The sequence below is a fragment of the Schistocerca americana genome, chromosome 2 (assembly GCF_021461395.2).
Source record: "Schistocerca americana isolate TAMUIC-IGC-003095 chromosome 2, iqSchAmer2.1, whole genome shotgun sequence".
Lineage (NCBI taxonomy): Eukaryota > Metazoa > Arthropoda > Insecta > Orthoptera > Acrididae > Schistocerca > Schistocerca americana.
Genome location: NC_060120.1, coordinates 537,226,754 through 537,370,932, shown reverse-complemented (window position 1 = coordinate 537,370,932; position 144,179 = coordinate 537,226,754). Strand labels below are relative to the sequence as shown.

General features: G+C 42.6%; 1 protein-coding gene across 1 annotated transcript; it reads left to right on the top strand.

Moving 5' to 3' along the window:
* Positions 1-33,402: 33,402 nt before the first annotated feature.
* On the top strand, positions 33,403-140,607 carry LOC124594874 (alkaline phosphatase 4-like). Its single transcript, XM_047133342.1, has 7 exons — positions 33,403-33,551; positions 100,027-100,361; positions 116,185-116,487; positions 122,386-122,601; positions 126,317-126,577; positions 137,843-138,081; positions 139,399-140,607. Exons 2-7 carry the CDS (start codon positions 100,032-100,034, stop codon positions 139,634-139,636), a joined length of 1,587 nt encoding a protein of 528 aa, XP_046989298.1. The 5' UTR covers positions 33,403-33,551; positions 100,027-100,031; the 3' UTR covers positions 139,637-140,607.
* Positions 140,608-144,179: the final 3,572 nt, after the last annotated feature.

Here is a 144,179-nt window from a genome sequence, read left to right as displayed (position 1 = left end):
AGGAATTCACACACATTTGAACATTATTTTTCCCATCAGATTGATAACTTTCACAGACGCCAAAATGCGATGTAGAAAATAGAGTATGAGTTGCACTTCAACTCGCATCCTTACGTCTACATTGCGCAATGCTTACCACTAGGTAATGAGCAGATACAACAGTGTAACAGCTAGAGAAGAAACCAGCACTTCCTTCCAACACTTCTGCATCCTGCAGTGTTGCCAGATCGTGCATATGGCCTGACAGATTTCTGAGAGGTGACCGATTTTATTGGTGGCCACCTTAAGTGAAAGACTCGGACTTAGCCTCTGTGGCAGCTGGCCACAGCACTGCATGCACAGTAAAACAACCTAATAGCCTATTTAACACTAAAATGAATGAAACGACTGCAATAAAATAAAATTAATAATACACATTAGTGCTGTAGAATGTCTTGAAGAGGTATAGCGTATACAAGATGATCCATAAACACAGTAAAATACGAAATATGTAAGTGAAATTATGAAAGAACAGAATAGATATATAAATTTTATATTATCCGTCATTCCCTATTTTCCTCAGAACTTCGAATATCTTGCGCCATTTTTCACTAACGAACGCCTTTTCCAGTTCGTCGGATCCTATTAACGTCTCTTGATTTTTCTGAAGTCTTGCTTCCATTATCAGTTGCTACGTCAGAATTGCCTGTCTGTTGCCCTTACTTTTCTGAAACCTAAACTGATCGTCATCTAACAGATTGTCAGTTTTCTTTTCCATTCTTCTGTAGCTCACTATTCTCTGTAATGTGGACGCATGGGCTGTTAAGCCTATTATGTGATAGTTCTCGCACTTAGCTCTCCTTCTTATTTTCTGGATTGCGTAAACAACATTTTTCCGAACGTTTGATGGTATGGTTACTGATTTATAGATTATAAACACTTATCTGAAAAGTCGTTTGGTTGCCATTTTCCCCAATAATCACTGCTACGGTCGCAGGTTCGAATCCTGCCTCGGGCATGGATGTGTGTGATGTCCTTAGGTTAGTTAGGTTTAAGTAGTTCTACGTTCTAGGGGACTGATGACCACAGATGTTAAGTCCCATAGTGCTCAGAGCCATTTGAACCATTTTTTTGAACCCCAATAATCTAAGAAATTCGTAAGGAATGTTATTTGTTCCTTCTGCCTTATTTGATCTCTATTCTTCAAAAGCTCTATTAAATTATGACCCTAATAACGGATTCCCTATCTCTTCCATATCGAATTTTGTTACTTCCTCAATCACATCAGTCAAGTCCATGCCTCGTAGAGGCATTCAAGGTATCTTTCCACCTATCCACACTCTCTTCTGCGTTTAATAGCTGGAACTCCCATTGCATTGTTAACGTTAACGCTCTTGCTTATAACTTCACCGATGGTTGTTTTGATTTTTGTACATGGTGAATCAGGCCTTCCGACGATCATTTCTTTTCCGATTTCTTAACCTTTTTCCTGAGCCATTTCGTTTTGGCTTCCCCTCACTTCCATTTTATTTCATGCCTAAGTGACTTATATTACTGTATTCCTGATTTCCCTGAGCATTTTTGCAGCTCCTTCTCTCGTCAATCAGTTGAAGTATTTCATCCGTTACCCAAGGTTTATACGCAGTTACCTTCCTTGTACCTACATTTGTCTGTCGATCTTCTGTGACTAACCATTTTAGTGATGTCCGTTCCTCTTCAGCTAAATTGCCTGCTGCGCTGTTCATCATCGCAGTATCTGTAGCCTCTGTGTGCTTCAAATGCATCTCATAACTCCTCAGTATTTCAGTATTCCACTTCTTTGCTCTATGTTTCTTTCAAATGTATCCCGTAAACTTCAGCCTACTTCTCATCATTACTAAATTCTGATCCGAGTCTGTTTCTGCCCCTGATACACATTGTCAGATTTCGCAGTCTCTGTCTGACTATGATGCAATCCAGCTGGATGCTTCCCATATGTCCAGGCCTTTTCCAAGTGTACCTCCTACTCTAGTGATTTTTGAACAACGTGTTCTCTATTGCAAGCTCAAATTTATTGTAAACTCAACTAGTCCTTCTCCTCTCTCATTCATACTTCCAACCCCATATTCTCTCGTAACTCTTTCTTCTATTCCTTCCCCTACTAACGCGTTTCAGTCTTCCAAGATTATTAGATTACCGTCTCCCTTTGCATGCTGAATTACCCGTTCAGAATCTTCACATACTTTCTCTATCTCTTTATCTTGTGCTTGTCCGGATGTATACATGAATTATTGTTGTAGGCGTTGTTTACTTTCGAGTGTGACGAGAACCACCCTATCCGTGAGCTATGCTCAGTAAGCCACTCTCTGCCCTACTCTGCTGTTCGTAACGAATCCTATTCCCGTCTGCTGTTGTTGCAAGTACTCTACGTTCATTTGGCCAGAAATCCTAAACTTCCTTTCATTTCACTTCAATGGACTCCCATATATATAGACTGAGCCTTTTCGTTTTCCTTTTCACATTTTCTATCTTCCTATTTCATTCGACCTTCTGACATTCCACGCTCCCACTTGTAGAATATTATCCATTAGTTGGTTATTCAGTTTGTTCCTCGTGGATTCCTCCCCTTTGACAGTCCCCTCCCGGCGATCCGAATGGGAGATTAATTCGCAGTCTTTTCCCAAGGGAAAGATCATGATGACTCGTTTTCAGTTAGTGGCCACATCTCCTGCGGATACATATTGGCCAGCCGGTGTGGCCGTGCGGTTCTAGGCGCTTCAGTCTGGAACCGCGTGACCGCTACGGTCGCAGGTTCGAATCCTGCCTCGGGCATGGATGTTTGTGATGTCCGTAGGTTAGTTAGGTTTAAGTAGTTCTAAGTTCTAGGGGACTGATGGCCATACATGTTAAGTCCCATAGTGCTCACAGCCATTTGAACCATTTGATACATATTGTATGCCTTTAATGCAGTGGTTTGCATTAGCCTCTGCATCCTCAATCCGTTGATCATTGATAATTCTTTCATCTTTCAGGGGCAGTTTCCCACACCAATGGCAAGAGGTTACGTTAAAAATCTGTCTGCTCCTCCGCACTTCTTGATAAGGCCGTTGGCAGATCGAGGGTCATTCTTTATACCGCGAGTCTTTGGCTGCCATTACTGATGATTTTATCCTTAATGTAAGCAGCTGCTGGATTCGAACTCAGGATGTAGGACGTTTTGATTACTAGCAAAAGACACTATCCCTAAACCTAGACTTTTCTTATAGGACCAATATGAGCAATTTTATCAGTATTAAAAGAATTAATAAGGACTTGGTAAAATTATAGTGCTACTTCTTGGAAGTGTAGAAGTAATTTTAGAGATTTCCTCTGAAAAAGATAAACAGCAGTTCATTTTTCTTTAGAAAACAGTACTAATATTTTACTACATGACGCTTATATTCTTTCAACATTCAAAATGTTCGTTATAGCGCACTAGGACCCGTCTCAGGCCGCGTTTCCTTCCAAAATTCCGTTTTATCTTTAAATTATAGTATGGTTTCTTTCGGTCGGTTGGAGCCGTGGAAATCTATCTTGACATGTTTTAGATAAGAAATTCATTTCGCTGCTTTGCAATATAAGAGCCGAACAGAAGAGTTTCGCAAGTTTCATATAACTCCATGGAGTAAATCTCACAAATGAATGCTACTTATACAAAATTCAGGTTTAGAGAGATGATTTGAATTACAGACGCTAGGTTTATTGAAATAATGTTAACACAGCAATTTTAAACTACTCATAATCCGATAACATGGAGTACTGGTGACATCGTTCTCTTATATAGGCATTTTTCACTAACTGAAATAACACCGCTGTTACCAACTAAACTAGTATTAATTTCAGGAATAATTTACCTGGCAATGTCCAGATCTAAAGCTGCTCAAAAAAGAAGTAACAAAGAATGCGACGGTACTCCCTCTGTAACTGCTGTAACGTATTATAATGTAGACACACTTTTCTTACTTCTGAATGCGACCAGGTTCCAAACAATACTGTTGTGTACTACCAGCATGTCAGATGGCGGCCGTTACATTCTTGCAGAACCCCGACGTCGTCTCGATATGGTTCAGCATCTTGCTTCACAGTTTTCGCCAGCAAGGACGGGGAACTCACGTGCAGCTTCAAATATGGGTAACTTTCAAGTAGACTAATATTTGTTATCAGAACATCTTACAAGTAAATTATACAGAGATGTACTGTAACACATATCTTTTAGATAAGTAGCCACACTCAATAAGAGGTCCGAGACGATCAATACTTGACGCAGACCCGATATATTCCAGTTGTGTCTTTAAGGATATGTGGCTAAAATTTATGGTGATGTGCTAAATTGATAAGTAACGGAAGAACTGTTCCATGGCCTACATGTACGCCGGATCAGAGTCCTATGGATTTTATCTAAAGGCCACACAAAGTCCGCTGTGTGTCGGAGAGGACGTTCTAAATAAAGAAAATCTTGAGCTTCTTGCAGGACTTTGCGAAAAAAGTTCTGAACGCTACCATTGTCTTTAGGAAATATGTGATAGCATGTGGCACGTGGAATACAAGACGACAAATTAAACTGGATACCTATGCGGAAGTAACAAAGAGACCCGTTTGCTGCAAAATAAATAATGACAACCGTATCGTGGAAGTTCGTGAAATATTTCAATATTTGTGTGAAATAGCTGATTATGTTTTGTTATTTTGCTGTGGAGGCTTTTCTCAGTGCGTTCCCTTGTTCCTTTCGCAGAGTGTCGAATAAGGAATGGGAAAACCTAGTGGAGGGCATTCCTACGGCCAATTGAAGAAGGAAGTCAGTATAAACGTATAACATAGCACACTTCTTGTAATTGCGTTATAGACCTACATATCCCTCAAAAATACTATTTCAGGCTCCTTTCACATTCATCATTCAAAAACATATCCGAGGAAGATTCCATACTCTTACCTGCGTGTAGGGCTCATAATGATTACTGTGAAACACACGAATAATTCAGTCCAGCACAATCTCCAAATTGGTCTTAGAAGATAACTGGGAACTATGTTAACTGTTATGTTGATATGTATTTTACATGTATAGGTATTTTAATTTAGGCCCTGAACAGTATTTCTAGTGCTTCTACTTTTTCGCTTTATGTATTAACTTGTGGTGCTGTGTAAAATTGATACACAGTATGTCATCACTTGTGTTACATGTATAGGCATGTATCTTTATTGATATTTGTGCCACTACAAGAATGTTAATCGTTAATGCTGTTATACTTATGTCACTATTACATCATCAATTAATGGCTTGTACTACACGTCTCTTAATCAACGTTTAACCGGTTAAATGCCCGTTAGCTGTCGGAGGCCAAATAAATAAATAAATCAAACATTTAGAACGTGTGCACAAGCAAAATGCCGGTTCTCTAACGTCGATTGGATTATGGAGACCATGTCTATCCATAACACTAGCCTTGTGGTGGTCTGTTGTGGTAATCAGTCCTAAGACTGGATAGATTCAACTGCTCTCGCTAGTCTATCCTCACTACCTGGCTCATCTGAGCCCTGTTGGCACATTTATTATTGTCAGGCTGCATTCGTCAATGCAGCCGTCGAAGTTTCCAGCTGATGCTCGATAGCAAGCGCGAATCATAATGTCTCACTTTCACCGGACCTCACACAGTGCACGAAGAGCAACGCATTTCCTTCCCAATGTAGGCTACACTGTAGCGCAAACTCCGATCTACGATGCAGCTAGGCGGTTCTTACGTTTAAAGTTCATTGCCAGAGATGAAAGAAGCGATAAGTGACAGAAAGTAGACAGAAAGTCTTCTAGGGCCCACCGGGGATTCAACCCAAAACCGTTGGATTTGGAGTTTGATACCTACTCGCCTTTATTATTTTCCCAAACAAACCTCGCGTCTTGTCTTGACAATTTCAAGCAAGCTTTCTGCTTTGTTTTACCAGGGAGTCTGGTGATTAGAAAGATCTTTGTAATGTAGTAGAAAGAGTTCGGAAGTTAACGGTCTTATTGTAGGTAACATGAGCGTTGTATACTTTCTGCACAACATCCAAACACAATTTTTGTTCCAGTGAACCAGTACTTGATACAGTCAGAACGCTGGGTTTAATTTCTACGGGACAACTATATTTTTGTTGTTGTTTGTCCTCCTCTCACAACTCTCAAAAAAATTTTTTTTTAAATATGCTTTTACAATCTTTTCTTCGCCGGTCTATAATTCGTGTTTCGCCTGTCTCGGTTCAACTGCGAGGACTTTCGTAAGATCTGTCACAATGTTAGAAGGGTAAAGCCGAACACAATGTTCAGTAGTGCTACAGGGTGGTTGTAATTAAGCTTTCGCTACTTGAACCAGTGTAGAAAGCTATTTACCGTATGGGTACCCAGCTTTGTACGAGTGGAATACAGACGGTGCGTTGTAGGATTTGCGTTGTTAGTAGTGGGCCGTTAGGCGCCGGTAATGGCACAGTAAAGTAGGGTTGATACACAAGTGCACTACAGTTGTACACAATCACCATGAGTCTGGACAAGCTGAGCAGGGCTTTAGTTGTAAAGCTGTTTTATTAAAACAAAAGCAATAGTGTTGCTGCTCTTCGCGAGTATCGACGCATTTAGAGGAACACGGAGAGGTCCTCTTCCTGCGCCGGGATTGAATAACGTGACACGGGCGTTCGAATTAACTTGTGATTTGGGGATTGCTCCTGGGAGAAGCCGACGGACAATTGCCCCACAAATTATTAAAGAAGTTACTGTTGCTATTGCTGAGAACGCTGGACGCAGTTTGTGATCTTCAAACGGTGCGCGAGATGTGTCACGACAGCTGAACGTTCCATGGTCCACAAGCAGTTGTGAAATGATGCCTTTAGCGCGGTTTCAGGCTGTCGTGGATGCAGATGGTCGTCGCCTTGAGCAACGATTGTAACCTGGAACGTAAACATGGTACGCATTAACAAATCTTACCCTCTCATGTGGAAATTAAAATGTGTTTCTTTCAATGGTTTATACGTTATTTCTCTTCCGCTTGTCCTTACAAATGTTTCCAGAAAGTTTCATTGTCCTACGTTTACTTATTTTTCAATGGGACCCTCTCACGTGGCGAAACTTTAATTATAGTCAACCTGCATATTTTAGCGTTCATCGTTAAGTACTCGCTTTCAGATAGTTCTTTGATATGTTGTAATGAGCCATAGTCAGAGATCTAGGTCGTAGAGGATTTGCTTTGTACTGTTTACTTTTCATGTAGTTGCAATTTTCAGAGAATCTATACATGAGTTCTCTTGCTCTGTGTAGTGGTTTGCTAGTCCAAGGATAAAAAAAGGATTTTACCATAAATATCATGTTTACCTTTCTCCTTAGGTTACACCAGTGCATAACGTAACAATGTTTGTGACATGATGAGTCCATTCAATTTCAACCATTTTCTGCGGGTAACAACTCGTGGAAGTATCAAGTTTTTAAAGTTCTTGGTTACCTTTCGTGAGAATATTCAATAATTCTAATCGTATTATTACACAAAAGACACGTCTGTAGATAGGTCACGCTCCTATAATGGGGCAAAGCGATACAAGAATGCTACAAACTTACGGAAAATGCTTAGACAGGAAAAAAAGAATCAGTCGTGCCACACCCAAAAATATCGCGACACTTTTGTACTAATGTGATTAGCATTATTAAACATTTTCGCTGAAGCTGATGAAGAACTTAGAAAAATGGTAGGTGCAGTTTCCTTACAGCGAACGTCGTGCTACATCTTTCGATTGTGTCAAATAAAGAGTATACTTACGTAGCCTCACTTTGATCTCGTGGTCCCGTGTAATCTCGTAGATATAACAGGAAAGAAATAGCGTCCTCAAACAAAGTAAATGGCTTACTAGGATAACAAAAGATGTACGAGCATTACACGAGGATTTAACGACGCCGGATCAGGATCTGGCTTTGCGAGTAACATGGACCCGTCTGGATATGACACTGCGTGCTACGCAATTGGTGATCCACGCAAATTTACGCCTTATCCATACGAATTAAACAACAGTATCGATAAGCTCTAAGTCTTTCTTACATTGCCTTTAACAGGAACTTGCCCTTTCTTGCATTTATTACTTCTACCTTTTTCATATTACTTTTAATTTCAGCTTACAGACTGTGCAGCCTCGATTCGTATCAGGACATACAACACCTATCTTACAGAGTTAAATGTTTTCTCTTCGTGCCCATGTGACATGAAGGTAACCTAGTTTCGCTTAATTCTTCTTGTTATTAATAAAGGTAAGTTACTTCTATGGCATTATCACTGTTTCTGAAAGTTGACGGACTTCCACCCACCACCTTTTAAATTTTTGTTTCTTTTCTACTGTGTGTGATTGTAGCCCACAATTTAGGAGCATAAAGTGTCATACTGTTTACCGATAGCTATCACATTAGCATTCTTTCCTCTTCGGCAATGAGACAGCTTTTCTGGAAATCTGCTGCGTCTTTCTGCCAACGTCATCACCGTGCAGTCTGCCTCTGAGAACGTAGCGGAAGACACAGCTGGAAGAATGAAAGGTGCAAAAACTTTTGTGACATCATATTTTTCTTTAACAATGTTCGTTTACATGCGTGGACCGAGAGAGGGCGAGTATTTGAGAGTATCAGACAGCGACCTAAACCTTCATTTACATCTACATCTAAATTCGTAAACCATCTTGCGGCCTGTGGCGGAGGATACTCTGAATACCATTGTCACTCCCTCACTTTCCTGTTTCAATCGCAAATAGTTTGAGGGGAAAGCGACTGCAGGTAAGCCTCCCTGTGGGCTCGGGTCTGTCTAATTTCTTTTTCATTGTCTTCTCACGATATATAAACGCGGAAGCGAACCGTGAAGCGGAACCTCTCCCTTTCAGCGTCTGCTGCTGGAGTTTGTTGACCATCTCTGTGGCGCTTTCGTGCTTACCAAATGAACCCGTAACGAAATGTGCTGCTCTTCTTTAAGTCTCTTCTATGTCCTCTATCAATCCTATCTGATATGGATCCCATACCAACGAGCAACATTCGAGTATTGGTCGAACGAGGATTTTGTAAGCTACCTCTTTTGTTGATGGAGAACATTTACTGTGGATTCTTCCAGTGCATCTCAGTCCGACACCTCCCTTCCCTGAAGTTAGTTTTATGTGGTAGTTGCATTTTAAGTACGTCTGTACACATACTCCTAGATATTTTATGGGAGTAACTGCTTTCAGTGAATGTTCTGGAGTTGTGTAATCATACAGTAAATGGCCTTTCTGTCTATGTATTCGCAATACGTTACGTTTGATGATGTGGAGGGTCAGTTGCGAGTCTCTGCAGTTCTTCCTGCATTTCGCTACAATTTTCTAGCGTCGCGACTTCAGTGTACATTACCCTCATCATCCGTGAAAAGCTTCATGGAATTTCCGACGTTATCTACTACGTCATTTATACATAATGTGAATATTAATGGTCCTATCACACTCCTCTGGGACACGCCCGAAGTAATTTTTACGTCTGAGGACTTTTCTCCGTTCAGAATGACATGCTGTGTTCTGTTTGCTAGAACCTCTTCAGTCCTGTCACACAGTTGGTCTGATATTCCGTACGCGCGTATTTTGTTCATTAGGTGGCAGTGCGGAACTGTACCGAATGGCTCCTGTAGGTCAAGAAACGCGGCATCTACCTGGGCGGCAATATCTGCTGCTTTCTGTGTATGGTAGAGAATAGAACGCTGCGTTTCACGCGATTGTAGTTTTCTGAACCCAAGTCAGTCCTACAGAAATGTCATAACAGACGAGCGTAAAACAGGTTTCAAAATTGTACAGCTGAGCGACGTCAAATACATAGGCCTAAAGTTTTGCGCGTCTGTTCGATGACCCTTTTTGGAAACGGAAATGATCTGTGCCTTTTTTTCAATCATTAGAAACGCGTCGCTCCTCCATCTGCTGCTGGATGAGGGGCAGACTCCATCGCTTACTGTTTGTAGAATCGTTTTGATCATGTCCAGTTGCCTTCCCTTGTTGAGCGATTTCAGTTGCCTTTCTATCCCATAGTCACTTATTTCTATATCAGCGTTTTTGTCATTCTTGCAATGATTAAAAAGACGGCGCTACAATACGATCTTCCTCTGTGAAACAGTTTTGGAAAAAGACGTTTAGTATTTCGGAATTTCTGTGTCGTCCTCCTCTTCAGTGCCATTAGGTTCGCAAAGCTTCTGGACAAATGGCTTCAATCCGTTTATTGATTTAACATAAGACCAAAACTTCTTCCGAATTTAAAGTCTACAGCACTATCTGTGGACATCATGTTGTGGGAACCTACGGTACACCTCTGAGGTCTGTTGTGGGAACACCAAGAGTACAGAGAACATACGGAACATTGTCCACTTCCGCTTCATGGTTCCTACAACGGCAGGCCCCGCCCTTCCGGCAGGATAATGCCCGCACCACACACATTTCTCGCTGTACCCAAAGTGCCCTGCACCATGTTCGTCCTCCCGCTTGCCCAGCAGTGTCAAGGTATCACTCCCCATTGAGCAGATGTGGGCTTTATGTGGCGAGGCCTAATCCGCAGTGCATTGCCGGAAACATCCCTTCATCAACTGTGACAACAGGATTTAGTAGCGTTGGACTCTGTCTCCTAAGATGACATTCGATATCCCTACGAACGTCTTCATGCACAGTTCTTGGACTGCAGAAAAAATCAAGATCGGGTTTAACGTCCCGTCGACATTGAGGTCGTTGGAGACGAAGTACAAGCTCGGATCGTTTGAAGGATGGGGAAGGAAATTAGTCGTGCTCTTTCAAAGGAACCAGCCCAGGATTTTCCTGGAATGATTTAAGGAAGTCATGGAAATCCTAAACCTGGATGGCCAGACGCGGGTTTGAACCGGGGTTCTTCCGAATGCGAGTCCAGTGTGCTAACGACTGCGCCATCTAGTTTGATCTGGACTGGGCTATAGAAAAGGTAGGATATGCAGCATACTGAAACTATTCCCTAAGGCACAATATCCTAACGTGTATGATTACAATAACGGGTTTTCAACTTTTAGGAAAACACATCTCATCCAGTTTTGTACTGTTAAAAATATCCTATCCCTATTAACTTAGCATACCAACAAGAAATAACAATCAGATTAGACAGGTCTAAATTCTTAGATGTGCATACTGATGAAAACTTAAACTAGAAAAACCATGTAGTAGACCTACTAAAATGTTTAGGTTCGCCTAGCTTTGGAATACCAATAATTTAAACTTTGACGATACAGAAGTCAATAAGTTAACACATTTTGCGTGTTTTCGTACACTGATGTTTTTATAATATTGTATTCTATGGCAACTCTTTGCTTAGGCAAAAGGTATTCATTTAACGAAAGAAAGCAATTAGCATAATGTGTGCATATGGAACACGTTACTAACAGCCCATCTGAGTGTGAGAGTAACAGAGATATTAACAGGTACAATACTAGAAGAAAAAATGATCTACATTACCCTTAATTAACTTAACTTTAGCACAGCAAGGGGTGAAACATACAGCTATTAAACTCCTTCAAAATCTACTCGTGGATATAAGAAATCTGACAGATAGCAAAAGTTTATTCAAATGTAGACTAAAGATGTTTCTTTAAAAGCTCCTCCTCTGCCATAGAGAAATTCTTGAACAGAAATAATTAGCCACTTTTTACAGAAAAACCTGTAAATGGCAGCCCAGCGTGTAGACGTAAAAATATACTTTTTTGAATCTTTAATTTATACATGTGTTCTTTGTTCCACCGACACGTTTCATACGACAGCCTTCCTCGTGAGAATGATCTATGGAACAAGTAATTAGCTAAATACAGTACACAGGGTGATTCCATGATGCTGATGCAAAATTTCGGGGACGATGAAGAAGCGGAAATCTGTCAGTTTGAGTTAAGGGACCCTAGGCCGGAAATAACAGAAATGAAAGTATACTCGAAAATCTACTCAAGTTACGCCTTAGCCACGAGCAGCGCTCAGACTAAGGGCCTCAGCTTCCGAACTCTTATCATGACGTACAGACTCCCACTGAATACCAGCCAGTACCCTCAGATAATTTCCACTGTTGTTGGACTACTAACAGCGCACATAACTTGAAGTCATAGAGACCGAAAATCCTAAGTGCTTTAAAAATGACTTTCATTTACTTGCATAAGATTAGGAGCTGCTAAATTTGCAACAGTTGCTCAAAATGGCGTCCCCCAGTGTCACTGCACATGCACATCGTCGCACAAAGTTCTGTCGTAGCCGTTCTAATATCCCCGATGTCGCTTCAACAGCGCCGTACACAGCGAAAGTTGTCGCCAAGCTGTTCTCTTCAGTCTCGACAGACGTTTCGTATACGAGACTTTTCACATGGCCCCAAAAGAGGAAATGAAGTGGGGTGAGGTCAGGTGAACGTGCTGGCCACGAAACAGGATCTACTCCAGTTTTCAGGGAATGTCTGATCCAGGTGTTCACGAACCCTCAGTCCAAAGAGAGGTGGATCTTCGTCATGTTGCCACACATGTTGACGATTAACAAGTGGGACATGTTCCAGGAACCTGGGTATTACGTCTCTGATAACCATTGTGCACAATGGTGCACTTAAGCGAGAAGGAAGAAGAAATGGGACTAGTATGCAAAATCGTTGACTACACCTGCCCACACTTTGACATAATCCGTGTTGATGGCTCTTCGTAACTGAAGTGCGGGAATTCTTTTCGGACCAAACATGACTACTGCAACGATTTAGCATTCCGACTCTCTTGAAGTAAGCTTCATCCGTGAAAAGGACATACGCAGGATAGTGAGCATCGACTGTAAAGCGCTGCAACAGCCTTTGGCTGAACATGACAAAAGGCCCAAAGTCAGGAGTCAAAGCGCGCACTTTCTAAGGATGGTAACAAACGCTGCATCTTCTGAGTTGGGAGTCGGGGTCGTTCGTCGTCCTCTTCTGGCGTTGCACTACGGTAACAGCTGCCCTGCTTCACTTAATCGTTGGAACAGTCTTGGAGACATGGTGTCGGCTGATGTCTTCTACGCGGATATTTGGTCCTGTAGAACTTTTCTGCTTCCCTGTTGCTTCCATTTGCTGGCCCATAGACGAGAATCATGTCCACTAGTTCCGGTTACAGCCCCATTTGGTTAGGGCTTCTCGACCTTAGTACTTCAACCTGTAAACATAAAGTGCAGTCTACTACAGTACAGACGTACACCAGGCCTGCTCAAACCAAAAGACAGTAAAGCGTTTGCATTGGATTAATTGAGTTATTGTCCCAATCTTTACACAAAAGTACTCGTGCATTTGCCTACTCTACAATCTTAGAAACAATAGTACCGGTACATACATTCGACTGACAGACGTATCAGGGCGACTTTTGTTTATAGCTTTTGAATCGATCATTTCCGAATCAGGGTCCCCTTTATCATTCTATATAGCAGGTATAGTATGTGAACAAACGTAAATTTTGAAAGAAAGCCATATTCGTGTATTTGTAAATCATAAAAATCTCCTTTCCCCGCCTCACCAATCGCTAGTTCGCATTTTTCTTCATTCCTACTGCAACTTTGGTTAGACCACAACAGCAGGCTACGCGGTGATGAGAAACAACGGCGAACGGTTCTCGTGCTCTTGACGTAGCTTTCCTTCATGGTCTTCGCTAGTGCCTTGAATCCAACATTGATTACAATTCGTGCCCCCGCTTCTGTGCGATCAGTAACGAGTGAACGTCCGTTGCGACGTTTTATATCGTTGCCGTTCGGAATCAAAACGACAACCATATGCAAGTTTTCGGTCTAACGACATCATCTCCGATACAAAGCTGATTGCTGAACATACCGAGCAATTCTTTTAAACGGTCACCCTGTCATAAGCAGGTCCGCAACACGATCTCGTCATCAGACAACTGCGTGAACTGTGGTCGTTGATGGCTTCCTGGGTTCTGAAAACTCGTAAGTACGATGCTCGAAACAGCAGACTACTGATTTAGCAAATCAAACAAACCTGTTTCATATTCACCACGTGGTTCTTGCGCGGTGATATGAATTATCCACATGTACATGTATACCCTGCAAGCCACCTTATGGTATGCGACGGTGATTACTTTGTATACTACAGTCCCTTTTGTCCTGTTCTGTTCCAGTCGCAAACTGTATACGAGTAGAACGATTGTTGATATGCCTCCAAGTGAGCTCGAATCTCTCCAGGTTTAGCTTCAGGGTCTTTTCGCTCGTTATGAGTACAAGGATTCAATATATTAGTTGATTCTTCTACGAACGTACGCTCTCGGGATTTTAACAGAGCGCCACACCATGATGCACAACGCCTCTCTTGTAGTGTCTGATACTTGGGATGGACGAATATCTCTTCTACATCTACATGATTACTCTACAATTCACATTTAAGTGCTTGGCAGAGGGTTCATTGAACCACAATCATACTATCTCTCTACCATTCCACTCCCGAACAGCGCGCGGGAAAAACGAACACCTAAACCTTTCTGTTCGAGCTCTGATTTATTTATTTTGATGATCATTCCTACCTATGTAGGTTGGGCTCAACAAAATATTTTCGCATTCGGGAGAGAAAGTTGGTGACTGAAATTTCGTAAATAGATCTCGCCGCGACGAGAAACGTCTTTGCTTTAATGACTTCCATCCCAACTCGCGTATCATATTTGCCACACTCTCTCCCCTATTACGTGATAATACAAAACGAGCTGCCCTTTTTTGCACCCTTTCGATGTCCTCCGTCAATACCACCTGGTTAGGATCCCACACCGCGCAGCAATATTCTAACAGAGGACGAACGAGTGTAGTGTAAGCTGTCTCTTTAGTGGACTTGTCGCATCTTCTAAGTGTCCTTCCAATGAAACGCCACCTTTGGCTCGCCTTCCCCACATTATTATCTATGTGGTCTTTCCAACTGAAGTTGTTCGTAATTTTAACACCCAGATACTTAGTTGAATTGACAGCCTTGAGAATTGTACTATTTATCGAGTAATCGAATTCCAACGGATTTCTTTTGGAACTCATGTGGATCACCTCACACTTTTCGTTATTTAGCGTCAACTGCCACCTGCCACACCATACAGCAATCTTTTCTAAATCGCTTTGGAACTGATACTGGTCTTCGGATGACCTTATTAGATGGTAAATTACAGCATCATCTCAACAAATCTCTAATGAAACGTGTTGCTCTTTTTTGGAACTTCTCTATTCCAGTATTAAGCATGTCTGTTATGTGTCTGAGACGAAGAGCAATACTCAAGTATCGGTCGCACGAGGGTTCTGTGAGCCACCTTTTTCGAGTGGAATATACTTCCCGAGGATCCTTCCAATCACTCTCAGTCTCGCATCTGACCTACACGCTATTACTTTCATGTTGTCGTTCCACTTTAAATGGCTCAATACGCATATTCCCATAGTGTCCATCATATGCGGATCAATCTGCATTTGGCTACAACGATCTGGAGTTGAGATTTCTCTGTATACAACAGCATCATTTGCGAACCGCCGCATGGGACTACCGAAGTTATTCACTAGGCTGTTTATACAGGGTGAGTCACCTAACATTACCGCTGGATATATTTCGTAAACCACATCAAATACTGATGAATCGATTCCACAGACCGAACGTGAGGAGAGAGGCTAGTGTAATTGGTTAATACAAACCATAAAAAAATGCACGGAAGTGTTTTTTTGACACAAACCTACGTTTTTTAAAATGGAACCCCGTTAGTTTTGTTAGCACATCTGAACATATAAACAAATACGTAATCAGTGCCGTTTGTTGCATTGTAAAATGTTTATTACATCCGGAGATATTGTAACCTAAAGTTGACGCTTGAGTACCACTCCTCCGCTGTTCGATCGTGTGTATCGGAGAGCACCGAATTACGTAGGGATCCAAAGGGAACGGTGATGGACCTTAGGTACAGAAGAGACCGGAACAGTACATTACGTCCACATGCTAACACCTTTTTATTGGTCTTTTTCACTGACGCACATGTACATTACCGTGAGGGGTGAGGTACACGTACACACGTGGTTTCCGTTTTCAATTACGGAGTGGAATAGAGTGTGTCCCGACATGTCAGGCCAATAGATGTTCAATGTGGTGGCCATCATTTGCTGCACACAATTGCAATCTCTGGCGTAATGAATGTCGTACACGCCGCAGTACATCTGGTGTAATGTCGCCGCAGGCTGCCACAATACGTTGTTTCATATCCTCTGGGGTTGTAGGCACATCACGGTACACATTCTCCTTTAACGCACCTCACAGAAAGAAATCCAGAGGTGTAAGATCAGGAGAACGGGCTGGCCAATTTATGCGTCCTCCACGTCCTATGAAACGCCCGTCGAACATCCTGTCAAGGGTCAGCGTAGTGTTAATTGCGGAATGTGCAGGTGCACCATCATGCTGATACCACATACGTCGACGCGTTTCTAGTGGGACATTTTCGAGCAACGTTGGCAGATCATTCTGTAGAAACGCGATGTATGTTGCAGCTGTTTGGGCCCCTGCAATGAAGTGAGGACCAATGAGGTGGTCGCCAATGATTCCGCACCATACATTTACAGTCCACGGTCGCTGTCGCTCTACCTATCTGAGCCAGCGAGGATTGTCCACGGACCAGTAATGCATGTTCCGTAGATTCACTGCCCCGTGGTTTGTGAACCCGCTTCATCAGTAAACAGGTAGAACTGGAACGCATTCGTTGACAGAATTGCACTCGATGACTAAAGCCATCACCATGTAATTGCTGATGTAGCGACACATGAAACGGGTGAAGGCGGTGACGATGCAGTATGCGCATGACACTACTTTGACTCAGTCCACCGGCTCTCTCATGTGTGGGTTCATGGCAACAGCAGCTAACACACCAACTGCACCCGCTTCTCCTGTGACGGGCCTGTTAAGGACCAGTTTGCGTGCTACGACCATACCTGTTGCATACAGTTGGCGGTAGATGCTTTGCAATGTGCGGCACGTTGGATGCTCTCTGTCCGGGTACCGTTCTGCATACACCCTGCAGGCTTCAGCTGTATTTCGTCGACACTCGCCATAGATGAGTATCATCTCCGCCTTTTCAGAGTTCGAATACACCATGGTCACAGTTCCTACAACACTACACTATCACAGACGTCTGGTAACACGGTGTACTACAGTTGGTCTGCGTGCGGGGACGAATGCAGAATGCCGGCCGGTGTGACCGTTCGGTTCTAGGCGCTACAGTCTGGAACCGCGTGACCGCTACGGTCGCAGGTTCGAATCCTGCCTCGGGCGTGGATGTGTGTGATGTCCTTAGGTTAGTTAGGTTTAAGTAGTTCTAAGTTCTAGGGGACTGATGACCACAGATGTTAAGTCCCATAGTGCTCAGAGCCATTTGAACCATTTTGAACGAATGCAGAATAACAATAGCAGCAAGCGCTACATGCGGACACTGCGACAGCTAGACCAAACCACAACAGTGCACTACAGCCACACTCGTAAACATGGCCGTCATCGTAAACATGTCCCTGCAGGTGCTGCTCGCCGACCGTGGCTCGTGTTTGTTACAACACGCAAGTGAACGTCGGAGGTTTCAAGCGTCAACTTTAGGTAACAATATCTCCGGATGTAATTAACATTTTACAATGCAACAAACGGAACTGATTACGTATTTGTTTATATGTTCAGATGTGCTAACAAAACTAACGGGGTTCCATTTAAAAAAACGTAGGTTTGTGTTAAAAAACATACTTCCGTGCATTTTTGTATGGTTTGTATTAACCAGTTACACTAGACCCTCTCCTCACGTTCGGTCTGTGGAATCGGTTCGTCAGTATTTGATGTGGTTTACGAAATATATCCAGCGGTAACGTTAGGTGACTCACCCTGTATATATTGAGAAAAGTAGTACTGTTTAATTGTCAGGAACTCTTAAATCGAAAATAAAAGCGTCTGATGTTCCGTACGTTCGTATTTTGTTCATTAGGCGATAGTACAGAATTGTCCTTCCGGAAGTCAAGAAACGCGGCATAAACTTGGGTGCCGTTATCTGCTGCCTTCTGCGTCTCGTGAACGAACAGAGCGAGGTGAGTATCACATGAGCGTTGTTTGCAAAATCCGTATTGATTCCTTCAGAGCAGATTTACAGTCAGCATAAATGTCATAATACGTGAGCATAAAATTGTGTATCAGACCAGACCTTTCTCAGCGATATAGGCTTATAGTAGCGTGCGTCAGTTAGAGATTCTTCTTGAGGTCGTTATGACCAATCCATATTTCCAGTGACGGTGAACGCTTCGCTCCTCCAGGGTCATTCCGTACACTGCTGCTATAAGAAAATAGTACAGGTGTCTCCGCTCTGTTGAGCGGTTTTAGTTGATATTCTATTCTAGAAGCACTTACTTCTATATCAAACAGTGGAAACTCTAGGTTGGAATATCCACAACATTAGGAAAAGAATAGATTGCTACTCACTGTAATGGTGAGCCACTGAGTCGCAGACAGGCACAACGTAAAGACTGTTCCACGTTGTAGCTTTTGGCCAAAGCCTTCTCAGCAGAGAAAACACACACACATTCGCATAAGCAAGCATACCTCGTGCAAACATGACCGCTGCCTTCGGCAGTTGTTTCATTTTGATCTCGGAGCTGCCCTCGGCAGCAGGAAGTGATCAACTTGTTTCCCAGCGCCTACCGAGAGAGGAAAAGAAATCATATCCCGAGAAGATTGCATCACAAGCTATCCTCGCCAACGTTTGGTGAAATGATGCATAGAATGGTTTGCTGCCAAACTGTAGGATTAGAGCACATGTTTTATAAATGTAAACCAAGTTTATTTTCCTATAGAGATTAATAGCATGAGCATGACACCGAATAAATTACTGCTTTCCCTGTTTTTTACGATAAATATCACTTCATCATGTTTAAATCATACTGTAAAATAACGAACGTACCTAAAAGTACATACGAAGTTCTCTTTTCTTGAAAATTTATTTACAATCTCATATTTTTCTTCGCCTTTCCCTTTCGTGCCTTTTGTTCAATTTTAGTGATGTGAGCTACATTAGTAAATACAATGTACTGAGCATTATTTCGGCTTATTTGCAATATAATTAATGTAAAAATTGAAAATAAAGAAATAGTTCCGTGCAGGGACTCAAACCCACGACGCCCGCATCTCGTGGTCGTGCGGTAGCGTTCTCGCTTCCCACGCCCGGGCTCCAGGGTTCGATTCCCGGCGGGGTCAGGGATTTTCTCTGCCTCGTGATGGCTGGGTGTTGTGTGCTGTCCTTAGGTTAGTTAGGTTTAAGTAGTTCTAAGTTCTAGGGGACTGATGACCATAGATGTTAAGTCCCATAGTGCTCAGAGCCATTTGCCATCAAACCCACGACGCTCTTTCCGCTGCACCAACCGCTGCCAGGTAACTATGCTCAAATAAATGGCTCATGCCTCACCCGACCTGCTCCAGAAATGCTGTTTTTTCCAAACGCTTGGCCACTGGAGCTCTCACGTCCGTCACTTTCATTTCTGGCGAAGTCCTGGATGTACCATAAATTTGGACTAAATCGGTGATGGCGAGTAGGTGTGGTCCCCTTGTAAGTAAATGAAGCTGCGGTTGTCTCTGATACAGCGAAAAGAAAAATTTTAAAGTGGTATTCTGAAATTCTGGTGTGGACCGAAGGAGGGGTGGGAATAATTTTACTGAAAGCGTTTATATTTTTACGTATATAAATTTACAGATTTATCAGTTAACTGTCAGTGAGTAAGTAGAACGAAAACTTCGAGTCTCGAAAACGCCAACAATTGTAGGAATTACGACATACATTTAGCAGAGTAAACTCTTCAGTTGGTTCTAGCACGACCTGGCCACGTTGGTGGCCTGGTGGTGGCCTGACCACCTGCAGGTGACAATCCAGACCTGAAGGGCACACAGTCACACGTTGACCCTGCCTGCTGACAACATCAGATTCGACACGGCTCGGGAATCCACATTTAGAACCTGCAAACCGCAGAAAGTTGAGGGAGACAAGACAAGAAAGAGAAGATCCTTCCATAAGAAAAAAAAAATTAGAGAAAGACTAACTTCGCGAACACAATCGGAAACGACCGAAAAAAATAGAGTTCTCTGCAATCATAAGCTGCAGACCTGTGTTTACAGTCGTTGACAATCGCGATTTCACCTACACTTTTATACCGTGCAAATTATAACATTATCAAAGTTTCGAGAGTTTGTGGGCATTATAGTCATTAAAACCACTGTATGAAACATGAATTTTAATAATTTTCAGACGAATCTTCTTCAAATGCTGTGTTCCTTTGAAGTGCAGGTCCTGAGAAGCTATGCTAAAGAGATGTATGAAGCATTGGTGAAAACAAATTATTTTTATTATTATTACGTATTACAGTAAAACAATTTAGTAGCAGAAGTTCAATGACGAGATGAACGGCAGTATGTAATAGAATTACGAGAGCAAACACGGCTACTAGTATCAATACACAGTGGCGTAGCAATACAACTTCGCTGGAAAATTCTGGACGCTCAACTCGATATACTACAGTAATGTATGTGTAGGACTGAGTTTAGTAGAACAAGCATATTCGAATTTTCAAAATATTAGGGTTGAAAAATAGCGACCGTAGACTTCCGCATACATCAAATAAAGACGTCGCTACTTAGAGTACTGCTAATTGTTCCTCAAGATGACGCAGAAAGAGGAGCGCTTTGTGCTATTAATCCTTAGACCTTACGAAATAATTTTACGCAGAGAACCATCATAACAGTGTATAATATTATGTAAGCAAACCTTACACTGCTGTATAAAGGGAAGCCAACTTACGAGGAATTAATGTATGGTGTGTATTATAATTTGTGATTGTTTATAGGAAAAAAAAGATTGTTTTAACTGTATCAATTGTTATGTTTATTTTTCTATTTTAGTAGCCACTAAGTCATACACGCGAATGCGCTCATCATTAGGTGCTTTTGATATAAAAATTATTTTCATGCTGCCTGTTACTGAAACTAGGCGCCACTTATGTGAGAAAGATAACTATTCAGGGAAAAGAACGTAAGTAAGAGCTGCTAACTGTTGATTAAAGCCAAACAAAAGAAGGACCTCTTATGTGCTCTTGTTTACTTGAAATGACAGACTTTTGGGGAGAAAGTGAAGCGGCATATCTTCAGCAGTCCTGGCGGCCACTTTGACGAACGCTGTTCAGCCGATATTCAGAAGATTTGTCTGCTGAAGGTGGTCAATTGGAGCAACACTAATAGCTCGGCACTCTAAGCTGACTAGTATTGATCCTGTGTAGCAATTTAATATTATCCTATTTACACGGCTCTTTTTTCTTTTCCTGAAATGCGTACATAATCATTTTTGCTAGGCTCTGTGTTGGTTCCAGGGAGAATCCTAGTTCGCTACATTAACTTCTTTCTACGGGGAGCCATTGCTGTAGTAAAGTGGTGGTACTCGTTAAAGAAATTCTGCTTCTATGGTTAGTAAAAGTTTCCAGTCACAAGCATAATCCTTTTTTTATTGGCGTTTGACAATATCCAGTACTGTCAAGCGCATAAAAACGGACAGACGTACATATCAGTAATATGTAAAGAACAATAAAAATAAATTACTAAATGCGCTAACATTGATTCGGTGTAGTGAAAATCCCAATTTCCTATCAATATACTTCTACATATTTTCTTAGTTTGCATCTGTGTGTTCTAATCTCTATTTTGACGTATATGATTCTTTATATAATGCGAGGTATGTAATTTTGTACAATGCAGAATTTACACAGTTCACAGTGAAAAATATTTTATTTCAGTGTAATTTGCGAAAACGTGCAAAAGTTACGGAAGGAATGCCGACTTTCTGAAGGGTAAAATTCATGCTATTACAACGGCCAGGAAACTCTGCACTCCCGCGATTCTTTAAAGAATTAACCTCCCAGGTATAAAACATCTTAGATCGTCTGACTATTTACAAATCAGTTATTGCGTTAAGTATTTGATGTTAAGCATGTAGGCGCTTAAGGAATTTTGGAAATTTGTGGTAAGATCTTATGGGACCAAACTGCTGAGGTCATCGGTCGCTAAATTTACACACTACTTAATCTAACTTAAACTAACATACGCTAAGGACAACACACACACCCATGCCCGAGGGAGGACTCGAACCTCGGAAGATGGTAGCCGCGCGGACCGTGACAAGGCGCTTTAGACCGCGCGATTACCCCGCCCGGCGCGAGTTAAGGTCTAGAAAATGCTTGAAATAATATTTAAAGTTTGTTGAGGTAGTTAAGTTCTTTCATTATCAAACACAGGATGAGTATAGTTTGGGTAACTAGCAAAGATCTTCACCCATCTCAATGTTTATGACGACATGTCACTTGAACTATGTTTCGTACAATGATGTAATTTTGCAGGTACATTCAGTTGTATATTTAGATACTGTGTGCAAAATTTTTCCCGAATAGAGTTAGTACTAAAGAAATAATAAACTAAATGTCGTGTCTGATGCTGCAGTTTTGCTGCATGAACAACGAAAAGGTAGTAAGAGATACACTTTTTTCGTTTCATCATTTTGTGGGGTGTGTTGGCAAGAAAAAGTTTTGTAAAGTTTTTAAATTATGTGCAAAGTTTGTTCAAAATCGTTAAGTGCTCTCATCGTCAAATAACGGAAGAATAAATTTAGGTAATTTCGAGTTATGCTACCTCAAGACACGCACAGTTTCTAACGCTAATACTTGTCTTATAGCATTCAGTCTTCAAAATAAGTGTATGCTTCTTACCGAGTAGAGTATGAGAGCACTGTAATTTTTTAAATTCGGCCAATAATTGTATGGAATATTGAAAATTAGGTTTTTGTTGCCCCAGGAAGCCGTTAGATAGGCAACCTGCAATCGCTTATAGCATGCACCGTGTCAGTCGTTCAGTAAAATAGATGGTTGCAATTGAAGAGGTGGTCATTACCGGTGGTGAAATGATCGGCGTGGTTCTTTGCAGGAAATCGTTGCATGGACGACAATACCGACTTTGGAAGTACATCCTGAAGATCACATGCCCCATTTCACTTAATAATTAATTGTTTTACAGACCCGTTGTGCCGTTGACTGGGTATTCCAGGAAGCTGCAGAAGAGAGCAGGGTAACTTCAGTTGTAGGCTAGTGAGTGGGAGAATGCTTTTAGTCAACCGACTCCAATCGACATCAAGAGTACTACCATATAAAGTTGCACATTTCCCTAGGCCAATGAATGTAATGATATCTTAATCGATATTGGGGAGGACTTGCAGATTTAGATATGATTTAAAATACTGGTTCTTGTAGTTTTTCCAAAGACAGACTACGGAAGATCAGAAACTAAAGAGCGTTGTCGACGTAGAGATATAGTGTGTATAGCTCAACTGACGAACAACTGGGGAAGAAATTGATCGTAGACATATTGAGATAATTCAGTTTTTTGTCTGATGATTACAGAACGGTACGGAGTCTTAACGAGGATAAATGGACGAGGGATCAAATCCCACACCTACCATAGAGTAATCTATTGTCTCGAGTGCTGTGCTTGGTGATAACGCACGGAATTCGTGGATTTGAGTTAATATTTATTTACCCACGCCAGTCCAGCGAACGTCTCCGCACAGCCACTGCGACTATTGCGTCCACTGCCGACAGCAAGTACAGCGTCTTACTTTCGTTAGACCGGTTTTTTCACACGAGGGGGGACTAGCGTTACAGACCGGTATGAAAGAGATCGCTGTGACACCCACTTCCACACGCAGCATTGCAGCTGAGGTCTCGTAGCACGTCTTGTAACCATGGTTGCATTGGGTCAACAGGAATTCCCCTGTTTCTGTTATGTAAGTAACGCAGAAAATAATTTCTGACCGTTTATCTGTCTAACTTTTTCCGGAGGAGTAGTGGTGTTATACCGTTGCCGTATGTGTCAACTGTGCTTCGTAACAAACTGCTCTGTCAATCGGTCAAGCAACAGTGAGCGCCTTATTAATCCATGAAGCCTTTCCAACTTCTTTGTCTCTTGGCCTCTATTTTAAGAAAAAAGTTCACTGAAAGAAATGAATCAAAAACTTAGCAAGCCATGTATTTCGGCTGCTTTTCACTTCAGTTTCTCTGTTTCCATTTTTTAGTGCTTACTGTCACCAATCCACCGTTTGTGCTTACACACCCTTTCTTGGAAAACAGTTCTCAAAACGTACAGTGTTTAAAATAAAGGATGCAGATACATCGATTAGCGCACACTAACGTTATCGTCTACCAAAGCAACGGCTTGCTGAACTTGTGTCCTATGCGAGTTCATGAGAGAGCAGTTATACAACTGCAGTTTCAAAAGGCTGCTAGCCATTTGACACTCAGAAAACGATAACTGTTTCAAACGCTACTGCAAGTAAGTTGAGGATGTCCACGTTGAAACCGGTGTCAGTGAACATGAAGCGGTTGTAGCAATAATGATTACGAAAGTACAAAGGACATCTAAGACAAGTAGACTATTTTATATATTCAGTAAAATAATAAAGAGTGGCATATCTAAATGAGGTACCTGAAATAGCTCTGGGCAGGAGCACAGCTCATGTTTGCATGAATAGTTGACTAAGCACTGGATACATGCGTAGCTAGTGGAACAGTTTATGACGGGAGGTACGCTCCATGATATACAGTCTGTGTTAAATTTGCGAAGTAACAGAAACTACTGTACGGTAGGTGTAAGGCGAACCGTAGATCTATGGCTACAAAAATGCTACCTTGAACGCGTTCTGTTGTCAAATAGGTAATGCGCGAGACCTTCAACGACTACTGTAGCAAAATCTTAACGAAAGATCTCTCATAATCAAAAGAAATTCTGGTTACATGCAAAGATTGTCAGCAGCACCAAAGTTATTATTGTTGGATGCGAGGTCCGAAAGTTATGCAAAGCACCGTTTCTTCTCAGCACCAAAGTTATTGTCCAGACTCTGATGGAAGGGATAATACTGAAATTGAAGGTAGTAAATCAAACGCAGAAATGCTGAATACCATTTCCAAACGTTACTTTACAAAGAAAATTCGAGAAATATAAAAACAGTTTTATTTACGCACCACTACAAGGCGGAGTGCTATAGATTTTGGGATCAGTGGTACTGAGAAACAGCTCACATCACTAAAATTGAACACAGCTGGAGCCCCTATGGAATCCCTATCAGATTGCAAACGGAGTTTGTGGCTAAGTTATCGCATATTTTAACCATAGTACACAGCATAACCGTCCAACAAAAAAAAAGTAAGCCTGTTAGTTGGAAGAAAACGTGCCATAGCTGAAGTGATCCATAAAAGTAACGTCAAATACGTTTGTCACTCATCGGTTTTAGAAACTTTGAAGATACTCTGAGATCACATGTAATGACTTACCCCAAAAGCTGAATGGCCTCCTCCGTGGCAATCAGACCAGTCTTTCTCACATGACATGAAAGTCGTAAGTTAAGGTAGTCACGTGGATGCAGTATTTCTCGACTTCTAAAAAGCATTTGACTCAGTAACACTACTACGTTTCTTACCTAAAGCACTATTGTATGGGGTGTAAAGTGAGAATTGTGCTTGGACTTGAAGATTTCTTGAGAAGGAGGACACAGCAGGATGGAAAGTCATCGACAGATCCAGGAGTAACTTCAGGTGTGCCCCTGGTAAGTGTGTTGGTACCTTGCTGTTAATGTCGAACATTAATGACATGGCATATAATATTAATAGTAAGCACAGACTTCTCGCAGATGATATAGTTGTCTACAAAAATGAATCCACATAGCTGAAAGAGTCAGATCTTGATAAGATTTCAAAGGGGTGCAAAGTTTGACAACTTGCATGAAATATTAATAAATGTAAAATTATGCGCGTCACCTGACAAGGAGACAGTGTAATATCATACGACTACAATATCAGTATTGGAATCAGTCAACCTATACACGGTGTAACGGGTATAAGTACAGATATTTCTATTGGTAACTGAGGATAGTGTACCGAACATCAATACATCAGTATGTATCTCATTTGCAGACAAATAATTATGCCTGTTACGAGCCGTAGCAGGTCAGATGTTGAACTGTGGACACGAGGATGCAGAACAGGTAGTCTACACTCACAGAGGTAGTCCACTTAGCGATGCAGTTATGACCGCGCAGAAAACATCAGGTAGTAAATTATATGGCGTGTTCATGGGAAGACTGTTAGATGCAGAGAAAAAAACAACCAATACATGTGTACATATTAAGGTATCACATATAAAAATATCTCAACATATACCTGTTACACCCCGTATAAATACCTGGACTTTTTTTTAGTAGGAATTCGCAATGGAACAATCACATAGACTCGGTCGTAGGCAAATCGGACGGAAAAGTTAGAAAATGCAGTCAGCCAACAAAATAGATTGCTTACAAAATACTTGTGCGCCCTATCATAGGATATTGATGACGTCAAAAAAAGTAGGACCAACAGGAGATATTGAACGTATACAAAGGAGGACTGCACGAATAGTCACAAGATTTTGTAACACATGGGAGAGTGTCACGGACATGTTGAAGACACTGAACTGGCAGCCTCTTGAAGGTAGACGTAAACTATCCCGAAAAAGCCCGCTTAGAACGTTTGAAGACGGAGCAATGATGAGAAATCTAGAAATATCCTACAATCCTCTACATGCCACGCCTGTAGGGCCCGTGAAGAAAAGCCTAGAAATTATTTACAACGCGCAAAGAGGCCTTTAACCCTTTGAGTGCCAGTTGTTTCTGCGAATTCAGTGCATTGTAGCAATCACTTAAACTGCGTTCAAAGCAATAATCGGCACTGAGACTGTGTCACGTGATTGCGGTCCTTTTTTAATGATCATATCGAGGAGATCACTGACGCTGAAAGTACATTTATTTTAAGTTATTAAAACGAGAATTGGAGTTAATACTACTTATTTTGCGAGTGGTTTCGTGGTGAAACCACTTAGGCAGTACGTATTTTCACATAAATTTTGTTAATGTTTAGGCCCATTTTTGCTTGTTATTTAGAACTGCTTTAGGATTGCTTTAAAATATACCACATGAAATAATGGGCGGTTGAAAACTGTACGTACCAGTGCTTTCAAAATGAAACTAACTCATTAGAACAACTGATTGTTTACTTTATGGCAATGTCTTCATGTATTCACTGCTTACTGTGATGATTAAGCTCAGTTTTGCACTCTAAAGGTTAAGCAGTCAATCTTCGCGCCCTCCATACGCAAATGAAACGAGGAAAAACCATAATAAACTGGTGCAGTAGTGAGTACTCTCTGTCATGCGCTTCACAGTAGTTTGCAGAACACAGATATAGATAAAGTAAAGTATAAACAAAAGACATTCACGGCAGCCAGTCAATAAATCCAGATTGGTTTACTGTGTCTACTACCAACAAATAAACTCCATTTAGTCTCAAACAGAGGGAAATGAGATCCCTCTGGATTTTAAAAATAATGAGAAAGTGCTGGCCATATTTCATCCACTGTGTTTTATCTAGGTGTACCAAAGAACGATGGAATTTATTGAATTAATCACTTAATTTTGAAACATCACTGTGTGATGTAGCCGGCCGAAGTGGCCGTGCGGTTAAAGGCGCTGCAGTCTGGAACCGCAAGACCGTTACGGTCGCAGGTTCGAATCCTGCCTCGGGCATGGTTGTTTGTGATGTCCTTAGGTTAGTTAGGTTTAACTAGTTCTAAGTTATAGGGGACTAATGACCTCAGCAGTTGAGTCCCATAGTGCTCAGAGGCATTTGAACCATTTGTGTGATGTACAATTAATAAAAAGAACTTTTCAGAACGAAATGCTGTAACTTTCCATTTAATATACAAATAGTAAGACATACATAGTAACTCCATCTATAGATAAGCTAAATCATTATGGTTTGAGGGGGGCAGTGCACAAATGGTTTAATTCATACTTAACTGGAAGAATGCAGAAAGTTGAAATAAGTGGTTCATGTAATGTTAAAACAATAGCTGATTCCTCAAACTGGGGGGCTATCAGGTACGGGGTCCCACATTGGTGAAGATGCTAAGTTAGTTCTTTTTGCTGATGATACAAGTATAGTAATAACATCCAAAAACCATAATTGTAAATGATGTTTTTCACAAAATTATTAAGTGGTTCTCAGCAAACGGACTCTCTTTAAATTTTGATAAAACACAGTATATTTATTTCCGTACAGTAAATGGCACAACTAAAGTAATAAATATAGACTTTGAACAGAAGTCTGTAGCTAAGGTAGAATTTTCAAAATTTTTAGGTGTGTCCATTGATGAGAGGTTAAACTGGAAGCAACACATTGATGGTCTGCTGAAACGTCTGAGTTCAGCTACGTATGCTATTAGGGTTATTGCAAATTTTAGTGATAAGAATCTCAGTAAATTAGCTTACTATGCCTACTTTCATTCACTGCTTTCGTATGGCATCATATTCTGGGGTAATTCATCGTTGAGTAGAAAAGTATTCATTGCTCAAAAACGTGTAATCAGAATAATTGCTGGTGCCCACCCACGGTCATTCTGCAGACATCTATTTAAGGATCTAGGGATCCTCACAGTAACCTCACAGTATATATATTCACTTATGAAATTTGTTGTTAATAATCCAACCCAGTTCAAAAGTAATAGCAGTGTGCATAGCTATAACACCAGGAGAAAGGATGATCTTCACTATGGAGGGTTAAATCTGACTTTGGCACAGAAAGGGGTAAATCATGCTGCCACAAAAGTCTTTGGTCACCTACCAAACAGCATCAAAAGCCTGACAGATAGACAACCAACATTTAAAAATAAATTAAAAGAATTTCTAGATGACAACTCCTTCTACTCATTGGCTGAATTGTTAGATATAAATTAAGGGAGGGAAAAAAAAAAAAAAAAAACTTAAACGCTAGTGTCATGCAATATTTTGTGTAATGTAATATCTTGTACGGACATCTTTTATTAACCTGACACGTTCCACATCATTACGAAGTGTCGTATTCATGATCTATGGAACAAGTATTAATCTAATCTAATCTAATCTAGCAAGTTTAATTGTATGTTTTCGGCAGATGAGACAGACGACTGTCTTCAGAAGATAGTCGTGTCGTTTGAACGAATCTATACGCTCCCTTCTGCAACCGGTTTCATACAGACCTCCTGAGGTGACAGAACTTCGTCACTGACTTCGTCTTGGGTTGTCATTCCGTTTGCCTGAGAATATTCACGTCTGAGAAGTCTCACATATAATGATATATTTTCAATGCCCGTAGAATAAGTCGGGCCTACAAGCAGGTAGCACAAAATATGCCTGCTCTCCGAACTTAGTCCCTTACGATTACTGTCTCTTCTGGTGTCTGAAGGCTGTTTCTCCACAGGCACGCATCTGATCAGAATGTTAAACACGACGCCAAATACTGTTGCTCGAAGGGAGAATGGAAGGAATGACGAGATTATTATTCAGCACGAACTCAGGGTACGAAGAGATTTGAAAGAAAATCGGCTTTGCGGTTTTAAAGGAAACCAGTCCTGCACTTATGATGACTAATTTAAAGAAATCATAAAAAAACTAATGGGGATCTCAACGGCCGTCGTCCCGAATGCGAGTCCAGTGTTTTAATAACTGCGTCACCTCGCTCGGTACTTTAGCAAAAGCTAAACGCATATCGTAGTGAGTAATTGATTACTCGAATAATCAGAAGTGCACAACTGCTCGATTTACACGAAGAGTCATGCGTAAGCAAAATGTTTCACTGTGGTTGAAAGAAAAATCTGTCGAGAGCCTCTGGCAACGTCGAAAAAATAATTTCCAGTGATGTGACTGAAGGGTCCAGGTACGATTTTCAGAGTTGCTGATCTATAACAGACCTTCCATCCTCATTTCGACTTATAACAGATGAAGCCTGAGAATAGAGATTGGTAGGTTTCACAGAAGCACGGAAACATATTTTCAAGGAATCAGAATTAATCCTTTTATCACATTCCACAATTAAAAAATTACAGTACGAAAAATTAAACAGGTTAAATTGAGGATTGGTACAGTGTCGCGGAAGGGAGGGATTTGTTTAATGCGTTATTTAACCTCACGATAGCAAAAACTGATGGGAAGCTTATAAAAACAGGTCTCGCCGAAATTCAGCTCAGGAAATGTCAATCATTACGTTCGCTTAAGCAGGTAATGTAGCTCTTATAAACAGCTCAAATTAAGCTCTCACACGTATGATACAAAACTATTACAAAATTGCTGTGGAAATAAGTCAGCATGCGGCAAAACAGAAAAAAATTAACACTGTAAACATATTATCCAGAATCTACATCTACATCTCCATCTACATGACTACTCTGCAATTCTCATTTAAGTGCTTGGCAGAGGGTTCGTCGAACCACAATCATACTATCTCTCTACCATTCCACTCCCGAACAGCGCGCGGGAAAAACGAACACCTAAACCTTTCTGTTCGAGCTCTGATTTCTCTTATTTTATTTTGATGATCATTCCCACCTATGTAGGTTGGGCTCAACAAAATATTTTCGCATTCGGGAGAGAAAGTTGGTGACTGAAATTTCGTAAATAGATCTCGCCGCGACGAAAAACGTCTTTGCTGTAATTAGACTTCGAAAACTGAACAAATAAAGATTCTGCTGTATATTGAGCATAATTCTTATTGACAAAGAAACGCACCTGGAAGCTTGTAGCTCTTGCTAAACGCGCATTACAAGACTAAGCTAATTTATGAAACAGCAAATCTAAGAACATCTAGAAAGAAACGTCTTTGACAAATGCACAAAATTAAGAGCTGGACAATACAAAGAGTGATTCAGGTGTCCCTACCGCTGTCGTTTCGTGAAACTTGCAGTGTTACATCTGGCTTTCAGAAACCACTCACGAGATTGTCATGTTCTCTCGCTCACTACGTGCAAACTGTTATTCCTACAGGAAAAATCAGCACGATCTTTTTATGAAATTTAATTAACTTAAATTTTATACTGGAAAACGTTTTCGCTGGAGGCTATGATTTTCGAGTTAATCAAGAAAAACGTGCAAAAGTGACCTTCAAACGCACTTCCACCCCATACTCATCTCTCACCAGTCAGGATTTCTAGTACGATGTTCGTGGCACTTCCTCCTACCGATGCACAAAAATTTCAGTCTACGTGAACTTTTCCCGATATTAGACCTTTTTCGGTCTCTGTTGATTGAACTATTAAGTCATTTGAACAGTCGGCTGTTCGTTAACATTATTAATTTAAACGTGCTCATCAAGGTAATGAAAGAAAAACTTTTGTAAACATTACTCTAAAACTAATTACGCTGACAATTCGATCCGAACTTAATCCTAACAAAGCACAATAGTTTCGTAGCCAGAAGGTCTGACGAATATAACGATGTAATTGCTTATTTTCTGCTTTAAAATTCACGAAATTGATAGGTAAAATCTACACAAACGTAAATTTTACAATCGTAAGTGCTCAATTAAGCCGGCAGTACAGTAAGGCCGGTCATTGAAGACTAAAAATCGTCGAATGTGGGAAATAATTCGTGCAGTCGATAATGTTTGTGCACACAGTGTCATGAATAACATACTAGAACTCATGACCGGTGGGGTCTGAGTTTGGGAGTAAGGGTGCATTTGAAGGTCACCTTTGAACTTTTTTCCTCGACTAATTCAAAAACTACAACCTCTAGCGAAACCGTCTCCTAGCACGAAATTTAACTTCATTAAATTTCCCACAAAAAGGTCCTGTTCATTTTTTCTGTAGGTCTAGTAGTTTACACGTAGCGAGCGAGAGAATGTGAAAATCTCGCGCGCGAGTATGGAAATGTGGATGGAGGGGAGTCAGAAGAAAGATGCGGGCCAAGAGAAAATAGAATCATGAGCCCCAAAACGAAACAAAGCAAGAAGGAAAATCCTCAAAGAAGAAGGAAGGGGTGCACACCCTACAGCATAAAAAATGGATAAAATATTTTTGAAAGAAAAATACTAGTTGTAAAGGATAGAAGTAGACTCTAAAACAACTCTTCGATGGGCTTGAAGAGAAGACTGGGTTACAAAAATCACAAAATGATGAAAACTGAAACGGGAGACGGAAGAAAGTGGTTGTATTAAGCAGTCTTAGGTGATAGAGCATGAAATAAATCTCTGATTTCGAAATAATGCTGGTCAACAAAATAAAACTTTTTTCTGCATACGGTTTGTAAATGCGTGGATTTACCTAATTTTGGGGTGCTGGATTCAACGATAAAATCAACTTTTGCCTAATACGTTAATTTTCTAAATACGCAGCAGAACCAAAAAGTGTACGGGAGAACATTCGCGGAACTAAGACAAACAAGAAATACATATTCATAACTGAAGAGATCAACACTATTTAATGTACATATTAGCACATGACGCCAATAGAAGGCATAAATTAGCTCATAACATAGTTTCATCTCAATTCTTTGGTATTCTAAAAGTGTGACAGCGATGCTCTTCTTTCATTTGCAGTTTCCTTATCGCACCTGTTATTTAGTGACTCCTGCACGAATAACAAAATTAAAAAATTAGACATCTAAACAAAAGAACAATAAGCACTAAAAACGGAAAATAAAGAATGAAAGTCCTTAAAGATTCAAAAATCTTACGTGGGAGAACATTTTGAAAGGTAGATTCGGAATCTACACACCAAAATACGTACTGATGTATCATACCCCAGATACAAAATGGCTGTTGGGTAGTCTAATCGACAATTTTAGATGTGTAGGAAGCCGTGTTAAATTAACAGACAGTATTCAATTTCTAAATATGCCAAACGAAAACAGAGGAGTCTACCTTTGTGATTCACTGTGTGGAATAGGGCATCAGACCCTGTCCTCTGGAGAGAAAGATGACAAACGGCTGACGATATTGCAAAAAGAATTGCAAATTTTTTAAAAATTTTTATATTTCTAGGTGAACCAGGACAATGTGGGATTCCTGGCGATAATTAGACATCTCAATATTGTGGAAATGGTGATGGGAAGATTTCACCAACATATTCGACCACAATGTGGGAAAACCTCGAGAAAACCAGTAATTGAACATCGGTTCCACAGCTAAAGCAGAAACTGGGCTGTATCGCCACTTTGCATTTACGCGTCGTACCTGCATGTTCCAGATTCAGGTACGAAAGCTTGTCCGCAAAGGGCGACCGTTCTGAACAGCGGCAGGACCCCGAAGGATTGCGATAATTTCCCAACGAGCCGAGCGGCAGTCCGACGCGCATGCGCACGGAGACCTTGAGAGGAATGCCCGTCGCTAATCGCCCCAGAAAGTTAGCCCACGCGCCGCGCATGAGGACTGCCTGTGGGGAGAGCAGAGCGTAATCCCGGCCGTTAATCCCGACGGGATGGGTCGGGACGTGGGACGGGGAGGGAAGGGATCAGCTGGGCAGCGCCTGGGGGCTGCCGACTGCCGCGTGCAGTATATTAGGAGCGCGCCGGCCGGCGGAAGGCGCAGTCGCCCGGCGGGCCGCGCAGGAGCACCACTGTCCGCTGTACACTCAACACCCACTCCACTACTTCCCACTACACTACGCTACACACTCCGTAAGTACGCCCACGTGCGCCAGCGACACGTGACTGCTCGGCTAATTCTGCATACTGCCCACTACTGCTGCACGCCTGCTCATTGTGTATTTAGAGCTCATCCGATACACCTTTTATCTCGAAGGTATTCACTTGTCTTTTGGATCGAACTTCACTTTACTTATTGACCGAACGCGTTTCGCACAACTAGGTTCGGTATCTGCAGTGATCCTCATTATAAATTTTTGCTACAATTGTTTAGTTATTTCAATTATTTTTTCCCTTCCCTCAAGCAGGGGCCGGGAGACAATTTCGATTCCTTGATGCAATAATTTACCAACAGTAGTATGTATTGTCGAAATTTATTTTATTTTATGAACTTCTATGTGCTACCAGTTTCGGCCATATATTGATGCCATCTTCAGGCCCCACTCGTCATAGTTGTAAAATTATTATACACGGAAGGAGCCATATCCGTGAATCAAATCGTCCTGCAACAGCTCTTGGTGGCCAGGCGACACAGACTCAGATTCACGGATCCAGTTATATGGCTCCTTCCGTGTATAGTGATTTTACGACTATGACGAGTAGGGCCTGAAGATGGCATCAATATAATGCCGAAACTGCTAGCGTATAGAAGTTCATAAAATACAATAAATTTCTACATTACGTAAGGCTGTTGGTAAATTATTGCATCAAGAAGTTCATGCCAGCCGTCGTCCCACGATCCGTAATGGATCAACGAAGAATTTCGATTCCTTCTCATATGGTCTTTTCTTATCCTTCTAAATTTACTGCTTCTTCTCAAAACATATTTCTTCTCATTTTATGTTATATATTTCTTAATGTTATTTTTTTAAAAACTTATCAGCTACAGCTTGTTGTTGATTTATTTTCCCATGTGTACATAAAGATCTGATTTTTCATCCTGTAAAAATGTCCGAAACAAATCTTTTCATGATTTTTATTATTTTTTCTACGTTTAGATATGTTTCATTGTCGCATCTTAATTTGCAGGCATTTCTTTATTATTTTGCTGTGTTAATTATTTTACCTTAACTTGTTTAGATACTTAAGTCTACCATGGCAATCGTTTTTGGATTAATTCGTTATTTCATTTGCTTTTAAAAATTTACATTGATTAATCACTTACTTTCAAGTTACCCATGGTTTTGTGTTAGCAGAAGGGCCAACACCGTGTTACGAGTGGAGGCCCAACTGCACGCGTTTTAGCTCACGCAGGCTGGTGTGAGGAGGGAAGAACTATACTGACGTGAGGTCTGGAACATGACAAGGAATGAGAATTCAGAAAGCGGACGTAATTAGTTTGATACTTAACTTTAATCCATTAATGGTGAACGTCGTTCTTGACGGTACATGATTCACAATATTATCTGTTCAGTATACATTCTTGAAGATAGTAATTATAGTAACTGAATATGGCGCCTTGCTAGGTCGTAGCAAATGACGTAGTTGAAGGCTATGCTAAACTGTCGTCTCTGCAAACGGAGAGCGTATGTAGACAGTGAACTATCGCTAGCAAAGTCGGCTGTACAACTGGGGCGAGTGCTAGTGAGCCTCTCTAGATTAGACCAGCCGTGTGGCGACCCTCAGTCTGCAATCACTGATAGTGGCGACGCGCGGGTCCGACGTATACTAACGGACCGCGGCCGATTTAAAGGCTACCACCTAGCAAGTGTGGTGTCTGGCGGTGACACCACACATGGACTATTTATGCCTGTCAGTTTCTGTGCTTGCTGCACTTCACAGTGTGTGTGTTTGAGACAGGGAATAGGCAGTTCAGACATATAGAAGAATTGTTATATAAAAGTAAGTGATTAATACGTATGCTTTACTTTGACCTAATTGAAATACGGAATTAACCAAAAACGTGTCCCTACGGAACGTAACATATCTGAACAACCTAAAGCAAATGTAAGAATTTCCGTTGCACATCACTGAATTTATGTTTAAGAATTAGACGAAACACTCTCTTCAACAACAAAGTAAAACTCAGAGGACGAGCCCAGTGAAACTGTTATGTAAGCTATGTCACTCATAGTAATGATTATTCTCGTTCTATTTCGCTATTTAGCAGATCTACCGAAGAATAATTCCTTATATTAATTTGAGCAATACTACAAATAACTTTTTACATTTTAATCCCCTGAAGCGTTTCCGATTTTTACCAGTCTTCAGCTTTCATAAAGCGAATATTCTTTTACTTTTGACTACATTTGTGCTGTGTAACTGCCTTTGGCACTAGAGTTAATGGTTCCCTCTTCTACTATTATTCATATGCGATTATCAGTTTACTCCAGTTTACTTGTATCCACAATTCACAGTTGCTCGTATGATTGTACTGAACACGCGGGAAGCGTAATCTAAAGCTCATTCAGTCGCCTTCATACTGATATTCACGCGTTTGGATCCGTGCAGTTCTGTCATCAAGTATAACTTCTTTCTTACATTACGTCATTGCTCGTGCAAAATGACGTAGGAAAGTGAACTGCTGTGACGAGACGATTGTTGCGTACCATTTTTTAATTTCGCGAATCAAAGTGAAGGAAAAGTGAACAAGCGTGGGAAACTACTTTTTTCAGGTATTTTATTTGGGACTAAACACATGTGAGCGCTGAGTTCATGTCATCATCCATTGTGAATCCCAGGTACTTCACACAATGACTGATTTTCATTGTGACTCATCAGTCCAACAGATGAAAATTACCAGAATGAAGTGCGCTTCTTTAGACTATTTTCCAAGTTTGTGGATAGTTGTCCTTGTATGAGGTCGATATCTGAACTGGACAGAATAGATACTCCAACAAACTGTCATTGCGCCCAACATGTCTCATCATTATTGAGTTCCTTGTACTTATTCCTGCGTTCTGCAGTTATTTTCCCACGCTTTCCTTGTCACTCACAACATTCAGCATTTTTTTTTCTTCTTTTGGATCTCCTCAAACACACAGGTTAAAACGCAGACCACAGACAATTGAACCATTAAGCACCCATGTTGGGCGCCGCGAAAGAGGTGATTATTAAGATTAGTTACGTGAAGGAGCTCCATATTTCTGTCTTTTGGATGACGTGCAAATTAAATAACTAGATCTCGTCTAAATGCCCTCCACATAATAAGAAAGTGAGCTAGAAGGCTATATATTATCCAAGAGTTCCTGGTATTATTCTACGTGGTGAAGAGAGTAAAAGGTACACCGCAGTGCACATTCATTCTTTTTTTGGCCTTCGATTGCTCTTCGTCATTATTTTGTTAAAAACTTCACTTCACTGTTTTCAATAATGTGTTTCTTTCTTACTTTCGTGAGAATCAGTTCCGAATCTGAAGAATCTCGTTTGATTTTCAAATGACCTCGTGTTAAAAAAAAATGCTAACTGCAAAAGTGTTGAAGCAGGTTGCAACTATGTGTTCTTACGTTTTACATATCGATGTTTCCAAAGAAAGACGTATCTGTGAGTTCAAGTTTGGTTTCGACGATGAGTTAGTACTCTCCAGACCAACCACGAAGTTTTCTGCATATTCGAAGTTTCTGTCTAGTAGTTAAATTTCCTATGGTGAGTGTTGGAAAAGGGCAGAAATTGTATTTTTTACCGTTCGCGATTTGTTGTCGGCAGTGAGATTTCGGTCTAACTTCTTTCAAAAAAGTTATGGGAAATAATCAGCTGCAGGCTCTTTGAACGACCAATGTAGAGTAGTATCAGCTAAATTTTTCTGTCATCAGTCGGCTTTTAATTCTCGTCTTCTCTTGCAAATCATGAAACTATTACATAACTTTTTTAATGTATTTCTTACTTATCATTCTGCATTTGCTTTTCAATGTGGGCTATTGTGAATATTCCTAACACACAACACGGTTCTAATCGACAAATTCAGACACTGCTGGTCAATACTCAAGCAGTCGTGGACCAGTCAGGGGGAAGGCAAGAAGGGTACAATTCTGCATCTACATGACTGTCTGCAATTCACGATTAAGAGCCTGGCAGAGGATTCATCGAACTACATTCAGGCTATTTCTCTACCGTTCCAGTCTCGAACGGCAAGGGAATAACGAATACTTAAAACTATCCGTGCAAGCTCTGATATCTCTTGTTTTATTACGTACGGCGATCATTCCTCCCTACGTAGGTGAACGTTAACGCAATTTTTTTTGTATTCGTAGTAGAAAGCTAGTGATTGAAACTTCGTGAAAAGATCACGGCGCAATGAATAATGCTTTTGTTTCAATGATTGCCACCCAAACTCGTGTATCATATTCGTGACAATCCTCCCCTATTTCACGATAATACAAAACAAGCTGCCATTGTCTGAACTTTTGCCATGTCCTCCGTCAATGCTGTCTGATAACGACCGCGTTCCGTGCAACAGTACTGCAGAAGAAGACAGACAAGCGCAAATCTGTTGCATCTTCTAAGTGTTCTGCCAATAAAACGGCGTCCATGGTTCGCCTTCCCCACAACGTTATGTTCGTGATGGCTCGAATTTACGTTGTTCGTAACTATAATCCAATTACTGCGAAAGAAACCATAGCGGCCTTCGGCGGCAAATAAGTCAATGGGCGGCTATCCCAAATTAAGACACGAACGTGGCTCACCACAGTATCTTAACCCTTAGCTTCCCAGGTCACTTTTTTGTCACACACTGCCCCAGGTGCGGTCTCATCAGTGACCGCTATAAATAGCTATAATAATTGCATTTAGGAGTTTCAGTGGAACAGTTCAGATTTTATGTTAAAGGTGGTATGAATACCATACAAAGAACATATTTAAACAAATTTTAAAGTTAATTTAAAAAAAAAAAAACAACGCATTTAAACAGAAAACTGTACAAAATGGACTTAATATTACAGGATAATGTTAATGCTATGAAAACTCAAATACTTCATACAATTTATTTTTTGCTATATTTTATCATTCATGTAATAATAAATACATAAAAACTCCCACAAAACATAAAAAAGTGAAAATTACGCTGGAATTTTTTTGATGTTTAGTTTCCTCTTCAGAGGTTTCGTTTGCACTCGCTGGAAATTTTTGTACAGCTTTCAAGTCAGACTGACTTCTTGCAACAGTGGCAAATGTAAGATGTCTGTCTCTTATTTTTTGGCTCGTAGGTGGAGCATGTTTTACGTTCTTTCAGTCGTTCTATAACGATTTGTACTCTTCGTTCTGCTACACCCAAAACACAGTGAACGATGTACGAAGTTCACAGGGTATGTGATATGTGATAATTGTTGTCTCGCCTTTTACCTGTGGTCTCATCAAGGAGTTTACAACTTCAACAATTAATACGGTTTCCCTGAGTATCGTCTTTGTAGGAAATGTGAAAGACAAACGCATTCACCCCACTTAGGTCCGACATGCGGAAAAATAATGCCATTGGCCCTCGTTGGACGAGGTTTGGATGACCAACGATATTTGTTTCGACCTAATGTATTTCTAACAAAACCTTTAGCTAAACATCCAGTCTCCAGACGTTTGTCTTCATCTCTTTCATCATTTGTTTCGTTCAAGGAATTCACAGGTGGCAAAACAAATTCGTCTTCACTTTCGCCCTGTTCCTGTAATGTATTATGTTCACTTTCAATTTCGTTGTCACTCTCTGATTCAGCATAATTTCCTAAACTGTCTTCAAGCCATTGGCAAACAGTATCCTCAAAGGCAGTAGCATGAACAGCAGACGTAAACCTGGCTACTGAATCCAAACGCAAAGTTCAAGGTACGGTGTCACAGACCTCTAGAACGAAAGAAGCAGTAATAGTATAGGTTCACGTCACATCCACGTGGGTACTAACAACGAAAACTACGGCAGCTTCGGGAAAGAACAACTAGACAATGCTGTAATCTCCTGTCCCACCATTACGCATTAATGCAACAGAGTAACAATAATCGCTAGCGGTCTGCGAGACCGCACCTGGGACGTTGAGGGTGAAGGGAACTCGCTGAGCGTATTCTCCCAGTCAGGAGCTGCAGCTGGTGTGCCCACGACCACCCCCAGCTCTGCGCGGAGCGACCGAGTTGCTGCCTCGGCTGCTGTACGTATATCCCGCAGCGAGGCTAAGCCAAGCGCGTGCCACCTGAGAGAGCGACAGCAGGTGTTTGTGCGGCAACCCGGCCTCTCGTTAGCTCAGCTGCTTACTTTGCACGTCCCCGACGGCGCCAGCCCCTCCAGCGGTTAATGCAGGAACTAACACGTTGGAAATGACGAAATGTCTCGTAGCTAATTGCCGATTGCGCAATCATACACCAAGCTGCTGGTCCTATATTCGCTCTTCACGAACAGGTCGTTGGCTTTTGCCAGTCTGAGTCTCAGCCGATTCTTCCCTCCTTTACTTTCCGTCAAATAGTGTTCGACAAAACCTTTCATGTATTCCACGAGTACCATTGACATGTATCAGCCTAGATACAGACGGTTAACGGAATCGGAGACGTAGCTCAAAATGCCTTCTAGTGTTCTACGAGATGCGCCAGAAATACTGAAAGCATCTTCCATTAATACAAATACAGAAGTGGCGTTTGTGTAAAGACCACTGTGCAACACACTGAAAGCAGTCCAATTTTATGGATAATCGCTGCAGCTTCAGTAATGCGGCGTTGTAAACGGACCTGTCCAAGCAAACTGAGTTGAAAGAAAACGATCGTAACAGCAGTAGACTTTTACTTCTCTGCAGATCGCCAGAAGGTCGCATAAAGTAATACTCCTAAATTTATGTACGCGAATTGTAATTGTTTGAAATGTAGGGCCTGTATGGATCATCGAATTTTTTTAAATAATATTTCACTTCCAGAGCCAGAAACAGAATTTAATTTCGAATGATTGATTATACACATAATATGTGGTTTCCTACTAACGAAACTCTCATAGCCTCTAATGGTTTTCAGCGATGATACATTCACTAGAATTTCGCAGCAAGTAACAGAAAAGTCAACAACAAATATGTTTTGCCGATTATATTTATTCTCATTATCAACGGAAAAATAAGAAAACGCGCATAGCAGACTGAAAGCTTCATTCTGCAAACAGCAGCTGTGCTGTGGCTGGGTTCCTCTCTCGCGTATTGTTCTCTCTACAACGGTACTGAGAAACTAAAGCTTTGGCGCGGAATGCAATTACAGCTGTGCCCTACCACAACTACGGTTCGGTAGTTTTGGTACAGTACATAAACAACTTAGTAAATGGTAGCAGCCGGTCGTTGTGACCGTGCGGTTCTAGGCGCTTCAGTCTGGAGCCGCGAGACCGCTACGGTCGCAGGTTTGAATCCTGCCTCGGGCATGGATGTGTCTGATGTCCTTGGGTTAGTTACGTTTAAGTAGTTCTAAGTTCTAGGGGACTGATGACCACAGATGTTAAGTCCCATAGTGCTCAGAGCCATTTTTAAAGCCAAATGGTAGCATTACCAGGAGTATTGGCACCACTGGTAGCGAAAGAAACATACATAAATGTCTGAGAGAGTTGCTGGGAGCCAAAGACTTCTCTCCTTTTCATCGTTTTGCACATAAGTAGAACGGCACACTGTTCAGTAGTGGTCCATTGTTTATTTTATATCCTTACAAAAAATAAATTGGATTTTATAAGTAATAAAAATTAACCAATCGCGTAACTTCTGCGCTTTTATATCACCGAAGAAATAATTTCTCATGCAAGTACAGTTTGTAAGTACAAACATAAAAAATTCTTCATAATTATTGTTGTTATTTTGTACTCAGTAGAACGTTCTTCATCTTGATCAAAGGCAAGAGATTCCTGTTATTACCGATAAGTCTGAAATTTGTTTATGAATAACAGAAACATTTTTTATAGAATCTCGACGAAGTACGGAAGCATTGTCTGACATGATTTTGTTTTGCCTTTCCTTTTTTTAATGTTACCATTTTTTTGAGGGAATGCGTTTTCTAACGCTGTATGATAGATCTGTATGGTTTTTTATGATTACACAACATCCTCCATTTCACGTTGCAAATCAACAATTTTCGAAAAAAAAACTGTATTAAATATTGATAGTTTCAATTTTACTATAAATATAGTTTATTTTTAAGTAAGAGACGTGAGATAACTATGAAGAACAAAAGTGTTCCATAGGCTACATGGCCCTTTATCCATCTTCAATCAGTGTCTAGAGGGTTCACTGCTTCTGGCTTCTAGGGGAATCTAATCAGTCACTGATCGCATATGCAGACAAAGCAATTGAAATGAGGTAACGCCCGATAAGCAATGCACCTAATGTACAGGCAACGCGGTTACAATCTTAACCGACTAAGACTACTAGTAAGAGTACCGTAGTCTACGCTTACTTACCGTAGTCTACAGTAATTTTACGACACTTGTCTGTGAAGCGTTCGCAGGTAGTTTAGGAGGTAGTTTCATTGCGCGCAAAACAAAGCCTCGTGCTCGTGTCACGGTCCGTGTAACGCTTTAATATCGTAGAAAGGTTTCAAGGTAAGTGAGCATGGAAAGAGAAACAAACGAAAATTATCATTCCCTTCATTTATGTAATGTATAGAGGGATTCACCCACTGATAAAAGAAGTGAGCATCACTGCAATTAAAATGGACGCAGCTGCAAGTCAGGTCTACCTCTGCCAGTAACTCGTCCGCACGAATACGCCGCAGGCTAATTATTGCGTCCTAATTTCTCTTCTGAATCTGATACTGGCGTTTAAGTGTTATACCTGCCACGCCGTCGGTATATCCCTGTCAGCAGGTCGCCGGTGAACTTTCCTCTCGGCAGCTCGACACTGTTACTTGCTTCTTACAGGGCAGCCAGGTCTGTTGTAAGTCCTTCAGTAACTTGTACCTGTGGCGTGGCTGTAAACTGATTTCCTTGGCATCGACCAGCGAGTTCATAAGATGTAACTGACTTCCCATAATTGATGTGTTCACTTGTTAACAGTTCAACATGCACCTTGCTACGATTCAAGCTTAAATGCGAATCAAGCAGGCCCTTGTCATCCACTATTTTCTGTCTGGAAACCTTAAAGTTCATCGTGTTTTCGCTTCATACTATTAGAATCAGTAGTAGCTTACGAGGGCAGGTACTGACAGTGAAAACAAGTGGTTTCTTTTTCCCGTGCTGGATACAAGTCTTTCAACTGGACATTTTGCTTGTCCCTAATGTACCACCACTTTTCCAACCGAGGAAAGAATGCTCACAGTTTAACGTGGAATTCGAAACACGTGTCGTTCATATCTGTGATAGGCGAAGGTTAGATTAAAGGCAGACTCAAAATTTCCGTGGACCGATCCGACCGGGATTCGATCTCGCGGAACTGTTCGTCACAAAATCAAAAGAGTGGAACAGAAAGCGGGTACATAACAGGAAACCTCATAAATGTCTTTAAACGTATCTCACCGCAACTACTTCACACTATATTCAAACCCGTAAGCAGTATCGTTACTTGCATAACTCTCAAAACACCGTACAAAAAATATAGATCTAGACACTACCATGCTTCCGTCAAGAAATTATGGAGCTTCCACAGTGCTCTAATGCTGACATATGATGGACTATACTGTATGCAGTACTAAGTCAGTTTTAAAACTGACGATTCTACAACGAGTGTTTTACAACTTCACTGCACAGTAATTAGTTCAATATTTGCCAAGGAAGTACGAAATGTGTTCGATTCGGTGTAGTAACTCAGGAAATGACTTTCTTTTTCGATCCATTTCAATATGTGCACCTCTTGTGACGTCTGTACCAACTTTCAGTTTTCTAACTCCATGCATATTTTGCGCAGCATGTTTTCTTCGGCGTTAGTAGTTCCATTTCGGCCGCCTCAAACGACCATCTTTACATCCAGTTGCTCCATAGGACAGCCATGCTTTCAGTGACAGCTTGTTGAGTGAGAAGGGCTAAACTGGTAATCTGCAATGATAAGTGTGACTACACCAGAAACTAAAAAACTAAAAAATAAAACCATTTCAAATATTTGAGCAATCGCGATCGTTTACAGACAGTACATAAAATAACGTCATAATTCGTGATATGCATTATTGATTCAAGCAATAACTTTAGCAGTAGTTTGGTAAACATGGCTTTCAAACTGCCCCAGAGGAAAAAAAGGGGGGCACGAGAAGGTAAGATGACAATCTCAACTAATCCAACCCTCAGGAAACGTCTCAGTTCAAGAATCCAAACTATCTTGCTGCAAAAGGATTGTTGGATGACTGTTAGGCAACTGTGAAATCACATACAGCTGTCGTCTCTCAACTTTTCTCAGCGTGACTATATTCAAACACGTAAGCAGTATCGTTACTTGTTGTATAACTCTCAAAACACCGTACAAAAAATACAGGCGTACTTCCTTGTGTACAACTGAAATGTTGTTTCCGTTTTATGCACAATATCTCTACCACCAAGCCAGGCGTCTTTTCTGTGTGTTGCGAGTTTATGCTACCTGGACACCAACCAGAGTGTGAAGATCAGTCGTCTCGCGCCGCTGTTATAGCTGTTTCTTTGTTCGACTCCAACGCCTATTACTCCATTTGATGCTCTTTTGTTTTCCAGTCCCAGTAGTGATGTTCCGTGAAGCACACATTCACTCAGCGTTTCCATCAGAGCCGGGAAGCTATGAAAACTTTGAGAGAATGTGCGTTTTACGGAGTGGCAGTCCGGTCTCTGAGAAACCAAGACCATCAAAAGCCCGTCGAACTCACAACCAGCTACAAATGGCGGAGCGAGACTATTAGTAGTTCACAGTCTGATTGAAATCCAAACTGCGAATACAGGTTACAGCATAGATCGCAGCACTTCGAAGATGCGAATGGATCAGTCGTCGAAATATTGACCATAAAATGGAACAGCAACTCGGCTCTACACCTGGAAGCACACCATTAAACACGTACAGCTTCAACATCTGAAGGTTCCATTAATTGTATCTTCCACAGCACTCATTAATGTTTGCGAATCACATTCCACTCCCCGTTATTGAAAAACAGAAGTTTCTTTAGAAAACGATAAGCCTGCTCCAAACAGCAACAGTCTCTACAGCAAATAGAACGAGCTTGGGACTGTCGCCTGCTGGCGCTCACTGACATAATTACAGCGTGCACAGAACGAATGACTCTTACCAAAGTAGGAGTTCATCTGAAAAACTAATACATCACTACCTATGTATAAAATCACTGCACGTCACAGTAGTCAGAAGAGTACCAGTGAAGATTTTTGTGGTAAATGAAATGGAAATGAGCGTACGGCATTGTGGGTCGGGAGTCCCCCATTCGGGGAAGTTCGGTCACTGAGGGCAATTACTTATTGCATTCGACGCCACATTGGGCGACTTGGGCGTCAGAGATGGGGATGAAATGATGATGAGGACAACACAACGCCCAGTCCCTGAGCGGAGACAATCTCCGACCTAGCTGGGAATCGGACCAGGGCCCCTTGGCGAGCCATTCCGCCGCGCTGAGCACTCAGCAAACGGGGACGAACTTTCTGGTAAAGAAATGCTTGGAATCTTTTACGCGCAGACCAACTCAACGCCAGAGTGAGTGATCATAAAAGCCTACACAAATGAATCGTAGAAGTAATATGATTCCTACAAGAGATTGACAACTTCTTTACTTTGTTACTTTGAGAGTTCCAGCTGTGACATACTCTCTAAGCAAACAATAACAAAAGGAAATAAACAAAAAGATTGATTCACCACGAAAGAATTACCAGAATGGGACGTGTGTACACCTACGGACAAACAAATGGGGCGTCTGCAGACACGTCTCCAGGTTGGAATCTCATTGAACGGAATAGGACTGTCTTCAGTGATGAGTCCCGCTTCGAGCTGAGCCCCGCTGACCAGCGAAGACGCGTGGATGCCAACGTGACTTGTCACCTGCCATACAGTCCGACAACTAGGAGTCGTTGTCTGGGGTTCCATTTCGCTCCATTGCATGTCCCCTTTGATTCTCATCCGCTGCCACCTTACAATTACATCTACCGATTTCCGTCGCATTTGAATAATTCCTTCGTCGTGCGTCTTTTTTTTTTTTCTTAGAGTGTATTTCTCCAGCGTCACACAAAGCTTACGAGTAAAAATGGTTCAAATGGCTCAGAGCACTATGGGACTTAACATCCGAGGTCATCAGTCCCCTAGAACGTAGAACTACATAAATCTAACTATCTTAAGGACATCACACACATCCATGCCCGAGGCTGGATTCGAACCTGCGACCGTAGCGGTCGCGTGGTTCCAGACTGAAGCGCCTAGAACCGCTCGGCCTCTCCAGCCGGCGCTTACGAGTAATATTTGACTGTAATCACTAGAATCTGATTAGGTCACGCATGCTGCTCCACTCAGCGGCATAAGGCTAAAACTTTTGCTGTCAAAAAAATGGTTCAAATGGCTCTGAGCACTACGGGACTTAACATCTGAGGTCATCAGTTCCCTAGAAGTTAGGACTACTTAAACCTAACAAACCTAAGGACATCACACACATCCATGCCCGAGGCAGGATTCGAACCTGCGACCGTAGCGGTCGTGTGGTTCCAGACTGAAGTGCCTAGAACCGCTCGGCCACACCGGCCGGCTTTTGCTGTCAAACGGGCGAGGAAGCAAATTGATGTGCTGGACTTAACAGAGCATTAGCTTAATGTAAAATGTTTACGTTGAGGTACAGCGTTCAGTTTGAAAGTTAATTTAGTTTGTGAAGGTTTAAATTTATGAACAACACTGAGGAAAGACAATTTTTCGCAATAATAGAAACTTCATGTGTGTATAATAATTTGTGAAAAGAAATGCTTGTACTCGTATTAAGCTAAATGATTTGACTTGGAATGTTTATGGCTCGATAAATAGTAAACCGGAAAAGAACAATAGATAAAAGAACATAAACATTCTGTCAACTTTGATGTCGTTACTGAGCTGCAGTCAGATAACTTTTTAAATCGAAACGGGGAAAAAATCTACAAAATCTTCTGAGATTGTGTTCCTCGTAGATACGACTTTTAATCAAGGATCAATGGAAAAAATCTATTAACGTGACTTAATTGAAGGCTCTTAGTGAATGTGTTTTTGAGCGCATAATATCAGTGCCTACATAAGTCTTGAGGAATGAGTTAATGCAGACAGCTAAATGATACCATGAGTCACAGAAGGAGTTGTTTCTTACACAGAGTAGAATCGTTTTGTGGGGTAACACTGTCGCAATTAATGTGGAAGTTGATATATGCTGCATGTACAGCATACAAGACTTATTCGCAACTTCGTGTGGGGAGGGAGTAAGTAGAATGCATCAAAGAAAGTACATTAAGGTCGGACGAGAAAAATAGTGCAGTAAGTAAACAGTAAGTTAAGTGTGCTTGAAGAAATACGGAAACAGATGGAAGTTTTTCGGTATGTGGCGTAGCAAAGAAAGATGTGTTTACCTTGTTTGGACACGTGAACAATATGAATGAAAGAAGTGTAACACTAAGTGTTGATGAACATCCGAGTTAATGGGAGAAAGGTTGCGTGGAAAAATGCGTTCGAGAGCAATACTACTTCTCGACGCCTGGTAGAAATATGTCAGGGGCTAGATTGATAAAACAATACAAAGGAACCATTCTGCCTGACGCTCGATGATAAATGGATGAAGGGTAATGAATGTGCGATTTTAGAGTCCTGTTTTGCGTTCCATACAAGCAGTAGACAGAAGGGAAATGGCTGTCCTTGGTGAGTCGGTTGATTTGAGGAACAATAATATGGTCGGTGAAGTACGGAGGCCAAGATAAGAACAACATGACGAACTAAGGCAGCTTATTTACCGCATGCCTTAACAATCACTTTCCTGCGTGGCAGAGATAAGCACGAAGACGGTTAACAACAACGTGCGCTTATGAATCGCGCCCTTTAAGAATAACTTTCCTCGATCAGTCGCTTTGGAAAAACTTTTGAACTGGGTGCTGATCATGGACATTTAAATAAAGTCGCGTGATGTTGTTGGTTAGGTTGTTAAAATGGGAGCCCACTGGGGCCTCTCCTTGACATTTCTGAACGACGTGTTCACTTTGCGACTAATGCAGATGAATATGAAGAATGTGTACGCCATCTCCTCTCATCAACTTACTGTTAAAAATCGGATACCGCCAGACAGTCCACGGTTTCAGACGTCGAACGCTATAGCGCAGTCGCTCTTTAACGACCTCGGTTACGGAAGCAGTTCAGTCGTTATGACACAAGTGATAGGGACGGATTATTTCGAAACTGAGACGAGACTGAGCGGCGCGCTCTATCAATAGTAACTTCTAGTGGCTGCAGCTGGTATCAGCTAGGAATTTCATAATAAGTCTGTCTTCCACAACACGAGCAAAATTATTTCGTAACTGAGTTGTCAGCTAATAAATATCGATTGCGACTTTCCGCAAACTGAAAAGAAGATGAGCGAGTATTATCTTAGTTGTCATTTGACCCACATTACTACGAAAATTAATAGCGATACATTTCGCTGTTCATTTCTATTTGCCCATGAATTTTTCAATGTAAGACAGACATCAAATCACTAACCTTAAAAAAGAGAGAATATGTATGCACTCGAAAATTCGCGATAGCAAATAAACCTAGCACGTAGCTTTTCAAAATTTGGCAATTCTGCGATGAACAAAAACGATGGATGGTCTTAAAAAAAGTGTTACATGTTTGTATTTTGTCGCGGAATTCAGACTAAGGTTTTCAAAATGATACATTTCGCAGTCAGTACATAACGTTGCACATTGAAAGTAAACACCATTAACAAAATAGAAGCTTTCGAGATGTGGATGTGCCGCAGAGTACTTAAGCTACCGTGGACACAAATGAGGAAGACCTAGAGCGTTTTAGCTGAAAAAAAATGGTTCAAATGCCTCTAAGCGCTATGGGACTTAATATCTGAGGTCAGCAGTTCCCTAGACTTAGAACTACGTAAACCTAACTAACCTAAGGACATCACACACATCCATGCCCGGCGCAGGATTCGAACCTGCGACCGTTTTAACTGAGATTGAGTACTATATAACATATAAAGAAGGGGTATTTCAAACATATCACGAAGAAGATGACTTGAAAGAAAGAAATACAAGGCATTATACCCCCATCGGTTGCATAATGTTTCGCAGCCAAGATGTGTTCTTCCTCCAAATTTCTTACATGATATTCAGTCAATGACAGACGCTGCAGCAGGATTCGAACTTGTGACCGTAGCAGCAGTGCTGTTCCGGACTTAAGCGCCTAGAACCGCTCGATCCGGCCACTTCCGCAATCACGTTACAGCTCAGGCCTGCCCGTATGGGTTTTCTCTCGCTTCTCTCTTTCTCACACAATAATTCCGAGCATACAGAAACGTCTCTTCGTTCTATGAAGCGTTCCTCAACGAACTCTGCGGGGGAACATCTTAAGAATTCTTTCCCCGGTTATTCGAGTGACAGTACAGGTGAAAAGTTCGAACATCATTCTCGCAATATCCAGGAAGCGAACAAACGAGGAAGAACAATGCCGCACCAACACGCTGACGGTCGCGTTTACCTGAGCGGCGCGAGGCGAACAGAAACTTGAGACAGAGCGGGACAGGTCGCTCCCCTTCCAGACGGGCTTAGCAGCGCAGACGGCAGCGCGCGACACACACACACACACACACACACACACACACACACCGGTCGTGCGACTCCTGCTGTGCTGTTCTTGCCTCGGCGTTTCGTCAGACACAGGCAGAGAACGTCACGCGAGTTTATCGTCGCCTACCGATCATGCAAGCACTTTAGTGGCGACACCAACTTGAAGGACGAACATGAGAGGCGACTGCGCTGCATTCAGGCGTGGGCAGACGCAGAGTTCATTTCCATCTGTCGTAGGAGGGTACGTGACTCCTCACTGCACACGCGATTGTCATCTGAACACAATACGCGGTAACGGCAGACATGCGATAGCCGTAGAGTTTTAATTAGCTCCTCGTAAAAATAAAGTTACGAAACCGATTTTTTGTTTGTCTGCAGGTGCATTTCGAAGTCCTGGCCCACGTTAAAGTTTCAACGGCACACAAAATAGCACGTCACTAACAGGACACAGCACAAATTCGTGCAGCCCACCTCCACTGTATTGAGGCTTCCGGCGTTTGGTTTTGTCTCCTCTAACAATATGCTATCGCACTTTGGACCGTGGTTTGCAATGTGTACCAGCATTACTCACAATTACCACCAGACAAACAAACAATAAATCTCGTACCTTTACTTTTTCGAAGTGATAATTACAACTTTATGACTACTGTTCGTAGAGAGTGCTCGAAAAAGTACCATAGAGTCCGAAATTCCCGTTACTACACACTACAACAACGCAGCTTGAACAGTCATCCATGATTGATAACGAACCTTTCCCCCTACGGCGGAATTTACGCTGTAATAGGAAAATTTTGTGTAGCGCTTTACGATGCGAAGAGAATTTTGCAGATTGCATGCCAGTACGTTGTTTATGTACTCAAGTTTCTCCTCACTTGGCCTTACGACACCAGAAACATTCGAATGCTCGCCGAGCATCGATCCCGAGACTACGGCGGGGGCCGTCTATCGTGTAAGTATTGTTCTGGTACTGACTTGTGTTCCAGACCAGAGCTTGTGCACAGAGCTTTGACTTTCACGAACAATGTGCATACCAGCTAAGGTCGGTTGGCATGAGAGTAACAGACTGTAACTCGAATCAAGATTAGGCTTTAGCATCCCGTTGACAACGAGGTTATTAGCAACGTTCACAAGCTCTTTTTGGTCAAATACGGCGCGGAAAATTGGGCCCGTTGTTTTCAAATGAATCATTCAAGCATTCAACCGAAATCATTTAAGCAAGTACCTGAGCGGTGCGAGGCGGATAGAAACCTGAAACAGAGCGGGACAACACTCGTGGCCAGGTCACTCCCTTTACTTTACCTACTTTAAGAAGTATGACCAGTCGAGAACCAGAACACCACTTCTGAACGTCAACCCAGTGAGCCATCTCTGTCGATTATTTAGCTTCGGGGCACTAAATTCAAGAAGAGCAGAACCTTTGAAGCTCCATCCAGACAAGACAAGACTCTGGATGGAGATTCGTGTAGCAAAATTCGATGGAATTGCGAACGTCTTCCGGCCAATCATAACGAGGAGTCCGTTGTCTGGGGGTTGCTTAATCGCTTGAGAACTGATGTCGGTAGGGCGAAGCCCTCCCTTAAAATATGGAATTTCACATCGCAGAATATCAAGTGTGAGTGTGGAGAAAACCTTATTGTCCTGGGTGTGGCTCAGACAGATGCTCTCTGATTTGCAAATTTGGTGAGTGCCATTACTGATTGCTCCGTTTTTTGGTTAAATATGTGTGTACTGTGTATAACTGTGTGTACTGTAGGAGTTAACTTCTGACACGAGTAAACAAAACTAGACTCAGCGGGAGAAAGCTGAAGGCATTCGCCATAAATGATGTAGGCAATCTACGGAAACCTTAAATTAGGATCGCGGGACGGGGATTTGATTCCTGTTCTTTTCCAATTCAGTGACATCCATCACTCACCTCTCTCTTTGCACCCTTAGCTGCACTAACGATTTTGAAAACCAAATGGAAGTTCACAATAACACAGAAAAGCTTGTCACGTTTCTTTTCTATTTGGGTACAATATCGCACAGTGTGACCGATTTTGCAACAAATGTGGCGTTCTCGCCTCGATCGTGCAAGCATATAATAGTTCTGCTATCTTGTTTCCCCCACACCAGAACTGTCCAGAACTGCCAATTATATTAAACAGGGATTTCTCTGAGAATATCACTCAGGCCTATTTCTGTTGATTCGAATCATGTTGTCTGTTTACACACCACTGCGATGTGGCAATGTTTGCAACGCAACCGTTGTGCTTTCTATACAGTGTAGAGGTCATTAAATTCTTGTTGATGAAGTGGGTGCCTGAAACACTAGGAAAGCCTGAAGAAATTTTATGCAGGAGTAGCAGTTCTTTTTCTTTTCACCAGTTATATCCTATTTTTTCTGAATGCTGTACTTCGTCCACGACGTAACCATACGGCTAGCTATTTCTGCTGTTACCAGTAACTTTCTACAAACATAACGGTCCTCTCTTCAGTAGAAACTGTGAATGTGGACGTGGCTCAGCGTTAAGGTGCTTGAGAGGACAGTGATTCAAATGTTCTTTCGGGATTGCAGATTTCCGTGCTTGTTGTTGTGTTGGCAGAAGAGCCAACACCGTGTTACGAGAGGAGGCCGAAATGCACGCGTCTTAGCTCACGCAGGCTGGCGTGAGGAGGGAAGAACTATACTGACGTGAGGTCTGGAACATGACAAGGAATGAGTATTCAGAAAGCGGACGTAATTAGTATGATACTTAACTTTAATCCATTAATGATGAACGTCGCTTTTGACGGTACATGATTCACAATATTATCTGTTCAGAATACATTCTTGTAACTGAATATGGCGCCTTGCTAGGTCGTAGCAAATGACGTAGCTGAAGGCTATGCTAAACTGTCGTCTCTGCAAATGAGAGCGTATGTAGACAGTGAACCATCGCTAGCAAAGTCGGCTGTACAGCTGGGGCGAGTGCTAGGGAGTCTCTCTAGACCTGCCGTGTGGCGGCGCTCGGTCTGCAGACTGATAGTGGCGACACGCGGGTCCGACGTATACTAACGGACCGCGGCCGATTTAAAGGCTACCACCTAGCAAGTGTGGTGTCTGGCGGTGACACCACACTTGTCATAAGCCGCTTTGAACGTGTCGGCACGAATGACGCCTGCCGCTTGGGTTCTCAGGACATCCTCGGCTCCTTTCGGCGGCTGGCTGATTGGTGAAGGCAACTAGCAACGCACGCGGGGTGCAGGCTAAGCTGTCTATTTGTAGCATCGTACCCAGGGTTGATCGCAGTGCTCTGGTTTGGGACAGAGTGGAAGGGATAAACCAGAGGCTCAGACGATTCTGCGACGGTATCGGATGCGAATTTCTCGACCTCCGCTATCGGGTGCAGAACTGTACTGTAGATCAGGTGTGCACTACACGCAGGAAGCGGCTATTAGGGTAGCGGAGTACGTGTAGCTGCACCATGGGGCTTTTTTAGGTTAGAGAACCCCTCCCTTGGGATCAAAGACGATTTGCCTGTTAAATTAGCCACAGTGACCGCAGAGAATCTTGGTCCTCGCATATCAGAGACAGAAAAATTAGTATGATTTTAGTAAACTGCAGGAGCATCCAAGGAAAGGTTCCAGAATTAGTATCGCTTACTGAAGGTTATAATGCACAGATAGTATTGGGAACAGAAAGCTGGCTGAAACCAACGTCAGTGACAACGAAATCCGAAGTTCAGATTGGAATGTTTATGGTAAGGATAGGTTAGTCGCCAATGTTGGTGGCGTGTTTATTGCAGTAAAAAATTCGGTAAAATCTAGCGAGGTTATCACGGATTCTGAATGTGAATTAATGTGGGTGAAATTGAGTATCAGAGAACGGTCAAAAATGATGATTGGATGCTTTTATAGACCGCCTAAGTCAAGATTTGTAGTTGTAGAGCGCTTCAGACAGAACTTGTAGAATATCATTTGTAGTTTTCCTGATCATGCCGTTGTTATAGGGGGTGACTTCAGCTTGCCAGGTATAGATTGGGAGTGTTATGCCATCAAAATTGGTGCCAGAGACAGGGATTCGTGTGGCATTGTTCTGGATGTCTTGTCCGAAAATTACCTTGAGCAGTTAGTTAGAGAACCAACTCGTGAGGATAACGTCTTAGCCCTCCTGGCAAGAAACAGACCTGAACTTATCGAATCAGTCAACGTAGAGGAAGGTATCAGTGATCATAAGGCTCTGACAGCATCTATGAAGAAGGGTCCTTCAAGGAATGTTAAGAGAGGAAGATACTTTTCCTCAGCAAGGCTGACGGGATACAAGTTTCAGAATATCTCAGCAGTCAGCATCAAATATTCTGTGATGACGACGAAGATGTGGAGAACAAATGGAAAAAATTCAAACGCGGCAAGTATGTTCCGAGTAAGGTTTTGACAGATGGGAAAAACCCACCATGGTTTGATAGCCGTATTACAAAAGCGCTACGTAAACAAAGAGCACTTTATCTCAGATTAAAGAGAAGTAAAAACCTAGTCGACAAACAAAAGCTGAACGAAGCGAAATTGAGCTTAAGGAGAGCAATGAGAAAAGCGTTCAATGATTTTGAAAGCGAGACGTTGTCAAGCGACCTGAGTAAAAACCCTAAGATATTTTGGTCGTATGTAAAATCATAAGTGGATCAAAATCATTCATTCTCTCAGCGACCACACCGGCACCGAAACGGAAGATAACAGAGAGAAGGCCGAAATACAGAATTCGGTCTTCCGGCGCTGTTTCACCGTGGAAGATCGTACGAACGTCGAAATGGCCAATGTTGAGATAACCGACGCGGAATTGAAAAGCAGCTACAATCGCTTAGTAATGGGAAGGCGTCAGAACCAGATGAGATACATATAAGATTCTATAAAGATTATGCGAAAGAACGTGCTCCACTTCTATATAAATGACCTACTAGAAAGCATCGGACGTTCTTTAAGGCTATTCGCAGATGTTTCAGTTGTCGGATCTGGCAGTTGACCCTGAACGTAATAACTATAACATACTGCCCATACATAGGAAAAGAAATCCACTACTGTACAGCTACACTATTGATGACAAACAGCTGGAGACAGGGTCTGCCGTAAAATATCTAGGTGTAACTACCCAGAGCGAGCTTAAGTCGAATGACTACATAAAACAGGTAGTGGGAAAAGCAGATACCAGAATCAGATTCATCGGAAGAATCTTAAGGAAATGTAACTCATCCACGAAGGAAGTGGCTTATAAGGCGCTTGTTCGCACGCCAACGAAGAGCGGCGCGTTTCGTCACGGGATCGTTAAGCTGGCAAGAGGGCGTCACGGAGATGCTAAACAAGCTCCACTAGCAGACATTACAAGAGAGGCGTTGTGCATCACGGAGAGATTTACTATAGAAATTTCGGGACAGCATTTTTCAGGAGGAGTCGGATAACATATTATTCCCTCCACACATCTCGCGCATTGACCACGAGGCGAAAACTTGAGAAATTAGAGCCATACAGAGACATACCGACAATCATTCTTCCCACGCACTATTCGCGAGTGGAACAGGGTTAAAGGGATCAGATAGGGGTACAGAAAGTACCCTCCGCCACACACAATTAGGTGGCTTGCGGAGTATGATGTAGGGGTAGATGTACGAGTAGATAAACGGATCACGGCCAATCTCCTCCCACAATTAGAGTTTGTGCCCCTTTTATAAAGACCTCGTCGTCTATAAACCCTAATCTTCGTTTTATTTCGAAACTGTGATGACTTGCTCATCTCATAGAGAGAAATCAACGGGAAGGAACTGAAATAGGTGGTGTAATAAATGGTATTCTTCGTCAAGCACTTTGTTGTGATTCGTTGAGTATGGGTGCAGATGTAGATGATTGCCTCCAACGTAAGCGAATATTTCAGCTGTTGTTTACTGCTGCAATAGAAACTGCCCATAAACAAGAAAATACGAAAGAAGTTACAGTTTCTAGTTACTTCGTCCTATAAACTCTTTTCAAGGCGCTATCCATTCCGTTTAATTGATCTTCCACGTCCTTTGACGTCTCTGACAATGCCATGGACAAATGGTTCAAATGGCTCTGAGCACTATGCGACTCAACTTCTGAGGTCATCAGTCGCCTAGAACTTAGAACTAATTAAACCTAACTAACCTAACGACATCACACACATCCATGCCCGAGGCAGGGTTCGAACCTGCGACCATAGCGGTCGCTCGGCTCCAGACTGTAGCGCCTAGAACCGCACGGCCACTCCAGCCGGCAATGCCATGGACAAAGCTCAGCTGTACGGAGGGAATTATATTAGGAAATGAGGATTATCAATTTGGGTAGCAGATGCCGACGGCCGAGGTAGATGGGATGTAAAATGCTGATTGGCAATAGCAAAACGCGTTTCTGAATGAATAAATAAATAAATAAATAAAAACCTTATGGAATGTTCCGTTGGTACTTGGAGGAACATAGACATATTAAATACTGTTTCTGATGTAGTGTGCATTATCTATTCAGTCCTAAGTTGTGTGATGATGGCCGGCCGCGGTGGTCTAGCGGTTCTAGGCGCTCAGTCCGGAGCCGCGCGACTGCTACGGTCGCAGGTTCGAATCCTGCCTCGGGCATGGATGTGTGTGATGTCCTTAAGTTAGTTAGGTTTAAGTAGTTCTGAGTTCTAGGGGACTCATGACCATAGATGTTAAGTCCCGTAGTGCTCAGAGCCATTTGAACCATTTTGTGTGATGATGGTGTGTATTTCAATTTTTAAAAAAGAGAATTTTCGTAACATGGGGTGTAAATGGAAGCCCTAGGAAGTCATTGCTGAAGGCAGCCTTGTACGAAGTGACGCGAGGGCAATTAACATTCAGACAAGAAAATTTTGCTATTTGGTGTTACGAAAGAATGCTGGAGATTGGATGGGTAGATCAGATAACTAGTGAAGACATATAGAGTCGACTTGGGAAGACAAGAAATGATTCGCACAGCTTGACTAAATGGAGAGGTCGGCTGACAGGACACACTGTGGGAGATCAAGGAATCATCTGTTTGGTAACTGCAGCAGCTATGCAGAGAGATAAAGAGGTTTGCGCATAGTAGACTATCGTGGAGAGCTGCAGCGAAAAAACTAGTTCTTCGGACTGAAGATCACAACAACAACAACGTTTTTCAGGCGATTAAAGTTTCATATTTTTACCGCTTCTCGAGTAGTATGCTTGTAAAATACAAAAATTTTCGGTATCAAGAAGTCAGTAAGCTAGTAAGCTACCCGTTCGGTAAGCCGCCAGCGCTATGCGCTCGCTTTCGAAATATGGGGAGGCGAGCGTGCCGCAGATCGAAACCGTTTTGCAGATTATCGACGGAGAGCTGTCCATCCTGGACCTGGTCCTTAGGTGGTTTTTCAAATGGCTCTGAGCACTATGGGACTTAACATCTGTGGTCATCAGTCCCCTAGAACTTAGAACTACTTAAACCTAACTAACCTAAGGACATCACACACATCCATGCCCGAGGCAGGATTCGAACCTGCGACCGTAGCAGTCGCGCGGTTCCGGACTGCGCGCCTAGAACCGCTAGACCACCGCGGCCGACAGGTGGTTTTTCGCGTACAACTTTGTGAATAGCGGTCTGGTATACACGCTCGCCTCAGATACAGACTATGCAAACATTTCGAAAAATGTTATCATACGCCGCGCGCGATTAGCCGAGCGGTCTGAGGCGCTGCAGTCATGGACTGTGCGGCTGGTCCCGGCGGAGGTTCGAGTCCTCCCTCGGGCATGGGTGTATGTGTTTGTCCTTTGGATAATTTAGGTTAAATAGTGTGTAAGCTTAGGGACTGATGACCTTAGCAGTTAAGTCCCATAAGATTTCATACACATTTGAACATTTTGCTATCATACTTGAGCGTGAAATCTACATTAGACCCAGACAGGTGGGGTACACGGATTCCTTCCCCAGGGAAGGGGGGGGGGGGGGGGGGATGGTGGCGTCAGGAAGGGTGTCGGTCAACCAAACTGATCATAAACTACTGCTCTAAAAACCTGGTTGCTATAGAGTCCGTGGTACTGCTCATGCATGGTTTAAGTCATACTTATCTGGCAGATGCCAGAAAGTAGAAGTAGTTCATGATGGGAAGTCATACTTTTCTGGTTGTAAGGAAGTTAGTTATGGGGTGCCCCAAGGTTCGGTGTTGGGACCCCTGTTGTTCTTGATCTTTATAAATGACTTGCCAAACTATTTAACACAAGCTGATTGTGTACTTTTGTTGATGATACAAGTCTCTTTATTAAAGCTCAGAATGAGACTGACCTTAACAGGAAAATTGAAACAACAACAGTTGAAACAAGTAAATGGTTCAGGGACAACAGTTTATTCGTGAATGAGAAAAAAAAACGTTATGGATGAATTACAGACATGTGTCAAATAATGTGAAGCCCAATATAACTGTGAAGCTAGGGCAACAGAATATACTACAAACGCCAAATACAAAATTCTTAGGAATTTGGTTAGATGAGCATCTAAAGTGGGACAAGCATATAGATGTGCTCAATAAAAAATTAAGTAAATGTTGCTATGTATTTAGAATGCTCAAAAATTGCTGCAGTGATCAAACAGTATTGTGTACATATTATGCATTTATGCAAAGTCTATTGTGATATGGTGCCATATTTTGGGGCAGTCCAAGTCAGGCAAAACGCTCTTTTATTATTCAAAAACGAGCGATAAGGATCATAAAAGGAGCTGCACCTAGAGATCCATGTAGGGAATTTTTCAAGGAATATAAAATCATGACTCTTCCATCCATTTACATCTATGAAAGTATAGGCTTTCTGAAGTCCCACCCCCAGTTTTCTTCTTTAAACAGTGAGTTCCATGACTATACAACAAGACAGAGTAATGACTTTCACAGAGAAGTGCATAAGAAAGCCCAGTACAACAAGAGTGCAATATACCACCCGAAAATTCTCTATAGTGCTCTTCCCTTAAAAATTAAAAGGATTCAGAAGCTGAGCAGTTTTTAAAAGTGAACTCAAAAGAATGTTAATTAGTAATAGTTTTTACAGGGTTAGTGAATACATGAATTCTTCAGAAAGATAGCGTGCCTTCACCTATCTTATAATTCACTCATATACAAACTTGTGGCCGATCGAAGTGGCCGAGCGGTTCAAGGCCCTTCAGTCTGGAACCGCGCGACCGCTACGGTTGCAGGTTCGAATCCTGCCTCGGGCATGGATGTGTGTGATATCCTTAGGTTAGTTAGGTTTAAGTAGTTCTAAGTTCTAGGGGACTGATGACCTCCGATGTTAAGTCCAATAGTGCTCAGAGGCATTTGAACCATTTGAACAAACTTGTGTCGTGGGGTAGACTCTATTATGAACACACAAAAATTAATTAATTTGCCAATATATAGTGTTATAATCATTGTCTCTTGTTGCTGTCCATTATACACAGAATATGTTGTTGTTGTGGTCTTCAGTCCTGAGACTGGTTTGATGCAGCTCTCCATGCTACTCTATCCTGTGCAAGCTTCTTCATCTCCCAATATGTACTGCAGCCTACATCCTTCTGAATCTGTTTAGTGTATTCATCTCTTGGTCTCTCTCTACGATTTTTACCCTCCACGCTGCCCTCCAATACTAAATTGGTGATCCTTTGATGCCTCAGAACATGTCCTACCAACCGATCCCTTCTTCTTGTCAAGTTGTGCCACAAACTCCTCTTCTCGCCAATCCTATTCAGTACCTCCTCACTAGTTACGTGATCTACCCATCTAATCTCCAGCATTCTTCTGTAGCACCACATTTCAAAAGCCTCTATTCTCTTCTTGTTCAAACTATTTATCGTCCACGTCTCACTTCCACACATGGCTACAGTCCATACAAATACTTTCAGAAACGACTTCCTGACCCTTAAATCTATACTCGATGTTAACAAATTTCTCTTCTTCAGAAACGCTTTCCTTGCCATGGCCAGTCTACATTTTATATCCTCTCTACTTCGACCATCATCAGTTATTTTGCTCCCCAAATAGCAAAACTCCTTTACTACTTTAAGTGTCTCATTTCCTAATCTAATTCCCTCAGCATCACCCGACTTAATTCGACTACGTTCCATTATCCTCGTTTTGCTTTTGTTGATGTTCATCTTATATCGTCCTTACAAGACACTGCCCATTCCGTTCAACTGCTCTTCCAACACAGAATATATGTAACTTATTTGTGTCCTATATTGTTGCAAATTCATCTCATGTAAGCTATAAATGTTTTTGCCCATATATTTAATTCAGATTTGTTCACTGATATTTTTTACATAATATGTTGTTATTCATATTTTTTCTGTATGTAACACATGACAAATCCCATATCATTGTACATAATAAAACGGGTGCTCAGTAAATCAAATCAAACCAAATGCCACTAACGACTGCCTTACCGGCATATGGCAGTGCCGACCCTGTAGAAAAAAGCGGAAAGGCAAGAGGGAAGGGGAGAAAGAAAGTAGGCCGTAAGACAGCAGCTGTGGGATTGCGTGTCAGCTCCTGCTGTGGAACGTTGCCCCCCTCCCAAGCCCTTAACGGCTGTGTGCCAGAGACGGACTGAGTGGCTGTGCGCTGCAGCGGAACGGAAGACTTGAGACTGGTCCGTCGCGCAGGCGCAAACGTGACCTGCCTCGGCGCGCGCCAAGGTTGCGGCGCGCACTCTGCGGTCTGCGCAGGTGCCAGACCTCGTGCCCTCACCACACGAACACGTGGCCCGGCCGGCAAAAGCGCGCCCACGCGCTCGTGCTGCCTTTTCCGGTGCAGTACACTTCCGACCTCCGTCACACGGCCATTTTCTGACGGCTGGATGACGTCAGATCCCTTAAGACGTGTATCAAAATACGCGCATCTGTGATTACAAACGACAAGTCGAGTGGCTTTGTCGAGGCAGTCAAATGGTTCTGAGCACTATGGGACTTAACATCTATGGTCATCAGTCCCCTAGAATTTAGAACTACTTAAACCTAACTAACTTAAAGACATCACACATCTGTGATTACAAACGACAAGTCCAGTGGCTTTGTCGAGGCAGTCAAATGGTTCTGAGCACTATGGGACTTAACATCTATGGTCATCAGTCCCCTAGAACTTAGAACTACTTAAACCTAACTAACCTAAGGACATTACACAACACCCAGCGAGGCAGTCATATCGGCTGTTAAATGTGTGTTCTACGCCAGTCGAATAGATAGCGTGTTGTTGTACAGAAAGCCTTTAAAGGTATATCACGAAGAAGTCGCATTAAGTTGTTTAAGGGCACAGGCCCCCATGTACAAGCCATATTAAACTTAAGAAACGTTTTCTCTTGCGCAGTACGCACTATAAAGATATTACTTTTGGAGTAGTATAGAAGATCAAAGGGATTTCGGTAATTAGCAATTATTCATCAGACAGTTTTTGTTTGCAACTTGAAAAGTTGAAACACAAAACTTTTAGTTTTTAGCATATTAAGAAAAGACTGTGACAAAATGTGCAAACTGTTATGCTGTACAAACACTGAAAACTGTTAGGTCTTTTCCTGTAATTGTTCACTTGAAAATGCACATTTTCGCGAAACGACGTTAGAAATTCTGTCACAAAGCAACTCTCCAACTCTACTTCCTTTCTCTAACTTTCCCCTCGAAATCCTGTTTCCTCTAAGCATTCCACTCGCAGTGGGAAATGGGAAAGGGAGTCATTTAAGTTTACTTTTAATGGTCGAGTTGCCGGCTGCAAGTCTGCCGGCTGCGTCTAACTAACTTACCACAGTTATCCATTGGGGGAGGTTACAGTTTAACCTGGATTGCGAAGCACGTGTCGTTCCTGCTGACGCCTCACCTCGTTGAAAGGTAAAGAGGATAGATTAAAGGCATACTGAAAATTTCCGTGGTCCAGCCGGGACTTGATCTCGCTACCTCTCGGTTTCCGGCAAGCGGGTTACTGCTAAAGCACCAGGGCCGACTATGGGGGTCATGGAACTCATGTACTTAATAATATCAATTTCCAAATTTCTTAACTATCTTTCGGGGGAAAACCAACATGAAAACAAAGCGTCTCGAAAGTGGCAAGGAGTTCAGGAACCAACAAACCACTTTTAACACAAGACAATTTGCAGTAGCTTCGGTGAAAGCCTGCCCACATGGGTGGGCTTTCGGCATATCCGGTAACATTCGAGCCAATTACAGGCACTTACGCACAGCCTCACCTACGTGCTATGAACAACAAATTCGGCACGGGTCGTGTGTCCATTTGTAGAACAGCCAAACCACAGGGAAAGACTTCTACCCTGAACGACGCCCATCAGTCTTGTCATCCACCTTCTCTGGAATTCTGCCCTTGCAACAGTAGTTTACGGTCTGCTGCGTCAGACGTACCTTTAGGTTAACCCGGCTTGTGAGGCTGCTGACACGATAGAAAATCTGCACGTGACGGGGAGAAAGGAGAGCGCTTTGCTAAGCTGCAGCTGACAGTGAGCGTTAAGTGGCAATGGAAGCGGAATCATTCCTACTGAAGCTGTCAGCTCGAAACTAACTTCCGCTGTTAGGCTTGTCTTGAAACAGAATTATATCCGAGAGCTACAGATTTAAATATTGCCAACATTATCTTAAGTGTCAGTCATTTTTTAATCATTATTCGGACTTGAACTGGCGACTACGCCCAGCTAGAGAACATTCACTGTTTCCAGTGGAATAGGTTGACGACTTGTATCTACACCTACGCTATCTGTCCAAAAATATCCGGATACGCTGGGGGTTTAGAGTCATAACGACGTACCTACAAATGAATGTCTTGAGATGGAGGCAAAGGAAACTTTAGAAAAATAGAAACTCTATCAGTCTACCACCAAATGCACATTGCTGATAATTGTGATATGTCATCCAGAATGAGATTTTCACTCTGCAGCGGAGTGTACCCTGATATGAAACTTCCCGGCAGATTAAAACTGTGTCCCGGACCGAGACTCGAACTCGGGACCTTTGCCTTTCACGGCCAAGTGCTCTAAACTGTGTCCCGGACCGAGTCTCGAACTCGGGACCTTTGCCTTTCACGGCCAAGTGCTCTACCACCTGAGCTACCGAAGCACGTCTTACGCCCCGTCCTCACAGCTGTACTTCTGCCAGTACCTCGTCTCCTACTTTCCAAACTTCACAGAAGCTCTCCTGCGAACCTTGCCGAACTAGCACTCCTGGAAGAAAGGATATTGCGGAGACATGGCTTAGCCACAGCGTGGGGGATGTTTCCAGAATGAGATTTTCACTCTGCAGCGGAGTGTGCGCTGATATGAAACTTCCTGGCTGATTAAAACTGTGTGCCGCACCGAGACTCGATCTCTGGACCTTTACCTTTCGCGGGCAAGCGCTGTACCACCTGAGCTACCCAAGCACCACTCACTGCCCGTCCTCACAGCTTTACTTCCGCCAGTACTGAGTCTCGGTCCGGCGCACAGTTTTAATCTGCCAGGAAGTTTCGTGATGTGTCATGATTCTTAGAGCGCGTTTATATTCATTCAATTCCCAGCTTTAACATTAAGACTGTGGTAAAGCAAATACGTCCAAAAGGCGAACTTTTTAGGTACGTCCTTATAACTCTAAACCACCGACCCGTAAGTAATGCTGAACTGATTACTATGTGTAACGAAAGCTGGACCAGCAAGTACGAAAGGAGATGGGAGGTATTGTGTTGTCAGACACAGGAACAGTAACAGCTGATAGGGTCGGTAAGGATAACTTAGCGGCGTCATTGCATTTCACCCGAATAACAAATCCACCAGGGATATTCCAACCCTCCTAAAGCTGCCCAAGTCGAACGTTAGTAGTGTGATTGTTAATGCAAACGCGAAGGAACAACACAGCTAAATCAAAACCCGATAGCCTTCGTATACTGACGGCCACGGACCATCGAGCCTTACGGAGGATGGTCGAAAAAATCGCATGAAACCAGCGGAAGTAATCACTCGTGAGATCCAAAGTGCTACCAGCAATCCAGCTAACACAATGAATGTGCGTAGGGAATTAAAAAGAATGGGGTACAATGGTCAATGGGCTCCTCATAAGCATTGATGTACTCAGTGCGAAAGCGGCGATAGAGCTGGTGTAAAGAGACACGCCACTGGACAGTGGATGGCTGGAGAGAAGTGCCGTGTAGTGATGAATCACACTATACCTCGTGGCAGTCCGATGGAAAGGTTTGGGTCTGGGAACTGCCTGGAGAACTTTATTTAGTGTAATCATGTGTAGTGCCAACCGTGAAGCAGGGAGTGGTGTTACGGGTTGGGGGTGTTTTTCGTGCTTAGAATGTAGTCCTCTTATTGTGTTTAGGAAAACGCTAAGTGCGAAGGGATACGAACACATTTTGCAGCATCGTGTACTGAGAACTGCAGAGGAACGATGATTGTTCATGTCAGCAGGACAATGCATCAAGTCAGAAAACGGTATCTATGAAGCAATGGTTTGTGGACAATGACGTCTCTGAGATGGACTGGTCTGCCCAGAGTCCCGACCTGAACCCAACGGAACGTCTTTGGGGTGACTGAGAACGTCGACAATCGCTCCGGACCGAAGCTTCAAACCTTCTCTGGTTTCGGGTCTGGAGGCAGAATGGGCTCCCGTTCCTTCACACACCTTCGGAAACCTCACTGAAAGCGTCCCCAGCAGAGCTCCAGCCGTCATAAAGGCGAAGGATGGACATAACCCATTTTAATGTCAACTAATAAGTGTCTGTATACTGTTGATCTGTAGTATATAGTCTACAAGTTAGCTTACTGTCTGTGACAGATTTAATGACAACCTCGAGGAAAATTGTGACTGACTGCTGGCGGTCTCTGCGATCTTCTGTAAATAATGTCGTGCTAGCTCAAAGTCATTTTGCATCTGTAATAGTAAGTTCATCTACGGGTTCCACCGACGTGTGTTTCACTTTTGCAGTTGTTACAGCAAGTTTCAAGACTTTCATGTATGATTCTTCAGATCTTCTGGACTCGCTTCATGTGAAAGAAAAACAACAGTCATGTTCATTGTCGTTCTGACCGTCTCGTTGTGTCTCAAGGAAAGCCAGAAAAGAGTAACGGTTCGTGAGTAGGAAGTAAGATCAGTCACGCCAGAGGTGTGGTGCGGACAAGTCTCGGGGTATTGGCTGAATTCCATTCTGACGCTTTTATGTATTCAATTCATTGCGTAGAAACAAAAATTGACATTTAAGCAGATTATGTTTTGACTTGTAACTTCTAAGCGCGTATGGTTGACTAGGCCGTTTCATGAAACTTGTTGGCAGATGAAAACCGTGTGCCTGTACCTCTCTTTACTTTTTAAGTGAACCTGTGAGGGCGGCTCGCGAGTCCTGCCTGAATGGTTTAGTCGTTTGGAGTGTTACATGCGACACACTAAGATTCCGTGTTCGAGCCCCTGTCCGACACACAGTTTTAACCTGGCAGAAGTTTCAAAACTGCGAAAACTCCGCTGCAGAGTGAAAGATTCATTCTGGAGTCCGATTTATGTTTACATGTGTCGGTATCTTAGGCAGAGTGGTTGCTTCATAGTTGCGTCAACAGCTACCAAAGAGACGTGGCGTCGTTCAGTGATCATGAGTTCAGCTGTAGGAAGCAGAAAGATTAACAGCACGCTACGTCCGTCTTGCGTAACCTCGACCTGTTGGAGACTGATCAAAGAATGACATATTTGGTTGTTTTATTTTTTTCTCACACTGCCTTGGCTGATGCCCTCAATTCCCTTAAGGCAAATACCGTGATGATTCCTTTAGAAAGCTGTAATGATGTCGTCGTCGAACGAACGCTAAGCACTAATCTGCGTCCGTTTTCCTTTTTACTAGTCTAATGTCAGCTACTTCGCAGCGTTCAATTTCCGGTACTGTCAAAGATTTCTCCATGATGGGAGAACTGGAACGGTAGCCATTCAACTTCGTGATAGCAATTGACGTGTTAGTTGATTGAGAAGTAGTGACTCCAAAGTCTGGAGAGCCCAGCAATGGCAGGGAGAGAGGTTTGCTAACCCCCTCCCTTCAGCGCTTCCTGACGACCCCACATGGCAGAGGATGACATTGCGGCTGGTGGGTATCACGGCGTCCTCTGGCCCTGATCACGGAGTTACTAACGTCAACCATCCCTCGCGTCGAGCATAGCTACCCTTGGGATGACCATCAGCATTCAGCTCTCGGCAGGAACCCTACCTAAGCAGATGCTTCACAGAAGAGGTTCCCACTGCACGTTTATTGTAGGTAACATATCTAATATGTGGTCTTTCAGCTAGGAAGTGTACTTATCCGATAGTTCAAGTTCACTGCCTGACAATTCTAAGGAATAGAGACATCGTTGGACAAGAATAATCACAGGATATAATGGACGATACGAAACACAGTACATACTTATTAAAGTTGGGTATATGTAAAACGAAAAACGGTATAGATTTCACCACATGACAAAGTAGGATTACAAGCATTAATAAGGTTCGTGTTTGACACAGGTCGGACGCCCAACAAAAAGGTCCAAATCGGACTCCCAGTAAGGAATATGCCCTCCTCGGGCACTACTGCACATTTTGCACCTGTTATTAGCTACCAAATTGTTGAGGAATCCTTAAATGATATTGTCTCAGTCCTCTCTCAAGGTGGTTTTCAGTTTTTACACGGTTCGGGGGCAGGTGTCCGTTCAAAAACACTTCTGCAAAGTGCGTCACTTCTGCCAGGTGCTTCTCTATGTGGTTTAGGCCCTGGAAGTATACAGACCAACCCATACGTTCAATATCTCCACTTTCCAGTGTGTGCCACATCTCAGCTGTCCTGTGTGGGCTGGCTTTGTCGCCCATAAACAGAAAGTCGGGACCTACCGCATCCCTAAACAGCGGGACATGATCCAGAATTATCACTATGTAATAACACCACGCTGTAACGGCATCTCGCACAAAGCTATGCAACGGTGTTCGGCCATTGTACATATTGCCTGCCGAACATTTTAACGCCTAGGCCATACCTATGACATTAATGAGCATTCTGTGGTGTGCAACGTGTTCCACTCTGTCTCCACACTAACTGGTGGCCAGAATCACTTGGCACAGTGAAGCAGGAGTCGCTGGACGACTGTTATTGACCTAACGAATATGCTCCCTACACCAACGAACTCTGTCTCGTCGAAGGCGGTTGAAGTGGGATGCATTTAACAAGCTACCGAGCATACAAACAAGCCTAATTTAATCTCCGCGAAATACACTCCTGGAAATGGAGAAAAGAACACATTGACACCGGTGTGTCAGACCCACCATACTTGCTCCAGACACTGCGAGAGGGCTGTACAAGCAATGATCACACGCACGGCACAGCGGACACACCAGGAACCGCGGTGTTGGCCGTCGAATGGCGCTAGCTGCGCAGCATTTGTGCACCGCCGCCGTCAGTGTCAGCCAGTTTGCCGTGGCATACGGAGCTCCATCGCAGTCTTTAACACTGGTAGCATGCCGCGACAGCGTGGACGTGAACCGTATGTGCAGTTGACGGACTTTGAGCGAGGGCGTATAGTGGGCATGCGGGAGGCCGGGTGGACGTACCGCCGAATTGCTCAACACGTGGGGCGTGAGGTCTCCACAGTACATCGATGTTGTCGCCAGTGGTTGGCGGAAGGTGCACGTGCCCGTCGACCTGGGACCGGACCGCAGCGACGCACGGATGCACGCCAAGACCGTAGGATCCTACGCAGTGCCGTAGGGGACCGCAACGCCAATTCCCAGCAAATTAGGGACACTGTTGCTCCTGGGGTATCGGCGAGGACCATTCGCAACCGTCTCCATGAAGCTGGGCTACGGTCCCGCACGCCGTTAGGCCGTCTTCCGCTCACGCCCCAACATCGTGCAGCCCGCCTCCAGTGGTGTCGCGACAGGCGTGAATGGAGGGATGAATGGAGACGTGTCGTCTTCAGCGATGAGAGTCGCTTCTGCCTTGGTGCCAATAATGGTCGTATGCGTGTTTGGCGCCGTGCAGGAGAGCGCCACAATCAGGACTGCATACGACCGAGGCACACAGGGCCAACACCCGGCATCATGGTGTGGGGAGCGATCTCCTACACTGGCCGTACACCACTGGTGATCGTCGAGGGGACACTGAATAGTGCACGGTACATCCAAACCGTCATCGAACCCATCGTTCTACCATTCCTAGACCGGCAAGGGAACTTGCTGTTCCAACAGGACAATGCACGTCCGCATGTATCCCGTGCCACCCAACGTGCTCTAGAAGGTGTAAGTCAACTACCCTGGCCAGCAAGATCTCCGGATCTGTCCCCCATTGAGCATGTTTGGGACTGGATGAAGCGTCGTCTCACGCGGTCTGCACGTCCAGCACGAACGCTGGTCCAACTGAGGCGCCAGGTGGAAATGGCATGGCAAGCCGTTCCACAGGACTACATCCAGCATCTCTACGATCGTCTCCATGGGAGAATAGCAGCCTGCATTGCTGCGAAAGGTGGATATACACTGTACTAGTGCCGACATTGTGCATGCTCTGTTGCCTGTGTCTATGTGCCTGTGGTTCTGTCAGTGTGATCATGTGATGTATCTGACCCCAGGAATGTGTCAATAAAGTTTCCCCTTCCTGGGACAATGAATTCACGGTGTTCTTATTTCAATTTCCAAGAGTGTAGTTGCATCAGAGACACGTGTACCGGCAGCGCTTGCAAGGTCTGCAGCGATCTGCCTATGTATGAGGTGCCGTTCCTGTTCGCCACTAGGGCAATGTACCGACCCTCTTGTAGTATTGGTGGTCCGTCTATGACCACCAGCATCCTTTCGCATAGCGTTTCCACCTTCAGCGACCTCTTTTAATCGCAAGATGACACTTTGGGCACGCCCACTACTGTGGCCACAGTAGTGATACTTGGACCGGCTTGGAGCCATCCAACTTCTCGCCTACGGTAGCAGGCCTGTAATGATGCCTTGCACACATGTTTTCATACCACACGGAATGTCGCACTTACCGATTTCACAACAACCTTCGTCAAACTCCTTACTGCTTGAATCATCGAATGCACACAGAGCGTTCGTGCACAGGCTTCCTTGCAGTGAACACGTCCCGCCCTCTACATTTCCTTTTACTATCATTGATCAGGTGTTCTGTAGTAATTGTCGGTTGTTCCTTAGCTATTGGCAGTTCAAATGGTTCAGGTCATCAGTCTCCTAGACTTAGAACTACTTAAACCTAACTAACCTAAGTACATCACACACATCCATGCCCGAGGCAGGATTCGAACCTGTGACCGTAGCAGCCGCGTGGTTACGGGCTGAAGCGCCTAGAACCGCTCGACCACAGCGGCCGTCTATTGGCAGTTGTTCATTGGCAATTGTCAAGCGGTGTAAAAAAGTCGGTGATGCCAAATAAACCGCTTTTTAATGAAACTCATTCATCGAATAACAAATGTAATCTGTAGCAAACGATTTTCTCTAGCCGACTCACGCAGGAGGCCGCTGAACGAGAGATAACTCCTGTTCACTGCAGCCGCCCGGTGGGAACCGACTGACCTTGGTTCATTTTGTCCGGGGCGCCTTTGTGTACGGGGCCACCTAACAATACGAAGAATGCGAAGAGCCTTCTGTTATGTAAAAATCTTTGTCTGTTAGTATTTCAGGGTACTGGACTTCGTCCTGAAAAAAAAGGAGAGTTCTCCTATACACTATCGCTGGCTAGACAGTTATTTGAGCATTGGTCTGCGAATGCGAGCTTGCTTAATTGCTGTAGGGACAAGAAATATATTGCAATTTCGCTGATTTTATGTTGATGCTTTCGTCACTTTGGTCACCGTTGATGTGTCGGTAATCGTAGACGCATTTCCTGCAACAATCTGCCCTTACTTAAAGTCTCACACACAGGACTCCTATTTCTCTTTATCTAAGACCAGCCAATGCAAGAACGAATATTTAATACTCCATAGAGTTTAATGTGACTGCTTTCCTTTGTCGTTACCTCAGTATACAGGATGCAACAATAAGGCATGACCAAACTTTCAGGAATCATTCCTCACACATAGAGGAATTAAATCTGTTATATGGACATGGGTCGGAAATGATTCATTTCCATGTTAGAGCCCATCTTATACTTCTCTTCACAAGCACAGTAAACTTAGGAAACACACAGAAACACAATGTACCAGTATTACTTGAAACGTTTTCTTACATGGAATGTTCAAATGCCCTCTGGCATACGTTTGGTTAGAACGTACAGTAAGTTGTAATCCTTAGATTCACTACCAATGTTTGTTGTTCCAATTGAATGATGGTAATGTTGACATGTGGCTCACTTCATTGCTTGTGTTGACATGCGACGAACTTCATTGCTCTGTTAGCATCATTTCTACACTTCCGTCGGTCTGAACCAAATCGATTCGAAGCTGATTTTGCATTGACGACGGAGAATGGGGCTCATATCGACTGTACTGAACAGATTTCCGGCGAACTTAGGGGACGAACAGATTTTTCATTAGCCAGTAATTTCGCATTTAGTGTGGATGCTTCTCAGTTAAGTACGATAATCATAACTAAGGTGAATGCATTGTAATCGTGATGATGTTCTGGCGCTGTCAGAGCCATAAGCAGGTAGGAAGGAATTCATCATCGCGGTCATCGATCTGATTGTGCCCTCTTTAGAGCTTTAGTACGATAGCTACCCACTTATCCGCACGATTACCTAATTTATCACAGAGGTGCGTGACAATGGTGCAGTAGTGAAAGTAATAGCTTTAAATACAGTTAAAGGATTCATACATACTAAAGAAAAAAAAAACAAATAACTCAATAACAGCTGGCGCCCCAACGTCTATCTGAAGATGGATATAAAGGGACTGAACGTGAAACTGCTCATGCCTTCCACGATATATTTTATGTCACACAACTTGTCTGTGACGAATCGGATATACTACGGATTTCTGAAATAATATTCTGTTCATTTAGAAACAAAATTTCTCATGTTTTATGTTACTTGAGTCATGTTTCTTTCATCATCATTCTTAGTAGACTTCATGCATGCCGCACACTTGTTCACACCATCCGATCAGTGGCACCATTATCCACTCGCTTCGCGTCAGTGTCATCTCATCATCATCTTTGTGAATGTTACTTTTCCATCTTCTGCGGTGCCTTTGCTGCCATCCAAAGGTCCCCACGAATACCTCAGGGAAAATTCCCATTCTGGCATCAACTTACATGTTCTGCCCAATTGAGTTGTCCCGTTCCGTTTTGTTCATTACCTTCAATAGTGAAAGCTAAAACATCAAATTCTTGGAATGTTCATGTATGTTCCTGGCGTGTAATGTTTCATAGTCACAGACAATTACTAATTGCATGGAAGATTCACAGAGTCTAGTTTCGAAAGTCTGTCGAAGCGATACAGATTGGTCAAGATAAATGTTGCATACTGCCGAAACTTTAATACTGAACGTTGTCAACCAGAAATATGTTATGACGGCGATACATGTAATGTAATTCTAAGGGAAACAGTCCATGTTTCTACTGTGAAGGGGCAGTATGTGCAGTCCATGGCAACTGTGTAACCTGTGAACATTGCAATACTTCTGCTGTGTGTTATTGCTCGAGTGCTGTTGCTTCAGGACGTTTCGGCCAACTATAACTTACAGTCAGAGGCTCCGCATAGGCACTGTAATGGAGTAGGGAATGAGACAGGTGGACGTCGCAGCGAATGCCGCTGTGATTCAAAGTGATTTCTCCAGAATCTGGAAAAAAGTTTCTAGTGACAGAATCAGTTGAGGATCGTCACGGAAGTGGTCACAGAAGGAAGACACCAGCTGGGCAGGACCGATATCTTCCAATAACAGCAAGCAGAAATCCTCAACGCAGTGCTTCACGTCTACGGCGTCAGTTCCAAACAGCTACAGCAGTGCAGCTGCCAACATAACAATACGAAATAGGCTCCTCGAGCGGGCGTTACGCGCTGGAAGATCTCTCAAGGCTACTCTTCTAAACTGGATTCGCAGGGTGCTCATGACGCATGGGCACGAAACCACATTTTGTGCTCGATGTCGGCGCAGCAGTGGGACATAACGCTCTTTTCTGATGACACTCGTATCACTCTCCAGCCAGAAAATGCTGATATTCATGTGTGGAGGCAACGATGACAACGTTTACACGCTAATTGTATCGTAGACCGCCACCCTTATCAAAGTGGGTCAGTAATCTTTTGGCGTGGATTCATGGATGGCCGCAGGACACACCTTGTGCCAATATTTGGGAGGATGACTGGTGTAAAGTATCGAGACGACACACTTGCACGCATTATTGGGGTAGTATTCACGCTGATGGACGACAATAAACGGCCCCGTCGTCACGACGTTCAGAACGTCTTCCTAATAAAGCATAAAATCAGTCGTATGAAATGACCTCCATATTCTCCAGATCTCAGCTGCATTGAGAACGCATGCGCCAATCTAAAACGGGCACTTTGTAATCGTCCTGTCACAACAGAGAGCTTACAGTGTGTCATAGACGCCACTATGGAGGAGTGGGACATTATCGCACATGTTTACCCTGACAATTTGGTAAGGAGCATGCCTAATCGCATTCAGAAGTGACTCCAAATAGTAGGAGGACCATTTGGCTCATAGAAATGTGTTATGCAAGATAACAGTGCGAATAAACTGCAGTGGTTTCAGTAGAACATTTTATAAGTTTTTTCCGTTTATGTTTATCAAGTGGAATTGTGTTTATCTTCTTTATTTTTGTCTTCTTATGATTGTACCAGACAGAAAAGAACAGTTTTGTTACCTATTATGTCCAGTGGTGACAATAAAGCAATACACGACATTTATTTTGATGACTGTACTTCGCAGGGTGTGTATCGCAGCGTGTGCGCAACATTAAACATGATCGACCAACTGCTGATTGTCTTGCCCCAATATCGATTTCACTGTCATTTTGAAAGCCACGTCACAGTTATTAGAGGCATACTTTCATTATTCATGGCTTCGATGCACCTGTATTCTGCTTTCTCTTTAATAATTTGTGATATTAATTTTAATATTTTTAATGTGTCCTCTAGGTATGATGCTCTCACCCGTTAGCACAGCGTTGTCTGTACAGAAAAAAGTATTTAGCACTGCTTTGTGTACTTTGTTCTTCTCACGTAACTATTTTGAAAACAGTGTCAACGTTTTCTACTACTACGCTGGACGTTTATTGGAGGGACGACATTTTCTTGTATGAAGCCAGTTTTGATCTCAAAAATTTCACAAGTTTCTCCAATAGTTATAACTTAGCAGAATCTTGGTCGTAAACCCCTAAAAACCAGCTCAACTACGTTTCCGTGGTGCTAATATTCTCGCAAAACGTTTAATAGGATTGTTGTGTATGTAATGTGACCTTTTCTTTCTAAATCTAGGAAAATAGGTGTGATTTAGTGTTAAAATGTCAGCCTTTCTCACCAAGTAGCCTCAACCGTCTAGTTGTCTACTGTCCAAGTTTCATTGAATCCACTCTATGAATCAGCTAAATTGCGTATGTTCCGTAATTTTCGTAGTGGGTACAATAACAAGCTGGCGTCCAGCAAGAACTATTTAAGCGAATCGACTCACAAAGCATTGAAGAGAGGCAGTAAGACATTTGCAGCTCATCGTAGCAGTAGAGTGTCATAATATCTACATCTACATCTAAATTATTACTCTGCGGCTCACAATTAAGTGCCTGGAAGAGGCATCTGAAAAGTTGAAATGTGAAGAGAAAACTACTGGGCTGTTCTATAAACAGACGCGCGACTTAGCTTATAGTAAGGGTATCGTTGTTTGTCATTGTCGGTGGATGTAGGTGAGCCGCGGGGAACCCCGTTCCGAGCACGGAGTCGTGACGTCAGCAGCAGCCGCCTGGCGTCCTTGCCCACTGTGCGACCTCTGCTTCTGCGATGTCCACCGTCTGCGGCTGGCTCTTATACAGGAGGCGGAGGTCAGGTTACGGCACGTGTTTCCCTGACATTAACCGTGCATAACTCCAGCGAAGTAGCGCAGTGGCCAAACAGACAGCGATTTGGAACATGGTGGCAGACAGAGCCATCGTACCAGCGTGGGATTAAAATGTGCGTCTTTGTTTTTCGTGAGTAACGTCCCGACAAACTGAGCATTCCCGCACCTATTTTCCGAGCTCCACAGAGACTTTCCTGCAACCCTTGCTCGACCGTCAGCCATAAAACGTGGAAAATGCAGCAGAGTGCTATAATTGAAGTCTCTGGGTTCCTTTTGGAGTGGCCCTAACGTTCTGTAGCTGAGTAGTTGCAATACTTACATTTCCTGCCAATTTAAATTGGGCGCCAAAACTTGAAAACAAAACCATTAGTTATGCTGGGCAAATCTCTCACTTTCTGAGCTACTCAGAGAGGCGTCTCACTTTGATTCAAAGCTTAAATCCGGCAGGCAGCCTCTACAGATGTTCTGCTGCATACCTTCGAGGCCTAGTCCTCTCGGTACGCAGTTACGATGATATTACGCGCGCTGTTACTCGCAGCTCCAGCTGCTCAGCCTCGTGTAATACTCGGTGGTCCCGTCGCATTGTTTTGGCCTGTGTAGCACAACACACAGAGCCGAGAAACAGTTCCTCAAAACGAAACACCCACCAAATCTAAAGGGTCGCTACCGGACTTGGTATCGACATAACATGAACCGATATCAACTAGGTGATGAGGAAGGAACAGACGACGAAGGCATGATTGTAGCTGTTAGCTAGTTTATCACGCGTTACATATATCACCTGAACGATTCTTTTATCGAAGTGACGTGCAACGACTCAATTTACAGGATATATATACGATTAATGTTAACAATATTGAACGTATTTTTAGTCCTACCCATGCGCCTGCAATAAATTTTTTTTACAGGTGATCAGTTTTAAATAAAAATTGGCCCAAGGAATAGAATAAGTTGTCCAGGAGAAATTATTTTAGATTAGATTTATGGCGTGGTTTGCTACCCGTCAGACATTTTACCATACTGGACAGATGACAACAATTTCATTGCTGCACATGGAACTACTTTCTGGGACACTGAAAGCTCTAATAATGTTGTAATAAAGGTCTTTTTTCCTCTAGTGCTGTTGGTATGGTCAGCACCATTCTTCTCAAGTTGTAATGGATTATTTATTATGAATTTCATAAGTGTATATATGTATTGTGATGGCGCAGTAGAAATACCTAACCATTTGAAAACGTGCCTACATAACGACCGCTTGTGAACAACACGTATTATTTTGACTGCTCGGTTTCGTGCAGTCAGTACCTTCAAACAACTTTCTGGGGAGGGCAACCACAGCTCAGAGACATTGTGCATAACAATAATAAAACTCTCCACTCAATAACGATTTAAACTATCTTAAAAATTATAACAATTAAAATAGTCAAGAACGATAAGGGTTTCCAAAAGACGCATAGCTGTACAAATCTGCTTTATTCTCAACTACCGGTCTCATCTTCAAGTTTATAAGGCTATATTTTCATAAAGTAGGTGAACATTACGGAGTTCCAGGATTCGGAAGGAAAAGGAAGGAAGACTGGGTTTAATGTCCCGTCGACATCGAGGTCATTAAAGGCGGAGCACAAGCTCTAATTGTGTCGAGGCCGGGGAAGGAAATCAACCGTGCCCTTTGAAAGGAATCATCCCGGCGTTTGCCTTGAACGATTTAGGAAAATCTAAATCTGGATGGCCGAACACGGGTTTGAACCGTCCTCTTCCCGAATGCGGGCCGGCCGATGTGGCCGAGCGGTTCTAGGCGCTTCAGTCTGGAACCGCGCGACCGCTACGGTCGCAGGTTCGAATCCTGCCTCGGGCATGGATGTGTGTGCTGTCATAGGGTAGTTAGGTTTAAGTAGTTCTAAGAGTAGGAGACTGATGACCTCAGATGTTAAGTCCCATAGTGCTCAGAGCCATTTGAACCATTTGAACCGAATGCGAGCCAAGTGTGCTAACCACTGCGCCACCTCGGTTGATCCCAGCATTCGGGAGGTTATCCACGTTAAGACTGGTGGGTTGTAATTAAACTGAGTGCATGCAAAAGATGAGTGTCAGAATGCGTAAAGTATGACTGCTGAAAGAGCCAGGCAGGATAGCACCCCGTAGGATGTATTACAAGATTCGGTAGGCACCAGTTTGTAAAACCGATCTAAGTAAAACTTAAAATTCTGTATGATCGATTTACTTGGAACTACCGTGCACCAGGAACGGATACAACAGCTTTGTGACACCTTTCCGAAACGAATTAGTGCATGCATCCAGGTGAGAGGGTGGTGCAACGTCATACTGATAAGTGGGCTCATAGGGCCAAGTTGTAAATCTGACTCGCTTTTGTAATCACTGGAATTGCATCACATACCCTCCCAACCCTTGAAGTTTCATTTCGTTTACTCTTCGCCTTCTGGGTGCTTCAGTTTTTTGTCAGGCAGTGGTCAGGTCTCTCAAACTTCCTGGGGACTGTTAGATAGCTACAGGGCGTTTGATTGTTGACTTAAGAGTACTAGGAGGTTTAACTATTTTCGCCTGCCAAAGCGACGCTGGCGACCATTTTTCGGAATTATTCTGGCAGTGTAACAGTGCAGAGGATTAATCTGGGTACGTTAGTGAGGTTGCTGTTTAAATTGGCGGAGCAATACATCGAGTAACTTGTCTTGCGAGCCGCACATCACGAAGAATTCGGGTATTCTAACCGCGGCACGGAAGCTTCGAGGACGGACGAAAGGCCCGTTTGAGTCTTAACGTGCCGCCGAATGAGAGTTAGCCCTCAGTTACCGCTGCGTTACTCAGCGACGCCTCGGACAGTTGAGGAACGCTCGAATGGGTCTGTTTCTCAGCGGAGGAGCAGTCGGAAGCTACCAGAGGAACAGGCGCGTGTGAAGGAGGCCAATTGGCGCAGCTAGAGCAGCGGCGACAGCGCAGAAGCCCGGCAGGCCGGCTTTGTAATCCAATGAGGCGTCGTGACGCGGCCGCTGTATTGGCGTGCGAATGAGCGCCCTCCGACGTCTCTGCTCGCGGAGCCTCGCCTTGCCTCGCTTTGCTTTGGCGCCACGGCTCGTGGTCTGCCGACTTTGCCCGCTCACCTGCCGTGACCATCCAGAGACCAGTGGTGGTGTCCTCCCGACAACTTGTGGGACGCGACGCTCTCCCCAATGTTTTTCTTGAGCGTAAACTGGATATCAGGACTTCTCAAAGCGTGGGTCACGTTAATACACTACTGGCCATTAAAACTGCTACACCAAGAAGAAATGCAGATGATAAACGGATATTCATTGGACAAATATATTATACCAGAACTGGCATGTGATTACATTTTCACGCAGTTCGGGTGCATAGATACTCAGAAATCAGTACCCAGAACAACCATCTCCGGCCATAAAACGACCTTGATACGCCTGGGCATTGGGAAATAGCGGGAAGGTCGGGGAAGAAGGCCAGTGTTCACTCTGTCTGCTTGCCGGGGGGTCTCATCCGAGATGTGGAGGAGGCCCTACCGGCGGCGATAGAGAGCACTGGGTGCACCCGACTGCAAATTGTTGCTCATGTCGGCACCAATGACTCCTGCCGTCTGGGTTCAGAGGTCATCCTCAGTTCGTACAGGCGGTTGGCGGAATTGGTGAAGGCGGAAAGCCTCGCTCGCGGGGTGAAATCAGAGCTAACTATTTGTAGTATCGTTCCCAGAACCGATCGCGGTCCTCTGGTTTGGAGCCGAGTGGAAGGCTTAAACCAGAGGCTCAGACGATTCTGCGGAGATCTGGGGTGCAAATTTCTCGACCTCCGCTATCGGGTGGAGAAATGTAGGGTCCCCCTGAATAGGTCAGGCGTGCACTACACGCCGGAAGCGGCTACAAGGGTAGCGGAGTACGTGTGGAGTGCACATGGGGGTTTTTTAGGTTAGAGAATCCCCTCCCTAGGCCCGACAAGACGCCTCCTGAGACGCAGCAAGGTAGGAGTAGGCAAAATGCAACAGGGAATAACAATATTAATGTGCTAATAGTAAACTGCAGGAGCGTCTACAGAAATGTCCCAGAACTGCTCTCATTAATAAACGGTCACAACGCTCATATAGTACTAGGGACAGAAAGTTGGCTGAAACCAGACGTTAATAGTAATGAAATCCTAAACTCAGATTGGAATGTATACCGCAGAGACAGGCTGGACAGTGAAGGGGGAGGCGTGTTTATAGCGATAAGAAGTACAATAGTATCGAAGGAAATTGACGGAGATCCGAAATGTGAAATGATTTGGGTGAAGGTCACGGTTAAAGCAGGCTCAGACATGGTAATTGGATGTCTCTATAGGCCCCCTGGCTCAGCAGCTGTTGTGGCTGAGCACCTGAAGGATAATTTGGATAATATTTCGAGTAGATTTCCCCACCATGTTATAGTTCTGGGTGGAGATTTTAATTTGCCGGATATAGACTGGGAGACTCAGACGTTCATAACGGGTGGCAGGGACAAAGAATCCAGTGAAATTTTTTTAAGTGCTTTATCTGAAAACTACCATGAGCAGTTAAACAGAGAACCGACTCGTGGCGATAACATATTAGACCTTCTGGTGACAAACAGACCCGAACTATTTGAAAAAGTTAACGCAGAACAGGGAATCAGCGATCATAAAGCGGTTACGGCATCTATGATTTCAGCCGTAAATGGGAATATTAAAAAGGGTAGGAAGATTTTTCTGTTTATAAAAAGTGACAAAAAGCAGATTTCAGAGTACCTGTTGGCTCAACACAAAAGTTTTGTCTCAAGTACAGATAGTGTTGAGGATCAGTGGACAAAGTTCAAAACCGTCGTACATAATGCGTTAGATGAGTATGTGCCAAGCAAGATCGTAAGAGATGGAAAAGAGCCACCGTGGTACAACAACCGAGTTAGAAAACTGCTGCGGAAGCAAAGGGAACTTCACAGCAAACATAAACATAGCCAAAGCCTTGCAGACGACCAAAAATTACGCGAAGCGAAATGTAGTGTGAGGAGGGCTATGCGAGAGGCGTTCAATGAATTCGAAAGTAAAGTTCTGTGTACTGACTTGTCAGAAAATCCTAAGAAATTTTTATCTTATGTCAAGCGGTAGGTGAATCAAAACAAAATGTCCAGATACTCTGTGACCAAAATGGTACTGAAACAGAGGATGACAGACTAAAGGCCGAAATACTAAATGTCTTTTTCCAAAGTTGTTTCACAGAGGAAGACTGCACTGTAGTTCCTTCTCTAGATTGACGCACAGATGACAAAATGGTAGATATCGAAATAGACGACAGAGGGATAGAGAAACAATTAAAATCGCTCAAAAGAGGAAAGGCCTCTGGACCTGATGGGATACCAGTTCAATTTTACACAGAGTACGCGAAGGAACTTGCCCCCCTTCTTGCAGCGGTGTACCGTAGGTCTCTAGAAGAGCGTGGCGTTCCAAAGGATTGGAAAAGGGCACAGGTCATCCCCGTTTCAAGAAGGGACGTCGAGCAGATGTGCAGAACTATAGACCTATATCTCTAACGTCGATCAGTTGTAGAATTTTGGAACACGTATTGTGTTCGAGTATAATGACTTTTCTGGAGACTAGAAATCTACTCTGTAGGAATCAGCATGGGTTTCGAAAAAGACGGTCATGTGAAACCCAGCTCGCGCTATTCGTCCACGAGACTCAGAGGGCCATAGACACGGGTTCACAGGTAGATGCCGTGTTTCTTTACTTCCGCAAGGCGTTCGATACAGTTCCCCACAGTCGTTTAATGAACAAAGTAAGAGCATATGGAGTATCAGACCAATTGTGTGATTGGATTGAGGAGTTCCTAGATAACAGGATGCAGCATGTCATTCTCAATGGAGAGAAGTCTTTCGAAGTAAGAGTGATTTCAGGTGTGCCGCAGGGGAGTGTCATAGGACCGTTGCTATTCACAATATACATAAATGACCTTGTGGATGACATCGGAAGTTCACTGAGGCTTTTTGCAGATGATGCTGTGGTGTATCTAGAGGTTGTAACAATGGAAAATTGTACTGAAATGCAGGAGGATCTGCAGCGAATTGACGCATGGTGCAGGGAATGGCAATTGAATCTCAATGTAGACAAGTGTAATGTGCTGCGAATACACAGAAAGATAGATCCTTTATCATTTAGCTACAAAATAGCAGGTCAGCAACTGGAAGCAGTTAATACCATAAATTATCTGGGAGTACGCATTAGGAGTGATTTAAAATGGAATGATCATATAATGTTGATCGTCGGTAAAGCAGATGCCAGACTGAGATTCATTGGAAGAATCCTAAGGAAATGCAATCCGAAAACAAAGGAAGTAGGTTACAGTACGCTTGTTCGCCCACTGCTTGAATACTGCTCAGCAGTGTGGGATCCGTACCAGATAGGGTTGATAGAAGATATAGAGAAGATCCAACGGAGAGCAGCGCGCTTCGTTACAGGATCATTTAGTAATCGCGAAAGCGTTACGGAGGTGATAGATAAACTCCAGTGGAAGACTCTGCAGGAGAGACGCTCAGTAGCTCGGTACAGGCTTTTGTCAAAGTTTCGAGAACATACCTTCACCGAAGAGTCAAGCAGTATAGTGCTCCCTCCTACGTATATCTCGCGAAGAGACCATGAGGATAAAATCAGAGAGATTAGAGCCCACACAGAGGCATACCGACAATCCTTCTTTCCACGAACAATACGAGACTGGAATAGAAGGGAGAACCGATAGAGGTACTCAAGGTACCCTCCGCCACACACCGTCAGGTGGCTTGCGGAGTATGGATGTAGATGTAGATGTAGAGTCAAACAAAGCTTGGATGGCGTGTACAGCTACACGATACCACAGTTCATCAAGAGTAGTGACTGGCGTATTGTGACGAGCCAGTTGCTCGGCCGCCATGACCAGTCGTTTCCAATTGGTGAGAGATCTGGAGAATGTGCTGGCCAGGGCAGCAGTCGAACATTTTCTGTATCCACAAAGGCCCGTACAGGACCTGTAACATGCGATCGTGCATTATCCTGCTGAAATGTAGGATTTCGCAGGGATCGAATGAAGGGTCGAGCCACGGGTCGTAACACACCTGAAGTGTAACGTCCACTGTTCAAAGTGCCGGCAATGCGAACAAGAGGTGACAGAGACGTGTAACCAATGGCACCCCATACCATCACACCAGGTGACGCGCCAGTATGGCGATGACGAATACACGCGTCCAATGTGCGTTCACCGCGATGTCGCCAAACACGGATGCGACCATCGTGATGCTGTAAACAGAACCTGGATTCATCCGAAAAAATGACGTTTTGCCATTCGTGCACCCAGGTTCGTCGTTGACTACACCATCGCAGGCGCTCCTGTCTGTGATGCAGTGTCAAGGGTAACTGCAGCCATGGTCTCCGAGCTGACAGTCCATGCTGCTGCAAACGCCGTCAAACTGTTCGTGCAGATGGTTGTTGTCTTGCAAACGTCCTCATCTGTTGACTCAGCGATCGAGACGTGGCCGCACGATCCGTTACAGCCATGCGGATAATATGCCTGTCATCTCGACTGCTAGTGATACGAGGCCGTTGGGATCCAGCACGGCGTTCCGTATTACCCTCCTGAACCCACCGATTCCATATTCTGCTAACAGTCATCGGATCTCGACCAACGCGAGCAGGTAAGTCGCGATACGATAAACCGCAATCGCGATAGGCTACAATCCAACCTCTATCAAAGTCGGAAACGTGATTGTACGCATGTCTCCTCCTTACACGAGGCATCACAACAACGTTTCACCAGGCAACGCCGGTCAACGGCTGTTTGTGTATGAGAAATCGGTTGGAAACTTTCCTCATGTCAGCACGTTGTAGATGTCGCCACCGGCGCCAACCTTGTGTGAATGCTCTGAAAAGCTAATCATTTGCATATCACAGCATCTTCTTCCTGTAGGTTAAATTTCGTGTCTGTAGCACGTCATCTTCATGGTGTAGCAATTTTATTGGCCAGTAGTGTCGTTTTTGGAGTCGCGCAGTAATATGCAAAAATATGTTTCCCGCAATCGTGACCTTGGTTTTTGACAATAGTATTTGTGCAATATGAGGGCGTTCAATAAATAATGCGACACGTATTTTTCTCGACTCTTGCGCTCGAAAAAATGTGAAATTTCTTGTCGGACATCGAATATTTCCTCTTCAGCCCCTATAGTTTCATGAAGTTCCGATCGGTGGCGGCGCTATACACAAGGCTTCGACATGGCGCCTGTAAGCGCAGCTGCGTTCCAAGCAGAGTACCGTCATTCAGTTTCTGACGGCGGAGAACCGGGGGACAGCAGATATTCATTGGCGCCTTCAGAACGTCAACAGGAGTGTACTGAAGTACTGTGAGTTGGACGAGGCGTCCGTCATCATCGCAATGAGGTCGCGCAGACGTGTCCGATCTCCCGCGCGCTGGCTGGCCGCACACAGCTGTGACTCCTGCAGTGTTGGACTTCAGCGTGCAAACGAACTTCACCTTCTCCATGACAACGCAAGACCTCACTCAAGTTTGCGCTCCCGAGAGAAGCTCACGAAACTTCACTGGACTGTTCTTCTTCACCCACCCTAAATCCCAGATCTCGCACCTTCCGATTTCCATGTGTTTGGCCCAATGAAGGATGCACTCCGAGCGAAGGAGTACGTGGATGATGGGGAGGTTACCGATGCAACCTGACGTTGACTACGGCGTCGTCCAGTAGAGTGGCATCATGGGGGCATAGAGGGCGTCTCAGTAAGATAGTGGTTGAAGGGTATCAGACGGATGCCATATTACTTGACTTCCGGAAAGCGTTTGACTCGGTGCCCCACTGCAGACTCCTAAGGTACGAGCATATGGGATTGATTCCCAAATATATGAGTGGCTCGAAGACTTATTAAGTAAAAGAACCCAGTACGTTCTCCTCGATGGTGAGTGTTCATCGGAGGTGAGGGTATCATCTGTAGTGCCCCAGGGAAGTGTGGTAGGTCCTCTGTTGTTTTCTATCTACATAAATGATATATTGGATAGGGTGGATAGCAATGTGCGGCTGTTTGCTGATGATGCTGTGGTGTACGGGAAGGGGACGTCGTTGAGTGACTGTAGGAGGATACAAGATGACCTGGACAGGATTTGTGATTGGTGTAAAGAATGGCAGCTAACTCTAAAATAGATAAATGTAAATTAATGCAGATGAATAGGAAAAAGAATCCTGTAATGTTTGAATACTCCATTAGTAGTGTAGTGCTTTACGCAGTTACGTCGATTAAATATTTGAGCGTAGCATTGCAGAGCGATATTAAGTGGGACAAGCATGTAATGGCAGTTGTGGGGAAGGCGGGTAGTCGTCTTCGGTTCATTGGTACAATTTTGGGAAGATGTGGTTCATCTGTAAAGGAGACCGCTTATAAAACACTAATACGACCTATTTATTCTTGAGTACTGCTCGAGCGTTTGGGAGCTCTATCACGTCGGATTGGGGGAGGACATAGAAGCAATTCAGAGGCGGGATGCTAGATTTGTTACTGGTAGGTTTGATCGTCACGCGAGTGTTACGGAAATGCTTCAGGAACTCGGGTGGGAGTCTCTAGAGGAAAGGAGGCGTTCTTTTCGTGAATCGCTACTGAGGAAATTTAGAGAACCAGCATTTGAGGCTGACTGCAGTACAATTTTACTGCCGCCAACTTACATTTCGCGGAAAGACCACGAAGATAAGAGAGATTAGGGCTCGTACAGAGGCATATAGGCAGTCATTTTTCCCTCGTTCTGTTTGGGAGTGGAACAGAGAGAGAAGATGCTAGTTGTGGTACGAGGTACCCTCCGCCACGCACCGTATGGTGGATTGCGGAGTATGTATGTAGATGTAGCGTAAGGCCGTCGCACTGAACGGAGATTATGTTGAAAAATAGGGTTATGTAGCCAAAAAGTGGGGAATTCTGTGTATTGGAATCCTAAATACAACAACCTGCTTTCAGAAAACGAAGTGTTGCATTATTTACCAAACGCCCCTCGTAAAAGAGGGAGAACTATAACTACTTACTGGTTACAGCCGGTTATTGCGGTTTTTAGTATTTAATTGCAAACGTTCATATTCGTTTACTGTGGCGTTTGACTCTTCTTCGGCAAACGGTTAACTGCTGGCGTTTGGGAACTCTTGTCAGGTTTCGACAGTCACAGTTGCGGGCTGGTTGTGCTGTGCTAAAGGTAATGGTAGTTGCGTGCGATCGATTAGTAACAGTGTGGGGCCTTGTGTGTTTGGTGATCTTGCAACTTGCTCAGTTTCTGTCACAGCGGATATCTGTCTAGAAGTTTAGTGCACATTACACTGTCTCTCATAAGAGCAGTTAGGTCCATTTTCGCTGCTATTTAGACAGATATTTTTAAATTGTTTTTGCGTTGTGTAGCTGGAGTCAGTCCAAATAATTACTACTCGTTACATCTTTCATGCGACGCCCAGTGCCCACGGAAAGGCCCATTACAAACAAAATTATTTGTAATCCCAAAATTTACGCGCCCATTCGATAGAGCACTCCCAAATTAGTCTAGTCCGATATTCGTTTTATCCATGAGTATTAACAGGGACAGTAAAACGCGAAGAAGAAACAGCAATCCAGCAGCGACCCAGGTGCGCTGCATGTTTGGCAGTATCAGTCAGCGCGGTACAGGGCAGTGCTGTCCCTGCTGCAGTTCTGGCTATTCTTCGAGTCTCACTTTTCCTGTTGAAATGAAATGAAATGAAATGGCATCGTTGGCTGGGAGGCCCAGTCCGGGGAAGTTCGGCCGCCAAGTGCAAGTCTTATTTCAGTCGACGCCACAATGGGTGACTTGCGCGCCGGTGATGAGGATGAAATGATGATGAGGACAATACAACACCCAGTCCACGAGCGATGAATATCTCCATGTAGGCCGGGAATCGAACCCGGGCCCGCTGCACGGGAGGCAAGCGCGTTACTACCCGGCTATGTTAATACATATCGATAAAAAAAATATCCCATTAGACTAATATGACACCACTCTATCGAATGGGCACGTAAAATATCTCTTTAAAAATAATTCAGTTTGTACGGAAAACAAGCTGACGCTTTCCGTCGATGATTGGCGTCTCACGAGAGTTGATGAGCACCGTTTGTTCGGGCTGACTCCAACTACACAATGCAAAAATGAAATTGCAAGTATATTCCGAAACACCAGAGAAAATGCACCTGACGACTCTTAGGAAAGCCGCCCTGTATATAGTTCAGTGTGACGTAGTCCAGTGTTTCCGTTACATTTCAGTCTCCAAAGGCCGAACCGAGGGAGTGAATGGCGTCAAGTTACAGGCTGGCATTGTCTGAGAGCCAAAAATAATGTAAAATAAAAGTTTTGCCTATTATGGATGTATGACACTGTGATTGTAATGAATAAAAGTTTTCAGTAGTAACTCTAACCAGTCGCATTTTGCAATGGTTCAGCTGTTATTATACCGTAACCGGTTTCAAATTATATAGCGACTCACTATCAGATGGTACACGCTTTTAATGATCGTTTGTAGCATTTATGAATTTTTCGTAGACCATAAAGTCTAGGACACATGCACACGAAAAGTTTCATCCATCACTACCGTGCCATCCAAACCTGGAAGATTTGCGAGCAGCTAAAGTCTATCGAACCTCGTACATTAGTCAATAAGATGCACTTAAGGCTACCGTATGAAACCTCTTAATCGCAAAGGCTAGGAAACCAGATATTGTAGGTGAACAGTTTGTGTTACCAGTGGCACTAGGAACGAATGAAATCAGTCTTCAGAATAGAGAGAAGCTCATGAGACCAGCAGTGACGGACAATAAGCCACTCTTCGAGTTATTGCATCATATAAAAGGCAGCCACATCTAAAGCTGTAAAGGTAGATTTATTTTTTCTAGCCGTCAGTAAAATATTCTTCTCTATATTTAATTTGTGTGTGATATAAATTAATTAATAGTTCATTTTTAATTTTGTTACTCACTTTTGCTTATTTTCGTTGTTGGGGTTGTAATCCACTATTTTAATCAAATTTCTTTAAGGATGTACTTATCTGATTCAAGCGTTGTTTGAGCGTAACAATTTACTCGATTGGGGCTTCACCGAAAAGCGTCGTTGGGATAGCGTCCATGCAGGCAAACGTGTGTAGAAACTTGTGTGACGGTGCTGTTAGTACTAGTTACATGTATAACCCTGAGTGGAGGTGGCGAAAAACGCACGTCTAAGAAAGGCATCACCGAAGAAAAAGTTTGAGAAGCCCTGCTCTACGTCATCTTGAACTAACAATATCCACATCGGTTATGACGGTTTTTCTGACTTACATGGACAAATTGAGGATGTCTTTCATCTTTTCCGTTTTTAGTACACCATCCTCGGAAGTACCACGAAACGCCGAACATCTATGATCGTTGTGGTATTGTGTTGACTGCCATCGAAGGCTAGCAGAGAGTATCAGCGACGTAGCATCTGCGAAAACAGTCGCAAATGTGCTGCTGATATTTGGAGCTGCTGCTGCCTCTGATACAAGAAGATCAATCCCATGAAAGTACATGTTGAGTTTTCTAGAAAACAGAGTTTCAACTATAACACTTCAAGTAACTTTCATCTATTTGCCTAGCTATTCTTCTCAGCCTCAAATTTCATCTACCATAAACATAATGCCCGCAGTCAGACGGTTATAAATATTTGATGAAATAACATTTTCACTACGTTCCTCGTAATTGCTGAATTTGAATATTATCTTGCCATTGTAGCATCTACTTGAAGAGCTATCGAGGATCTTTTATCTGCTGCACCGTTTCTCACTGGGAGTATTTTATACCGGTATGTTACGAACGGTACGAAATCCCAATGAAGATTAAATGCTTTTATGCCCAGGTGTGTTGAGACTGTTTGAACGGCAGCGGGTTATCCACCTCCCTATCAGTCGCTTTTTCATATTATTTTTCCCAACCCTAGCACTCCAAGGCTCCTCGTTTTGGAGCGATCTTCATGTTTCTTGTACGTTTTCTGAATTATTCTGGCCGACTGCAGCGATGAGTTCCTCAATTTTGTATGTCACATACCATTTGTCGCTCCAACCTCGTTCAACTGAACTAGCGCCCACCTCAAATAACTCCACGTAGACGTGAAGTTCTGAACTCTGAGTTCGATCCTTCTTCCACTTTTCTCGCTGCTCTTGTTCTCGATTACAAAACTGCCTCGTTGAAATTCTTTTCCTACACCCCCGGGAAAATTCGCTCTGGAAGTAACTCTGTAGCTTTTTGGCGCGCTTGTCGGGTGGACAGTAGCTTGGATTTCAGTCTCCAGAATAGCCCGTATCACCACATCTGGTACTTATGGTTTCTTTTATAATTCGTAAATTTTAGGGGGTGACCTTTACACGGATATCCTCTCTGGACTGATAGAGACATCAACATGGGTTATTTAATCTGCGTGAGCAGTTGATGTATTCTCCAAACAGTACATCAACTGATTAAATTTATTTCAGCTTGTCGTAGGTGTCATTCCACAGTGTCCTTGCTTATCGAAAATCAGCACTATGGATTTTGTGCACCAGGCGTTCTACTGCATTGACAAATGCGGAGAGCACTATTTCTGAGTGATTTACAAATATTCGCTTATCGGAATGCTTGTCGTTCACTGAATACCAAAGGCTTCAAAAAGCTCACTGAATATCGTCTTCAGACAGTATTATTATCTACAACGGAACAGCGTCAGGTTGGTGTCAAGGCTTTCTGATGATTCTGCGCATCTTTCTTCAGCTGTAACGATCGAAAACATTTTGGAAGAACAGGCTCTCGACAATTCATTCAAAATATGAAGTGTATCGACACATTGTCTCACTAGCGTGTGCAGATACAATACGATGTTATTACCGTATCGTTGAGGTTTTATTGTACTATTTGCCTTTCATTGACACGCTGAATTCCCACGTCTGAATGCGTAGTCCACCCATTCCATTCCATTACATATCCGACGCTGGGCACAGTTACCACATAACTTACGTGTGAACGCTGTTGCATATTACCACGTTATGTTGCAGGTGTTTATGGTCGCTTGTTGTCTCGAGAAAACGTTTGTTTCTTAACTTCACAAGCAACTTTGCGTAAAAAGGGAGTGCCCCAGTTTTGCTGTGCAACTCGGAAACTCTGCTATCTCAATTCGGATTTTTCATTGTGTTACGGTAAAGACTGCGATGTCAGTGAAAGCGGACGTACATCTTAGGGACCACCTAAAACTCTAGGTAAGCATTTTTAATCTTTAGCAGAAAACGTTATTGTTTATCTTTCTAATCCACAAACATTTTTAAATCTAGAAATTCAGTTTTTCAGGACTGATTATTATTTATCGTTTTAATCAAGAAACATGTTTTAACGAAGTTGCAGCATTTTTATTGTGTTCTAATTCATTTACTGGTCCGAAAATCTGTTACAGTATTTTTCGTGAGACAATATAATTGTATATCAATAAACATATGAGCACATTCTGAAGATTACACGTTAATGATGCCTGTGCAATAAAAACATAAATAATTTTGCGAACTACGAATATATTTTAAGCTGCAAGTACGGAATCAGAGCAAAGAGTATCCACAATGGTTATCCATATATGAACACATGTGTTCAGCCCTTAACGGCAAAATGGGTACTCATCTAACTTCTTCCTGTTCTCGGATGCTCTATTACTAGTTAACCTGAGTTTCTCTTCAACTGGAGGCGAAGCGAAATTCATTCATTCAGGGAGAGAGACAACTATGTTTGTGCTAGCCTGTTTCCTACGAAATATGGGCTGTCCAGTTCTATCCAAAGGTATCCTTCAGTGTCATGTTCGATATAAAGCAACTACAGTTGCTCTTATGCTTCTTTTGCTTCTGTGGACCTTTCATATCGGGGCATCGGGGCTCAAGTTTAATATCATCTCATTTCGGTGTGGGTCGCTTGGAAGAGTCATAAAAGGCCCCGATCGGTCAGATTATGGGTCTCGGCAGTTGAGTTCTATTATTAGCCTCTTGTCTTTTTTTTAACACAGGACGGATAATGGGCCCCTCCCGCAGTTCACCCTTATTATAGGGGCTGTACCTGGACGTGTTTCCACGTTATGTATGCGTGCCTCTCCCTATACGGTGAGGCACAGGAAACACTAATCGACGTCTCATGTTTGCGTGTTGAGATTCCTCAGATACAAACTAGGCGTTAGGCGCAGTTATCAGCTGAGTATTTGCTGCACGAAAGCATGTTACATCTGTCTTGAGGAACTTAGCGGCCTTTTTAGACGAAAAAATTATGAGAAACGGAGGAGGGACCCAACTATTGCAATAGAGTAGACAAACAATAATCAGTTCTGTTAAAGAATGTTAGTAAGAATACTGATCGTTTTGTTGAGATAAAACGAAGTAAAAATATTGCTAAAAGGAGGACAGTTGCCGTTGACAGGTTGGTGAAACCGAAACTGTGCACTGTATGAAGAAGGCGTTCAGAAAAATACCGTTACGTATGAATCCATTTCATTTTGCTCATTTTTCAGACGATCCATCAATAGAGTGTAGCTTGCTCCAGTTCTGGTTCTGCCTTTCCCCAACTAATCTATGAGTGCTACAACCCAGAAAAAAAAAAAATACAAAAGCCTTGACGTCTCAAAACGTCTTTACCTTCTTCGGCGTGGACCCACTGGTATTTCTCTATTTAATTCTGATGTGTAACGATGGATCTAAGTAACATCATCGGATGCAAAACGCCGAGCCGGTTGCACGTAAATATCCAAAACACTGCTATGAAACATGAACGTACTCGTTCAGTTGGGATATCGCAGCTTTCTAACACACTTTCACTGAGTGTTCCCACTTCCTTTTGTGGTGACCGGAACTGCGCGTTTGGATAGATTTTTCTCTTTAACCACATTTAAACTCAGTAATTCTAAAATAAATGATCTTCCACGTTAATGCAGAGTCCCCGTTAGGTTCACGCGGTTGCATTTTGTTCTATACAGCAGTCCAGCCCTTCAAAAGAAGATACTTAATAATTCGATTTTTAGTTTATTTTTCCATGATTCGTTGTAGCTTCAAATGGCAGTCAATAGTTAATTGCGGTACACCTCGTTCAGACTCTACACAATGGCTACAAGAATCATGGTTAACAATAAATATGTAGCTTAACCAAATCCTACAACACCCTGGAAATTTCCCAGACTTACCAAGCGATCCTCGTATATTTGCCAGTTTATCATTAGCGATTAATTTATTTTCGTTTCATGTTCTACACTTATTTGGGACAAGTTTAGTAACTGCACGTTCAAAACCCACTCATATGCCCGTGGTGGGGCTCGAAACCCGACTTCGTGGTGATTTATCGTGCATTCCGCAACTACCAATTACAACGGATTACGTTAGACTGTACTGAGGAAAAGAAATTAATAGCTTCCTTAAATCAAGTATAAATGTACACTGGACATTGGCACAGCCCATGAGTTTGCCTTTGGAACCATTAACTGTGCTACTACAGCATAAATTTATCTTGTGTGGACCGCAAAATCTAAGTGCTGAAAGAAGCAGTAGCATAGGGTCTTTCTTTTAATATACGAGTGAAACCTGCTTTATACATTCAAGAAATCAAGTTTCTGATTTTAGAGATAATTCAGCTTTCATTTTGTCTTTTCTTTTGGTTTCTCTCTGAATTACTCTTGACGAAACAGTGAAACAGCCTTAAAGTATGAAATCGTCGACCTGAAGGTCGTAGCTGACACGGGCCGGGGCAGGTCGTGTGATAGGTGCAACTTAACTAAAGCATTTCTTGGAAATTTATTGGATAATTTTCGCTATGACTGTTACTGTGTTTTTGAGACTAGGATAGTACTGTAGATCTACTTCTGGGGCCTGCACAATTGCGGGGATCTAGTTTGGTACCTTCCTACGTCTACCTATCTACATCCATACTATGCAAATCACTTTGAAGTGCACGGCAAAGGGTACTTCCAATTTACCAGTTCACGTATGGGGCGCGCAAATAATGGCTGCTTAAACATCTCTGTGCGCGCTGCAACTAATCTAATTTGTCCTCGCGGCTCGTACGCGAGCTATACGTAAGGGGTTATTCCTAGATTCATCATTTCAAGATTGACTTGAAACTTCATAAGTAGGCTTTCTCGGGATTGTTTACACCTACCTTCAAGTGTCTGCCAGTTCAGTTTCTTTTGTATATCCGTGACGCTCTCCTACAGGTCAAACAAACCTGTGACCATTCGTGCTGCCATGTTCTGTATACGTTCAGTATCGCCAGTTAGCCCGGTATGATACTGGTCCCACACACTTCAGCTGTTGAATCCTGCCTAGTCGTCATATATTGAATCCTGCCTAGTCGTTAGCATGGAGTGTCTAGGAAACCTGCTTCCTCCGATCGCTAGACAACAATTTAAACAAATCGTATTACTGAGTTTTATTACGAAAAGTAATTGGCAATACTTACCTTTGTGATAAACACAAGTGTCGCAAGCAAAGGGTGACAGACAAAATAAGAAATCTCTTCATTATAACAATTCCAAGTTTGTGCTACACAGAATGCACAAGCAAGGTCGCTGCTCTTCAAGCTTCTCCGAGAACTGGCCGTGGCCAGCTGGGAGAGGCGCTTATGTTCTCTTCACACAGAGGCCGCTGCCGTCACGTTGTCCTCCTGGAGGGGGGTCGGTCAGCGTGCAACTGGATGACGCCTTCTTCACAGCCCTCTCTGCTCCATCGTTTCCGACTAGAGTTCCAGCTCTTGACTTTACGCCGCAACATCAACAGTATTCTAGCATGGGTCACACAAGCAGTCTCATCTGTAGACTGATCGCACTTCCCCAGTACTGCACCAGTTGACTGACGTTTGCCACCTGCGTTTACTTTCTACTAAGCCGATGAGATCATTCCATTTCATATCACCAGAAATTGTTATACCTGCTAGTTGACCAGTTACAGTTGTGACTTGTCGATATTATAATCATAGGAAACTATACTTTTTTCGTTTTGCGAAGTGGACAGGTTCTTCATTTATGAACTTTTAAAGCAAGTTGACAATCTTTGCACCATTTCGAAATCTTAGGAAGATCTGATAGAATACCTGTGAAAATCTTTTGAGACAGTATTTTATTATAGTGACTACATCATCTGTGGAAAGTCTGCTACTATTGGTATTGTCTTAAAATTCATTAATATACAACACGAATGGTAGTGGTCTCAACACACTTTCCTGACACACAACTGAAGTTATTTTTGTATCTGTCGATGACTCTCCATCCGAGATAACATGCTGCTTCCTCCCTGCCAATTACATATTTAGATTGATAGTAATTTCGATAATAAGCGTAGGTGTGGTACTGAGTCAACTGCTTTTCGGAAATCAAGAGGTATTGCATCTAACTAACCGCCTTGATCCAAGGCCTTCAGAATATTATGTGATAAAGTGCGAGCTGACAAAAAAAAAAGGATAGCACCCAGAAGACACAGTCGAAAGTCAAAGTGACTGCGTGTTTGTAGATACAACACCACGTAAACGATTAGAGTTGCAACTCTCTGTGACAGGTAAAACAGCAACCAGGGTGCATTAGTGTTGTTCGTGTTTAGTTTAGTTACCACGCATTGTAGTGTATTAGAAGGGGCTTTCACAGTTCAAAAAAATGGTTCAAATGGCTCTGAGCACTATGGTACTTAACTTCTGAGGTCATCAGTCCCCTAGAACTTAGAACTACTTAAACCTAACTAACCTAAGGACAGCACACACATCCATGCCCGGGGCAGGATTCGAACCTACGACCGTAGCGGTCGCGCGGTTCCAGACTGAAGCGCCTAGAACCGCTCGGCCACTCCGGCCGGCGCTTTCACAGTGTCGGATGTTGTGTGATCACTGTGCAAGACACGAAAACGCCAAGTACTCGTGCGAGACAGCTTTATAAGCACCAGACAGAGTTGAAAGAGACATCATTGTGGGTCTCCATTTGACCGGTTGCTCGAATCGTGTAATATCCAAATTTGTCGGGCAACAGGATGAGGTAGTTGCCCTATGTTGCAGTGTACGGAAACGTCAGGCGTGTGCGTCGTCAGAGTTCCGTTCGACCGTGTCCGACCGCCACTAGCGAGAGTCGCCGTATTGTGCACCAGTCACAACACATCTGCACCTGTCGTCAGAGAACAAGTAGTGTACTCCCTGCCGCATTACGTTTCATCCCACACCAATGGTCAGAGACCAGCAGCAGCTGGAATGGAGGAATACTACCTCATGTGTAGGCTGCTGGTAACACCACAACAGAAACTACTGCGTTTGGAGCGGCAAAAGTGAACTGCTGATGAATGGTGTACCATTGTGCTCAGTATGAATCGCTATTCTGTACTGCCCTGCATGATTATCGTCGGTTAATATGGCAGCACCCAAGCGAGAGGGGCCGTTCTTCCAATGCTTTGGAGATACAGCGATGTAACTCCTAGCGGCAAGGCGTCGGGAGCCTGCAAGTATAATTTCAGGTCACGGCTGGTAGTGAGTGAGGAAAAACTGACGACATATCAGTACGTGATGGACATCCTGCGTGCTCACGTATTACCTGCCAAGTGACACTACAGTGGCGCCATTTTCCAAGAGGACAGAGCTCGTCAACACATGGCAAGTGTGTCTATGAACTGTCCGCGTGACATTGAGGCACTATTGTGCCCAACAAGATCCCCGTAGAATGAACAGGTATCCAGGATATCACGTACCAGTTACAACAATTACGGGCCATTTTGTCTTATTGATATCCATTATAACGAAATCAGTGGGTGCATCCAGGGCAGAGGGGTGCAACGTCGTACTGATAAGTGGGTTCGTACTCCCAATTTCCTTGTAAATCTGACTCCATCCTGTAACCAAGTAAATAACATCATATACCCTCTGGGCTCATGTTGTTTCGTTTCGTTTCCTCCTTCCCTTCCGGATTCTTTACAATTTTTTCAGGCAGTGTGTCTTGACTGGAAGATGATGCAATCGAATATGGTGTGGCAATGTGTGATCCAACGTCATCATGTTTGTATGCACAGGTGAGACATAACTACGTACGTTGCTATGTGCATCATAGAGGTCCTGTAAACAGAAAAAAGAACGCTCTCAGCTATGCATGAAATTTCGCCAGTAACACGTACCCTGTTCTGCATTTCTTAAGTCTGGAGGTTCACTGTTTCATTGCGATGCAGAATGATATTTCTATTTCGAACTGTGAGTGTAAATGCGAAGAGATAATTTCTTTTTTTTGTAAAGGAAATGTTAGCATCTGCCACATGTTTATGAAGGCTCGATATGAATTGAGCATTTCAGTAACAACAGAACTGACTTCTTCTTCAGCCGACGAAACACCTGGTAGATTTAAGGAACACAGCTGAAATTGAGCGTAGCAAAGAAACGGTACAAATGCTGAACTTCAAATATTATTTTACAAGGGAAAATCAGGGGGTATTGCCCTGATTTAATCTTCACACCACCGCAAAAATATGTGGTATAGATATTAGCGTTATTGGGTAGACAAACGGTTGAAATCTTTCTATGGCACGATGGAATCCATGTCGAATTTGTGACTGAGATAGCCCCTGTTCTAAACGTAACCTACCGTAGATCCCTCTAACAAAAAACCGCGAAAGTACAGGTGACACGTGTCTGCAAGAAGAGTATTAGAAGTGGTCAACAGGACTACCGTCCAACATCGTTGACATCCATTTGTTGTAGAATCTTAGATCACTTTTTGAGCGCATACGTAATGAGGCATCTCGAACAGAATGACCTCCCCCATGCCAAACAACAAGGATTTCGAATGAATCGAACATATGAAATACAACTCGCACTTTATCACATGACATCCTGAAGGCCGTGGATCAACGCAGTCAGTTAGATTCAATATCAGAATAACGACACATACAGATTCGCCCAGAAAGAGAAAACGCGCTCAAGAATGGAGACACTTGCGTGACAGATTTTGAACAATTTTAATTATAGTCCCTATTTTTCCATATTTACTGTTATAATATTTCTTATATTGCGTCTACCAAATGTTGAGTAATAGTCATATTTATGTTTCTGTTTCGCCATTTTTAGTTCAAAAATGGCTCTGAGCACTATGGGACTTAACTTCTGAGGTCATCAGTCCCCTAGAACTTAGAACTAATTAAACCTAACTAACCTAAGGACATCAGACACATTCATGCCCGAGGCAGGATTCGAACCCGGGACCGAAGCGGTCGCAAGGTACCAGACTGTAGCGCCTAGAACCGCTCGGCCAGCCATTTTTAGTATTTATTCTTCTACGCCACACAATAACGCAATGTTGCACCATATATAAACAAAGGCCCGCGCCCAACACCTTATGCGTGGAATTTTACAGTTTATTTTCTTACGGCATATAATGGTGTAATATTACACCACACATCAACAGCAGAAGCCGAAGCCTGATACATGACACACTCAAACAAGTCGAATATTAGTAGTGGAAGCATGAAGCTATATGCAGACACTGTCCAAGAAAGTGGAAAGATTACGCGTCATTTTCGTGCTTGTTTACAAATCCGATAATCGGGTAGCGTATTTCCATAAGTGCTGTTATATAGAAACAATATTCACGAAGAAAGTCGCATGCGGAAGTAGAATGGCGGAGCTGAATGGATGCAACAGAGATAATTATCTTCTAGTTCCTATCGTGAAACAGATGTTGTTTGAATTCGTCGCTCATAGTTCCCATTCTCGTGAATTCCGATAATAATATGAGTTCCTGGAGGAGAGAGGAGGCTGTGATCATTCTCCACAAGTCAGAACGAGGCCAGGGACACAAACAGAAGCAGACTTGAAAAACAATAGTCCGCTTTGCGGTGGACGGCGTTAACCACACTCTGCTGGTTGGTGTTACGGTTGCTGACTGCTATATTTGTCAGGCTGCAGGTGATGGATTTTGCTCCAACGATAATTGAAAATACTCGTATTTGCAAGGCTGGTAGTGTAAATGTGCTACGTTGCTGTGAAATATGACAGTATCCGACATGGTACGTCTCAATTAAAGCAACATTTGGCGACGGCTAAAGCTTTTATTGCGCTATTATCGCAGCACAAGCTGTGGATGATTTATCTTTAAAATCAGTATCACTGTTCCTGTCAGGATTTCGCTTATAGTATCCCACCGGAATCATTGCAGCTTTGGTGGCCACTTATTGATGAGTTGCCTCTTGGTGATCGTCTCGGTATGTTCGAACAACCTTTGCTTAACTGTTTAGGTAACACAAATGACTACCTTCGTAGATGCATTCCCCCTCATTTACTGGTGGCGCACGTTGTTGGCAAAGGACGGCCAAAGACCCTGAGAAGAACGCCGACAGGCAGCACATCCATGTCTACGAGAACACACACTGATCGATGCTAATAATGTACGTCATTAGGACACATTTCAGTCTCTGTTTCTTGTAAACATGTTATCGGTTTCGACTTAGTTTAGTCATTACCCATCGATTTAGCAGTTAAAAAACATAGTATCGGTCATATAAGACTCTGAGCGTAATAACGATATAACCTACGTAAGATAATTATTCGCATCTCGTAGATTCATTGTTGTAAAGTTGGTTAATTGTATCTTTTTAACATGCAAAACATCTGGTCATACAGTGAACCTCGCTAATCCAACCATGGATGGTCCAACTCCTCTCTTAGTCCGACCATGAAATTTCAGGTGTTTGTTTACTTAACTCGTCGTCCGCTATATGGATCAATAGGCAGTTGACCGTTGATAGGTGCGGTAGTTCAATTAGTTTTACTATGAAATAACTTCATCTACATCTACATACATACTCCGCAAGCCACCGCATGGTGCGTGGCGGAGGGTAAACAAAAAATATGGCTCTGAGCACTATGGGACTTAACATCTGTGGTTATCAGTCCCCTAGAACTTAGAACTACTTAAACCTAACTAACCTAAGGACATCACACAACACCCAGTCATCACGAGGCAGAGAAGGGGGAGGGTAAGCTGTACCACTACTAGTCATTTGCTTTCCTGTTCCAGTCGCAAATTGAGCGAGGGAAAACGACTATTAATATGTCTCCATGTGAGCCCTAATTTCTCATATCTTATCTTCGTGGTCCTTTAGCGCAGTGTATGTTGACGGCAGTAGAATCGTGTGGCAATCAGCTTCAAGTGTTGGTTCTCTGATTTTTCTCAAAAGTGTTTCTCAAGAAAAACGTCGCCTTCCTTTCAGGGATTCCCATTTCAGTTCCCGAAGCATCTCCGTAACACTTACTTGTTGTTAGAACCTACCGGCAGGAGACCGCATATAGGACGTTGGAATCCGTACTAGGTCGGGTTGAAGGAAGACATTGAAACGGTTCAAAGGCGGACCTGCTATAATTGTTACCGGTAGGTTCGAACAGTACTCAAGAATAGGTCGCACCAGCTTCCTATAAGCGGTCTCCTTTACAGTGAACCACGCTTTCCTAAAATTCTCCCAATAAACCGAAGTCGACCATTCGTCTTCCCTACCACAGTTCTCACATGCTTGTTCCATTTCGTATCGCTCTGCAACGTTACGCCGGACATTTAAACGACTTGACTATGTCAAGTAAGATACAAGTAATACTGTATCCGAACATGAAAGGATTGTTCCTCCTACTCATCCGCATTAATTTACATTTTTCCACATTTAGTATAGCCTTCCTTCCAGGGATTCCCATTTCAGATCCCCGAAGCATCTCTGTAACACCTACTTTAGACCTATCTAACTTGTTTGTAACTCGATCACTAAGTGTTATTGTGCACGCAAGTGTTTTATAAAATAGTTACAGTGTTCTTCTTTCGTTAAAGTGTGCAGAACAAATCTATGGCATCAACTAAATGTAAACATGTGACGTTGTCTTGAAAGAAGAAATTGAAAATGACTGAACGTTACAGGTGAGGTCGGGATTGGCGTGACAACTCTTAAAGACTGGAGAAGAAATAGGAAAACTCTTGAAAGTCATAAAATTACGATTGATAATGAGAAAGGACTGAAAATACTTTGAAGAAAGCTAAAGTGAAAAACTAGATATTGCTTTGTGGGTGTGGATTGGGTGGGAGAGAAGAAAAGGAACTCCGTTTCTGGACCAATCATAAAAGAAAAGGCACTGATTTTGTATGAACAAATAGGTGAAAACAATGAACATTTACAGCGAGTGAAGGCTGATTACATGAGTGGAAAAAACGACGTGGCTCTCGAAATGCAATTATTTCCGGCGAGAAGCTGTCTGCCGGCCGTTGTGGTCGAGCGGTTCTAGGCCCTTCAGTCCGGAACCACGCGACTGCTACGGTCGCAGGTTCGAATCCTGCCTCCGGCATGGATGTGTGTGATGTGCTTAGGTTAGTTAGGTTTAAGTAGTTCTAAGTTCTAGGGGACTGATGACCTCAGATGTTAAGTCCCATAGTGTTCAGAGCCATTTGAACCATATGAGAACCTGTCTGCTGACGAAACACCTGCCAATGAATTTCTCCCGAAATTTGGAAACATAATTAAAGTAAATATGACCCCTGATCAAGGATATAGGCTCTGGCTTAAAGTACAAAATATGCCCTATAAGAACTCTTGCTGCACAAAATGAGCCTGCAACAAATACAAAACGTGGTAAAGGTAGAATAACAATCTCTGTATTTAGTAACGCTAATGGCAGTCACAAGATACTGTATTGTTATGTCACGGGTCAATAAACTTTTTGCGTTCCGACCATGTTCCCGGTCACGTAGGGGACGGATTAGCGAGGTTGTACTGTAACTGCATGGACAACATAACTTGTAAACACGAAATACAATTTCAGGCTTCTATAAAAGTTTCTGCTGAAGAAGTTTCCTAGAACTTAGGAGCACTCACTTAGTGCACGTCCAAAAATACATAACCCCCCCCCCCCCCCGCACCCCCACCAAGTGCATGACGAATTCGTCGCATAGAAGTATACATTTCGTGATTTTTCGCCTCACTTCATGTTTCATTAACGTTAAAGTCATTCAGGGATGTTTCTCTGAAGGTCAAATAGGAAAGAATCTCTCGAAATTTTATCGAATTTTGAAACAAAAACATTTTTTTATCTTAGTGCACAGAGCCAGTAACGATGACAAAACGGGACCCCAGCAGAATAGCAAGGAAACTTGCAAGAGCCATCTGAAGACGGATTTGTAATGAATCCGAAACCGGTAAAGGCTTGTTTGAAACAAACTTCATTAAACTACACTACTGGCCATTAAAATTCCTACACCACGAAGATGACGTGCTGTAGACGCGAAATTTAAAATACAGGAAGAAGATGCTGTGATTTGCAAATGATTAGGTTTTCAGAGCATTCAGAGAAGGTTGGCGCCGGTGGCGACACCTACAACGTGCTGACATGAGGAAAGTTTCCAACCGATGTCTCATACACAAACAGCCGTTGACCGGCGTTGCCTGGTGAAACGTTGTTGTGATGCCTCGTGTAGGGAGGAGACATACGTACCATCACGTTTCCGACTTTGATAAAGGTCGGATTGTAGCCTATCGCGACTGCGGTTTATCGTATCGCGACACTGCTGCTCGCGTTGGTCGAGATCCAATGTCTGTTAGCAGAATATGGAATCGGTGTGTTCAGGAGGGTAATACGGAACGCCGTGCTGGATCTCAACGGCCTCGTATCACTAGCAGTCGAGATGACAGGCATCGTATCCGTATGGCTGTAACGGATCGTGCAGCCACGCCTCGATCCCTGAGTCAACAGATGAGGACGTTTGCAAGACAACAACCATCTGCACGAACAGTTTGACGGCGTTTGCAGCAGCATGGACTGTCAGCTCGGAGACCATGGTTGCAGTTACCCTTGACACTGCATCACAGACAGGAGCGCCTGCGGTGGTGTAGTCAACGACGAACCTGGGTGCACGAATGGCAAAACGTCATTTTTCGGGTGAATCCAGGTTCTGTTTACAGCATCATGATGGTCGCATCCGTGTTTGGCGACATCGCGGTGAACGCACGTTGGAAGCGTGTATTCGTCATCGCCATACTGGCGCGTCGCCTGGTGTGATGGTATGGGGTGCCATTGGTTACACGTCTCGGTCACCTCTTGTTCGCATTGCCGGCACTTTGAACAGTGGACGCTACACTTCAGATGTGTTACGACCCGTGGCTCTACCCTTCATTCGATCCCTAGGAAGGCCCGCATCTCGTGGTCGTGCGGTAGCGTTCTCGCTTCCCACGCCCGGGTTCCCGGGTTCGATTCCCGGCGGGGTCAGGGATTTTCTCTGCCTCGTGATGGCAGGGTGTTGTGTGATGTCCTTAGGTTAGTTAGGTTTAAGTAGTTCTAAGTTCTAGGGGACTGATGACCCAAGATGTTAAGTCCCATAGTGCTCAGAGCCATTTGAACCGTTTTTTTTTTTTTTTTTTGATCCCTGGGAAACCCTACATTTGAGCAGGATAATGCACGACCGAATGTTGCGGGTCATGTACGGGCCTTTGTAGATACAGAAAATGTTCGACTGCTGCCCTGACCAGCACATTCTCGAGATCTCTCACCAACTTAAAAGGTCTGGTCAATGGCGGCCGAGCAACTGGCTCGTCACAATACGCCAGTCACTACTCTTGATGAACTGTGGTATCGTGTTGAAGCTGCATGGACAGCTGTACCCGTAGACGCCATCCAAGCTCTGTTTGACTCAATGCCAAGGTGTATCAAGGCCGTTATTACGGCCAGGGTTGGTTGTTCTGGATACTGATTTATCAGGATCTATGCCCCCAAATTGCGTGAAAATGTAATCACATGTCAGTTCTAGTATAATATATTTGTCCAATGAATACCCGTTTATCATCTGCATTTCTTCTTGGTGTAGCAATTTTAATGGCTTGTAGTGTACGTTTGTGGCTGGATGCTGTTTAAATTACAAACCTCAAAATAGTTTGCCACCCTTCCTGATGGAGTTTTAAAGCCCGTCAGTGTAAGAAGCCGCAGTATACTGAGTGCGTCTGTCTACCGGCAGGAAAGATGACTGCAAGGGCGAGGGCCGTTATCGCGTGTTGCGTCCTCTGGGCCGCGGCGGCGCTGGCGTCGCAGGGCGTGGACATGTCGGCGGCGCGCTGGCGGATGCAGGCCCGCGAACAGCTGACGTTCGCGCGCAGCTCGTGGGCGCGCGCGGCGCTCGAGGCCGCCGCCGGGTCGCCGCACGCGCGCAACGTGGTGCTCTTCATCGGCGACGGCATGGGCATCCCCACCGTGACGGCCGCGGGCATGCACCGCGCCGGCGAGGGCACCCGCCTGCTCTTCGAGAGGTTCCCCTTCACCGGACTCTCGAAGACCTACAGCGTCAGCAAGCAGGTACCACATTTCCAGCTCCAGTTTTCTGAACAGCTAAAAATAATAATAATGGCATGTGACGAGGGCCTCCCGTCGGGTAGACCGCTCGCTTGGTGCAAGTCTTTCAATTTGACGCCACTTCGGCGACTTGCGCGTCGATGGGGATTAAATGATGATGATTAGGACAACACAACACCCAGTCCCTGAGCGGAGAAAATCTCCGACCCAGCCGGGGATCGAACCTGGGCCCTTAGGATCGACAGTCTGTCACGCTGACCACTTTTTTTTTTTCATTTTGTTCGATATAGTTTGTTGCGTTTGGTCTGTTCGGACGTCACAAGACATCCCTTCAAGGTGATCGTTGATTCCTTGACTCAGTTATTTTTATTACAGAGAGCACGCAGCCCTCTGACCGAACACGCTGAGCTACCGTGCCGGCGTCCACTAAGCTACCGGGGGCGGACTTCTGAACAGCTAATTTGGTGGTAAAAAGTTTAACTAGCTACGAGGGCTATTCGTTTATAAAGGTCCACAGTGAAAATCAAACATGTTTTATTTGGAACGGTTAGCTGCACCTTCCATTTACTTCTCTACACAATCGCCGATCCGACTTCCGAAGGGAACACGGCAAGTGCCACAACCCGGTTTCCCGAAAACTTCGCTCAGTGGAAGATGGCTCCAATTAAGCGAACTTATGTCTCGGCTTACCCGCAGATTCTCGACCGTTTCTGAGATAACGACGGTCAAAATTTTCGACTCACTGTATGGGCCTTTTGCTGAGTAACTGGCTCAACCGAAGCGGTGGCACAGCGGCTAGCGTCGTAGCCTCGCAGTTTTGCACCCTGTGTTCGAAACCCGATTATTATTTTTATTTTTGTTTGTCGTTTATCTCCCCATGTGCGTAGAACATTACTACACGAAAACTGTCCATTGTATATTGAAATAACATTGCCCTTAATCGTCTACTATTTGTGCGTCTGGTAAATGGATTAAAAAAAAATTGAGAAAATTATTTGAAATTCTTTTCGGTGAAATTCCTGTAGTGTATCTCGATTCATAACCAACTGAAAGCGCTAATTTTCGGTAAACCGATCCGTTATATGGAATCACCCTCGAAATTATTGCCGACGTGTGAAATCTCCAGCAGTGTTTACAATATTCCTTTCCCAGATGAGATTCATTGGAAGAAATGTTACTGTGGCAAACCTACCATGTTACTGTGGCAAACCTACCTTCGCTCGTTGTGTTCGGAATTTCTGTGTTCCGAATATTTCTACGAGCGGTGTAATCCAAGAGAATGCATCAACGCTTCCTCAAGACTAAACACAAAAACAAAACATAAGAATAAAATATAAGAATTAATATAAGAATTGATATGAGAATGAAAAATAAAAATACGAAAACTTAAAAAGATTGTAACCCCTGAAAATATGATACACACATATTTTGCATAATAAATTCACTTACTGTGAAACGTAGTTTAATTTTACAATTAATGTGGCGCCTTTTTATTCCCTAACTTGATGAGAAACATTCTGTCGTAACCTTCTACGGACATGGCTAGATAAATGAAAACAAAAAAAGCAGAAACAGTAATTGGGCTTTGAACATGGGGCGTAAAAGTGAGAGGCCTCGACGCTAGCCACTTTGCCCCCATTTCGGCTGAGATTTCGCGCACTAAAATGTACCTAACTATGTCGAAAATTGTGACGGTCATTTTCTCAGAAACGGTCGAGTATCTACAAATAAACCGAGAAACGTGTTCACTTATTTTGAGTCCTCCTCCACCGAACGAACTTCCTGGGAAATCAGGTTATGGCACTTGCCGTGTTCTCCTCGTTAGAAATTTGTCGTAGTGTTGCACCAACTTTCCAGTACCCTCATTATTTCTTTACGCTTGTCTGCAGCTCGTCGTCTGTGCTAAAATGTTTTCTTCATAGCCAGCGGTTTATGTGAGCTGAAATGAAACTCATAGGCAGCCAAGACTGGGCTGTTTGGTGGGTGATCAAACATTTCCCATCGAAAACACTGCAGGAGCTTCTTCACTGCGCCTGCAGTGAGCGGCCGAGAATTGTCATGAAGAAGGAAATGCATGACAGTTACGTCATGTGGGCTGCGTGAAATTAGGCGAAATATCTCAATATGCACTCATACTTGGCAAGAGGTACTATTTTCTAGGCATCCTTACATGTTCACTGTGCTTGAAGAACTGGAAAGAGTGACGCGATGCAATCGCCAGACATACTAAAGACACTGCCCAACACATCTGTGAGAACCTTGACCTGATTTTTCACTGTGGTTTTCATTTTGCGACTGATCGGATCTAAATAAACCAATCCCCCTCTTATGCAAGAAAATAATGAAGTGAAGAGCTATACAGAAAAAAGATTTTTAAATTAAGCCCCTACAGTATTATCAGTGACTCACATTTGGCCTTGCATCATCAAACTATATTGTAACAACCCTCTATAACAAAAGTTACAGGAGAGATGTCTGCGACTATGACCCATTTCACTACTGACATTCTCCAAAGTTTTTGAGAAGGTAGTGTATTCTAGAAGAGTATCCCATAAGAGCGACAGTAATATCTTCAGATCACTTTTTTAATTGCTGAAGAGTTTCTCAATTGACAATGCGTGACAGATTTTGAACAGTTTTAATTATAGTCCCTATTTTCCCCTGTTTGCTATTATAATATTTCTTATATTGAGTCCACCAAATGTTGAGTAATAGTGCTATTTATGTTTCTGTTTCACCATTTTTAGTATTTATTCTGCTATGCAACAACGAAATGTTGCACCATATATAAATAAAGGCCTTCGCCGAACAACCTACGCGTGGAATTTTACAGTTTATTTTCTTACGGCATATAATGGTGTAATATTACACCATACATCAACAGCAGAAGCCAAAGCCTGATACATTACACACTCAAACAAGTCGAATGTTAATAGTGGAAGCATGAAGCTATATGCAGACACTTTCGATGCTTGTTTACTTTAGGCTGTGTTCGATGTAGTACATGAAATGGGGGAAAATTTTCACGTGCAATTGTGAAAAGTGATTAGTGAGGAAAGTAATTCCCCCCAAGAATTGCAGGGTGGAAAGAGAAGAAAAAACTCCCTCAGCTCCACCATTTCCCACTGAAATTGAATTTTTAATTTAGGTTCTTTGTTGCCACTTCATTTTAGAGCCCAGACCCCAAATACCACTAAGATTGTAGCCCTTGTCTCTCTTACACTCTTATCGTCAGTGTCTGCAAAATTTAACTGCGGACTGACCGTTTACCGAACTTACACACACGAACCCCGCCACAGGTGGTCGGAAATCTCTTGCTCAGTACTCGTTTACGACAGGAAATTGCTACGTACGGCAGCCTGTGTAACCGAGCTGAACTTAAACCAGCTTGTTCAGTGCAGCTGAGTGCGCTCTGTCTCCAGTCTTGAACGGAACAAATTGGCTCCTTTACACAGTTCAGTGTGCCAACATTCCTCGAAGAATCATTTCAAGGCTAGACAGTGCGCGAATAATCTCTTTGTGGATAGAAAGGTTGTCACGCACAGAGCACTTCCACCCGAAATGCATTACACCATAGCGACGTCATTCGGCATTCAACCACTATGCCTTTAAGCTCCTATCATTATGTTTATATGCGGGATAATTTCCGGAAGACGAAAACTGAATTTCGGAAACAGTTTGTAGTTATCGAGTTTAGATGTTAAGGCCTGAAACGGTTAAGCTAGAAAGGTCAAATATCGGTTTTCCGATCGTTACTTGTTTTACACAAATGGCGTCTAGAAATCAGCTGTTCCGGTTTCTGATCAGTCAGCAAAATCGCTGCTTCTCTTTAGGTTATTACTACAGGAAATGCTCAGTCCAATGGTTCAATTTCTTCTTCATTGTACAATAGGTCACTTCACCCGGACTAACCGACTCTTTTTTTTTCTTCTTAAAGAGCATTAGTGAATCATGCACGAACAACAGAAGAAGCCCCGCTCCCGCATCATGGGGAAATTATGTTTAACGCAATTATTGTGATGTACGGATGTCGGACGCCTCTCATCACTAACGAAAGCAATTCGAGGTCTGTGCAGTACCGGGACAGGATTGTCCAACCTATTGTCCAGCCCTATAGTCAAGACGATAATATACGAACCAGCCGTGTACACTTCATACGAGTGCCGTGAGCTGCGGTTCCTGCTGATGGAGCACGCTTGGGACCAATTGAAGCTTGTAGTACTTCGATAAGAACCCACCTCGTACGCTGTGTGACGTCAGGAGATACGCCGTTCTGTCTGTTAGGAAGTGCACGTTCACTATGTGATCAAAAGCACCTGGACACCCCCAAAAACATACATTTTTCGTATTAGGTGCATTGTGCTGTCACCTGCTGCCAGGTACTCCATATTAGCGACCTCAGTAGTCATTAGACATCGTGAGAGAGCAGAATGAGGCTTTCCGTGGAACTCACGGACATCGAACGTTGTCAGGTGATTGGGTGTCACTTGCGTCATACGTCTGTACGCGAGATTTCCACACTCCTAAACATCCCTTGGTTCACTATTTCCGATGTGATAGTGAAGTGGAAACGTGAGGGGACACGTACAGCACAAAAGCGTACAGGCCGATCTCGTCTGTTGACTGATAGAGACCGCTGACAGTTGAAGAGGGTCGTAATGTGTAATAGGCAGACATGCATCCAGACCGTCACACAGGAATTCCAAACTGCATCAGGATCCACTGCAAGTGCTATGACAGTTAGGTGGGAGGTGAGAAAACTTGGATTTCATGGTCGAGCTGCTGCTCATAAGCCACAGATCACACCGGTAAATGCCAAACAACTCCTCACTTAGTATAAGGAGCCTAAACATTGGACGATTGAACTGTGGAAAAACATTGTGTGGAGTGAGGAATCACGGTACACAATGTGACGATCCGATGGCAGGGTGTGGGTGTGGCGAATGCCCGGTAAACGTCATCTGCCAGCGTGTGTAGTGCCAACAGTAAAATTCGGAGGTGGTGATGTTATGGTATGGTCTTGTTTTTCATGGAGGGGACTTGCACCTATTATTTTGCGTGGCACTATTACAGCACAGGCCTACATTGACGTTCTCGCTTCCCACTGTTGATGAGCAATTCGGGGATGGCGGTTGATAATGCCCGGCCTGTGACGGATTGGTAGCACGACAATAACATCCCTGTAATGTACTGGCCGGCACAGAGTCCTGACCTGAATCCTATAGAACACCTTTGGGATGTTTTGGAACGCCGACTTCGTGCCAGGCCTCACCGACCGACATCGATACCTCTCCTCAGTGCAGCACTGCGTGAAGAATGGATGCAATTCCCCAAGAAACCTTCCAACACCTGATTGAAGGTATGCCTGTGAGAGTGGAAGCTGTCAATAAGGCTAAGGGTGGGCCAGCACCATATTGAAATCCGGCATTACCGATGGAGGGCGCCACGAACTTGTAAGTCACTTTCAGCCAGGTGTCCGGATACTTTTGATCACATTGTGTATTAGTACACCAGCAAACCCCACGTCTACTGCTGGGTAGCCCTGCGCAGGAAAACATACTTTGATCATCCTTAGGGTCCTACCGCACTGAGACGCCACGGCAAGTCTGCTGGACGCTCTGCTGTCTAATCGGTAGGTAATTATTTGTTGTCTGCTGTGATATTTACCGTTTTAGTAGCAGCTGCAAAGTATACATAGAAGTGATTTTTCAGTTTTTATTTGAAAAGTGCGTCATTTAGAATTAATTCATTTTACAAATGTTTTTAAACAAAAAGTAGGAAACCAGCCTCATTTGTTTACATCTCTTGGTTCTTAAAATAATTCTAGCGTGTTTGATGTGTCGAACCTACTAGCATCACCTTCTGCTGCAGGAGATGTAGTTATGCTATTTCGGTCTGGAAGTAGGTTTTGAGGAAAACTTTCATAGTCCGGACAGTAAAATGTGCTTTGTCCGTGGTGTAAAGTTCTTGTGGTTGGAGTGGAGTACTGGCTGTACGGAAATAGAGGATCGATAATTCCCGCTATTTCTAGCCGGCCAGACTCCAGAAGGTTCGCTATTATAAGTGGTCTGAATGTGATTATAACGTGGAGAGGCCTGTTCTTTGAACTTTGCTTAATTTATGGCGCTCGTAATTCCCAACACTTTTTCTCCAGTCCGCGTTTTGAGCAGGCCTGAGATGGTGTGTCCGTAGTTGCTGATCACATCTGAATCTCTCAGATAAAAGATTCGATGTCAAAACTATCCACAGGGCAGGTCTGCTGGCGTGCTGGTGCGGAAGCGGCCGCAAGCCGGTGTGTATTCCGCCAGGCTGGTAGGCCTGCCGGCAGAAGCTAGTGGCAGTCGCTCTGTCGGCAGAGCCGCCACTCTCAGGTAGACGCCAAGTGCGGGAGGCTCCACTGCGCCATTTTTTACAAGGTCTTTGACTGCGCCCCACGCCTCTGCCTGGCGTCTCTGCCAGCAGGCCTGCCGTGGCATCCCACCCAGTGCGGCAGGGGCCTTAGCATGCTGTTCACAAGACCGGCGACACGATGTTGCCATACCCTGTTCCACTCTCTCGTGGCAGACTTGAGCAACAACGCGTCGCCCGTGTCGTGGACAGCGTTCTAAGGAAGATCAAGGTATGTTACAGAGCGCAGGATGGAACAACACGGTACAGCAACAGATTTAGATTTCACGCATGTGAAAAAAAAGTACACTTCCAAACATAGTGTCTCTTCACTTTGATTATTCTTTTGTTTTTATTTGACAGTAATTTTTTATTTTACTTCTTTAGTTTCATAAGGCTCAGTCTTTCATTCCCTTCGGTCTGAACCCTCTCACGTTCATAGGAACATACGTGGTGTATTACTTTTTTGAGGGGTATATACAGGCTGATCCAGTGATAATGTTACACCCAGAGATGGTGGAGAAAGCTGAGGTAAGGGACACTGGTCCGGAAACGACCGAGTCGAAAGTTCTAAGCGAAAATCGTTCTGATACCTCTGACAGGGCCGGCCGGAGTGGCCGTGCGGTTCTAGGCGCTACAGTCTGGAGCCGAGCGACCCCTACGGTCACAGGATCTAATCCTGCCTCGGGCATGGATGTGTGTGATGTCCTTAGGTTAGTTAGGTTTAATTAGTTCTAAGTTCTAGGCGACTGATGACCTCAGAACTTAGTCGCATAGTGCTCAGAGCCATGTGAACCTCTGACAGGGGACCTCTTCTATTGCAAGCTATGGACCAAAATGAGGAAGAAATTTCTAGTAAACATGGCCTCTAATATCCATACCTTAAGAACCATGAGCACTTGTTCATCTTTGCTATTGTGAAACACATATCTTGCACTGGACAAGTACTCAAAACTCTTAAGGCATGCGCTTTAGAAATATCCCGTCTCTCTGTTTAAATACTTGTCCTATAAAGTGAGATTTGAAAACTGTTAATTGTTGTTGCAGATTTTCTTTAAAAATCGTAATGAAATAACTTCTGTCTATTTTTGTTTGGCCACAGTAATGCAGTTAATAAAGAATATTATTTGCCAGCTAAGCTCAGTTGTATTTGCAATTAGAAGATTACGTATTACAATGTTTACGTAGGGTGGAGGGAGGCATAAAGGTTCGCACTGGCCTGTGTAGAACTTATTTAGCTTATGTAGTAATACTGCCTGCCTTATAAATACTTTACTGTTACATAGGTTAATGCTTTCATTGATTTTATATAGCGAAACTCTTTACTGTTCACAAAACTATTATAAGTGCCTACGTTAGTCCAGGCCAAGTCTCAAGTTGGGTTTCAAGTCAGAATTCAGTAGAAAACGTTTAGAAGTTATACTGCTCAGCTTCTCTGTTGTTCTGAAAATTAAACAATTTAAATCGTCATAGGTCGTGCGTCTTTTGCACGGTTAGTTCATATTTGCTGAGTAATGGCGGCGGCTAGCTCGTCAAAATGATGCTCCAACCGCTAACAATGGTTGGTTAAAATGGCCCTGAGCACTATGCGACTTAACTTCTGAGGTCATCAGTCGCCTAGAACTTAGAACTAATTAAACCTAACTAACCTAAGGACATCACGCACATCCATGCCCGAGGCAGGATTCGAAACTGCGACCGTAGCGGTCGCTCGGCTCCAGACTGTAGCGCCTAGAACCGCACGGCCACTACTGCCGGCAGCTAACAGTGCTAAACGCTGAAAAATCTTAATGAACTTGAGATGGAAGGGTATTTAAAGCGCTTGAATAATTCCAACAAATACTCTACAATCATATATTGAAATATTTAGCAGGTTAAATCACACACACAAACACACCTCATTCCTCAAGCAGAAACAGTTCGACCATTCGCTCTTTTTTAATAACTATTACTTTAATTACAGAAAGTAATTTTTGGTAAATAAAATACGTACTACATTTTCAACACACAATGATTCAAAGAGTTTTGTGAATGTTTGTTGCAAAATACAATTCTTTTCTTGTGGTCCATATAACCACCTCGTAAAAATTGTAAATCAAAGTGCTTGCACTAGAAGAGATGCATTGTCAGAGATATCGGAAAGATTTTTGTTTCTAACCCGTGTACGGGCGAATATATGTGCAGTTACAATGAAATGAACACCCTTAGCTGCTTACAGGCGTTGACATATAGTATATATATGTACAGTTGTTGAGCAATTGCCCGCCAGATGAGCTAAGGGGCTACCAAAAGTGTCTCCTCAACGACTGGCAAGCGAACGTTGCTGCGCATGGGCCTCCGCAGCAGGGTACCTTACTTCAAGTTGGTGCAGTTACCCTTCTTCGTCATCCCTTAAAGTATATGACATCATCAAGGACTCACACTGTATAAACACATAGCAGTTCCGACGTCATTCACCTCCTGACATTGCAGATGATGATTATCTTCGAAAGTTCGACATTTAGCTGAAACATCGGATTATTTATTTCGGGCAATGTGGATAATATAACCAGAACCGGTTTATGGAACAAACGACTCGAGCCGCCGCTTGGGGCGTCAGGTTGAGATGGGCATCAGAGCCGCCCAAGTGCAAAATTTGTACATAATTTCTAGCGAAAACTGACACAGGCGAATGTGTTGGAGGGAAAGGAGCGAGGGAGGGGCGGAGGGGGCGAAGGAGGAAGAGGTGTCAGATGGTATGTCGCTTGTCTGCAAAAATGTTGTCTGACCGGTTCTGGGTATAATAATTGCTGAGAAGAATGTGCAACATTGGAGTGTGGCTGGGAGACGGGTGTGCATTGTAACGTGCTCTAGAGTAGAATAGTGTGAGCCGGTCTAAAACAATTTTCATGAATACATTTACGTCAACACTACAACTGTGAGTGATTTGATGTGGTTAGAATAACTGAAATGTATCACTGTGCCACTTCTTCAGCATATTGATGCTTCCAAATAATATGGCTCAAAGTCTTAATTTGTAGTGTTTATTTATACTGTGCTCTGCGTACCACGTTTTTTACGTCAGAGCACAGGTTTCGTTCTTGTTTGTTAAATCATCGTCAATGGTAGGGTTCCTACTCAGTTTCATGCTTTCAATAGTAAGGCGATATCTGTGTGCATGTTTCGCAAGGAAATTCCCCTCTGACACAGCTGCTGTGCGGGAGACCATAAACGGCGAACAATGAAACACAAGATGACCGATAACGAAGTCTACCGAGGCCGGTTTAAGGCTTAAGCAACACAAGCAGCCGCTGAGGCGCCAAGTTGAGAGGGTCGCCAGACGCATCCCAAGTTCAAACTTTGTATATATGGCATTTCATAATTAGTAGCGAAAACTGACACGGCTGGAAGTAAAGGATAGAAGAAGCAAAAACCTTTCGGTCAACAAAGTTCCACAAACCAGCTGTTCGCAAGGGTAACTGTGAATGTGTGGTTAGCAGCTGCCACTGACTACAGTATGAAATAGTGTCCTGCAAAAAGACAGTTTTGTGGAGATTTTTGGCAATACTTTACGCAAGCTTACGTACTTTCCTGACTTTACCTCAGTTTGTAGCCATTTACGAAAGGAGTTTTTTGACGCACAGGCTTGTCAAGACAAACTCTAGGTCAACACTTTATCAAGAAAGTCTGTGTGGACTGTCAAATTTAGCCATTGAAAGCGATACCTTCAAATCAATAGACTCATTTCAGTGATTTTGTTAAGTTAAAGGCTACAAAAATTTCAGTCTAGTGTTTTTATGCAAGGGGAAAATTGTAGACATTTATACTGAACAACTGTAAGATTTATACCCCGTTAAACCGAAAAGTTTCGAGATTGGATTACTAAAAAATAGAGAAAAATTAATTTGATGATTTTAATACATCATGCGTTTTGCATAGTCTTCTCCCACTTGAGTACGACACACAGAATGTTCACACACCTGTGTGAAACGACCAGAAAATGCCTTCTTTAAAATGATGTTCAACTCTTGTGTCACACTTGCTTCAGTGTCGGTTACGTCGTCAAAGCATTCATCCTTCATGTGATTTCTGCACTTCGTCGTTCTGTGGCAGGTTCGTATTGACTACAACAACTCTCAACACCTGTGATCATTTTTTCCAGCCCGTGTTCTGCTTTTCAGCGAAACAGCAGCAGATATTCACATCTCATCGTTTTTGTTCGGGAGTCAAACTGTGCAGGACAAACTTTGCACTCACTCTCTTCTTCATGACATTCTGGACAATGCCTTCACAGTTTCAAAAAAATGTTCAAATGTGTGTGAAATCTCATGGGACTTAACTGCTAAGGTCATCAGTCCCTAAGCTTCCACACTACTTAACTTAAATTATCCTAAGGACAAACACACACACCCATGCCCGAGGGAAGCCCGCCCGGTTGGCCGTGCGATCTAACGCACGGCTTTCTGGGCAGGAAGGAGCGCCTGGTCCCCGGCACGAGTCCGCCCGGCGGATTTGTGGCGAGGTCTGGTGAACTGGCCAGTCTGTGGATGGTTTTTAGGCGGTTTTCCATCTCCCTCAGCGAATGCGGGCTGGTTCCCCTTATTCCGCCTCAGTTACACTATGTCGGCGATTGCTGCGCAAACAAGTTCTCCACGCAAACATAGGGGTTACACTCGTCTGGTGTGAGACGTTCCCTGGGGGGTCCACAGGGGCCGAACCGCACAGTAACCCTGGGTTCGGTTTGGGGCGGCGGAAGGGTTAAGTGGGCTGCGGTAGTCGTCGTGGGGTTGTGGACCACTGCGGCTACGGCTACGGCGGGGACGGAGCCTCTCCGTCGTTTCTAGGCCCCTGGTTAACATACAATACATACAATGCCCGAGGGAGGACTCGAACCTCCGCCGGGACCTTCACAGTTTCATTTAGAGATGTTGCTCCGTTATCATGTGTGACACAACAACACTGAAACACTGCGGCCGCACGTCCACTGATTAACACTACCCGCCCTCCGCTGACTGCTCGAATGCACGTCTGTTGTTCACAATTGTTAGTTAAAGCTGCTGCCGTAGTTACTGCGCTGGTGTCACTCACACGGCACGAATAGAATCGCTCTCGGAACTTTTTGGACAGATAGTGTATACGACTTCATTAATAGAATATTTCTCTCTCGTATCACACAAAATTTGTGTTTTAATTTCGAGTTTCAAGCATAAACATTTTGACCACGTTTATCAATGTTCAACTACTTTCACGGTAAATTTTCTAAAATTTAACGAGGACATGCTGAAAAAAATGGCTCAGAATTTTTTTTATTTGAAAAGCGTTGAAGATCTTTAAATAAAACGAACGGTATTAACAGCCTACATCTTTCTTCTTCATGTCTGTATATTTACAGCCCCCTGTCACTAGACGGCTCCGAATAGTAGAGTGTAACGTGTCAGAGTGTAAAGTGACTATGTTGGTGCGTGAGAAACAGCATGCTGAAATTGGGTTTCGAATTCAAAGAGTTCGTCCACTTACTGGAGCATCCTGTCCTTCAGCGCGACACGAGTGCTGCGACATCTGCAGTAATCCGGCGCTTTGGGTTCATTCTCTTCGATCATTCTCCACACAGTCCTGACGTGGCCGCATACGATTTTCGTCTGTTTGCCAAACTTACAAAACATCTTCGAGGACTTTACTCTGATAGTGATGGAAAAGAGAAATCGATCCGTCCCTGAGCCCACTAGTACGAGGGTCACTCCAAAAGAAATGCACACTTTTTTTTAAAATCCATCTTTTATTCTACATGTCTGAACGTTTTACAGTGTGTAGATACATCGCCGGCCCGAGTGGCCGTCCGGTTCTAGGCGCTACAGTTTGGAGACGAGCGACCGCTACGGTCGCAGATTCGAATCCTGCCTCGGGCATGGATGTGTGTGATGACCTTAGATTAGTTAGGTTTAATTAGTTCTAAGTTCTAGGCGACTGATGTCCTCAGAAGTTAAGTCGCATAGTGCTCAGACCCATTTGAACCATTTTTTGTAGATACATCCTTTAAGAACAATATTTTCATTTGTACACACAATTTCTACCCCTCTCAACTGCCTTACGCCATCTTGAAACCAGCGTCTGTATACCCGCACGGTAAAATTGTAGACCAACCTGTTGGAGCCACCGTTTGGCAGCGTGCACAAGGGAGTCATCATCTTCAAACCTTGTTCCACGAAGAGAGCCTTTCAGTTTCCCAAAGAGATGATAGTCACTTGGAGCCAGGTCAGGACTGTAAGGCGGGTGTTTCAGTGTTTTTTGTTGTTTTTCTTGTTTCTTTGTGAGCCACTGTCAACATGCTGGGAACCCACCTGGCACAAACCTTTTTTAACGCCAGCACTTTCAGTATTCTGCAAACACTTCCTTCCCGTATCCCAACGTAGCGCGACAATTTGTTCTCTCTCTGCACATTGTCTGGAGTGTGTGCAGTACGAGGCCTGCCGCTGCGAGGACAATCCTCAATATTGCCGTGCCCGCTTTCATCACGTAACCTGCTTGCCCACCGACTAACTGTACTGCGATCGACAGCAGCATCTCCATACACCTTTTTCAACCTCTTGTGAATGTTTCTCACTGTCTCGTTTTCACAGCACAGGAATTCTATGACAGCACGTTGCTTCTGACGAACGTCAAGTGTAAATCATGGAATTCTTTTAGATAAGCTAAATCATTATGGTTTGAGGGGGGCAGTGCACAAATGGTTTAATTCATACTTAACTGGAAGAATGCAGAAAGTTGAAATAAGTGGTTCATGTAATGTTAAAACAACAGCTGATTCCTCAAACTGGGGGGCTATCAAGTACGTGGTCCCACAGGGTTCGGTCATCGGTCCTTTACTGTTCTTGATATACATTAATGAATTACAATTCCACATTGATGAAGGCGCAAAGTTAATTCTTTTTGCTGATGATACAAGTATAGTAATATCCTCCAAAAACCAAGAACTAAGTGATGTAATTGTAAATGATGCATTTCACAAAATTATTAAGTGGTTCTCAGCAAACGGACTCTCTTTAAATTTTGATAAAATGCAGTATATACAGTTCCATACAGTAAATGGCACAACTCCATTAATAAATATAGACTTTGAACAGAAGTCTGTAGCTAAGGTAGAATTTTCAAAATTTTTAGGTGTGTCCGTTGATGAGAGGTTAAACTGGAAGCAACACATTGATGGTCTGCTGAAACGTCTGAGTTCAGCTACGTATGCTATTAGGGTTATTGCAAATTTTAGTGATAAGAATCTCAGTAAATTAGCTTACTATGCCTACTTTCATTCACTGCTTTCGTATGGCATCATATTCTGGGGTAATTCATCGTTGAGTAGAAAAGTATTCATTGCTCAAAAACGTGTAATCAGAATAATTGCTGGTGCCCACCCACAGTCATCCTGCAGACATCTATTTAAGGATCTAGGGATCCTCACAGTAACCTCACAATATATATATTCACTTATGAAATTTGTTGTTAATAATCCAACCCAGTTCAAAAGTAACAGCAGTGTGCATAGCTATAACACCAGGAGAAAGGATGATCTTCACTATGCAGGGTTAAATCTGACTTTGGCACAGAAAGGGGTAAATTATGCTGCCACAAAAGTCTTTGGTCACCTACCAAACAGCATCAAAAGCCTGACAGATAGCCAACTAACATTTAAAAATAAATTAAAAGAATTTCTAGATGACAACTCCTTCTACTCATTGGCTGAATTTTTAGATATAAATTAAGGGAAAAAAAAAGAAAACTTAAACATTAGTGTCATGCAATATTTTGTGTAATGTAATATCTTGTACAGACATCTTTTATTAACCTGACACGTTCCACATCATTACGAAGTGTCGCATTCATGATCTATGGAACAAGTATTAATCTAATCTAATTTAGCAGCCATCTTGAAGACATGCTGTGACGGCGCCACTCACGGGAACAGGTTGAACAAAGTTTGAAAACAAGCGGGAAGGATGTATCTACACACCGTAAAACTTTCACACATGCAGAATGAAAACTGTATTTTTACAAAAATAGTGTGCATTTCTTTTGGAGTGACCCTCGTACTAAGGCAGCTTGTTCGGATGGCAAGTAACGTAGGTCATGGGCACCCACGGGGCATAAGAAAGCGAGGGGAACGATTGTTTTTCCGCTACCCGCCTCGACCCTCTCGAGCACTCTCCTCACAAGGGAACCTCCCCATCGCACCCCCCTCAGATTTAGTTATAAGTTGGCACAGCGGATATGCCTTGAAAAACCGAACACAGATCAATTGAGAAAACAGGAAGAAGTTGTGTGGAACTATGAAAAAATAAGCAAAATATACAAACTGAGTAGTGCACGCGAAGATAGGCAACATCATTGACATTCTGAGGTAAAGAGCGCCGTGGTCCCGTGGTTAGCATGAGCAGCTGCGGTACGAGAGGTCCTTGGTTCAAGTCTCCCCTCAAGCGAAAAATTTTTCTTTATTTTAGCAAAGTTATGATCTATCCATTCGTTCATTGACGTCTCTGTTCACTGTAATAAGTTTAGTGTCTGTGTTTTGCGACCGCACCGCAAAACCGTGCGATTAGTAGACGAAAGGACGTGCCTCTCCAATGGGAACCGAAAACTTTTGATCGCAAGGTCATAGGTCAACCGATTCCTCCACAGGAAAACACGTCTGATATATTCTATACGACACTGGTGACGGCATGTGCGTCATATGACAGGAATATGTTGTCGACCCACCTAACTTGTACACTTGGCGAATGGGTAAAAAGATTCTTCTACGTTGCCCGATTTAGGTTTTCTTGTGGATGTGATAATTACTACCAAAAAAGTGATGAAAACATAAGAGTTTGTCACATAAACTCCAAGAAATGAATCCAAAAGTCTCACACTCGCACACTTTTCCCTGTGCTCTGTCAAAACATATGTTTTTTACGTTTTCAAATTTTTCCGTGTGTAGACCGTCAAATCCTGCATATGTCCAAGCAAATCTGGTCCTGGAATTTTGGAGAGTTAAGTTGACTATGTGTGAGTGCCTGAACTTTGATAATTGTCTGAAAATAAAAAAATGAAACTTTTTGCTCGGAGGAAGACTTGAACCAGGGACCTCTGGTTCTGCAGCTGCTCACGCTAACCACGGGACCACGGCGCTCCTTATCTCGAAATGTCCATGAAGTTGCCTATCTTCGCGTGCACTACTCAGTTTGTATATTTTGCTTATTTTTTCATAGTTTCACAAAACTTCTTCCTGTTTTCTCGATTGATCTGTGTTCAGTTTTTCAAGGCCTATCCACTGTGCCAACTTATAACTAAATCTGAGAGGGGTGCGATGGGGAGGTTCCCTTGTCAGTTGTCTACTGCACTGTAGGGTAGTGTGTCTCCTACCTTTCAGTCCGCTAGATGTAAGGAGTGCAATCTGCAGTAAGACTCAGTGTGGCGGTGTGCACGGTTGCAGGTGGGTGACTCGGCGGCAACGGGCACGGCGTTCCTGACGGGCGTGAAGACGTCCAACGGCGTGCTGGGGATGGACGCGTCGGTGGTGGCCAAGCAGTGCCCGCGGCCGGCGGACGTGGCGGCGCGGCTGACGTCGCTGGCCGGCTGGGCGCAGGCGGCGGGCCGCGTCGCCGGCGTCGTCACCACGACGCGCATCACGCACGCCACGCCCGCCGCGCTGTACGCGCGCTCCGCGCACCGCGACTGGGAGTGCGACACCGAGCTGCCCGAAGGCTGCCACCAGCTCGACATAGCGCGCCAGCTGGTGCGTACCGCCGACACACACAGCCGGTATACAGGGTGTTACAAAAAGGTACGGCCAAACTTTCAGGAAACATTCCTCACACACAAACAAAGAAATTATGTTATGTGGACACGTGTCCGGAAACGCTTACTTTCCATGTTAGAGCTCATTTTATTACTTCTCTTCAAACCACATTAATCATGGAATGGAAACACACAGCAACAGAACGTACCAGCGTGACGTCAAACACTTCGTTACAGGAAATGTTCAAAACGTCCTCCGTTAGCGAGGATACATGCATCCACCCTCCGTCGCATGGAATCCCTGATGCGCTGATGCAGCCCTGGAGAATGGCGTATTGTATCACAGCCGTCCACAATACGAGCACGAAGAGTCTCTACATTTGGTACCGGGGTTGCGTAGACAAGAGCTTTCAAATGCCCCCATAAATGAAAGTCAAGAGGGTTGAGGTCAGGAGAGCGTGGAGGCCATGGAATTGGTCCGCCTCTACCAATCCATCGGTCACCGAATCTGTTGTTGAGAAGCGTACGAACACTTCGACTGAAATGTGCAGGAGCTGAATCGTGTATGAACCACTAGTTGTGTCGTACTTGTAAAGGCACATGTTCTAGCAACACAGGTAGAGTATCCCATATGAAATCATGATAACGTGCTCCATTGAGCGTAGGTGGAAGAACATGGGGCCCAATCAAGACATCACCAACAATGCCTGCCCAAACGTTCACAGAAAATCTGTGTTGATGACGTGATTGCAAAATTGCCTGCGGATTCTCGTCAGCCCACACATGTTGATTGTGAAAATTTACAATTTGATCACGTTGGAATGAAGCCTCATCCGTAAAGAGAACATTTGCACTGAAATGAGGATTGACACATTGTCGGATGAACCATTCGCAGAAGTGTACCCGTGGAGGCCAATCAGCTGCTGATAGTGCCTTCACACGCTGTACATGGTACGGAAACAACTGGCTCTCCCGTAGCACTCTCCATACAGTGACGTGGTCAACGTTACCATGTACAGCAGCAACTTCTCTGACGCTGACATTAGGGTTATCGTCAACTGCATGAAGAATTGCCTCGTCCACTGCAGGTGTCCTCGTCGTTCTAGGTCTTCCCCAGTCGCGAGTCATAGGCTGGAATGTTCCGTGCTCCCAAAGACGCCGATCAATTGCTTCGAACGTCTTCCTGTCGGGACACCTTCGTTCTGGAAATCTGTCTCGATACAAACGTACCGCGCCACGGCTATTGCCCCGTGCTAATCCATACATCAAATGGGCATCTGCCAACTCCGCATTTGTAAACATTGCACTGACTGCAAAACCACGTTCGTAATGAACACTAACCTGTTGATGCTACGTACTGATGTGCTTGATGCTAGTACTGTAGAACAATGAGTCGCATATCAACACAAGCACCGAAGTCAATATTACCTTCCTTCAATTGGGCCAACTGGCGGTGAATCGAGGAAGTACAGTACATACTGACGAAACTAAAATGAGCTCTAACATGGAAATTAAGCATTTCCGGACACATGTCCACATAACATCTTTTCTTTGTTTGTGTGTAAGGAATGTTTCCTGAAAGTTTGGCCGTACCTTTTTGTAACACCCTGTATAACGAGCAGTCAAATGAAAACTGAGCATCCGTTACGACGGGACCACGGAATGGTTCTATTTAAAAATAATCACCATAAGCGTTAAGACATTTACCCGACTGGGAGACGAGGCGATCAGTGGCTGTTTCGCAGAACACGGTAGGTCTCTGACGGATCAACTGCACCCACTTTTACACTTTCTCGCCCATCTGAAACCGACGTCCACCCGTGCCTTTCTTTAGGTCCCCAAGGATCTGAAAATCGCACCATTCGGGCTGTACGAAGGATGTTGTAGTGTTTTCCAACCAAATTGCTCAGGTGTAGTTCTCATCAGATTGGCAGTGTGGAGGCGGGCGCTACCGTGCAGCTTACTGGAATTTGTGTAAACAACTTCGAATTTCTTTGGTGGGAGGAGATGTGGGACGTTCCCACTGCTATGACTGTGGTTCGATGAACCCTCTGCCAAGCACTTAAATGTGAATTGCAGAGTAATCATGTAGATGCATATGTGGCTTTGCCGTTTGCCCTCAGGCTCAAAATGTCTCTGAGCACTATGGGACTTAACTTCTGAGGTCATCATTCCCCTAGAACTTAGAACTACTTAAACCTAACTAACCTAAGGACAGCACACACATCCATGCCCGAGGCAGGATTCGAACCTGCGACAGTAGCGGTCGCACGGTTCCAGACTGTAGCGCCTAGAACCGCTCGGCCACCCCGGCCTGCCCCTCGGGCTCGGAATGGTGGCACCGCGTAGGGTGACGATGACCTTCTTCTTCGTGTGAGGGCCCTCTGCTCACCAAGTTCCTCGAGCGTGGAACCATAATCGATGCGTAACGCTATGAAGACATTTTGCAGAAACTGTAATGCGCCATAAAGTCAAAATGCCCTTAATGCTGTCAGAGAGAATCATACTGTTCTATCGCACACTGCCAGTCGGATGGAGGCTACACTTCAGCGATTTGGCTGAGTAACACTGCTCCGTCCTCCATACAACCTGAATTTTCAACGTGTGATTGTCACGGTCTAAGGCGCTGCAGCCATGTACTGTGCGGCTGGTCCCGGCGGAGGTTCGAGTCTTCCCTCGAGCATCGGTGTGTGTGTCTGTCCTTAGGATAATTTAGGTTAAGTAGTGTGTAAGCTTAGGGACTGATGACCTTAGCAGTTAAGTCCCATAAGATTTCACACACATTTGAACACTTTTTTTTTTTTTTTTTTGATTGTCACGTTTTTGTCGACCTGAAGAAAGACGTACATGAACGTCGGTTTCAGCTGGATGACGAAGTGCAAGAGAGGGTGCAGTTGTGGATTCGTCAGTGGCCGACCATGTTCTTTATATATACTGTCTCGTTTCCCTGTGCGATAAATGTCTTAATGCATATGATGATTACTTTTGAATGGAATCATTTCCTGATCCTGTTGTGTAGGCGTTCGGTTTTCATTTGATGCCCTCTTAGTAAGCGTGCTGACTCGCCAAACTGCTGTCCAGCGTATTTATATGCACCTACAGATCCACACAGAGAAGTCTCGCTAACTTGCCAGTCGGTAAAGAAGTACTGTAGCACCAGCAGTGTGTTGCACGCATGCTAGTTGCTCTGCATTCTTTCTCAAACAATTTTACAGAAACAATTAGGTGGAAAAATATTCTTTCATTGCTTATACGCTTATATGCCGGCTTCATGGTCAATCAATTGCCTCTGTTTTCGTTAATGGTCACTGTGATACCCCCAAATTAAGTAATCCATGGCACAAAATCTCAGTTCACCATTCCCTATCCACACATATACCCCCTAGCACACATTCATACTACCCCCATAACACATCATTCATGCTGGGCAGCCTAGATGTCAGACATTACCAATCTGTTTTGTGCCCATCCCGTCCCTAAGGGAGCTAGGTGGTACTTCCTCCCATCGTATTTCTTTCCAGAGAGTAAGTTGTGTATGTAGCACATTTGGCTGAAACTAATCCATTTGTTTAGGAAGAGATGTTGAACATACATAGACATATACATTTATTTTTCATCTGTATCCAGTGAGCTAGCAGTTACAAAATACATGAAATATAATACTGGCAAATACAAAATGAAGAACTGCTAAGCCAACAACACCACAATAGCGAAGATAATTAACACAATGATGATAACATAATAAGTGCAATGGCCTGGATTAATAAGAGGGGTTAAAAGAAAATTAAAAAATAAATAATTTGTAAAAACAAAGAACAACTGGTCAGCACTATATTTAATCAATAATTAACAGTTACTACTGAGTAGCGTTAGATTATGTCATGTTAAATAATTGTATGGGTTAGAGTTGAAATGTGCCAGCATCAGATTCTTCCCTCTTAAGCCTCCGAATCAGAAAACAGAGTTCTTGAACATTGTATTACTGTAAATGGCACAGAGCTACAGATATAACAACAATTTGTAGAAATTACTTCCGTTGGTCCAGGTATTCAGCCACAATATATATGGGTCATAAAATATATATGGATTTCTCTGTAAGGAACTGCTTATGGGCTGTTTAAATTTTGATAGTTCATTGACAGCAGATTTAATCTGAGGCGGGAGATCATCACACTTTTGTGCTGGTGTGATGCACTCCTTTCTGTACCATGCTGAGGTTCTTTAGCTCGGAAATGTATGTCAAGGTTTCCCCATGTATTGTGACTGTCATAGCTGATGTTTAATTTGTGCAGAAACTGTATGTATTGGGATTTTCTAGTCAGAATTCCTAATTTTTTTAGTAAGTTTCTACGTAAGTATCTACTGTGACCCCAACACCCAACTCTTATTATTCTCTTTTGAGTGGCGTAAATTTTTATTGGTTGTGGTTGCACCCCTCCCCTCCCAGAATGTAATGCCTTAAGACAATAGTAAGTGGACGCAGCTGATGTATGCAGATTTGACAGCATCGATTTCACAAATAGAAGTAATAATATGGTCAGCCCAGGAGACTGAACTTAACCTTTTTGGAAGGTCAAGAATATGTTCAGAGCATTTTAGGGGGGGGGGGGGGGTAGAACGTCAAACACGCCGACTTGGAGCAGGAGAGGCACCGCAGGACATTTTATTTTCTACTGTCTATACTTTTACAAAGAAATTCATAAAACTTTGTCAGCATGACCAGGAAGGATTCGAGATTCACACTCATAGCAGATGAAGTTCAAAAACATAACAAAATTAATTTTTTTTACATGTGAAATTTCATCGTTTTTTTCGCTTACTATTGGCTGCATTTGTTGCTGTAGGTACATTTTTCTTCACAAGTAAGAGAGATTCTTTGATGAATTTTGCACAGCATACGAACCATACTTACAGGTGTATGGAACTCTAGAATTTTCCAAATCTATTAAAAACTGTGGTAAAAATTGAGATAATTAACTACAAAATTTGATTTTTTTTTCTAAAGGCAAAGTTTAAAACGTAACAGCTCATTCATTTTTTCATAAATTAAATAGATTCTAGAGTTTCAGCCACCTGTAAGTATGGTTTGTATGCTTTGCAAAATTCATCGAACAGTCTCTCTTACTTATGAAGAAAAGTGTACCTACAACAACAAATGCAGGCAATAGTAAGTGAAAAAATGATGAAATTTCACATGTAAAAAATTATTTTGTTATGTTTTTGAACTTCTGCTGCTACGAGTGTGAATCCTGAATCCTTCCTGGTCATTCTGACAAAGTTTTATGAATTTACTTGTAAAAGTATAGACAGTGGAAATTAAAATTTCCTGTGGTGCCTCTCCTGCTCCAAGTCGGCCCGTTTGACGTCCTACCCCCCCCCCCCCCCCCCTTTTAAGATTATTGTCGATATATACACAAAGGAACATAGAAGATTCTAACTTATTAGGTCTTGATTAAATTAATGTTAATCTTTCTGTGCAATTCTGTACTTTGCTTGGGAATGAGTGACCAGTATTTTACCTGCATCTGACCGAACCACTTTGGAATTTCACCAGATACAGTGTTGGGAGTTTGTTCAAGATTACTGTTGATTGCTTTGTTACATTAAAGGTCGTATCATCAGCAAAAAGTGTAAAATAAGTCTCAAATGTGGTACACATCGCAAGGTTGTTAATAAAGATAAGGTAGAACAGGGGCCCAAGAATAGAGCCCTGTGGAACTCCAATGTTGACAGTTCCAATCTCAGTAAGGACTACAACCGTACGAGAGATGCGCAAAAATTGGATGACCTATTAAAAGTATGCTTCCCTTGTTGGAAGTATTTCCCACCGAGCTGACTTCCAGATAGAAGTGTTGGCTTCTTCCGTAGAGTCAGAAAGGTATGACGGTATGCACAGGTGGAGGAGATGCCGGGCATGGAGCTGCGCGTGGTGCTGGGCGGCGGGCGCAAGCAGCTGGGCGACCTGGCGGCGGAAGAGCGCGACGGCACCGACGACGACGGCTCCTGCGGCCGCGCCGACGGCCGCAACCTGACGGCACAGTGGCTGCGCCTGCCCGGCCGCCGGCGCCTCGTCCACACCAGGGAGCAGCTGCTGCAGGCCGACCTCGACAAGGTCTCTGCTCCACACACTGGTAGCCAGCTACAATTGGGAATGGTCTATACTCAGTATTGCCGTATGTCCCGCTCTTTGTGTCCTGTCCCAGTTTTTAGGAGTGTCACGGCCCATCCCACATATACCAAAAGTCCCAACTTTTGGACACAGCTAACAATTTGAAGCCGCGCGGGATTAGCCGAGCGGTCTTGGGCGCTGCAGTCATGGACTGTGCGGCTGGTCCCGGCGGAGGTTCGAATCCTCCCTCGGGCATGGGTGTGTGTTTGTCCTTAGGATAATTTAGGTTAAACAATGTGTAAGCTTAGGGACTGATGACCTTAGCAGTTGAGTCCTATAAGGTATCATACACATTTGAACAATTTGAAATATACTCTATACATATAAAACAAGTGGCAGCACATAGTAATATTTCGAATAGGACGGATATTAGTACATACGATGTACTCATATATCTACAGAAAGGCAATTGATTACAAATTCAGAAAAGCCGGGCGACTTTCTTTTACAAGAGAACGAGCTTCACAAACTGAGCAAGCCAATAATGCATTGGCCTACCTCTGGCCCTTATGCGAGCAGTTATTCGGCTTCACATTGACTGATAGGAGTTGTTGGATGTCCTCTGAGGGATATCGTGCCAAATTCTGTCCAGTTGGTGCATTAAAAATCCCAAACCAGTAGGAGGGTCCTGCCCATAACGCTCCATACGTTTCCAGTTGCAGAGAGGTCCAGTGATCTTGTTGGCCACAGTAGGGTTTGGCGAGCATGAAGACAAGCAGTAGCAACTCTCACCATGTCTCGGTGGGCATTATCTTGCTAAAATGTAAGCCCAGAATGGATTACCGTGAAGGCAAACGAGGTGCAGAATATCGTCGACATACCTCTGTGCTGTAAGGGTGCCATGGATGACAACCGAGGGGGTTCTGCTCTGAAATGAAATGGCACCCCAGACCATCACTCCTGGCTGTTGGGCCATATCACAAGCAACAGTTAGTTTGATATCGCATGCCACTTCGCAGATAACAGTTACATTTTATCGCACCCCTGTCCGGGGCATCCAGACATGTCTTTGATGGTCACTGGAGCTCAGTTCGAAGCAGGCCTCACCACTGAAAACAATTCCACTCCAGTCAATTAGATTCCAGACCGAACATGCCCGACATCACTGCAAATGAGATTGTTGATGTACAGAGGTCAACAGTAGCCGGCGCAAAGGGTGCTCTGAGGTCAGCTCCCATTCTGCAAGCCTTCTATTAATCATCTTATATATTGATATGTTTGGTAAACATACTAATAGCAAGTGTGCAGATCACATTATTCTTGTTGCTCTGCTTCATAGCCATTTCAAGCAATGAAAAACTTCCTCAATGGATGACCCTTTTCCAGCTCAGTATGTCACTAAGCTTTTCCTCTGATGGGACTGAGAGATTAAGTACAAGGGTGAATGAGAATATAACTTTCAAATTGGGAACAAAATGTCATTCTGGACAAGCCCTGGTTTAATGTGAGTCCTAATGATATCACTTGAGCTTTAGGCATGCACAGGGGATGGGAAGGGGGTATCCACTTTCCCACCAGGCATGAGGATCAACCTGTACAGAAACAATAGGCTTGGCTGATGTTAGTGCTAATGTTTTATAGTCCATCTGGACAACACCTAACCACATCCTGTCACAATAATCCAAAACATTTTCAAACACTTATTTCTTGAGCTGCTTGTGAAACACCAATGGAGCATAGTCTATTGCGAACTAATACAGTAGTTGCCACTAACAGTCAATGATTGTGTGAATGTTCCTTGACACAAGCTGGCACATAGTATGCTGGGAATGTAAAGTACGTCAGTTTCCTTTTTTATGACACCATATAGTGCAGAAGTTCTTTCTGCTCACAGTCATGGAGTCAGAGAATGTTACTGTACTTCCACATCAATAATGTGGTGCCACTGCCCTCACACTTCAGTCAATAATATACAGTATGATTCATATTTCTTACATTCTTACAAATCCTGCACGGTGCAGTTCTTTGCATGGGCATGGGTATACATGACATCCTGCTTCCATAATTCACGGTCTGTATTGAATTGCAAGAAACACAAATAGTATTGGAAGAATTGCCAGAGATATCTATATGAACACAGTTATGGTCTAAAACTGTAAAGGAATAAGGGTTAGTTTATATCAGTTTATCATAAGGACTGACATTTCTACCTCATATTTGTATAACTGACATAACTGAGGATCACAGATAACTAGAAGAAATTTGTTTACAGTGCACAATGTTAGTGTGCTCCCTGAAATAAAAATTACCTGACCCTGATATGGGCCTTGGTGTAAGAGTCACACTATGTTTCATTATGTTCTTGGAGAACTTGAATTTCAACTGAGGATTCTACATCCCTGAGAAAAACATATTTTCATACAATTTTTGATTGTATTGCTGGTCAGTCAGTCAGATCTCATGTCTCCGCACCAAACAATTCCTCTGCTCTTCAGAGAAATTATGTGTCAACACAGAATGTTCTAATCACGCACTGTAAATTGCATAAGTAGAATGTAATTCATTCATTGGTCAATGTGTGGAGTGTATACACCTATGTTTATGCATATGTGTATGGAGGGGAAGTGTGAGGGGAGGTTGAGCATATTCCAATGCATCCAGTGTCTTCACTTCAAGAGTATTTTTCTCTTAATATTAATGATTTGTCAATATGGAAATGTTGAAGTTTTAGTCAAAGGCACCTGGGAAAAAGGAGGGGGGGGGGTGTTCTGTAGGAGGGAGCACTTGCTTGCTTTTGGAATCTGGGTACAAGACTCTATTTATTAGAGAATTCTCATTAATGTCTATCAGTGACTGTCAACAACTCCACTAAACTGCACATTTAACATTGCAGGTAATAATGTGAAATACCATGACTTTAGAAATCAAAATGAAAGTGACCCTTTACAGAATACTAATGAAATAGTGCCTTTAATATTTTCTGGGGAATTTCCTCACAATTATCTTATTGGCTGCAGAAAAGCACTGATCCAACACCATGACACACAGATTTTGGTGGAAAATAAACATGGCAGCAGCATATGCACCCATTGTTAGTCCCTAATTCTCTTAAGAAAAAGAATAGATGGCATGAAAACAATGAAATAAATCAAGTAATGTGATGAAATGTGAAATTTTGTTAGTAAACAAGGTGTAGATGACATCAAAGCTGGATAAATCTTTTTTAAAAGTTTATTCCTTGCTTCTCCAATTTGAGGAGTATCTTTTGTACAGTATTTTTGCTGATATCCAACAGGATTTTCTTATTTGTTCTGACTTTTATTTCTATTTTATATTTTTAATGTTAAGTTTCAAACTAGCCTTATGGGAATATGAAACAATATTTTTTGTTAATATTTTGTAGCTAGATTTCATAACTAGTTGGATAAAAAATGACACAGATATTCATATTAATAACATAAAAAAGCGACTCTATATATACTGTTGAAGTATGGTTCATATTTAGGTGTCAAAGTAATCTACCTTCAAAATACCAGACAGGTATCAATTGTTTGAGATACTGTGTACTTCTTATCAAATTTAGTGTGTGGGACACAACGTGTTTGCAAACTCACCAAATCAGTTATATCAAAATGCAGTTTTAGTATATTACCTCCTCTTGACAAAAATTTTACATACACACTTGCCTGTAATTTTGTAGTTTGCATGTGTTTTTCAGGTGGACTACCTGATGGGACTTTTCAGTGCAGGACACATCCCATACACTGATGCTCGCCGGCCCAGAGAACATCCCTCTCTGGTAGAAATGACACAGCAAGCCCTGCGTCTACTGTCACGTCATAGCAATGGCTACTTTCTCCTTGTAGAAGGTGGCCGTATTGACCATGGCCACCACAAGAACTATGCCCGTCGTGCACTCGAGGAGACTCTTGAGCTTGAAGCAGCTGTTGCCGCAGCCCTCGCCCTCACTGACCCTAAGGTGTGTAACACATATCTCAATACACTAAAATCTCATCAAAAAAGATTTCCTGTAAATCATTCGTTTTTCATTCTCATTTTTACATCATGTCTGCCTCTCTGTTTCAATACTACACTGAGGTGACAAGTCATGGAGTACCTCCTAATATCATGTTGGAGCTCCTTTAGCCCACTGTAGTGCAGCAACTCAACATGGGCTGGACTCAACAAGTCATTGAAAGTCCCCTGCAGAAATAATGAGTGATACTGCCTCTATAGCAGACCATAATTGTGAAAGTGTTACTGGTGCAGTATGGTGTTTGGGAACATACTGCAGTCACAGTGGCTCCAATATCAGTAGATTCCACTGACGACCGAAATCAGCCGGAGGTGCCAATCTTTTCAAACCAGTACGCCACTATGCAAGCGATCACACTATAGCCAATCTTGTATCCCAAACCTACAGATTTTGGATGACCTTCGGTGAAATTCAAACCAGTTTGTTTTCTTCTGTCAAATCAACCAATGTTCTCGTACATGAAATATGGAGCATGAGAAGCTGATAAGTTTAGTCCAAGAAAGAGTGAGTTTGTGGCATCCTGAGGTTGAAAATATCGTAATCAGAATATATTCAGATTCTGTAGACTGAAATCACAGGTTTATTCAAAACCTCATATGGAAAAGTCTTTATTGGAAATTTTAGGCATAGATTATAACCTCAAAAAGTAATTTGTTCAAATGAAAGGGGTGGCACATCTTATATGCTTATAGCTATTGTACTGGATCTTTTTTATTGTAGGTTGTCATTAGTTGTCTGCAAATTATTATTACTGCTTATTGGTGCTTTATACCAGTATGCCAGTAGGGTAGTGATTCTGTTAATATGAAATGGTTTGCATATGTGGTGTACAGTATATACTTCCTCATTTAAGTGCTGTATGTTATCAGAGAATCTTAGTCTACATTTTATGCTTGTCTTTGACTCATGTGACAGTCATTGAAGGCAAATTGACATACGTCTGCACAACTTTAACCAAATGCGGTGAAACAGAATATTTACAACTTGATTTTCAAGTGTACCACAAATTACATCAAGTCTTCACAGAGGAAGACTGCACTGTAGTTCCTTCTCTAGATTGTCACACAGATGACAAAATGGTAGATATTGAAGTAGACGACAGAGGGATAGAGAAACAAAATCGCTCAAAAGAGGAAAGGCCGCTGGACCTGATGGGATACCAGTTCGATTTTACACAGAATATGCGATGGACCTTGCCCCCCTTCTTGAAGCGGTGTACCTACAGTCTCTAGAACAGCATAGCGATCAAAGGACTGGAAAAGGGCACAGGTCATCCTCGTTTTCAAGAAGGGACGTCGAACAGATGTGCAAAACTGTAGACCTATATCTCTAATGTCGATCAGTTGTAGAATTTTGGAACACATATTATGTTCGAGTATAATGACTTTTCTGGAGACTAGAAATCTACTCTGTAGGAATCACCATGGGTTTCGAAAAAGACGGTCATGTGAAACCCAGCTCTCGCTATTCGTCCACGAGACTCAAAGGGCCATAGACACGGGTTCACAGGCAGATGCCGTGTTTCTTGACTTCCGCAAGGCATTCGATACAGTTCCCCACAGTAGTTCAATGAACAAAGTAAGAGCATATGGACTGTCAGACCAATTGTGTGATTGGATAGAAGAGTTCCTAGATAACAGAACGCAGCATGTCATTCTCAATGGAGAGAAGTCTTCCAAAGTAAGAGTGATTTCAGGTGTGCCGCAGGGGAGTGTCGTAGGACCGTTTTTATTCACAATATACATAAATGACCTTGTGGATAACATTGGAAGTTCACTGAGGCTTTTAGCGAATGATGTTGTGGTATATTGAGAAGTTGTAACAATGAAAAATTGTACTGAAATGCAGGAGGATCTGCAACGAATTGATGCATGGTGCAGGGAATGGCAATTGAATCTCAATATAGACAAGTGTAATGTGCTGCGAATACACAGAAAGATAGATCCCTTATCATTTAGCTACAAAATAGCAGGTCAGCAACTGGAAGCAGTTAATTCCATAAATTATCTGGGAGTACGCATTAGGAGTGATTTAAAATGGAATGATCATATAAAGTTGATTGTCGGTAAAGCAGATGCCAGACTGAGATTCATTGGAAGAATCCTAAGGAAATGCAATTCGAAAACAAAGGAAGTAGGTTACAGTACGCTTGTTCGCCCACTGCTTGAATACTGCTCAGCAGTGTGGGATCCGTACCAGATAGGGTTGATAGAAGAGATAGAGAAGATCCAATGGACAGCAGCGCGCTTTGTTACAGGATCATTTAGTAATCATGAAAGCGTTACGGAGATGATAGATAAACTCCAGTGGAAGACTCTGCAGGAGAGACGCTCAGTAGCTCGGTACGGGCTTTTGTTGAAGTTTCGAGAACATACCTTCACTGAAGAGTCAAGCATTATATTGCTCCCTCCTACGTATATCTCGTGAAGAGACCATGAGGATAAAATCAGAGAGATTAGAGCCCACACAGAAGCGTACCGACAATCCTTCTTTCCGTGAACAATACGAGACTGGAATAGAAGGGAGAACTGATAGAGGTACTCAAGGTACCCTCCGCCACACACCGTCAGGTGGCTTGCGGAGTATGGATGTAGATGTATATGTATGTAGATGTAGGTAACAGAATGCGTCTCTCGTCATCTCATATATGCATGAAATTTGTGTGGTTGTTCCAATAGATGAGGAAAGAGCGTATAGTGCTTGACACATTCTTTACAAGACAGGAAAGCTCATTCTCTTTAATAGCAGAAGCTGATATGCAGGACTCACATCCAAGCACAGAGGTGTTGTGGTATCACCCCACCCTAAGAAGTTAAAATCTAACTTATTTCATACATAGAATAGATAAGAACCTAACCTAAACTAACCCAACCTAATACCCTGCAAAAACTGATGAAAGAGATTGGATGCATTATGACCATGCTATCAGCCAATGTTATCAGGCGACCTCTAGTGACAGTGTCAGATGACTGTTGTCAGCGCCAGTACAAATGCTGTCTTAAAATACAACAGTTAAACAAGTATTTTAAAAATATGAAAAATGCAGAACAGACTACTGCAGAAAATGAACACAAGCACAGTTATAGTAGTGTGCTAATACCCACTGGGACAAATTTGATAAAAAGTAGTAGTAAAGGAGAAATTAACTATGAGACAAGAAACTTAATTCGCTCAGATAGTAGTGTCTATGCAGGATCCCAACTCATAATCAGCGGAATAATGAAAAGAAAGTCTGTAAATGATAAATATGTCTGCAAAGTAAACTGTGCCATAAAAGAACAATGTGATAGGCTTGGAACAATGTTCATAGATCCAAATAAATTCCTGAATGAGAACTGCCTGGGAAAGTGTGGTGTGCATCTAAATAGTTTGGGGTTCCTAATATTAAATAGGATGGTTACAGATGTCAGCAAAATAATAAAGAATAAGGGAAACTAAAATGGCTTGATAGGGGTGAAAAAAATTAGCTGGCAAATCCAAAAATAAGTATCGTCCAGGAAATGAGGAAGAGCAGAATATAGAGCTAAAGATTGGTTTTTTAAACATCCAAAGGTTGAAGGACAAGGAATTGGTATTGAATTACTGTCTATCACAGAATAAATTTGACTTCTTGTATTTAAGCGGACTTTGGGCCACAAAAGAGACACCTCCACCTTGTAAGTTACAAAATTATGGTTTATTAAACAGTTACTACAGAAGAGTTCACAAGAAAGGTGGTGTAGCAATCTACGTTGGCAGATCAATCACTTGCACAATTGGTAACATAGATCTAGATTACTTGTATGAAGAACTGAATTTTTAAGTTACTGGTATAGTTATTAGCAGTATGAAGACAGCAGTAGTATCATTGCACAGGTATCCTAGTGGTATTATTAGTGTATTCTTAGAAAAATTGCACTCTCTGAGAACAGATTTACCAACTATGAACATTATAATAGGTGGTGATCTTAATTATGATTTTGATATGTCAACTGATACACACTGTGTTAGTGATTTGAGAAACATATTACAACAGCTCAATCTACATTGTGTTAACTATAACCCTCGAGGGAACTAGCGTGTTTAGACAATATATTTGCTAATTTTAAATGTGCACAAGATCAATGTGATGTAACAATTTTCCCTTTTCTTGCCACAAATCAGTGTCCTTAATGTATGCTAACAGAATCAGAAGATTTTGAAATGTGGTGCTACAGAAGAATGCTGAGATTAGATGGGTAGATCACGTAACTACATCTACATCTACATCCATACTCCGCAAGCCACCTAACGGTGTGTGGCGGAGGCTACCCTGAGTACCTCTATCGGTTCTCCCTTCTATTCCAGTCTCGTATTGTTCATGGAAAGAAGGATTGTCAGTATACTTCTGTGTGGGCTCTAATCTCTCTGATTTTATCCTCATGGTCTCTTCGCGAGATATACGTAGGAGGGAGCAATACACTTCTTGACTCTTTGGTGAAGGTATGTTCTCGAAACTTTAACAAAGCCCCGTACCAAGCTGCTGAGCGTCTCTCCTGCAGAGTCTTCCACTGGAGTTTATCTATCATCTCCGTAATGCTTTCGCGATTACTAAATGATCCTGTAATGAAGCGCGCTGCCCTCCATTGGATCTTCTCTATCTCTTCTATCAACCCTATCTGGTATGGATCCCACACTGCTGAGCAGTATTCAAGCAGTGGGCGAACAAGTGTACTGTGACCTACTTCTATTTACGGCTGAAATCATCGATGAAGTAAGCACTTTATGATCGCTGATTCCCTGTTCTGCATTAACTGTTTCAAATAGTTCGGGTCTGTTTGTCACCAGGAGGTCTAATATGTTGTCGCCACGAGTCAGTTCTCTGTTTAACTGCTCAAGGTAGTTTTCAGATAAAGCACGCAAAAAAATTTCACTGGATTCTTTGTCCCTGCCACCCATTACGAAAGTTTGAGTCTCCCAGTCTATATCCGGCAAATTAAAATCTCCACCCAGAACTATAACATGGTGGGGAAATCTACTCGAAATATTTTCTAAATTATCCTTCAGATGCTCAGCCACAACAGCTGCTGAGCCAGGGGGCCTATAGAGACATCCAGTTACCAAGTCTGAGCCTGCTTTCATAGTGACCTTCACCCAAATTATTTCGCATTTTGGATCTCCGTCAATTTCCTTCAATACTATTGCACTTCTTATCGCTATAAACACGCCTCCCCCTTCACTGTCCAGCCTGTCTTTGCGGTATACATTCCAATCTGAGTTTAGGATTTCATTACTGTTTACGTCTGGATTCAGCCAACTTTCTGTCCCTAGTACTATATGGGCGTTGTGACCGTTTATTAATGAGAGCAGTTCTGGGACTTTTCTATAGACGCTCCTTCAGTTTACTATTAGCACATTAATATTGTTATTCCCTGTTGCATTTTGCCTACTCCTACCTTGCCGCGTCTCAGGAGGCATCTTGTCAGGCCTAGGGAGGGAATTCTCTAACCTAAAAAACCCACATGTGCACTCCACATGTACTCCGCTACCCTTGTAGCCGCTTCCGGCGTGTAGTGCATGCCTGACCTATTCAGGGGGACCCTACATTTCTCCACCCGATAGCGGAGGTCGAGAAATTTGCACCCTAGATCTCCGCAGAATCGAAATGTGGTGCTACAGAAGAATGCTGAAGATTAGATGGATAGAACATATAACTAATGAGGAGGTACTGAATAGAACTGGAGAGAAGAGGAATTTGTGGCACAACTTGACTAGAAGAAGGGATCGGTTGGTAGGGCATATTCTGAGACATCAAGGGATCACCAATTTAGTATTGAAGGGCAGCATGGAGGGTAATAATCTCAGAGGGAGACCAAGAGATGAATACACTATTCAGATTCAGAAGGATGTAGGTTGCAGTAGGTACTAGCAGATGAAGAACCTTACACAGGATAGAGTAGCATGGAGAGCTGCATCAAACCAGTCTCTGGACTGAAGACCACAACAACAACAACAGAATCAGCTCAATCAATCTTAGTGGTAACTTGTCCAACTCAGAAATGGTGATTACTATGCCAATGAGCAATGGAGAAACTGACAATTCAGGAAATCCCCTGCAGATAGAGATTGATTTTGTCAGAGAAATAGTAATGGTATTCATTATCTGTCAAACAATGAGACAGATAAAATCATTTCTGAATGATTTTTGAACTCATTTCTACAAATATTTGATGATAGTATTTCCATTAGAAGATGCAAAGTGACAAACAGACAGGCTGTAAAAAGAAGGTGTTGGAAAAGAAAAATTCTTGGTTTACTAAAATGCTGTCCAGTATGAAAGATCGTGTAATGATGCTGTCAGGCATATAAAATAATACTAAGTCTGAAAACGCAAAATCCTTGTATGTAAGATGGAGAAACAATTATAAAAAAATGTGGTTACTGAAGCAAAAAAGTCGCACAGTGCCCGATGCATTGAGAGTTCTAAGAATAAATGCAGAGCTGTTTGGAACCTCATAAGCAGTGTGGTCAAAGAATCACATAAGGTCAAAATCAACATTTCTCCACAAGAGGTTAATGATTATTTTATTAAAGCTTTGGAGGAAGTTAACAATAGCATCATTAAACCAGATACAAGTCCATCAGAACTCTTAGAAAAAATTGTCATGGAACACCCTACAACAATATTCTCACTTTCTCTGAGATTACTCTTAGTATTGGATTAAAAATTATAAGGAACTTCAAGTCATCAGATAGCAATGATATTTATGATATGTCTTGCAACTTGCTGGGAAAATCATTGACTCTATTCTTTATTCATTGACTCAATGCATAAATAAATGTATATCAGAATGATACTTTCCAGAGGAGCTAAAATTATCTAGAGTGGTTCCTGTGTACAAAAAGAGTGACAAAAACAACCCTGCTCGTTTGAGATCTGTATCAATAGTTCCGTTCCTGGCCAAAATAATAGAAGATATCATTTACCATCAACTGTCTGTTCATTTTGAAAAACTTGGAATATTTAATGTAACACAATATGGATCTCGCAAAAAAACCCACAGTTGATGCAACAGACTCTGTAATTAAGTACATTATTAAAGCATTTGAAGAAAAGTGCTTTGCTTGGCTTCTTTCTGTGATCTGAGTAAAGCATTTGACTGTGTAGGATATGACACACTTTTACAGAAACTCCATTTCTATTGCATCAGGGATAACAACCTAAAATTATCTCCAAAACTATAGGCCAGTTGTGCATATTGACAAAGAAAAGTCTACCGAGAAACTAACTAAGGTGGGAGTTCCACAGGGATCCACATTGGGATCATTGTTGGTTTTGGTAGTGATTGATGACCTACCCTCCTTTATAAGTTCAAATACAGTGCTATTTGTAGATGACACTGCCTTCCTAAATTATAATAATGATCTGACTAAGCTAAAAGATTCTGTTGACAATACACTTGCCCAAGCATTATATTGGTTTGAGTGAAATAGGTTTCTCCTGAACAAGAAGAAAACACAAAAAATGGTAAGTAGTCTAAAGGAGAAAAGTGGTTGTAATGATACCTGTTACATAATCTTCTTGGTAGTATACCTAGATGACAAATTGACCTGGGAGTGACACATAAAATACATTAGTGTTAAATTTTACTTATTAAGATGTCTTAAGGAAAGTTGTCCAACAGCCTATGTTAAAACATCTTAATTTGCATTTTTTAAAAGTATTATGTCATAAGGACTTATTCTCTGGGAAAACTCAAGCCATGTTCAAAATATATTACTGCTGCAGAAGAAAGCTATCAGAGTCATTACATGCTCTCAACATAAAGCACATTGTAAGTCCTTGTTCTCTGAAAGTAAAATAATGAGACTGTCATGAATCTGTATATATACAAAGTGTTAATCTATTCAAAAAAGAATCTGCATGACATAAAACATAGAAATAATATTCACGGTCACAACACAAGAAAAAAATAAGTCCATACTTAGATCATACCATAAACTGTCAAAGACAGTAATGGACCATAAACTATGTAATAAGCTTCCTCAGATGGTACAAAACCTTCCAGAGTGTGCATTTAGGAAAAAATTAAATAAATGGCTTGTTGCCAACCACTTTTATGAATTAAAATAGTTTTTTAATTGCAACATGGAACTGTAAGCTAGCAACTGACAAGCTATGCTGTTCTATTTACTAATGTAATGATTACACCCCATAAAAATTTTGTCTATTGCCGTAATGGCCTAATGACAATAAAATTATCTTATCTTACCTTCCTACCAAAATCACGTTGGAAATCTTTTCTTGTGAATCACCTGCTTGCAAATGGCAGCTCTGCCAACGTGCTTCCCTTTTACACACCATGTACACAATACTACCACCATCTGTATATGTGCATATCGCTATCCCATAATTTTTTCACCTCAGGGCATACAGGCACTGTATGGTCTAGAAGTGATTAATTGAACAAATAAGAAAAGGAAAATGGCATTGATAAGGTAGCATAGACAAAGTATACTATCTTCCCACTGATCATTTGTGAGCAGCTGAAACTGTGTCAGACTGAGACTTCTACCTAGATAACTATTTTTGTGGCTATGCTGTATTAATGCAGCTGCTGAACTCACCCTATGCAGCTTTACAAAGTTTCAAGTTACCACTGGCTCATCTCCTTCCATTTTAAGCTGTGTAGAGACTCCTTCTCATGATGATTTTGTGCAGCTAGCAACCCTTGATGCATGAATAAGTAGAGAGTATCAGTAGACCCCACCCTCAGGATTAAGGGTTAGGATAAAATTGATCTTTTTTTTCTACTCTGAAAAGGAACCAGTGGAAAGTGACAGATTTTCCTTAGTCAGTTAGCTGCATGATTTATCAAGAGCAGTTTTTTACTGTAACTGATAGGTGTGTTACACTACATAAACCAAGAATCTGAGAGGCTTATTGGTCCTGTTGGTTACAGTGTACTCTTCAATGGAAAGGACTCACCTGAAATAGCAACTCATATTCAATGATATGGGAGCCTGGCAGATCTATTCCAACTGATGAACAGTAATAGGTATTACTTACTGAACTCATTTATTCCCTCTGCCAAATTTTGTATTGTAGTAAAGGAAATCTTTGGTTTTATTTTTTTGTTCTGGGTCCATTAATTTTAGTTCCTTATAGATACTGTTCATTATGACCATGTACCTAATAGCCAGTAGGTTGACCTTTGGCACGGATAGCAGTGGCAACACAACATGGTGTGGTAGCAGTGAGGTCTTGGTTGGTCGCTGGAGAGAGTTTGCACCACATGTGCTCATGAAAGTCACCTAATTCCCGTAAATTGTGGGAAAGGGATGAGCTCAGATGCCATGTTCAGTCGCATCCCAGATATGTTGCACTCCTTGAACCACACCATCACATTCCTGGCCTTGTGACACAGTGCATTACCTTTTTGAAAAATGCCACTGCTGTCGGGAAACACTATGATCATGAAGGGGTATATGTGGTCTGAAACCAGTGTACAATTGTCTTTGGCTTTCATTGTGCCTTGCTTGCGCTCCACTGCACCCATTGATGTCCACATGAATGTTCCCAAGGGGGTAATGGGGCCACCATCAGCTTGTCTTCGTCCCACAATACAGGTGTCAAGGAGCTATTGCCTGGATGGGTTTGTATCAATAGTAGATCATTGGTTGCAATGGTCTGACAGATCAGTGCATATGTGACACAGGAAGTGAAAGGAGACTTCTTGTCAAAAATTTTGGATTTGAATGACTGTAATTTTTATGTTTGGCATTAAATTATGAATAATCTGCTAAAGAAAACACATTTATATCTCTAAATTTGGGTCAGTTATGACAGGTTGACTATCTGTGATGGAAAAGAGGTGTTTCAAGATAATGTGTTTCAAAGTTTCACATTATTACCATTGTTTAACTGAACATATTTAAGAAAAAAATTCTGCATATATATATTACTCTTCAAATGTTTTTGTCAAATGGTACAGAATTCTCTTAGTTAACATTACACGCTATGTGGTTAATCACTTCAGACCTATAGTACATTACAGTGTTCATTAATTTAAAGACAAGTAAATTGGCCCAACTTCAAGAGGAATTAGTGAACCCTGAGCTGCTTTTTTTTAGCAGAATATTTGTATTTTTATTCTATGTTATGGTCAACTGCAAATTGGCAACATATGTAGGCATTTATAATTGTGATATAGAAAGAATCAGCCTGTCTTTTTTGGCATTACTATAGTCATAAATTGTTCTTCTTTTATACATAGCTATTCTGAGCTCCTTAAATGCCTCTAAAATTTAGGAGATGCTATTTTGTGAAGAATTACACACATAGCTGTGAGATTGGAAAGGGGCGTCGTGTCAGGTCAAAGTTATTTTTCCATAACCACAAGGTAACCATTTTCAGAAGATTGACATCAATTGCTTACAATGCTCTTACTGAATCTTGTTGGTTTCAAACAACTTTTAAACTGATACATGCATGTACAGACTGAAGTAAATTAGTATAATACACAAAAAACCAAGATGGATATTTTTGACATTATCATACTTTTTTGCTTGTGCTGAAAATTTTATTTTTTCAACAAGAGGTCCCTTTTCACTTTCCATCTCACATATACTGAATTACACCAGGCAGTTCCATACAAACCATATTATCACAATGATTTTGCTGCATAACTTATAGCATGCTACTACTCGTGTTGACAGATACAGTTCATTGCCGAAAATTTACATTAAATGGAACCTGACCAAATTTACATATTTCTTGGGTCATTGTGTTCTATGGTTTGTCAATACCTGTAGTCATTATGGAGGCACTGGCAAAGAGTATTTGTACTAAAATTACTGTGGAAACAAAAGCATCATTATCACGATTGAATATAATACATAGTGAACTGTAACTTCATGTAGTGTTTAAGTTTTTAAAATCTGTAAGGACGTTTTTCCTGTTTTCATGATATTTCTCATGTAAAAATAATATAGAAAAAAATAAGAATAGGCACTCATTCATCTACTGATGAGAAATGAGTGGTTCATCGGAGTCAGATAGTAATAGTAGCTATTGGGTAGTTATTTTAGTCTGTGTACATGCTGCCATATATGACTACAAAATTTTAATTATAATGTTCTCAGGCAATAATATATGAGTGCTGTGGTGGTCAACCTTCAAATGATTCCATGTCACTAATGTGAATTACTTCACATTCATGACGATTAATAATGCCTTTAAATTCCCAGGATACATTGATTGTGGTGACAGCTGACCACTCTCATACAATGTCCATAAGTGGATATCCCAACCGTGGTACTGACATCCTTGGTTTTGTCCACAATGATGGTGAAGAGCCATATGAGACACTCACATATGCAAATGGTCCAAGCTTCTATACTCATCGTAGTAATGACACTAACAGCACATGGGTGAATGTAATGGAGATGAATCGGAGTGCTCCGACATACCAACACTTTTCTCCTAGGTAAGCCATGCATGCCATTCATAGATACTGAATCTATGTTCACAATTAATGATTAATTTCAACAAGTTTATTAACAATCTAGATAACATCATATTACAGTATTACCGGTTTTGGCTAGATGCAGTCATCTTCAGACTTGTAACCCTGTAAGCTATACATGTAATGCTTACTAACTGCATATGTTGTTAGTGAAGCATTTCATATGTAAGTTACATGATCATACATCTGAAAATAGCTGTACTTATTATGAGGGCTATCCAGAATGTAACAGACGTTTTGAAATAAAGAATTAACAAAATGGAAAAATCTGATTTTATTGTATACATTTTAAAGGTACACTCTTAAGCTATTTTTCTTCATAATAATCACTGAAATTGAGGAACTTACCATGTCGTGGCACAAGTTTTTCAATACCATCTCTGTAGAAATCTGTCACCTGCAATTGCAACCATTAATTTATAGTGGCATGCAATTTGGCATCAGTGTCAAAGCAATATGTGTCAAGCCATATCTTCATTGCTGGGAAGAGCTGGTACTTGCTCAGCACCAAATCCGGGCTATATGGTGGCTGATTATAAACCTCTCATCCAAAACCCCATAGAAGCTCTCAGTTATGATTTACTGTGTGTGTTCTGATCACCTGCCTCAATTGTGTCAGTGTTTGAAAACTGGTTTACAGTTTTTTGCCAACAAAAATGTAGTCATAAAATGCATCTCACAACTGGAGGGATTTTCTATTGCAGTGCACATTTAAACACATTAGAGGAAGCAAAGTAGCAGAGACATGGTCCACATGCTACCAATGCTAGATGCATACTGAGAGTATGAACGTTATGGCACCAAGATGGTGGCTGTAGGCCCTATCAGGTCCAAGATAGAATAAAACGTTTGTTGTTTTCCAGATAGCCATCATACATGTAATTATATGATAAGGTTCACAGTCTAGGTAGAAATAGAGTTCTAATAGCATGTAAAAAATGATCACAGTTTATCTCTGACAGTCAAAACATCATGTTAATGAATGTTTAAAGGTGTGTAAAATGTTTACACAGATAACATGCTGAGTGAACAGCTAGCAAGTCTTTAAATAGCAAAAATGTTAACAAACCAATTATGTTATACAGCAGATTTTTTTAACTGACTGGTTATCCAGAGTCTTTGTTACGACACCAAGTGAATAATAATGTCCAGGGTACTTAGTCATGTGAGGATATCACATCTTTATATTGAATTTTTATCTACACATTATACTAATACCCCATTTTCTTTAAATTTCTTTTTATTTGGAAATAACTACAGTTTCAATTGTTTTTGCAGATATTTAAAAGATGAAACTCATGGAGGAGAAGATGTTGCTGTCTACGCTGTTGGTCCAGGTGCCTATCTCTTCACTGGTGTATATGAACAGAACTATTTAGCTCATGCTATGGCTCACATAGCAAATATTGGGCCTGATGCTATGGTTTCTTCTGCAAACACTGCACACATGTACAACTTCAATGTAACTGCACTTGTTTCACTCCTTGCTTCAATATTATTAGGCATCTTAAGATAGCCTTGACTCATTTTCATGTGTGTGATGATTGTAACAGAAAATCACAATCACTGATTACTTATGGAGCCATTCATGCAACATATGTACAACATAAACATATCAGTATTAAAATTCATAACAGCAGAAGCTGTTACTTAAGACAATTTATGCAAATTGAAAGAGTGAATGGAAACTTATTCTCTCACATGCAGAGCACCTATGTGCCTGCAGTACAGCATTTGTAAAACCATAAACAAATTATATTACTCAGCTACTTTATGTAGTTCTACTGTGCAGACAGGAGTAACAGTTAAAGTCTCTGCAGAGTTATGTCATTCTGGTGCATAAATTAGATTAAAAAATTGTGTCTGTAATGATATTAAAATAAAAGTCCATTCACATTTCTAAGACCATTTGTTGCTGCAGGCAAGTTTACACAACTTCTTTGAAACAGTAAAATTACATTTTTGAAAATAAAATGTGACTGTATGTGGGCAAATACAGAACATTAGAACCAAAAGTTTAAAGGTATACACATACCACTTCTGAAATTCTACTACAAAAAATTTTATTCTGACATGTTACAAATGTGAAAACAGTTTTTAAAGCTAACATTCTGTGGATGAAATTTGCATTTTACAATGGTAAAAAAATTGTGTATTTCACTTAAAATATATGATCAACTGTTGCTATTGCTATTATCATCAAACTTTATTTCTCTAACAAATTATTTCACAGCAAAAACTGATATTCATATTTTCAAGGTGCTTCTAGTCTGTGACTCTTCTAAGTTTAGTATTAAATATCTTATATCATTTCTGACTCTCAGGACATGCTGTTTATCATATATGGCTTTGGTGTTCTGTGTTTTGTAACTATATTCTGAAAGAAAATAGCCCAAAGAAATTACATTTTTTTTACCCCAAATGTGGTGTATCTTACAATATGTTTTGTATGTTTACTATCTATTACAACACTGTTTTGATTGTTAACTAAGAGTTTTTTATTTCTGTCAGAGGTTTTTGGTGTGAGCTATTTGAAGTCTTTGTTCCGTACAGTATCCTATTTCATAAGGCTCACTGAAAACCATACACTTTTTCTAATACTATTTACAAAAAGAATTGACAAACACAGGACCTGTGGGGCACTAATCATTATTTCTCTTATTTGTTGCCTACTGCTTGTACTGTGAGATAGGCTATTTCACACTTTTCATTCCTGTAGTTACTAATGTCCTTTCTCAAATGAGTTGATTAAACAAAAGAAGCTGAGGACTAGGAATTACTCAAATTTTATGGACATACTTAAAAGACCAGAAAACACACACACACACACACACACACACACAGAGAGAGAGAGAGAGAGAGAGAGAGAGAGAGAAATGTCTAGCTATTACTTCCAAAACTGTGACTGACAGAGAAGGTTGAAAAAACCAGCCTTGTGCATGGAGTTTCAATGAAACTCACAATTTGCAGCATTATTCCCAGAACTGATCATGACCCTTTCATTCTGAGTTGATTGGAAAGACTGGACCTCAGACTTTGAAGGTTCTGTGACAAGCTAAGCTGTTACTTCTTGGACCTGCACCGTAGTGTTAAGAAATGTAGTGTCCCCCTAAATGGGTCATGTACATATCAGAGGCTGCCACTCAGGAAGCTGACTGTGTGTGGGATGCACACAAGGATATTTTAGATTAGACAACTCTACACCCAATCCAGAAGCTTCTATGTAAGCTCAAAAGAATTGCCTTGTACAGGTGAGAATAGTGAAATCCTAATGATAAACTGCCAAAGCATTCATAACAATGAGCCAGAGTTTAAAGCACTCACGAAGAACAGTGAAGCTCACATAATACTAGTTACAGGAAGCTGATTAAAACCTGAAATTTTTGGAGAAAATGTAAGTGTATATCAAAAGGATAGGCAAATGGGAAATGGAGGCGGTGTATTTGCCACAGTGGATGAGATACTCATAATTCAAACTGATAGAATCTGAAGCTGCATGTGAGATTATTTGGACAAGATTCAGTATTAGGGGTGGGCATAAAATGATAATTGGATCCTCCTGTCAGCCACCAGACTCATCTCCTGATGTACACAAAAACTTCAGAAAAAGCATCAGTACACATGTATGTAAGTTCCCCTATCATACTGTAATCATTGGTGGAGACTTAAATCGTCCAACAGTTAATTGAGAAAATCACAATTTTGTTAGTGGTGGGTATTATAAGACATCCTAGTAAACATTACTAAATGCCTTCTCTGAAAACTACCTAGAACAGATAGTTAGGAACTCCACTCATTATGGAAATATATTGGATCTGATGGCAATAGATATATCTGACCACAGTGAGGATGATCACATCGAAACTGACAGCAGTGACCATGATGCACTTGTGGCAACAATGATTACCAAATTACAAAGGAGAGCTAAAACAAAAAGAAAGATATATATGTTCAGTAAACCAGATTAAAAATCAGTAGTGCCTTATCTCAGTGAGGAATCTGAAACTTTTAGCACAGGGCAGGAGCATTTACTGGAACTATAGTTCAAGCTTAAAAGAATAGTTGACAATGCACTGGATGGATATGTACACAGATGAGCAGTCCATAATGGGAGGGACTTCTATGGTACACAGTTACTGTAAAGGAACTTCTAAAGAAACAGAGATTACTGCATAATAGTTGCAAAACAAAGTATAGGGCTATAGATAGAGAGCTGATAAATGAAACACATTTGGCTGTCAAGAGAACAATGCATGATTTCTTCAGTGACTACCATAGTAGAATATTCTCAAATGATATTTCACAAAACAGAAAGAAATTCTAGACTTATGTAAAGGCTGTTAGTGGCACCAAAGTTAGTGTCCAGTCCTTAGCAAATGAGACAGGAACTGAAATTGAGGGTAGCAAAGCAAAAGCTGAAATGCATAACTCAATTTTCAAATGTTCATTTACAAATAAAAACCCTGGATAATTGTCTCAGTTTAATCCTTGTACCACAGAAAAGATGAATGAAATAAGTATTAGTGCCAGTGTTGTTGAGGAACAGCTGTAAACATTAAAACTGAACAAAGTTTCAAGGCCTGATGGAAACCCTGTCAGACTCTATACTGAATTTGCAGCTGTGTTAACCCCTCTTCTAACTAAAATCTATCACAGATCCCTTGAACAGGAAGCAGTGTCCAATTCTTGGAAAAAAGTACAGGTCACACCTGTCTATGAGAAGGGTAGTAGACATCATCCACAAAAATACTCTCCAATATCCCTGACACTGATTTGTTGTAGCACCTTAGAATGTATTCTGAGCTCAAACTTAATGAAGTATCTCAAGCAGAATGACCTTCTCAGTACCAACCAGCAAGGATTCCAAGAACATCGATCATGTGAAAGCCAACTTGTACTTTTCTCACATGACATACTGAAAGCTTTGGATCAAGGGGTCAGATAGATGGAGTATTTCTTGATTTACAAAAATCATTTGAGTCAGTACCACACCTACACGTAATGTCAGAAGTATGATCATATGGAATATCAAGTGAAATTTATGACTAGGTAGAGGACTTTTTGGTACAGAGGATGCAGCATGTTATCTTGGATCATCAGATGTAGAAAGTAGCTTTGGATGTGCCCCAGGGAAGTGTGTTGGGACCCTTGCTCTTCATGTTGTATATTATTGACCTTGCAGACAATATTAATAGTAACCTCAGACTTTCTGCAGATGATGCAGTTATCTGTAATGAAGCGCTATCTGAAAGAAGCTGCATAAATATTCAGCCAGATCTTGATAACATTTCAAAGTGATGCAAAGATTGGCAACTTCCTTTAAATGTTCAGAATTGTAAAATTGCGCACTTCACAAAATATAAAACACAATTTTCTATGGCTCTAATATCAATGAGTCATTGTTGGAACCAACCAACTCAAACAAATACCTGACTGTAACACTTTGTAGAGATATGAAGTGGTATGATCGCATAGGCTCAGTTGTGGGTAAAGTAGGTGGTAGACTTCAGTTTATTGGCAGAATACTGGGGAAGTGCAAGCAGTCTATGAAGGGGATTGTTTAGAAAACACTTGTGTGACTCATTCTAGAATATTGCTCAGCTGTGTGGAAGCTGTACCAAACAGGACTAACAGGGGATATTGAACGTATACAGTGAAGAGTAACATGAATGGTCACTAGTTTGTTTGACCCATTGGAGAATGTCACAGTGATGCTGAAGGAACTGAATTGGCAGCCTCTTGAAGATAGACATAAACTATCCTGAGAAAGTCTATTAACAAAGTTTCAAGAACTGGGTTTAAATGATGAGCCTAGGAATATACTACAGTCCTCTATGTACCATTCACATAGGGATCATGAGGATAAGATTGGAATAATTGCTACACACATAGAGACATTCAAACAACCATTCTTCATATGTTCCATACATGAATGGAATGGGAAGAAACCCTAATAACTGGTACGATGAGATGGACTATCTGCCAGGCACCTCACGGTGGTGAGGAGATGGAGCTGCTGTTGAGAGTTAGAATAATGAAGCTCAAAAATGAAGGACTTT

What these genes read in the sequence shown, in the direction of transcription:
- LOC124594874 (XM_047133342.1), top strand. Translation starts at nt 100,032, where the DNA reads ATGACTGCAAGGGCGAGGGCCGTTATCGCGTGTTGCGTCCTCTGGGCC. An exon ending in CCTACAGCGTCAGCAAGCAG is followed by an intron (nt 100,362 to 116,184) that starts GTACCACATTTC and finishes GCACGGTTGCAG; the next exon opens with GTGGGTGACTCGGCGGCAAC. An exon ending in TCGCCCTCACTGACCCTAAG is followed by an intron (nt 126,578 to 137,842) that starts GTGTGTAACACA and finishes TTAAATTCCCAG; the next exon opens with GATACATTGATTGTGGTGAC.